Source organism: Cavia porcellus, unplaced genomic scaffold (genome assembly GCF_034190915.1).
Source record: "Cavia porcellus strain 051 isolate PalLab524CR breed Dunkin Hartley unplaced genomic scaffold, mCavPor4.1 scaffold_14, whole genome shotgun sequence".
NCBI lineage: Eukaryota > Metazoa > Chordata > Mammalia > Rodentia > Caviidae > Cavia > Cavia porcellus.
Genome location: NW_026947497.1, coordinates 35650856 through 35795034, shown reverse-complemented (window position 1 = coordinate 35795034; position 144179 = coordinate 35650856). Strand labels below are relative to the sequence as shown.

The window sequence follows — 144179 nt, the reverse complement described above, 5'->3', positions numbered from 1 at the left end:
AGAACTTTTTTAGCTTTGTGTATTTACAATCCCTTGTCTGAGGCCCAGAGCCAGGAATGCAAGCAGGGCCAAAGGGTCAAACACAGTCAAATGGCTGCCCATGGAACAGTTCTCAGGTAGAAATCCTGGCCAAAGCCAAATAAAAACCATACAGACAGCTCTAAACAGTGCCCATGATGACCAGTGCGAGAGAAGGTTTGCTCAAATATCAAAACCTTGACACTCAAAGTAATTTTCTTGGAAACAGACCCGATGTAAACGTGATAAAGGTCCATTGAGGGCATAAGTGTGGGGCCCCAAAATAATAATGCTAGTGCCCCTTCAGTAAGGCAATGAAACCCAAAGCTCTCTCTCTGTCTCTCTCTCTCTGTCTCCTGTCTGTCTCTCTGTCTCTCTGTCTCTCTCTCTTTCTGTCTCTCTCTCTCTCTCTCTCTCTCTCTCTCTCTCCCCCCACACACACACACCTCCATGCAAGGGCACAGGGAGAAGGCCATCTGCTATCTAGAACAAAAGCCCTTAGAACCCAGCAGACCATGCTGGAGCTCTGATCCTGGACCTCCAGCCTCCAGAACTGTAAGAAAATAAATATCTATTGTTTAAACCACACTCTCTATGGTGTTTGCTCTGATAGCCCAAGATGACTGATGTGTCACACATTTGAGATTTGTCTGATGGGTTTTCTCCTGCTAATTAGACTGGGGTTTAGGGGTTGGTGTTTTCTTTAATGAGGAATCTTTTCAGATATTTTTCTTACATATTTTAGGTTGCCGAGGGGTGGTGGCATTGTTGTTGTTGTTGAGTTTTGAGAGTTCTTCGTGTTTTGGGCTTGAATCATTAGCTTTCTATTTCTATGAAAAAATACCTAACATCAACCAGATTAAATGGAAAGATTTATTTTGGCTCATTTTCAGAGGTTTCAGGCCATAGTCACATGGTTCCATTGCCCTGGAACTGTGATGAGGAAGATCATCACAAGAAATATGAGGCAGAAAAAAAGCTCTTGCTTCATGGCCACCAGGAAGCAAAGAGAGAAAAGCAAAGGTCAGAGTTCAAATATCCCCAAGGACATACCTCCTCAGTGACATCACTTCCTCCCCATGACCTCTGCCTCTGGGAGTTTCTACATCCCCTAATGGCAATGCAGGCTGGTAACCAAGCCTCAACACGTAAGGCTCTCAGAAACACTCCAGATCCAAACCACAAGACCTTTATCAGACACCTGTTTGTAAATATTTTTCCCAGTCTGTGCCCTATATATTGATCCTCTTAACAGTGACTTTCACAAGCAGACAATTTAAATGCTAATAAAAGTCCAATGCATCAATATTTTTTTCTTTCATGGATACAGCCTCATCATCAAATCCACAATCCTCTAAGTTTTCTTCCATGTTATCGTTTAGACCTTTAATCATCTTACATTTAGATCTATGATGCACTTTGGTTAATTTTTGGGAAAGATCTAAGGTCTGTACATAGGTTAATTTTATTATTCATTTTTATTTATGTATGAATTTATTTGTTTTGTATATGAACATCCTGTTGCTCTAGCATCAATTTTTGAAAAGATTATCCTACCTCCACTGAATTGCTTTTGCTCTTCAGGATAATTTAGACTACATTTGGTAAGACCATTTCTGGGCTCTCTCTTCTGTTCCATCAACCTATGTGTGTATTCTTTCATCAGTATGCTATATGGATCACTGTATCTTTGGAGTAAGTCTTAAAATAGGATAGCATCAATATTCAAACTTTTTCTGTTCCTTGAATACTGTGTTGGCTATGCAAGGTAGTCTATCTTCCAATTTAAGCTTCAAAATCAGTTTTTCAGTATTCACAAAATGACTCCCTGAGACTTCAGCTGATGTTGCATTGATTTATATAGATTTCTTCATCCCTGAAAAATGTTTTACTATTTCTTGCAAGATTACTTTGCTAACAATAAACTACCCCAGTTTTTGTTAGCCTGAAAATGTCTTCATTTCTCACTTACCTTTTTTAGTACGTTTGCAATACATAATGATTGCACTCCTTGTGTGGAGTTGTTACATGTGCATAGCACATCTTAATTGTTTTTCATTCTCTTTCTCTTCCCCTCATCTCCCTCCTTCCATCACTTGCTCTCCTTCCCATGTAAGAAAGATTTATCTCCCTACTTCCTATTTTCTATCTTTTATTTTGGTCTTTATATTTTGGGCTCATATACAAGAAATCATGCTATATTTAAATGTGTTTGACTTCTTTCAGTTAACATTATAGTCTCAAGTTGCATCCATTTTTCTAGAGATGACAAGTTTATCCGTCTTCATGGTAGAGTAGTTTTCTGGATATAAAATTCTAATTTGGCTTCTTTTCTGTTCCTTTTTCTGTTTCTTTCTTTCATTTCTTTTTCTTTTTTTCATATGTTTTTGCTCAACACATTATGTATGTAACTCAATTGTCTTCAAACTTACATGGCTTCTGGATAAGAAGAGGGACATAATCCTTATCCTCTTTTCTTCATATGAGCAGCATTTTTCCCTCTCTGGCTTCTTTGAACCTTTACTCTTGACTTTCACTTTCAACAATTTCAATATGATAAGCTTCCATGTATTTTTGGTTTGCTTTATGTAGGATTTTATTGTTTGGTTTGATTTTTACTTTTTTGTTTTTTAATAATATTTATCATGATTGATGTTCTCTGAGCTTCCCAGATCTGTGGCTTGTGCCTGTCACTAATTTTAGAAAATTTTCGGCAATTATTACTCAGGAGGCAGACTTAGCTCTGACTAGGTTTTCTGAGAATCTCCCTCGGTTTGGGCACAGTGATTTGCCCTCTGACTCCAATCCTCCAGAGTATCAGAGAAAAAATTCATTCTGCTTTTCTTAGGCATAAGTCTTTGTTTTAAGATTGTGACTGACAGTAAGTTTCAAACAACTTCACAGGTAAGAGCTGAGTGACGTGAAGATTATCACATTATAAAATATGATTAAAGTCATATATAGTAAATCAAAGTATCACATTTTTCATTAAATATTTCAAAATATCCTTTTGTCACTTTGATCATAAAATTTTCTATAGTAGCTTTAATTAATATTTAATTGTTTACATGCTAAACATAAAAATATCAGTAGTAGTTTTGTTCCATAATGAGACTAAATTTCTTTCCTTCTTTTGTGTTATTATAAATTGAATCCAAGGCCTTGTGCATGTTAGAGAAACGTTCCACTACTGAGCTGTACCGCAGCCATAAAATGTATTTTCTTATGAAAGATGTTACCTACCTCAGTATCTCACCGTCAAAGGAGCTGTAGGTCTGATTTAGAGGCAGATCATAAATATTTTTCCTCAGAGAAAAGATTTTAAAAATATAAAAATAAAGCTTGTAACTAATAAGGTTTAATTATGAACCAAATTTTTAAATTTATAACAGTAAGCTCCGAATCAATGATTGTCATTTCTGGAAACTCAGTGTGAAAGGAAGTCAGTGACACGTAGGGTGGGTTAGGAGGTAAAACTGTGAACTATCTGGACCACCTGCCTTAGATCATCGGTTTAAACTCTGTTTCCATCCACAACTGGAGATACAGATGTTTTTGAACAGATCTCTTAGATAACAAGATTAAAACTCACATATGGAATAATTCTATCTTTACATATGAAAATAAGCAGAAGCCAAATAACAATTTATGGGCAATATCTTTAATGGATTTATATTACAGTTTGAAAATTTCTAAATTAACTTCACTTTAATGGTATTGATTTTTCTTACATAATTGCTTACATTTCCCTAACTTACATGTGCATTTTTAGAAACAATATTTTTATGAAATATTTTCATCCAGATTTGTGTACCTGGTTCTGTTTTTATCTCAAATAGCTATTGTCAAGCTTTCTAGTGTCATGTTAAGTAACAATGGTGACCAGGCATATCTTCATCTTACTCTTTGTTTATAGAGTGTTCCCAGAGTGAGTTTAGTATGTTTCCACTCTCCATGTATACCATCAAAAATAATTTTATGTTCTTTTTTACTTTTATCCAGAATAATTGGCAAATATTATCAAATATCTTCATGAAATAGTTGAGCTAATTTTATGCACTTTTATTTTTTTGTTTTTATAATCTAATAAATGGTGTTTGGTGACATCAAAAAATAAATGGTGTTTGGTGACATCACATTACTGCAGCGCCACTCTTGATTACAGCATATCATTAAGCGGTTGCATAACATTTTATCTTTGCTATTTGCCATCCGCATTTGTTCTTACTTTCATAATTTGTTAGAACTCTCACATTTGAATCCAACACTATCTAGGCTCAATCAATTAAAAGAACCCAGTAACATATTTTATAGAAATGTGTCTTCCACCAAACCCATTTTGAAAACTTCAGAAAGCTGGAATTTCAGAGCTATGTAAGCATCCAAGTACTATCAATTTTTAAATGGTGTAGTATTTTTTCTATTTCTTCCTCACTCAGTATCAATTTATATTCTTTAATTCCTGTGTGTATTTGTACCAACTGCATAATCACCTACCTTGATGTTGTGCTTTATATCTGATGTACCCCATAGCTTCATGTGTGCATAGGTTGAGCTTTTGGAAGGTGGTTGGGATTGTGGATTTTCATCTGACCTGCTTTAAGCAGAGGAGTCTGGTTGGAAGAGGCCACTCACAGCAGACTTGGCCTGGAAGGGTTTATCTCCCTCCCCAGTTCCCCTATTCATTCCGTTTCTCCGTGGCTATGAGGTGAGCAATCATACCCTGCTGGAGACAGCCAACCATGCAAGGACTGTTACTACCAAAATGTGAACCCAAATAAAGCTTCCTTTTCTAAGTCATGTATGTCAGGCACTGTGTCCCCAAAACAAGAAGGTAATAAGACACTTGGGCATCAAGAGTATTAATATAACCTGCGAATAAAATACAAAATCTATTTAAAATATGTTTTGTTATCAGTGATCATTTGCACATACGACACTGACTTATTCTTTAGAAGAATTTTAACAATAAAAATGTCCATAGTTTACTCATTCATCAAAGTGAACTTTGATCTTGAATGTCATTTCACCTGCTTTACATGTTATTTCTGCTGCTGGTTTTCCTTCAACAGCTTCTTTTTCAAGTGTGTAGAGTTCTTTTAAAAGTAGTATTTTAAGGATAATTTATGGAATTTTTATAGCAAGAAAGCCAAGTAACATCTAACATACCTAGTAAAACCTGGCTTTTATTCCTCTAAAAATCAAAAAGTCCATAACATATAAAAAATAATTTACCCTGAGTGGAGCTAGGGTATCCCATAAACCAACAAAAATTATCGGTCTGGGTGTTCTTTCATGACCTATTTGTCTTTTGGATTCCGGAACAGTTCCAAACAGCTTCCACAGTGCACAAGGGCATGCCAAGGACATACAGGGGACAGTTATGTTGCCTTTCACATACTCATGCTCCCAGAGGTTTCTAATAAGGACCAATGACTATGCTGGCGGGCAGTCCTGACTCCTAGCAGTCCTGACACCAGCGCTGGGCAGGCAGGGCCCTCAGCTCCTCGCATCCAGGTGTGACTCACCTCAGTCAAGCTCCGCCAGCCCCTCTTACTTTAAAGTAGTTCTTTTCTTCAAAGTGCTTTCAAATTCTAATGAGACCTCCAGATGTCTATTGCAAAATAACTGTGGTCCTTCACACACTTTCATCAGTGGCTTATAAACAACGCTTCTTTTATCTTCAAAGAGCCTCTATAGATTTCTAAATTTATTTCCAAAAACAATGAAGTTGTGAGTACAATTCTAGAGGTTTTGTAGTTTTATGTAAAAGTCAATACACTTTCACTTGAGGAGTGTATTTTTGTGCCCGAAGACATCTTTAGATTACGTGTTTTATTGATGATAGAGCTGATAAGACCTGTTCAAAAGTACATACCACATTGTCAATATTTGTCTTGAAGACCAGAAGGTAATCCTAGCATGGTGCCTGAAGTTTCTTGAGTATACCTGTGTGCTGTGAAAGCTATGGTGGAGCAGAAAATCAAAATGTCACATAACCTAACACTCTATACACAGCAACATATTGAGTGGTTTTCAACTTCCATCTTCTCTTTTTTCATTGCCATAAGGTAGAGTAACTTTTATATTGCTATTTTTATTTTAAAATAAAGTTCTGGGCATTAAGCCATAGCCACATAACTTGGAAAGAATAACAGAAAGTATTGCTTTACAATAAATATAAGACTGCAAAACAGCCAACTTCACACTAAGCCAACTCCACACTGGGCCAGACCCTCCTGAAAGCTAAGAGCCAAATCTTGATCATTCATTCATTCCTCTCCCTTAGGACAGTCATGGTAGGTGGGTTTCCACCCTGTCAACAAGAACTATCTTCCACTAGCTCATACAAGGCCTCCATACAAATTAGAAAAGGCATCTCTTCCTCATGTGAAAGTTTTTAGACAGTATAGTGTTTCTCTATTATAATGAATCCAATAAATGTAAAATCATTCCTTATAAAATTCATAAGCCAAAGTATTGAACATAAAATAATTCAAATTTGTGGCCATAATAATTGTGGATATCAGCTAATTTGTTATAAAATAAATGACAAGATAATATTAATAAAAATGCTTCCTTGGAAAATACATTTATTATTGGTAATTTCAATATATACAGATGTTCTCAACTTACAATGGGTTATGTCCTGATAAGCCCATCATAAGTAGAAAATCTTCCACATTGAAAATGTGTTTCATTCCACTAACCTAGGAACTATTCTATCTTAGTAACACAGCAAATTGTATAGTACTGGTGGTTTTCCTTCAAGATAACTTGGAGCTAAGGATAATCTACTGCCTAGCATTACAAATGAGATAGCATCATACCTCATATCACTAGATCAGGAAAAGATCAAATTTTGAACCTTCAAATCCAATTTTACTGTATATGTATGGCTTTCACACCATCTTAACATCAAAAATTATAAGCTGACCCATAGTAATTTAGGAAGTGTATTTTTCCCAGTTTCATTCTACAGAAATGGCCACTGTTTATACACTATTTTTTGTGATGCTGGAGACCTTATATCATGATTAATGTTTTTTTCAACTTGAGAAGACATGCTCCACTGGCAACTGATATGATAAACTTAAATGTAAACAGAGCCAGACAAGTAAATCGAACGATATACAATAAATTAAGGTTGCATGATCATGGCTGAACTAATATGTTATTCCCTACTATTTATATCAGTTAATTTCAATGGTATCTTTCATTTCCACAATTTTTCAAAGTATTTATAACCCTTATACCAGTGATAAGCTAACAAAGTCTTGCAAGTTAAGTCTTACCCTCTGTTTTTGCAAACAATAAATTGTTAAGCAAGTCTACATTTTTAAATGGTTGGAATCGGTGCATGTACAGAACACATCTTATTTCCTTTTTTCATGCCACATTTCTCTCCTTCCTCCTTCCTTCCTCCATCTCTTGGTCCTCTTCCCCTTTGAAAACAATCTATCTCTCTACTTCCTGTTGTCTATCTTCTATTTTGTTCTGTATTTATATTTTGAGTTCTCATAGAAGAGCAACCATGCAATATTTAAATTTGCATGTCTGATTTATTCACTTAACATTGTGGTCTCCAGGTACATTAATTTGCCTACAAGTGATTCAAGTTTATCAGTGTGTAGATGCCACATTACCTTTATCCTTTCACCTATTGGTGTGCATATAGGTTACATCCAAGATCTAGCTATTCCCACTGTGCTTCTGTAACATCGGGTGTTCATGTATCACTGTAATATGATGTCCTTAACTCTTTCCAGGAGATACCTAGAAGGGGAATAGCTGGGTCAAGTGAGATTGCTATTTTTAGCTTTTGAGGAATTTTCATACTGATCTCCACACCGGTTGTACTAGTTTACCTTCCCACCAGACATACAAAGAGGTTCCTTTTTCCCTGAAGCCTTACCAGCATTTGTATTACTGTGTTTGATTTCTTGATAATGGCCATTCTTTCTAGGGAAAGATGGAATCTCAGTTTTGTTTTAATCTGTATTTCTCTTATGGCCAGAGGTAGTGAGCATTTCTTCATGTAATTATTGGTCTTTTGTACTTCTTCTTCTGTGAGGTGTCTAGTCATTTCCTTGTATATTTTTGATTAGATCTATTATTTGGGGGGTCTAATTCTTTTTTGAATTCTTTATAAATTCTAGATATATCTGTTCTACTTCCTTATAAAAATTAGATAATTTTCAACAAGGATCAGGTCCATTTGTCTAATATTTGAATGAGATGGGCATAAACCTGTACCAACAAAAACTTTGTTCAATTTAATGAATTATTGGATGGCTGAGGATTTTCCCCTTCAAATTGTTCTTGAAATTCTTCTTGAGGAAAGTCTTGAAAGTGAAAGGTACTAGGAAATTTTTATCCTGCTCCTTAATGACATACATTCTACTGAAAAATGTAGCTCAAAAATCCTTTCCTCTTTTGTTTAGTTATCTCAGCTACTTCACCAAAAAATGTGTTTAACCGGTTTTTCTTTAATTTCCTTTTCTAACAATATTCTGTTTCTCTCCTAATACTGATAACGTATTAGTATTTAAAGTTCTGTCTTCAAAGACTGAGAGGCTGTATTTTCCAAAATGTTTAATATGGTAAGATAATATCATACACCTCCAAATCTGAAGCAGTTAAATTTTGTAACATTTCCGTAATAAAACAATGAAAATGTAATGCTGTAATAAAATTGCCTCTTCCATGTTAATTGCTAATTTATACTTATAAAAACATGCTTTTGAATAACTAATGGAAGCCAAGTCATTGCAAAGCGATTTGAGTGATAATGTAAGAACTTTCACATTAATTAGTAATGTAGCAGTGCAATTTTATTCCAGCAAACAAACAGCAGATGGTATAAACTGTAACGTGGACCACCCACTTGCACCAATACACTAACACGAGTAAGGGATTTTAAAAAAGAAGAAGAAGATATTTACTAAGGTAAATTAGAAGCTCCTTGATTAGAACCCCAGATTACTATGACAAGTTTTTATTACTGCTATCCTCAAACTGATTCCTCTTCTGTAAAGTAAAGCAGAATGATACATTTCTTTTTTGTTGTTGCAAGACACTAAACTCATCTGTTCGGAATTTGTTACACTCCGCTGAGTGGGGTAGAGCAAAACCTCTTATTGTCTTGAGCCAGAAAATTTTCATAATAAATATGCAGTCCCTTTTCAAGATCAATGATTAAGATAAAATAATTTTTAAAATTGCAATAAGGATGTCTGTATTTGAATATTTTCCCTGCTAGGGCTTTTATTTTTGCATACTTGGCCAATTTGTATTTTATAACCACATACAGAATAATGTTAGTATCTGAGTCTTTCTTTTCCAAAGACTAAAATTTTAAGCTTTTAAAGTCATCTTAAATGTTGGCACTTAAAATGTTTCATTGTCACTAGTAAGTCTACATATTTATGGGTTGCTGAAGACCACGTGAGCCACAATGTTATAATTCTACACATGTAGACAATGTGCAATGACCACATCCGGGTACTCAGCTTTCCCATCTCCTCAAATAGTTCTCACTTCTTTGTGTTGGGGAAGAGTTCTTTGAACTCTTGTCTTCTAGTTCTCCACATGTAATAAATTGTTGTAGGCTGTGGTCACCTTCGTGTTCTGTAGAACACTGGAGCTTCCTCCTCCTGTCTCATTATATTTTGGCACTTCTCCAGTCTCCCCACATCATACCCTGCTACCTCCACCTCCAGCCTCTGCTGACCACTACCGTGCTCTCTCCTTCTATGAAAGCAACTTTTTTTCAAGCTTCCACATATGAGAGAAAATATGCAGAAGTCGTCGTTCCATGTCTGGTTCATTTCACTTACCAGTTCCAGAAGGACTGTATTTGAATGAAAATCCAATTAATAAGGCAAACTTACTGAGTGTGCAACCTGAACAGTGTAGATAGCAGCTATTTATGAGGGGGAACCTGGAACCTCAGTCTCTCCATTGCCTATCATGGGGCAGATGGCCAACACTTTTTTTTTTTTTTTAATGACATCTGGTTTCTAATCCAGGCTTTTTTCTCTTTTCCATCCCTATTGACTTTCACATTTTTTGTTTGTTTTCATTGGGAGGTCTTTTTTTTTCAGTACTGAGGATTGAACTTGAGGCCTTTGCATTAAGCTACAATCCCTTTTTATTTTTCATTTTTCATTTTGAGGCAGGATCTCACTAAAAGTTGCTAAATTGCCCAAGCTGTGTTCAAACGTATAGGTTCTTCTGCCTTAAGCTCCCTATATCACTGTTAAAACAGAATCTGCAACCTCAGACTCAATTTAATTTAAATTTTAGTTAAAACCTCAAATCATTCTCTCACCACCCCCACCTCTTCTGAGGAAACCAGGAAGAAATCTCTCACAAGAACTCAACCACGCTGGCACCTTGATTTCTGCATTTCCAAGCCCCAAAGTTATGAGAAACAAATGCTGTTTAAATCACCCATCTACGGAAATATGCTATAGCAGTCTGCACTAGATAAAAAAGAAAGCCAGTATTAGTGGATTGAAAGAAACAAAAAGGAACCCAGGAAGAAGTAAGGTACAGGACCTGGCCGTGTCACTTATCTGCAAGAGCCCTTCACTTTATGGCAGCAGCAGTGGGACTCAATCATGAAGTTTTCATGAAGTTGTGATGTTGGGGTGTTGAACAGCACTCATATTTCCCTTTTGTGAAATAGAGACGCAACATAGAGATGTTACTGGAATATTATGAGACAGAATAGAAAAGAGAGACAAATCTGGAGTCACTCCAGACTGGAGCTACTCTGGACTAGAATAGTGGTGATGGTAGAGAGGAATTACATTACAATTACTGGGATATGAAAAGCATGAAAGACAGAAATCTGAAGAATGTCAGGATTTGGAGCTTGCAAAACTGTATGCTTTATGGTGCTATGCATGGTGATAAGATTCTTCTCTGTAACTCCTAAGCACAAGTCTGTCATTATCCGTCATAAACATTAGATAAGGATCCCACATTTTATAAAGCAGCCACAGGCATAAATCATGCTTCTTATGGTGTGAAAACTGTCTGTGCTCACTACACTCAGTCACCAGTGTTCCCATGCATACTGAAGACCATATGAGACACAAGCTGTATAATTTACCAAGTTGCATAACTCCTCTTACTCCAACTCACTTTTCCTAAGTTCACAGTCCTAACTGGTTGCTCATTTGACAAGCTTAACATACAAAGCTGTTGTAATCTTTTGCAATGAAGGAGGGGGAATCTTCACACATGGGAGTGAGAAGATTCGTACCTCGTCCTGGTCCAAAAAGAAATTGTTTCCAGGTTCTTCCGCATCACATCTAACTGACAGAAAGAATTTCCTTAATGTCTTATGTGGTTCTTTTGAAAATCATATGCAACTTATTATTACATCTACCTTTAGGTAGAAATTGGAAGTAATAAAACCACATACTAATTAAGAAATATCTTGACTGATTTGTACTAGATTAGAAAGCCCACTCTAAATGAGAACTTGGATATGCCTAAGATACCATTCAAGACACCAAATGTTTCTTAACAGAGATAGAATACAAGAGATGTTATCTAGGATAACAAAAAGAGACCAGAGAAAGAAACTTAGCACAGCTTTCTGAGAAGTTTAACACTTTGATCAACTACATTATCAATTAATTAAATTAAGCTTATATAGAATAATAGTAACAGCTGATCTTTTCAGTGTGGTTTCTATTTACCAGGCAGTATTCATACATAATCTAGTTCAAGCTCACGAAATCTCTATTACCATTTGTGATGGCTACATTTAAACATCAAATTGCTTGGGCCAAAGAATGCCCAGGTAACCAATGAAACATTTTTTGCTCTATGTATTTGTGAAGGTGTTGCTAGAAAAGATTAGTACTTGAATCAGGCTGAGTAAAGAAGAACAACCTTCACCAAGCTGAGCAAGCATCCTTAAATGTCTGAGGGGGAATGAAAGAATAAAAGGGTGGATAATGGCATATTATTCTCTCCCTTCTTGACCAGGGACATCTATCTGCTCCCAGACTTTGGATTTCGAGATCCTGGTTCTCAGGCTTTTGAACAAGTTTCACCTACTCTAGCTCTGAGGCCTTTGAGCAGAGCTAGAAGTTATACCATCCGCTCCATTGGTGCTCAGGCCACTAGATTCAGACCACATTCTGTCACTGGATCTCCTGGTTCCCCAACTTGCAGACATCAGATCATGGAGCTTCTCAATTTCCATAATCATATGTTAGTTTCCACAATAAAGCTGTGTGTGTGTGTGTTTATGTGTGTGTGCATGTGTGTTTCTCTGTAGAGAACCGCAGTACCAAAAGGACATCTATCAGGAAAACTCTGACCAATTCACCAGTGGCAAAATGCAGGCTCTTCAGTGATAATGAGTAACCTGTCGGAGGTCCTGGGTAGCAATGCATTTACAATGATCACCATCCCAAGCTGTTTTCCTATATGGGATCAGACAAAACTGCTCCTTAGGACATGTCCATCCTATAGCGTAGAGTGTTGGACTGTAGTTTAGACAGCTCTGAAACCCATTCCTTACAAAGTTATGCTTCACAAAAGAAGTAATGTTGGAAGAGGAAGTAAGTTTATTTATTTTTGTCTCTGCACTTTCTGCTAGGGTTATCTGAGAGAGCACATCAAGTCCTTGAAATTTAAAATTTAGACAAAATGGAGAAAAGTTGCTTTGAGCAAACTGTGTCCATTAAAATAAATATTTCTTGATGATGTGATTGAAGAATTAAATGGAACAAGGGAAGGTATATTAGAAGAAGACTTTCATTGTTTCAAAGTATGCAATATGCCCTTTTACTGAACTCCAGAGATTCCTTGTGTTTTTCATGAATAATCATCAAGTTGCATACTACTTTGAAGAAAATAAAGAAACTTCACATTCCAGTCACAAGTTACTCTTTAAGCTTTGGGATTGAAAAGACTCTATATAAAAATGAGATCGTTTTATTGTGCCCTGATCCACCCTAGACTTCTGATATTATCTGGGTACAGGGCTCATAGTAGCCCAGGCTCGGCTCTTCCAACTTTCTCTTAGGAAAAACCTGCTCTCCTGAGGCATGCCCACACTCGAACAGTTTGGGCTGTTTTCCATGTTTCACTAGCCTCCAAGGTTGAATGGCAACTCTCACAAGAACGTGAATCACACACAATGAAGTTACAGATTCTCTAACATTCTTGTAAGCCTGATGTTATATTTGGCTCATGTAGAGTTTGTCAGAGGGTGCACTCAAAGTTTAATGGAGCTAAAAGACTACCACTTTTTAGCTTTAACATTTCCTTGTGGTGATAGATTGTCTTAGTTCCTTAAATTCTTCACTTTTTCTTATGGCCAGGTGTTACCTATCCAAAGCACAAATGATTTTTTTTTGTATCAAACCAATGAAAGAAAAATAAACTGATTTTCACAGAATAGAAAACCACCAATTAACAATGTATATCTATATTATATTGACAAACACAAAATACACCGTGAGTGTCCTAAATTAAATAAATCCTACTTCCTAACCCCTAAGTGTTTTAGCCATCCTTTATTTTTGACATCATTGCCTAACGTTGGTTTATCTAATGACTCCTCTAACCACCTCAATTTTTTTCTGTTCTTCAAATAAACCAAGGTAGCTCCTCTTGGGGCTGCTGCAGTTGGCAACACCATCTGCCCGGGCTGTTCTGTACCTCTGTGGGTGCATACTTTGAGTCATTCATGACTCAGGGTGCATTTCTCTCCTCAGAGATCTTTTCCCAGACCCTCCCCTGAGCTCTCTCCCTCCACTACTACTCAGTTCATCAAGCATTGCAGCTTTAAGCTCTGCATAGCACTTGTTACACTGACTCCACAAAAATATCTTGTTCATTTGGTTAGCTGTCTGTCTCCCTCAGTAAATATAAGCAGACTAAGAGAGAACCATATCTACCTTATTCGCCAACACAGCTCCAAAGACCCAAACATTTGCTTAAAACACAGTAGACATTCAAGAAACATTTGCATTCATTAATCAAATTAATGAATTTGTAAACGAATGAAATTGGAGCCATTCAGACCAAACCCAGGCAGTCTTCTCAGCGAGGTGAATAACCTTGGAAATGTGGTTCTGTCCTCCATGTTTATACTTAGGTTTAGCCAAACTCCAGCAAACAAGAGGGTCCAAACTCCAGTGAGAGAGTGGGAGACTAATTTTTATTGTGCTAAAAGATTATGTTCCTCAATAAGGCATGAATAAATAGAAATCCATAATAAATTATACATGCTATATACTTCTTTCCTTCATGATTTAAAAATTTCTCCATAACCTAATGTCTTAGTTACTTTTTACTCATCGCTGAGACAAAATACCTAAAGCCCAAAGTTGGGAAAGGAAAGGTTTATTTCTTACAGTTTTTGGAGGTTTCAGTCCACACTCAGTTGGCTCTAAGGCAGGCGGGCACGGCTGGGCCGCAGCTCATGGCGGCTGCAGACAGCAAACAGGAACCAGCAAAAAGCAAGACACACCTTCTTCCTGCCATTACATCACATCCTGGCTCCACCCCTATGTGGGTGGAGCACTGACACTATCAATCCAAGCACTAGACAATGCAAATGCACAAATGCACTATTCAAACTCATGAGGCCTGGGGGACACAGACATAAACCATGACACCTAGCAATTTGTTTTTTTCAGTATATTATATTCCAAAAGCTATGTAGCTCACCAGGTATAAACTTTGAATGTACACAGTTCACATTCTTTGGTTGTAAATAGTTTTGACTAATTTCTATAAATTTTCCATTTGCATTCTCTCTCACTCGCTTTCTCTGTCACACACACACATTATGTATATGCCTAAAGTTAAGGGTTAAAAATAGGATTTGTGGGCTACAATATGGGCATATCCTGAGTCTTTTTCATAATCAGTATGACAAAAGATGACACAGTATATAAGTAAATTATATAATATTTAATGAATGGATTTGAAAGCTGAATTCAAAATATGCCCCTTTTTATCTAAAAGAAAGCCATTTTAGCACTCTTTAAATCAATTTATGTTAACAAAAATATTCCTACCTTACTGAATAATATGTAAAGAAATTCAGTAATCTTAAATAAATATTATCTTATTTAATGTGGTTACTATTTTTGCTGAAAATTAGTATCACTCAAATTGTTATATTTAAATACATAAAACAGTTTGCTAGTATATGTGGAGAATAACACAAACATTTACTACTTGTTCAAGATGCCTATTACTTGGATAAAATAATTATCTAAAACTTAAAATATCCCTTTATTTACAATTCAAACATTCAGAATTTAACGGTCAACATTTTAAAATAGTGATAACAGAGCCAGACATGGAGACAAAGCCTCGTAATCCAGCTGCACCGGAGGCTGAAGCAAGAGGATCACAATTTTGAGGTCAGCCCAGGCAACTTAGCAAGACCCTAAAAAAGTAATAGTACTAAAGGTAAATGAAAGATAAATAATTATATGTGTTTTTCATATATTTAGATGAATTTGATGGCACCTCATTTAAAAAATTGGATTTTAAAAACTATATTATGATCAAGGAAATCAAACATTGTTATTACCTAGCATGTTCCCTCTACAGAATGGATTTCTTTAGCTTCAACATGCCTCATACCCATTGGCACAGATAATAGCACTATCTGCCTGCAGACTAACATTCAGATTCATGAGGTAACTGATCTGCAGTAACCTTAATCTTTGACAGACAAAAGCCTCAGTGTGGTGACTGACCTCTCTAGCAATCCTAAAATGCATGTGGCTGGGGGTTTTGCTTCTTTAAAAATTATATTGCAAATAATAATAATAATATTCTGACCTTCCCTCTCACTGCTGAGAGCCTTCAAAACTTTCAAAGATAACACCAGTAAACAAGCATTTTAATACTGGATCACTTGTTGTCATAATAACCCAACAATGTTTCAAATGGAGCCTAGTTCTGGCAGTAGTGAGAACCCCCCACTCCCTGTAAGCCTAAACTGTATCTATGCTTTTTTTACTCTTAACAATGGTGTCTTTTCTGTTCCCTAAGCTACTATGGTTTATGTAAATACCCCCCAAGTTCCCCATGTTATAGGCTTGGTCCCCAAGGTGGTGTATTGCTGAGGCTCATCCTACTAGGAGGTGCTTAGGTCACTGGAACATGAAGCATTTCCCTCAATCTTCAAGGTTTTCTTGAACATCCTTCCTAGTCAGTATTCTTCCTACTCAAAATAGTAACAACGATTTTGTTTGCTAAATTGCTAGATATTACGTTATTTATGTATTTATCTGTGAAACACACTCTGATGTTTTGACATATGTATACACTGGAGAAAGAGTAAATCAAGCTAACAAACATGTCCATCATTTCACCTGTTTGCTTTCTGAGGTGAGAACTTTGAAATCTACTCTTCTAAAAATGTTTAAAATATAAATACATCATTGTGTTAGCAGCGACCACAATGAAGCGCAACAGAGCATGAAAGCTCGTTCTTCCCAGCAGGAACTTTTTACCTATCCTCATCCTCGTACGCCAGCCCCAGTGACCACAATTCCACTCCCTACTTCTATGTATTTGAATTTTTTAGATTCCACTTATAAATGAGGGCAGGAAATTTTTGTATTTCTATAAGCTCAAGAGACTTCAAAGACATTAATTCATATTATTGCTTAACAGAGAACAAAAATTTCTCTGATACTAGGATCAATCCTTGTTTACTCATAATTTCAATCTTACTAAAGTTAACACTAATCTGGAAATTTCTAGCTATCATATTAACAGAAGTATACCAACAGACGTATTTTAAATCATTGAGTTTTGTTAGTAAAACTTTCTCGTTAACAGCACCAGGATTTACATTGCTGAGGAAAGCAATAATATTTAGTGAAAAGAACTTCAAATAAAAAGAATTACTATGCAATAAATAAATGAGCATAAAGTGTTAAAGTTATTATGCATATTCATGTGTAAATACATGTATGTGTGTGTATTTTAAGGGAGACTTTGTGTCCAGTTAGAATGTGTGTAGATTATAAGGTTGATAGTCAAAACTCTTCAGTACTTCATGAAAGTTTGAAATTTAAATTCTTGACAATTTAATCCAAGTTCATTTAACATGGTGTTAAGAGAAGAGTAACTGGTAGCTCCTGTTAGCCTTACTGAACAGTCATCACAGAGACACACACTAATTTAGATCATCATCCATTATGTGATGGCTTTAGATTGCACACTGTATTTGGAGAGCAGATATGTGTGTGTTTATGTGTATGTGTATCCTTGGTGATCTAAGAGGTCACTATTATTCTTCTTTCATTCTGTCATGTGTTCAGGCCAACTGAGTGATAAGACAGGAGTCACTTGGCCTTGGCAGCATCTCTCGTAGGAGGAATTCTCTAGACACAGAGGAATATGTTTGATTTCTCACAGGCTCTTTACAAGTATATGTGTCCATGTTCCAGTACTAAACCTACCCTGTCTTTCAGGTAACTCTTTGGGATCTAACTAAACTATGTGGATTATTAGGATAGGACAGTACTCATAACTGTGATATTTTCACTGAAGTTAAAAACTTGGCCATCCAACTTTACTGAGCATCTGCTATTTTGAGTTACACAAACAATGAGCAAGCTAGTCAAGTCCTGATGCCTGCAGGGCTTATAAAAAGAATATTAAGAGAAAAGCATTATGGGTCAAGGATTTAGCTCAGTGGCACAAGAGCCTGCCTGGCAAGTGCGAAGTCATGAGTTCGATCCCCAGTACTGAGAGAGAGAGACAGAGACAGAGACAGAGACAGAGACAGAGACAGAGACAGAGACAAAGAATTGCTTAAAACTATCCAAAGAAGGAATAGGTTACCTCACAAGTAGTGCATATAAAGCCTATTGTCTAGATTGTCTATCAGTAATTAGTTGAGTTGAATGACTTTTAAGATCCAATTCAACACTTTATGAAATTTTCTAGTTATTTTTCTAAACATGGAGTAAGCAAAATTGAAGTAGACAGCATGGAATTCAAATTATTACAACTGGGAGAAACAAAATATTAACAACTCATCACACATTCTGCTCTCTTCCTTCTCTTTTTTATATTCTTACATTGGACAATTTTCCACCCATTAATTCATTTACTCAGAAAACAAAATTTTTAGCATGGTGCTAAACCACAAAAATTCTTCAAATGAGCACTACATCTGAAGAAAGACCCATTTCCTGGATTTCAAAATTCATCTCTGGGGAAAAGTCTATGTTAACAGATTAATAAGTTAGTGAGGGAAGGAATTTTCTCAAAGTGTGGGAAGGAGTTTCATTGTCATGATTCAAAGAGCAATCTGACCAAATGTGTTGTTTTTATTTTGATTTTAATATTGTTAAATATAACACAGTAGGAAAAATACATCAGACGAAGGTTTGAAGCTTGACAAACTATTAGAAAATGGCTATCTATGTAACCACCCTACAGGTCAAAACATAAAATTCCCTAGAAAGAAAGTTTTATTATTGGCAGTATATATAATAAAAACTAGACTATGTCTACCTTTTTATATTTCCTATTAAAAGTAGAAATCAAAACTTTATTCAAGATGTAGGTCCTAAAGAAACTGGTAGGATTGCTATATTCTTGTATTATATGGTTGAATGCTATAAAATTGTTGGTTCTTTTTTAACTGAGAAATAATATTTATACATTTTTATGGTGCACTTTATGATAATTTGATGTATGCACGATGTCTAATGGTCAAGTCTGGGTAATAAGTATTTCTGTCTTTTAAAAATTTGATTCCTAACTGGTAAGGACAAATGGGAGTATCACATCCTAAGCAGGACAGAGAAGTGGACAGTGTGAGTTTTAATCACGCTACTATGAATAATGCATGATCTATAACTTAGGAATTAAGTTCAAGCTATTTCTTATGAAATTATTGTATTCTTGCCTTTTAACCAAGCCCTTCTATTCCTAAATTTCCACTCAAACGAAAAAGCATATTTGTACAAAAAAGTTATGTATAAGAATATTCATTAGAGGATTGTTCACAATAGTCAACAGTCTCAAAAAAATTCTAAATGTTCACTTACAAATAAAGGAAATTTTCGCTGGTGATGGAAAAACTACATTTTCATCTTGGTTCAAGTGGCTATATATGGATATGCATTTGTCAAAACATCTATAAATATGAGTGTTCTGTTACCTGTCAATGTTAATTCAATATAGGCAATAAATAAAAAAATAAATATAGCAAAAAAAATTTAAATAGTCTAAATCAGATCATTATTTTCTATAATCCGAAACAGCTGATCTCGCTTTGCATTATTTTTATAATTAGATAAAATTTATATAACATGAAATTATCTAATTAAAGTAAATAGTTTAGAATGGAAGTCACAATCCCTAATGGTCAAAGCCCCTGAGGCTGTTTCCAGTTATCTTACACACACATGTGAATGGAATTTTGGGGTCAGATCGTCATTATATGTCCAACTTTCTGAGAAACCATCAAACTGTTTTCTGCAACAATTGAACCATGTTCCGTTCCCACCAGCAATGCATCAGGGCTATTATTTATCTTGTCAACATTTGCTCTTTTCCATTTTGTTTTTATCTACCATAGTGAAGTGATGTTCCATTGTGGATTTCTCATTCTTTTTTACACAAAGCTTGCACACAAATTTATCAACCAATTTGCTTAATAATTTCTGCCAATGGTTAGAGACTCAAATGCTTGCATATGAATGTTCACAGCAGCAAAATTCATAAAACTCCATTGGTGGAAACCATCAAATTATCTATGAGTAGGTAGAAACATAAACAAATTATGATACACAAATACAATCAAATATTATTTTGCCATAAAATTAAATATTGATAGTTTAGGTGCTATGACATGAAGTATGAAAACATGGTAAATAAAAGGCACAAAAGTCATATATTATAGATTATGTTTTATGTTATGCATATTAGCTAGTATAACTTAATTACAATGCAGAATTCAAAGTTATGCAACCAATGTTGTACTTAAACTATATGTGTGTGTGTGTATAACTGAGGTTTTCAATTTTTACTTTAAAAGAACTGTTAAGTTATATGTGATACTTAATTCACTTCTACTGTAGAGGACAAGGTAAATGCTCTTCACCCTAGCTGAGCTCACAAGAGAAGAACTGGGCAACCCCAAATCCAAAATCTGCAGGTACCTATTCTGCCCCACTACCAATAAAAGATGTGATTCTGGCTCCTCTGTGGACCCCCGACAACTACTCTCCCTACGAGCAAGAGCAAAAATGCTTTTTGGTAAGAAACCATTGCCTTTAGCTTTCCCCTTGGCCACTCATTCCTCAGGACTTCCGAATCCTGGAAACAGCTATCAAATGTTATGTCTCTGTGTAAAAACCTACATTTTTGGAGAAAAAGAGCTGATTTCCTACCTCGAGACCTGAAACTGAACCCTTAAACAGACTGATTCCAACTTCCCCTTCATTAACCTCACAACAAGCTTCAGAGTTTCAGATTAAAAGAACATTCCTTCACAGTCTCCTTACCCTCCCAAACCACAAAAATCAGTCTTCAACTGGGAAGGAAAGATCAGCTGGGTTTTCTTTACAATTGTCAAAGAAAATTAGTTCAAAACAAAATCATGAACCACTGCTAAGTATGTGAGCAAGAAATACCACCAAATGACCAAAGAATGACTCAGAAGGTTATATAAGGTCCTTGAATCCTCCAGTGGATCCAGAGAGGCTTGCAACTTTTACCCTCATGCCTATCATTCCAGTCCAGGCCAACTGGTATCCCAGCTGTGTTTCTAGTGTGTGGCCATCCTATACAGAAAGAGACAACAGGCCCATCATTCAGGTCAGGAAACACCCAAAAAAAGAAATAAATCAACATCTGGATTCAGGCCTAAGAAGTAGCAATGGCTAAGAGGATGTTCCTGTGACAAGAGAGACCAAGACTTTACTTCCAACTTCTCCTCTTTCCAGCTGACTTAAAGCAAGTTACTTAACTGTGGCATACGTCACTTTGCTCCTCTGAAAAACATAATGGTTCATGTCTCATAACGCTTGTGATGAACATTACATTACATAATAGTTTTCACGTGTTTTGCACATAGCCTACAACAGAACTCAGTGAACATTAAATATTAAATACATGAATATTGTTACTGTTCTATTAGCTCCAAAAGACCAGAATGGAATGAGCCCTTCAAGCCCTTTCACATCTAAGTCAACTCTTCCCAGGTTAATCTCAAGAGACATATCTGAGTGTAAATCATTTCATTCACCTGGAAGTCTCATTGACTCTTGTATTGACACCAGGATCAAATACGTGGCACTTAACCTTAGCGCTACACAGTAGTGGTCAAAATGCAACTCCCTCTAGTTGTTTCTAGATAGATGTGCAAAAATAGGATTCAACTCCAACTGCAAATGTGAGCCACTCACTAAAACTTTCAGTTAGTACCACAGGCCAGGAGGTGTGTGGTATGAAATGAAACCCCAATAACTCATTACTAGAATAACAATGCCCTTCTGTTGTAACAGGAGAGTCACTGAGTGGTTAAAAATTATCTTCACTGCCTCGGCCAGGGCTGGAAAGTAGACTATGAGTCTGTGACCTGTGCTTCCTCCATTGTCCCCAGGAGCACTTGCTGGCAAGAGAAGTATGGCAGGGCGGGCATGAGGTATGGTGGTGTTGGTGAGAGGAGACAACCTAAAGAGAGCAGACACACCTCCTAGAAAATTCTTAAAATCAGTGATGAGGCTACCTAACATTACAACTCTAAAAGCTTCAACACAGAAAATAAAATAAAATAAAATAAAACAAAATAGAAAACAGAAAATGATAAGACAAAAAAGCAAAATGTAATCTCAAATGCCCAGAGCACCCAGGACAAGCACATAACACAAAAAAATAAAGGAAACCAAAAGCAGCAGAAGAGAAAAAAATAGGAGAGGCCATAAGAAAAATAATCTTTAAGATGCAAAATGAAATTACTCTCAAAATAAAAATCATTAAAGTTGACATAGGTAAACAAATAGAGGAGCTCAAGAAAACAATGGAAACCATGGATGCCAAACATAGACCAGAAATGCAATCAATGAAACAGATCCAAACAGAAATGCAGGAGATTAGAAACTCCCTTGAAAATATATGCAGCAGATTGAATGAAAGTGAGAATGTAATATCAGATACACAAGACAAGAATACAACAAATGATCATGCAAAAGAATGTATCTTAAAAATCACAATAAACCAAGAAAAATTAATCCAACAGCTACAGGATGAAGCAAAGAAGAACAACACAAGATTGACTGGAATCACTGGGGACAAAACAAAAAATAGCAGAAGAGTTCAAAATAGACAAAGAATTTGACATACAAATAAATGAAGCATATAGAACTCCAAATAGCCACAACCAAATAAATCTACACTAAAAATTATAATAGTCAAAATTCCAGAAATTCAGCACAAAAACAAAATACTAAAAGCAACTAGAGAAAAACAAAGATATTACCTATAAAGGAAAGTCAATCAGAATTGCCTATGGCAGACTTCTTAACACAAACCCTAAAATCAAGAAGAGCTTGGAGTGAAGTATTTCATACCCTAAAGGAAAACAATCTTCAACCAAGATTAATGTATCCACAAAACTATCTTTCAAAATTGATGGAGAAATAAGATACTTCCATGACAAATAACAACTGAAGAAATTTATAACCATCAAACTAGCTTTAGAGAATGCTTCTAAAGACATATTACAAAGAGATAACAAAGAACACAATTTCAGGAACATCAGTAGAAAGAAATCACCAGGCAGGGCAAACAATTAAGCAGATAAGAAAGACAGGGCACAAAGAACAAGGAAACAACATGAAAAAGAAAAGCCAACACATACCAGTTATAACCATTAAAGTAAATGGTTTCAACTCACTAGTCAAATGAAACAAGCTAGCAACATGGATCAAGAAGTAAGATCCAACAATATGCTGCATTAAAGAAACACATTTAACCCACACCATAGACTAAACGTCAAAGTATGGAAATCAATTCTCCATGCCATAGGAACCCAGATAAAGGCAGGGGTAGATATTATATTTGCAAATAATGCTAATGTTAAGCCAAAGCTGTTCAAAAGAGACGAAGAATGTCACTATGTACCTGTCAAAACTCCAAAAAAAGAGGCAATAACAATCAGAAATATTTATGCACCAAACACAGAATCACATGACTACATAAAACAAATATTAACTGACATAAAAAAACAAACACTAACACAATTGTAGTAGGGACCTTAATATGCCACCCTAACAAATGGATAGATCAACTAGACAAAATTCAATAAAGAAATGTAACAACTGAACCAAACCTATGAACAAATGGACTTGGTGGATATCTACAGAATATTCCACCCCAAACATCAGAATACAAATTCATCTCAGCTGGACATGGGATGTTCTCTAAAATAGACTATATATTATCTGACAAAACATGTTTAAGTAAGTGTGGAGAAATTGAAATCACCCCATGCATACTATCTGACCATAGCACAATAAAATTAGAAATCAATGGGAAAGGAAATCATTAAAATTACATGAGCACATGGAAAATAAACAACACCTTTCTGAAAAACCAATGAATCACAAAGGAAATAAAAGACAAAATTTAAAATTGAACCATAATGCTGATACAACATACCAAAACTAATGAGATGCGATAAAAGCAGTTCCATGAAGGAAATTTATAGAGATGAACTTGCACATCAGAAAAACAGAATGAGCTCAAATAAACAACTAATTCTGAACCTCAAACTTCTAGAAAAAGAAGAAAAAATCAAATGCAAAGCCCCTACTAGGGAGTAAATTATAAAATAAGAGCATAAATTAAGCTAGGCATAGTGGCACATGCATGTAATCTCAGCACTCAGGTAGATGAGGCAGGAGGATCATTGTGACTTGGAGACTAGCCTGGACTACAACATGAGCTCAAGGCCAGCTTCAACTGCATACTGAGACCTCATCCCAAAAAGACAAAAATGAAACGAAATAAATAAACCAAAGAGCAGAAAGTAATGCAATAGAGACTTAGAAAACCACCCAAAAAATCAATGAGTCAAACAGTTGGTTCTTTAAAGAATAAATAAAATTGATAAACCCTTAGCCAACCTCACCAAAAAGAGGGGGAAACCACAAATTCAAGCAATTAAGAATGGGGAGAAGTAGTCACAAGTGATCCCACAGAAATTCAGCAGATCACCAATACCTACTATGAGAACCTATATTCCAGTAAGATGAAAAACATAGAAGAAATGGACACGTTCCTAGATAAGATCAAATTGCCAAAACTAAATCAAGAACATATAAAAATTCTAAATCTTGGAAATAATTCAGGTTCCCATCCACCAGGGAAAGGATAAAAACGATATGCTTTGATACACATACATAATTTATGTATCAGCCATAAAGAAAGATCAGCCAGAGACTTTTACAGGTAAATGGATGCAACTCAAGACTATACCTACAAGTGAAATAAATTAGACCCATATGTGTAAAAATCATATTAGCTCACTACCGTGAGAAACAGAACAAGTAAATAGGACCCAAGATATACAAATTGGGGAGAAATTGTTCAAACAAAAAGACATGCTGAGTCAGGGGAAAGGAAGAAAGGGGAAAAGAAAGAAATATATGTATAGACAAGACACTTAGGATAGCTATGCAGCTAGCTTCTCTCTGTTCCTTGAGAAGATGTTTTGTGATAATATTTATTAGACAAGATATCATACTTATATCCTGTACTCTGAATAACTACTATGAAGACAGTAATAATGTATCAATTATTGTCACCATTCTGCTAACCTGTTTTGTAACTCATTTTCATTTTCCTACTTAAAATAAAAAGAAGAAAAAGAAATGTACCTTCAGTATGTCTCATCAATGATGGGTCATTTGAAAATTTTTGCCTATTTTAAGAACAAAATTGGAATTGGCCTTTTATGGCCATTGAAAAGCAGACAGATAGCATCTGCAATTATTTGCTTCTCTGCATTTATGGAATTGCTGCTTTCCAAAGCAGGTGGCCTGAAGCAAACTGTGCCAGCTGTTTTCAGAATAATCCATGTTTGTACGTTTACTCCCTACACACATTCCAAAAACTTCAACAGGAACAAACAGAATGAAGCACATTAAAAAAACAAGTCTATGATACATGAAGCTCAGCCCACAGTAATCTAGACATTTTTCTCCTGATTTTTGCTCAATAAAATGGACAATGTTTGGCTCTTTTCAGAAAATCTAATTTGGCCTTCAGAAGATTTAATTTGACTTTTAAAAGATCTAATACATTGTGAAATACCTACATGATTGTTGTCATGGTTTGATGGAAACTGTCTCCTCCTACCCTCATTGCACCTGCTCCCCAGATGGTTTCAGCATCTTTCTGCCTTCTCTTCTTCTGTCTTCTTTAAGAGTCACCTTGGCTAGCCCTCCTCCTTGGGATGCTCACCTTTGTGCCACTCTCCTCTTACTCTAGGATACAACCCAACCATCTGGCACATAGCACTGCCCATGGGGAAACTGAAGCTAAATCAGGTATAGTAAGAGAATTCTAAAACAGCAAATCTGATTTAAATCTGACTATATTTATATTATATATTATACATTATATAAACGATTTTAAAGGGATTTATATACCTAAAGTAAAACTATTTTGTAAAACCTCTAAAATACGCTTTGTTCACACAAAGACAGGGAAGCAGCAGGGTAGACAACACCAGTGAGAAGGTAAACTAAGTTTCCTGAAAATGATCTAACAATGAGAATTTTAAAAGTCTCTGAAATGTTCATACATTTTTATGCAATAATTTATTATATTTCCATACTATAATTAAGAATGTATACTAATACTCATCTCAAAAATTGGTCAGTTAAGAATATATTTGAGGCTCACCTCCCTGTACACAGCCATGGCTCAAGCAGGCGGCAGCTGTCCCAGGGAAAGAACCAGCCAGCGTCTCCCAAGATCCGCGCCATGTTGGAACTTAGGGTGCTGGCAAAACAGTAACCTGCTATCCTCCTTGGTAAGCAGCCATGGCTTGAGCAAGCGGTGACAGCCCCAGGGAGAGAACCAGCCAGCGTCTCCTGAGATCCATGCCATGTTGGAACTTAGGGCGCTGGGAAACAAAGGAACCTACTCGCCTCTCTGGTAAGCAGCCGTGGCTTGAGCAGGTAGCAGCTCCCCACGGAGAGAACCATCCAGAGTCTCCCGAGATCCACGCTATGGTGGAACTCAGGGTGCTGGGAAACAAAGCAACCCGCTCGCCTCTCTGGTAAGCAGCCATGAACCTACTAGCATGCAGGCTGAGAATCAAACATCCCATCCTCTGCCCCTCCCCCATTGGCAAATGGGAGCCAGAGATTGGAGCATCTCTTGGGAGGATGACCATATGCAATATAGCAAATATGGGGGATTTCCTTCTGCCATCTCTTAGAAGGCAAATACTGTTATCACTGTTCTGCTTTGTTCTTATTAATTGTATTGCTCTATTCAATATTCTGCTTTGATAAGTTCTATAATGTTCAGTATTTTGGTTTGATTTTGCTATACCTGATTGAAAGGACAACTATTGGGAAGATAACGAGGTATACTATGACACCTATTACCATTATCCCGGTAACCTGCTATGAAGTTCTATACCAATTTCACTGCATTGTATCAACTGGCTTTGTTCTGTCTTGTTCTGTTGTATTTTACTACTTTCAAAATAATTTTTAAAAAATTTTAAAAGAATATATTTGAAATAGATAAACATGAAAAGCAAGCTAAAGGGCTTAGTAAACGATGGTACAGTCACATGACATTTTAAAATATTCTTACACGAAAAAATTGAACTCTGAATATGTTTATGTATGTTTGAAGAGACACAAATATGGGTAGAAAACAAGAGGGAGAAGAGCAAAAAAAGAAAGCACACTCAGCCTCAATGATCCTTTGTTAAGAAATGCGGATGAAGGTGAGTTGAAGTCATTCTTTGAGGTTCTTTCTACATTTTCAAACTTTATTAAAACAGCATGAGTTACTTTTGTAATGAGGAGAAATGAACTCTTTAGGGGAAATCCTCTTAGAAAAGAGGGGCCTTATTAACAAAGATGAGGCAAGTGCACCTTGATTTAGTATAACTGTCGTACCTCTTTCTTATGGTTTTTGGCCGGTTAATCTGGTTGCTAATCTCTATGGTAAAGTAATTAACTTCATCAACACCACTTATAAATAAATGCTGTTTAAAACAGGGATGTGGAGAGGAAAGGGAAAAAAGGCATCAAGATGTGGTATGCAAATGTACCAATTCACCACAATGAATGTAATCATTATGTACTAATAAAAATAAGAAAATAAAACATATGCAGTACCTATCCATTCAGTATATTGACATAATCCTGTAGGTGAGAATATCCACAAATTGAAGGCTCACTTAGCACATTACACACGTAAGACAACACTACCTAGCTGACTCCAGGATTTTCAAGAAATTTTCAAACTCAAAGAGTCAGAGCGCAGTGCAAAGGTCCCTCTGGAATTAGAGGCATGTGGCTTAAATTTATCCACTTCACTAACTGCCTGGCTGGCCTTTGGTATGTGGCTCCATATCCTGGAACTTCAGGCCTTTTTAATTTGCGAAATAAGAATAACTCATACTTCACACAGTGCAAATGAAGATTATGGCTAGTTCTTGTTTTTCACAGGTTCCATATTTGTTAATTTGATTACATCAAGATGTCTCTGTAGCTCCAAATCAATACTTCCTGCACTATTGTGGTCACTTACAAATATGCAGAGCAGGAAAACTTTGAGGCCCAACTTGTGTGTTCCCAGGAGAGGTTAAACAAGGTGAACCTCTGCCACCTCATTTCAGTTCTCCAACTGCAAACAAGTGTCCTTTTCACACTCTAGTGTCATACTTTTCATACTTTCGTTATTCTTTGTTGGTGTTTTGCTGTGTAAAGTGACCACTGAGACACTGCTGAAGTGCTCGGATTCTGAAGTTCAAGAAGGTGAGCATGCAGCTTGTGGGGAGTACCACGTCAGCTGATCTTCATTCAGGCATGGTAGTACTGTTGGTCAAGAGTTCTACTCTAATAAATCAATAATGCATGTTAAATAAGGTGTCTTTAAATAGAAACATACAAAAAACAAGATTATGTGTCAAGCAGTTGGTGAAAATGTGGTTAGAGGCTCATAGGAACCTAGTCTTATATTTCTCACAGGGGCAAAGCTTAGTATTCAACTTTAAGGACCATAAAACTACATGAACAATACAAAGCAACTGTGTATAGAATTCACTGATGGTTTCCAAAAATATTACATTAAATGTAAGATGAACTAGCTAATAGTAGAGTGCTTAGAATGAAGAAAATATGTAAAATAGTCTGTTGAATAAATTTATTGTTGCCTTAACTAGGAATAACAAATGTCATAATATTATTGCCTTTACCTCAATATTGAGTTGTGTTTTCTGAGAAGCAAAAAGCAAGAAGCAAAATCTCCTATGCTTAAACGTTTGCTCACAATAGCAGCTAACACCTGTTTCTCCCAAGCTAATCTGCTCTTCTACACCAAACATTCTTACAAAGGCAAATATCCAAAACTATGTTTCAAAACTATGTTTTGACCTAAAGGTAATTACTGATTCTCTTTTAAGAGAGTTTTCCAACCATAAAAAAAAGGAAAGTGTTTAATTTCTTTCCAACCCAACCGCTTTTTCTCCTGCAAGGTGAAAGAAATAAAGCTAATTCATTAGCAGGGATACACTGATTTTGCTGTATTCAACATAAGTATTTGTGAAAGAGAATCAAGGAAAGAAATTATTTAAACAGTCATAGGAATATCCATAACCTGAAAGTAGCCATGAGAAACATCAGACAAATTCAAACTGAGAAGCATTTTTAAAATATTAATAGTATTGAAAAAAGTTTAAAGTCCCTCAAAACATGGAAAGAAAAAGGAACTGTCTGAGATTTGAAGGCACTGGGAGCAGAGGCACCAAAGAATAATGCACAAATATGTATAGGATCCTAGAAGAAAACTAAGGGATTAGGGGAGAACTGAAAAATCCAGCGAAGCTCTGTAGTGTAAAGAGAATTGTATCTATGCTATTTTTATTTTATTAATTATATCTTCATTATGATCAGTGTTAAAATGGCAAGAACCTAGATGAAGACTCTAGGATTCTTTTCTATATTCCTTTGTTATATTTGTAATTTTTATGTAAAGTCTAAAATCAAAACAAAATAAGGTTTAGGAAACAGTGATGGAGAGGAGAAAAGGGTAAAGGAAGAGTGATGGCTCATCTTACATTAAAACTATGAATACTGAGATAAAGCCAGTTACTGGCTTATCAGCTCTGTGATCTTCAGCAAGGTGTTCATTGCCATGTGTTACAGTTTAGATCTAAAATTTCCCTCAGAGTCTCATTTTTGGAAGGTGATCAGGCCGTACGGGTGCTATACTCATGAATGGATTCAGCCAATGATGAGTTTAATAAGTTGTGTGCTGTTAGGAGGTGGAGCGTGGTTAGAGAGGGGTTACAGAGAGTAGAAACTGGGAGGATGTTTTCTTGACCCTGCCTCTCTTTCTCTCTCTCTCTCTCTCTCTCTCTCTCTCTCTCTCTCTCTCTCTCTCTCTCCTTCATTGCTGCTAAGGGTTGAGCAACTGTCTTCTACCATGCCATTTCAGCATGCTTTTCTGCCATGGAGCAGACTAACCATGGACTAACACTTCTAACACCATGAGCCCTTTAATTAGCAGACATCTGATACTTTGTCCCAGTCAAGAGAAATATATTAATAGACCATGTAATGAAATACAAATGAAAGTTAATTAAAATAATAATCTGTCTTCAAATCAAATGGGTATATGTTGCAGTACAGATATTAAACCCTAAACCTCATAATAAGCTACATCTCGGTCTTGTTATAATATAGGTTTTCATTCATTGCCTGGTCTGGTCTCACACTTGTGAACTTCTTGCCATAAATTCTCAAGTAGCTAGGATTATACACCTGCACTACAGTGCCTAGTTCAAATGGACATTTAAAATTTTACTTCTCAGTGCTTGATAAAATTCTAAGAGATACATAATGTTAGTTATTACTGCTCGAAACAGCTCTCTGGAATTGAATTTAGCAATGTGTATCAAGAAAGAACTTGTACCATATTGTTACAGTTTAGATCTAGAAGCTCCCATGAATTCAGAAATGGATGTAAAGTTATTGAAGCACTAGAGGAGGAGAGGTATCTCACCTTCCCTGACTCTTCCTTGCTGGTTTTGCTTCCCAGATGTCATGATGTAGATAGATTTTTTTTCTCTCTCTAGGGTCTTATACCATAACATTTCTGCCTTGGATCCATCAGATCAGGGGCTGCAATAATAAGCCAAAATAAAAACTCTTGTCCTTTAAGAGTTGTTGGTGTCAAGTATTGTGTTTTGGTGATATGGAAAGTGACAGATAGACTTTAGTACCATAAGTGAGGTTTTGCCACATTGATACCTGACCATGTGGTTAAGAAGCTTTAGGAACTGGCTTGCAGGAGGAGTTTGAAAAGGTTTGAGACAATGACTAGTGAAGCTATAGAATTCTGTATGGAGAGTAATCAAAGATTTCTGGGAACTTCTGATTAGGGCTCAGAATGCTGATAGAAATACAGACCTTTAAAACCAGGCTCAGGAAGTTTCACATGGAAAGAAGGACTCCACTGGCATGAAAGTCATGTTTTTTTATGCTCTTGTAGAAAATTTGTCTACCAATGTCCTTGGATTTTGTGGGAGATTGATGTTAAAGGCAAGTTAATATAGCAGAGGAAATTTCAAGGCAGCTTAATGTGAAGACTATGGTGTGAATATTGTTTGATACTTTTAGCAGATTTACAGTGAGAATCAGGAACAAATTGCAGAACCAAATGCAAAGTTTGTTACTTCATCAGAAAGTACCTGCAAAGTTGTGCCATAGGAGAACATGGCTACTGAAAACATTTACAAACCAAGTAGGTTGTAACCTGACAATAGGAAATACGCCTTGAGGGCATCTCAGAAATCTACAAGCTCTCACTCATTAGAGGTTCAAGAATACAAATTTATAAAAGGGAATTAGTTACCCAAAATATTACTGCACCCATGAGCCAAAAGGGGGCTGGCTATTGTTGTAGCTGTTGACATATTTTGGCACCATTGAAATCAGTGCTGGCTTTAAAGGCATGCAGAATATAAGACAGTCAGGTAGATTTTCACCCAATTTTCAGAAAAAGGCTTTGGAGGTCAGGCAAAGTGCCCCTGAGAGTGCAGTGTGTGCATTATAAGACTGAAGCTTGAAAGTGCTACCGAGACCCCAGCAAGTTGGAGAAGCCAGGAATATAGAAGGTCTCCTAAGGAATGCCACAGGCAGTAAGCTGAGCCAGCCCAAAAGAGGCTATGAGGGCTGCATCAGGCTATACAATGGGGACAGGAAGGGCAAACCCTTTGGTATATACATCCTACCACAATTTGCCCTAGATGTTAGATACAAAATTACAGAGTTTAATATCTACCCTGCTGGGTTTTAGTCTTGTTTGGTATCATTCTTTTCTAGCCCTTTAATTCTGTTTGAAATGATATTGTTTACCCTGTACCATTGGATGTGGGAAATATTTAACTTTTTCATATTCACAAGGGCTCACAGCCAAGAATTTACCCTGAGTCTCAGAGGAATTTTGGATTGCACTTTTTAGTAATGCTGACACAGGGAAAACTTTGGAAACTCTTATACATGGACTAAAGACATTTTGCATAGAGAGATACACATGAGTCTTTTAGGATCCAGGGAGCAATGTTATGTTTTACACCTACAATGTCCCCAAAACTTTTCTGTTTTCAGAGGGAGGGTTTTTGGAAGGTTACTGCAGCACTAGGAAAAGGATGTGGAAGGGTGTGTCTCCCTCTCTGGATCCTCTCTGCTCAGTCCTCTGCTCTTCCCACCTATCATGACATAAGCAGCTTTGCTCTTCTTAGCCCCTCCCACCATACCATTTAAAATGCCTTTGATCCAGCCAACCAAGGACAGTAACCATGAGTCAAAATGAATGTTTTCTATTTTAAAAGTGTGCATGTTGAATAATGTCTTGGAAATGAGAAAAGTGAATTAAAACATATATGAAACACTAACAAGGAATTACTGCTACCATGTCAACAGATTGATAAAACCCAAAGTCAAATAATAAGGAAATGTTGAGATACTGCAACACTTATATATAACAAAAAAGAATATAGCCATTAAAAGTTATGTTTCCAGGAACAACATGCAATTTCCTGTATAACTCCATTTCTTGCACTAAAGGGTACTATATAATAAATTTCAATATAATCCACAAATGAGTTATTATGGGTGCATATAGATGTGTAAGTGTGCTCTCCTGAAAAAAAAAAAAACCCTGAAACTGTACAAAAATGTAAACACTGTATCTTCATAGTGACATTTTGGATAACTTCACTTTTTTGCTGATTAGTTTTAAGTACCTAAAACAATTCCACATTAAATCAGTTGATCTTAACTAGCACTAAGAATTAACAAGAGTTCAGGGTCAGGCTTTTTGGGTTATTGAAAACAAAATCCTAAGATTCAAACCTGCTACTTTCTTCTCTCATAAAAGCAAAAATCAAAAAACAAAAATTAATGAGCAGATACAACTTTTTGTGATGCTGAGATTGAATCCAGGACCTCACTCATGCTAGGCAAGTATTCTACCATTGAGCTACATTTCCAGACTTTTTTATTTTGACTTTGATACAGGACTGTGCTAAATATCTGGGATGCCTTAAACCTGCAATTTTCCTGTCTCAGCCTTCTAAATGTCTGAAATTACAGGAGTCAGCCACTGTGCTCTGCATTCACAACATCTTGGCAAAGCAAAAATATGCATAGAGAGATTGTAAAACTTGTCCTAAATAGACCACGCCTGAACAAGAGTCAGTGGCCCATGAGAACAAAGAGAAGACACAGAAGTTACACAAGCCAGAGAGGGAAAAATCTTCACTGCTTTTCCCCATCTCTATCTGTGAGCCAAGACTGTTTGTAGAGATGACTTTTATCAGCAATCCTGATTTTACTAAGCACAAAACAGAGGACCTTGACAAAATGAAGATTCTGATTTGTCACATCTAGGAACACTGAAGTTCTACACACATAAGAAACTTAAAGATGATACAGACCTCACAAGGACCTCACAAGAAGTAAGGAAATATATCTCACCATTATTTGATTATTAATGAACAGAAAATTGGTGTCTGGAGAAGCACTTGAATTTGTGCTACACAATTTATTAACTTCTAGTCAGGTGTAATCTATTTATATTTAACTCAATTTTAAATTAAGTAAAACTTAAACTTTATTTCTTCATTATATTAGCCATATCTTGAGTACTTAATAGCCATGTACAGCCACCATATTGGACAATGAGAAAGAGAATTTTTACTGCTTTATATTTCTATAGAAAAATAGTGAACTGGAGAGGATTTGGTTATCAATCAGAAATAAAGAATATAAAGATTATATCACTTTAAAACAAATTCAAAAGTGAAATCCTAAACTATCTTCTGTAAAATTCCAGCTATCTTCTCTTGGAAGAGAAAAACAAAGAAAGGTCAGGACAACATGATAACCATTAATGCAAGAAGCTTACATTCCTCTTTTCCAGCACAGAGCAACACAGCTCAACCTCAAATGGAATGTGGCATTAATGGGCTAAAAGGGAAAGATGGGGAACAGAGACTAGTAAAGCTAAACAGAAGAGGTGCCCTACACAACATGCTTTGTGCAAAATCCATTCCATTGCTCTTCACTCTCACCAGTCAGTCTCTTGATGGCTTGGGGAAAATAAATTCCAGTGAGAAAAAAAGGGCTAGGTGATATGTGAGGCAACTTTAAGCTCAGCCCTATCAGGATTTTTCAAATGTGATTATTCAATACAAATAACAGCAAGCAAAGAACAAAGTCATACAGGAACAAATGAGTCAGGGTTTCCTAGAGAAAAAGAGCCAACATACAATGAAAGAAAAAAGATTTAAGGAATTCACTTAAATCATTGTGGGCTTGGCAAGTCGGGATGTACACAACTGGTCAGCAGACTAGAGACCAAGGGAGAGTTTATTTGATCCTGAGAACTAAGGCAATCTGGAGGAAAAACTCCTTCCTTCAAGGACCTCAGTCTTTTCAGACCATCAGTTGATTGGACAACCTCACCCACATTGTGGGCAGTAATATGCGCTACTCAAAATCTACTGATTTCAGTGTTAATGACACCCAAAGGATCCCTTCATAACATAACCGAGACTGATGTTTGATCAAATAACTGGGTGCTATGGCTTAGATGAATACACACATATAATTAATCATCATAGGCAGATAAAGGTTATAAAATCTTTAGCTTTAGGTTCCTATTTTTGGGATCACCCTTTAAGCTCCCTTTCAAAACCCAGTGGCAACAGCAGTGGAGACTGTAATGACAATGATGGCTGTAATAAAATTAGCTGTGGTGGCCGCCTGTCACTTGTCCCATCTAAGTATGCTGATCATTGTCACGTCTCGTTAACCTTTTGGCATCTCTGATGTCACAGTTAAGGCTGCTGTGGCACAAAGGCATCATGAAGAACATCAAGGCTTCTCTTTTATACCCCAACCCCCTTTTCTAAGACATGGACTATGCCTTCTACTGGTTATACAACAACTTGGGAAATTCAGAAGAAAATGGGTTCTTTGTTAACTATTCTTAGCACCTAAAAAGCAAACAACATCAAGGTAAGGGTAAGGGAAGGGGACCATTAAAAGTCTTGTTAGGTTTGAATTTCTCCTGGGTTTGGTATATAGAAAGGAAGAGGCATTTGCTGATCCACTGAAAAAATTACAATTCTCATGGTTTATGAGACAGAAGTATTTGCCCAGCTTTGGTGAGGTTTAATTGACAAATAGAAATTGTATATATTTAAGGTATATGATGTCATTTATTTATAAAAATGCCGTAGATTCTTTGTGTGTTGAAGATTTGTGGTATAATTTTGAGAATTTTTAACATCACATCATCTGTTAATGGAAATCATTTTTGCTCCTTTTCTATATGGACACTTTTGATTTATGTTTCTTTTCTGATTGTTCATGATAACATTTCCAATACTATGTTAATAGAAATTGTGAAAATGGACATCCTTAACAGAGTGGGTCAATGGGTACCAGATCCCAAAGGAAAAGCTTTGTATTTCTCCTTACCAATTATGATACTAGTTATGAGTTTTTCATAAAGAACCATTATGTAATATTATGTAATATGTGATATGAGTGTAATACTTACAAAAGAGTATGTAAATACACTTTCCTTTAAGAATACTAACAAAGACCTGGAGATCTTCACTGGGTTACAAGCTCAAAGTTCATTAGGCTGAATACTGTAGTTTACTTACAGACACAAATTGTTAGGTTAAGTAAGTGATAAGTTGCTATAAAAATTATGTCTGTCTGGTCCTAAAACTGAATGTAGGGAACCATGAAAAGTGGCGTGGTGTCATCACCCACCCACACTCTGGTCCCCTTGCATGTTAACCTTTAGGAAGTAAAGCAAAAATGAGTGGAACCCTTCAATTCTGAAGAAAACCATTTGGAAAACCATAGGTTTTCTTTAGCCATGGCTAAAGAACTAAAACAAAAACTTCTACCAGCTGTCTGAGATTGGTAAAGAAATTAAAGACTTGGCTACGAGATCGGTCTACAGAAGGTATGTGCCTGTGTGTGTTTTCCTGTAGTTTAACCAAAGTCTAATCTACTGCCAGAAGTAGAATCTAGAAGCTAATTTTTGACTAAAGAAAAATGAGTTGTATTTTATGCAGAGAAGTAAGTCCATTTTTATTTGTCTTTAAACTGGCCTATTTAAAAAGAAAGAGAAAAACTTTTGATATAACTTTTGGTTATAGTCAGGTATGAAATAATACTGTTGAAGTAGAAATTAAAACCAGAAAAGAAAAAAACAAATAGCCTAACCACAAAGGAGAACACAGTTACTGTAATCGAGCTATATGCTTGGCCCTAAGCTTCTTGGCAGTCAAAGCCAAAAAGAAAACACAACAGGCTGAGTAATGCCAGGGGGAGAAAGAAACAGCACACAAAGGTTTCAAGGGGGAAAACATTCATCTCTGGTAATAAGTTTTCCAAACCATTCAGCTCCAGATTGAACAGTAACTGATAACAGTTGTGGAAGGAGTTGCTTGCATTTTTTCTTCTTCTCTTGTGTGCAACATTGGTACAAAAGAAACAGTTATAAAAAGATCTAGAAGTGGACATGGAAGATAAAGGCTTATATCCATGCAAATAGCAACTCAAGGGGACGGACCATCCTGCACTTATGAAGGACATGAGGAAGAAACACAAGCAGTCTCTCAGCGAAAACGTAAACTTTAGAAGGAAATTATTGAAAATTCTGCTTTAAAAGCAGAACTCAAAGACAGGAAAACAAGTTACAGAAAATCTAGGAATTCTGAAGCCAAACAGGTCTCTTAGGGATTAAGAAAAGGCACTTAGTTATACAACGTATATCACGTTCATAACATACATGAACAGGAGTAATGACATTCACATGGAGTTGTAAAGAATTGTGACTATAGCTGCCAGGGCCAAATAAAATAGAATGGAAAAGGATCCTCTGTAGGAGATTCAGCACAGAAACAGAGAGAGATGAGAGAGAGATGAAAAGCAACCATGTATGTAGAAAGAGGATAGATTTGGACTTTGACTCGCTTGGATGTGAGTCTATTTTTACAACTCACTGGTTCTATAATGGAAGCACGTTACAAAGCTTGCAGCCTAGAGTGGTTCAACTGAGAAACAGCAGAATAGTGGAACAACAGAATTATGAGTAGAGTTAAATGGAATAATGTGGAAATTTCTGAACATATGCTCTTTCACAAAGATTACTGATGCATTTAGAGAGTATTGATGGGGAAAAGGACAGGAAAAAAAGGAAGAAAAGAGAGAGAGAGAGAGAGAGAGAGAGAGAGAGAGAGAGAGAGAGAGAGAGAGAGAGAGAGAGAGAGAGAGGCAGGCAGGCAAGCCGAAAGAGAGGGAGAGAGAGCAAAGAGATTTTAAAAACAGAAAACTATTAACTGTATTCTGATAAAGGGTAAAAATGAAAGAGTTATAGGGTTGATACAGTGTTGATACATAAAGTGTATATGCAGGTGTGTGTGTGTTTTAATCAAGGTTAAAATGAGTTCTAAAGGAAGGAAAGAAAGAAGGGAGGGAGGGGAAGAATGAAGGAGGAAGGTGAGGAGAGGAGAAAAGGAGAAAAGCAGGGCAGGAAGAGAAGGAGAAGAGAATGCCTTCTTAGAATTCTGTAAAGAAATGTAGACACCAAATAAAATACAGGAGACAGCCCACGCTGCCATGGAGACTTAGAGGAGAAGTGTTCCTTAGCTATTACTGAATTCATCTCTAAATTTGTAGCTACTTAAAATGAGGCCCAAAGTAGTATTTGCTCAAGTTCACACTGAAAGTTTCCACAGGTTTCTTCTCTGGGGAAAGCCTGTAATTGTTATTTTTGAGAAGGAAATTAATGTCTGGGAAGGTTGGGTGACTTATTTATGGGCCATAAACAAGGGATGAGCATTAGCCCTGTCTGGCTTAAATTTGCAGAAATTTGTTACTGATATTTTTACCTGCTTTTGGCATGATCACTTAAGGAATTTCTCCTGTATGTAATAAATAGTGTTATTTAAATATGCTATTTAAATTTAATGCATTTATTCAACATTTTATTCATCGTAAGACTGCCAAGACCGGGCATGTAGTTTTTTGGTGTAAATAATGATTACTTCTTTTTACTCTAACCACTGTCTCTGAAGACAATTTAGCCCAGACATGTCAATTAATACCAGAATCATTAGTTCTTGGCAGCCATGGCTTCTTGATACCTTTTCCTTTGTTCTAGCCAAATCTTGGCAGCTATAATCACAGACAGCCTTTTCAATGTCCTATAAACGGGTTGTTATTTTTAAATTGTAGCCAGAAAGAATATTTCTCAAAGACAAAAGAAGGCCTTTCTTCCTCCTAAAGCAAAGAAATTATGTGTACCAGTCAAAGAGATATATCACTGCATGTATTTATTTGTAGAGTATAAGAATATGTTTCAGTTCTTCTTTTGATTATGGCAAAATACAAAATCACTAAAATGAGATTTTGATTGATGTTTATTTTTCAGCAGTATAAGCAACTCCATCAATGCAGGGTGATTTTATCTTAGGAAAATGTGAAATGTACTTAGCTGTAATTTTTTTAAGCAGATTTCTTGACTTTTCGTTTGGTGATCACTGTCAATCTCATTTCGAACTCAAACACAAGCTAGATGTTTTTAAGCTCTTTAAACTTTTTTGTCCTTACAAAGAAGTTTAACATCTAGAAAGAGAAATAATAGTCAAATAGTATAAAAGATATGTACCAACAGTAGAAAAGTATTCTGCATTACTTAATAAATAAATTAGTACATGGATAATTTAATTAATAAACACTGAGCTAAGGAAAGGATTTAAGATGATCAGGGGACATCTCATAATTCAGGTTAGATATACAGAATGATCACATTAATCCTAGTGAATTTGTATCCGTACATTATATATTTTGATTTCTCTGTTTTCCCCAATTCCTTCTCCTCCCTTCAACTTCATCTTGCCCTCCCTACTTACAAAGCTTTGTTTCCATATAATTTTTTTAACCTTTTCTCCCTCTTCCTTTTCTTCCTTTCCCTTTCCTCCACCCTCATTCTTCTTTCCTTTTGAAAAATTTCTTCCCTTTTCACAATATCTGTTATACATTTTGGTTCTTACTTACTCTGTTTCTCACACCAAGAAGACAATGCTAAGTTTACACATATGCGTCTGACTTATTTCACTTAAGAATATGGTCTCAAGTTGCATCTTTTTTACCTAGAAATGCACTATAAAGTGCTTAGTATGTGTCATAGGCTTTCATTAACTCATTTAATTTTTGCAACAACCTATAAGATACGCAATACTAGTCAGGCATGGTATTATATGCCTGTAATCTGGAGGCTGAAACAGGAAGATCACCATAAATTCAAAGCCAGCCTGGGCTACAAAGTGAGCTCCAAGTCAGCCTGAACTACATAGTTAGAGGCTGTCTCAAGAGGCTAAATGGCCCATCCACTGTCATGCATCTTGTAAGCTGCAGATCTGAGACTTGATCCAGACATTTTGGCTTCAGAGTACAGACTAAAATAAGGCCCAAAAGAAGCAAGACTTATCTATATCTTGAATGACAAATAATATTACACTCACTGCCAAGGAGAGTGTTAGAGAAAGGCTAGAGGAAAAGCAAAATGGCAAGAAGCTTCATGGTTTGCTTGGTGTACAGAGACAAAAGATTGGACAGATTGACCAGCATATCTTATAGATAATCACCATAGCAACAACAAAAACACTGCAATATTGGAAGCAAGAAATAAATAAATCAAAGTGACATTTTAAGAAGGTGAATCTAGCAAAAGATGGATTCAAATGGCTAAGCAGACTAGTTAGCAGACCTTTCGAAGAAATCAGATTTGAAGACATAAAGATTTAAACAAGTGATACTATTTATTAAAAGCTAAGTGAGAAATAGTACAAAAAAGAAATGTTAAATCTCAGCTGCTCAAAGAAACAACAGAAAAAAAATCAAATGTTGTTCTCAACTGAACCTGGACAAACAATAATATGATACCACTTCACAACAATAACAGAGTTGGTTTTACTGAGACAATGATGAATTAAATTGATTATTCCCTGAAACTGGTTTTCCTATACAAATGTTTCTTCATTGTACTACTTCTGTATCCAACAACCCAAATTTGTATATCCCAGAGCTTAGTCTTTGACCCTCTTTTCTTGTACCTCAACCTTTACCCTACAGTTTATCATTCATATACCTTTAGTATTTATTTCTATTTTTGTAACTCCAAACATGCATCCAGCCTCAGCCTGTCTCTTGAGTCAGTATCCGGTCTGTTGTGCTATACAGTTCCCCTGGAAGATAGATGCATGGTTTTAATTTGAAATATTCTCTACTATCGAGTACGTGCCTGGTAAATGTAAGGTTTTGAGTTCAATCCTCAGTACCAAATAAATAAATAAATAAATAAATAAATATCTTGGGAAACATTCTCTACTAAATGAAGCAATGGTATAGAAAGAAACTGAAGTGTAGAGGCAAATCTCTACTGCCAACTCATTATGTCAGTACAGTTTGTTCCTATTTATTAAACTATAAGGTATAAAACTGGACATTCATACTCTAGAAGCTTTATGAAAAGATCATGAGTGTATTTTTGAAATTATCCATGAGACTTTCTATTATAAAATGAGGGCTGAATATCGTGGATCCAGGATGAAATGATCAGTAGAGCTATTGTTTGAGGCCTGGCAAAAGAGAATAGACCAATCACAAGTTGGGACCAGTTGCAGAATAGAGCTCTATTCTTAAATAAAACAACCCCAGGTGGAGCCGTTAGGGGCACAGAAGATCAGAAATGGGATCTCAAGTCAAAATCAAGATATCAAATCCTCCAAAAATGTTATGAGAAATGCAAGAGGCATTATGGCATACATGACCAGACTCAACATCATCTAGAAGCAAAATTTCTGAGTTGTACCTGACCTACTGATCCCAAAACTCTGGTGGCAGAGCCAGCACTGTAGGTGTTAACAAGTCTTTAGGGTGGTGGTGATGCTAACAGTAAAGTCTGAGAGCAACTGGTCTAACACTCCTAAACATGAATAGAAGAGGACCTAAGTGAAGGAAAATATCTGCATATCTTAAAATGGTTCTAGGGTCACCTGGAAATCTTAGTAATTAATCATGTCATATCACAAAGGAAGTGTCATTTAGCACTACAGAATTGATATTATTCAGACAGTATTCTCTGTCAGCACTGCAACAAAGTTAGAAATCAATAGTGAAAATACATAGAAAATAAAATTAGAATTAAAAAATGATTGTAATAATTGATTAAGATGACAAATCATATTGGAAATTATAGTCAGAAGCCTACATATCAGACTTGCATGATGTAGGTAAAATAAAACTTAAATGGATCCTTATAACCTTAAGTATGTCCATTAGAATATCAGAATTAAAAATTAATGAATCAAGATTCCAGAGAGACAAAATATACCATTTTCTAAATTTATCATATTAACTCAAGAACAAATACAGAAATTGAACTGACTTATAACACCAGTATCAAGAGTACTGCAAGAAAGGCTCCAACAAGAAACTACAAAACTTAGTTACCTTAGTCACATTCCCATCACTGGGAAAAATACCTAATGCTCTCAACTTAAAGAAGTTTATTTTCACTTATGGCTTCAGTCCTTGGACCAGTAATTGCAAGCCAGAAAAAAAATGGCAGAGGGGGAAAGTGAAGGGGAAGATGTTCAACCCATGGCACCCAGGAAGCACAGAGAGTAGGCGGAGCCAAGAACAAGAATACACCTTTCTGGTTACCCAGCTTTGGGGCTCTCATCTCTCAGAGTAACTTTGTACCACTTTCTTTTGCAAATAAAATTACTTTCACTTAGTGTAATCTCAGTGTAATCTTAGTGTCATCTCCTCTTCCTCTTTCTATGGTGGTGGGGAAAGAAACTAGCCTGGAAGAAAGTGGATTGGGGTGCCACCGCGCGTGGTTCTTACAGCTCTACCCACTCGAGCCTGTGTGTCACTCTAGGGCAATCCCTCCCTAAGCATTTCAGCCACTTGCACACCACTCTAGGAGCATGCTATATGACCCCAGACCAAAGCACATTCACCTCTTTTTCTCTCTCATTTTTGAGCCCGAAATTCTGATTAATCTGCACAACATGTATACATTTTGCAACTCTTTGCTTGCCGTACTCAAGAGCTTGGAATCTCTGACCCACCACACTATCATAGTTTGGCTGTGGAGTGCTTGCATTCAGCAAGGGATGGAGGAGTCAGAACCAGAAGGAAAGTGCTTACACTGAGACTGAGGAAAAGGACAACAAATACCACATACCCCTTGTGCCAATGACAGTAACTACTGTTTAGGAAACTGCTGCAGAGAAGATGTAATGAACAACGGACAATGGCAGCAAACCCCAAGGAGATAAAGATGACAGTGTGCCTGAGGTCCGAGCGATGACCTCAGTGAAGGAGACAGTTGAAAGCATCACATAAGATGACCCACTCAAAACCAGTTGGACACTGCCATGTTATGTCCTGAGCATGACTGAAGAGTGGCACAAGCATGTACAGAAGAAGTACTACATCTTGGTGGAAAGAGATGGTACATCACACCCATCAAGAACTTTGAGGAAATGAAGTTTCCTGCAGGCATTCTGCATTCTGCAAGGTCTAAAGAGGGAAAGCGCACTCCCTGGCACTCATCCAGATCCAGGGCATCCTCTCCTCTCTATCCTGTCAGGACATGAGTGGCATCACCTTCACAGGGTCAGGCAAGATGCTTGTGTACACGCTGCCCATCATCATATTCTGCCTGAAACAACAGAAGCAGTTGCCTTCCTCCAAGCATGAGGAGTTCAGTAGATTCATCATATCATGTGGCCCTCCTGGGAGCTGGCCTGGCTGACCCGTGGCATCCTGGAATATTACTGTCACTTGATGTAAAAGAATGGTTCACCCTCCAGTGCTGTGCTGTCTCTAGGTCCACCAAAGAGCAGACAGAGATCATCTGACCGTGTACATGTGACAGCAGCCACTCCTGGGTACTTCACGGATTTGCTACAGATGATGATGGTCACCTCGATGTATGTCACTAACTGGCCCTGGATGCCACTTACCGCACGTTCAACATGGGCCTTAAGGGCGATGTCCCACCACCTTCTCCAACTTTAAGTGCCGGCAGCAGACTCCACTCTTCAGTGTCACTATGTCAAAGGAGATTGAGAATTTTGGCAAGAGTGCCCTGTCACTATCAATGTGCGGCAAGCTGGGCTAACAGATTGGATTCATACAGGAGGTGGAATATGTGAAGGAGGAGGTACTTGCTCCAGTACCTAAACACACTTCCACCTGTGCTTGTACTTGTAGAGAAGAAAGCAGACATAGATGCCATCCATGAATCCTTACTGTTCAACGGGGTTGAGGCTGTGGCCATCTGTGGGGGCAGCAACCAGAAGGACTAGACCAAGGCCAATGTAACTTTTCAGGAGGGCAAGAAACATGCCTTGGAGGCCACAGACATAGCCTCCAAGGGCCTGGACTCCCCCACTGTTCAGCAAGCACATCATCAATTACACATGCCCAAGGAAATTGAGAATTACGTGTATCAGATCAACCATTCTGGGTGCTGAGAAAATGTAAGTGTTATCATTAACTTGACCTTCAATGGACCTTGAGGTACTGATCGACCTCAAGGCCTTCCTTTTAGAGGCAAAACAGAAGATGCCACTGTTGGTTCCTCATGGCACCTCATGAACAAATCCACGCTAGGCACCTGAGGATAGCATGGCTATGCCTTCTGTGGGGACCTCGGCCATTGAACTGCTGACTGTCCCAAACTCCAGACCATGAAGACCAACCAGGTCAGCGACATCAGCCACAAGGACTACCTGGCCCACAGCTCTATAGCTGTCTGATCAATCTACTTCCCCTGCTTCCAATGTCCAGTTGATAAGAAGTATGTTCTATGTAAAATTAATAGGTTACTTGGGTTTATCATGTTTGTATAGTTTTGAATTATAGAGTGGATAAATAAGAAAATGGCTTATGTATTATCTTAGTTCTATGTACTTGCTAATAAACAGGATTATTTTAATGTTGATTATATATGGTATGTTTTATGTAGTATAACACATGTCTAATGCTTCTAACATTGTTAATAGGGCAGTGCATCAATGTACAAAGTACATAAGGTAGAGAATAGTACAGGTGAAATTTATAAAATGTACAATATATGAATATAATATTAGTCTGGGAACAGCTTGATTAGTGGCAATAAGTTTCTGTCTGGATTTTGATGTTTGAGGGAGAATGAATTCTCTTATTTTGGCTTAACAAGGCCAAAGTAATACTTGTATTACAAAGACTCATCATTTTAGTAGCTTATTGTCTATGAGACCTATTAATGGCATAAAGATTATAATAAGAAATAGAAAAGTAGAAAAGTATAAGATTGAAGCTACTTGACTAGTAAAAGGGTATTCTACTGACTGTTCTCCAATCCACCTCAGTGCAAGTAAACTTGCTACTGGAATCCAGATAGGCATTGGCTCAAGGGATAAAATGTTATGGTTCATTTTTGATGAATGAAGGGTAGGAATGATAACTAATCTTAGACTAAAAAATACTGGTGCTTGCACCCCTCTAAGTTTGTTGGAGGTGGAGCACAGGATTTCATAGCACGTGCAGTGATGAAATATTCTGGCATACTATGGGGAGGAGTGGTAAGTGGGAATGTGTGTATGTACTTATCTGGGTCTTCTAATAAATCTGGAGAGTAAAACTAAAATTAGTACAGTTGACAATGAACAGAACACCTAAGATATCTTTAAGTGTAGAATATGGATAAAATGGAATTTTAGAGCCAGTTTCCTGAAGTAATAAATGAGTTATTACTAAAGCTGTGATATTAAATGATAAAATGAAAGGAAAAAATACACTCTTCCAAACCATGCCCCCAGTGGGCCACCTCCAACCAGGCCCCACCTCCGAATGGAATGCTCAGCTCCTGAACTCATCAGTGGGGTGAATCCATTGCTGAATGCTGCCCAACCACCCCTGCAGCACTGCTCACAAAGACACCTGCAAGCTGCAGCAATCACGGAGACTGGTGATGTTACTGGGATTCACAACTCCACTCCTAAATGTACCCTTACGCCTTCCTGGACAGCTGTACTGGCCTGCACGCCCATTCCCTGCGCTGTGGTTTTCAGGCAAAGCCCCCGCCTCGGGGTCACTCTCCGTCTGCGAGACGACCCCTCAGTGTCTCCATGGCCTTTGCGTGGGTCTCATTTACCTTTCACATAACACTTGGCAACTTGTCAGAAATACAAATTCTCAGATCCCATCCACACTTACTGAATCAGAAATTTGGAGTGGAGGCCCAGAAGTCTGAGTTTTAGCAAATGCTCCAAGTGATTCTAATACAGCTGAAACTACAAAGCCCACAACACAAAGGAAGCTAATTCATCATTTGCTTTGTTCAAACCTATAATTAATACCAGAATGTTGCTTAAAGTCATTATGCAGGTTCGAATAGGTTTTCATAAGTAAAGGTAGTGGTAATTACACTAATGCACAGTGCCTAAAATAGTTCATACCTACTTTACAGTAAAGTAAGATGGTATAAAAATCTGAGACAGCCTGTACACCCCACAGTGGTACCCGTGCATCTCTAACTGGATCTTTGTCCAGCTTTGAATTTAGGGGAATTTGGTTGTTTGGGCATCATGTTTGACTTGTTGATATTCTTAAACTAGTCATGGCCAAAACACCTAATAAGCAAAAATCTAATTTTTGGACTTTTTTTATCTTTGCTTGCTATAAATAAAATCTGCACAAGTTTCACAATGTGCACCAAGACTTGCTTTCATTGTAATTTGTGAAGTGGTGAAGAGATGGTTAACCTGTACCTGCCTCTCCTGATGGCTACAATTATTTGCTAAAAAGAATCTCAGTCACACATAACCCATCCATCTACACTAGTTCACATTAAGTAGATTCAAGAGAGAATGGGAGAAGAGAAATTGGATATACTGAGTATAGACAGTTCTATCATGAAATGTTACAAGAAAACACCAGAGATGCAGGGCTATAGCTAGAACAGAAAGAGTATTATTGTATACTTTCCAAATAGTGAGTAAAGTAATCCACTTTTAAACACTGTTTCAGTACATTGGAAGTATTACTCAAAAAAAGAGATTCTTAGATTATTCAAAACTACATGAAGTTGTTTTAAATTAATTCACATTCTTAATGTCTTCTTCTCGACATCTGAATGTGGAGATATGCTTTATTTATCATTGCAAAGAATGTTAAGTTTTAAAACTTTCTAGAGTTTTAGCCACTGGAAAACAAGGCAGAGTCATGACCTTTCCTTTCAGCATCTGTTACTCTGTTGCACTTTTTTTGGAATGCGATTGCCCCTCCAACCAGCACAAACAAACTTTCAACAGGTTTTGTGCTTTGGAGTATTCTGTTTCCATAACTTCAGGTCATGGGAAGGTTGTACAGGAGAGGGCCATTTTTTTGTTAATGAATCTCTTTTTCCAAAGGCTTAATCCTGATCCACTAGAATGGTTCATTTTCTTCTGTAATAAATATACCCCAAGGTTATTTTCCCTGGCGAATTAGCTGGGCAGAAATGAATCCTGAGGTTTCATGGCCTGACTTCAAAAATTTTCTTTTACAATTCCCTCCCTGGCAGAATTCTCACATTGAAGACTGACTCACACAGACTGCCCAATTAAGCATTCTAATTAAAAGACTGAGGCTCAGGTGACACTAGGTCTAAGGAACTAATAAAGGGAAATTGAGTCCTAAATATGTATTCTGGAGAAAAGGCTCGTAATCAAAATAAATTAAGCCTACTTAGACAAGTCACATACTAAACACATCTAACCCACTATCCAGATGTTTCTATGAAAACATCTCCAAATTGGTTCCTTTTGGGGAGCATAATTTTGAAGCACTAATGAAAACAAACCTGTGCTTTTCATCAGATTGCTCTTTTATTAAACAAAGAACTTATTATTCTGCATTTGTCTTTTTCTCATACATTAAAGTCTCATTTTAATAAAAATATTTTAATTTCGAGTCATCTCTAAGAAAGTCAAGAATTTTGTTGATTTTTAAAATCTAATCTTCAAAGGCAATCATTAGTAGGGAAGAAGAATATTTACTACCAACTTACATTTACCTAACTTTGGCTTCTTAAAGGGCCTTAACGTCCATTCTTTTATCTGACTGTCACAAGAATCCTGTGAAAAAGGGAAACGCATGTTCAGTCCTTGCCATTTGTAGATGAAATGCTGCGGTTTGGGAATTTTGCTCAAGGTCCCACAGCTATAAATGCCAAAGTATAACCTATAATCCAATTATGGGTCTCCAAACTCCAAACAGAATAGTCTTTCCATGACACTACTTAAGGTCTTATTCAAGTATCTAGCAGCAGATTTCCCTAGTACTGTCCCTCTTCTGGAGCGTTCACAAAATAATCCTTTGTCAGTTTACTTAGTGACTGAATTCCAAACTGGCCGTACTGGATGAGCCACCAAAAGACCACTTAAAAAAAAAAAGAAAAAAAAATGCCATACAATATTCAATAAGTTCATTATTCAGACATAGTAGTCTAAAGGCTTAGAAACAACTAACGGAAATATTTCTAGCCAATTCTGTATTCATATCATATGTTAAGCAATTTTAAAAATCTCTATAATGCATCAACAGAAGGAAAAAGCAACAGTCGAATAGAGTAATAACAATTGGTATTACAGAAAAGAACTCAGAAAGCTTTCTCTTCAAGGTAATAGACTAAATACGTACATTCGCTTCTTGCTCCTTCCCAAACCCAATTTGAAAATATGAAAAAGATCTTTTTAAAGAAAAAAATTGGTACCAGAAACAATGAAATGTATAATCATAGACCAAAAATTTTTAAGCAAATAGAAAGCACATGAGATCAGACCAGTGGAAAATCCAAACCAACAAAAACTGTAATGCACAACAGGTATAAGAAAACTGTCTTCTATGAAATGCTCCTCTCCAAGGAGGTGCTGCCAGTTTTAGATTCACAGACGGAACACAGTGAGAAGAGGTCATGGATCATAAATTAAGTACTTATGGACCACCTGAGATGACTACTTCACTTTTCTCTGTCTTTAGATTATCTTTTGGCTGTGCTATTTACATATGAAGAGCTAACTGGGCAGCACTCCTAAAATAAGCTGAAAAACAAGTAGAGCCTAAAATAACTCCAAACACCCACAATGAACACACACACACAAGCACAGTCATAGTTCACGATCAGCAGTTGACAATTATTAGAACAAATAAAGAGAATTTCCTAAAGGAGAAAAATTGTTAAAATTACAGCACTACTATAATCAATAGTAATCCATTAAATGCAATATCATATTTATAACAATTTAAAGTTTTTACTCATATACATGTTTAAAGATAAGCAAAGAGTATTTCTTAAAAACCTATGGTAGAAATATGAATAAATATTAAAATACATTATTCCTTTGTAGGAGGGTTCCATTGGTAAAGGAACCAATTTGATACCTAGAAATGCAAAACAAAGATTTCTTATCATCTTGTTTTGAAGTCCTGTATCACTTTCTTTACTTTGTTTTGATTCGTTGTACTCTGACATGTTTTGTTTGATTATTATATCTGATGGTATGGGAAGCTATTGTGAAGATAACAAGGGGCATTATAGTAGCCATCATTGATATCCTATTATCTTGAAGTTCTGTACCACTTTGTCTTATTTTGATTGGCTTTTCTATATTGTATTTTACTTAGTTTTATTCTCTTTAAAATTAAAAAAAATTAAAAATTAATATAGAAACAATTCTTACAAACAATTCTTACAAAAACCCAAACTAATTTCAATGGAACTTTAAAAATTAATTCTAAAATTAACTTTGGAACCAAAATAAGAGCTTAAAAATTTAAAAAGAATAATATGCAAATACCAAAATAAACTATAAAACAATCATGGTAACTTAAATACATAGACAAATACATAGAAGTTGATACAGGCATAGATATAGATATACACAAGTGTGTGCGCGTGCAAGTACGCTCATGTACACACAAAGTTCAATGTCAAGAATGTTGAAGGAAATACGTGAAATGAGGAAACAACAAAGTCCCCTCCAGCCCTTGCTCCCCAGGGCATTAGGATCAATCTGATCTAGATTTATCCCTAGAAGCTGGAGGTTGATAAGCTCATGAAATTCAAGAATACTTTAAGTACACTGCAGAGTATCCATAAAGGCTAAATTCCTGTAGTCATCCATAATATTATGTGTCAATCTAATGAAGTATTTATGGGTGAGAATTCAGTTTTGTTTTGTTTTGGAGGGTTTTTTTGTTTGTTTGCTTTGTTTTGTTTTGTTTTTGGTGCTGGGTATAGAACTTATGACCTCAGACTTTACTAAGCAAGTGCTTGAACTGCTGAGCTAAATCCCTGGCAATTTAGTTATTCTTAAGATGGGTCCCCATTTGCTTTTTTCTTCAGGTACACTTAAATTTTGATCTACTATCAAGACGTGAGAAATACTTGTACTAAGAAATTTTGGAATAGGGTTTCTCACTCAGACACTATTGAAATTTGGAAGTATCTAATTCATAGTTGTTTAGAGGATTATCTTATGTCCTGTAGGGTGTTTAGGAGAATCCTAGTCTCACTTTTATCAATAAATCAGATTATCACTTGCCCTTGGTCAAAATCTTCCAATAATTTCCTATCAGCCTACAGCAAATCCAAACTTCACTGTGCTGTGGCTGCCAAAAGAATGCACCATGCAAATCTCCAACCTGTAATTCAAGTAGAACCACCCTTCCCCCTTCACAGTTGTGACAGCTAAAATGTCCTCAAACATTGCCAGATGTACTGTGGGGGAAACGCTGACTCCAGTTAAGAACCATTGCTATGAACAATGGAACACACAACAGTATATACAGCCTCTTTTCAGTACTGTCAACCCCCATCTGAGATGCCCTTCTGTGTTGCCTGGCATATGCACACTGCACCATAATTACTCTCCCATTCTCCTGAAATCTAGGACTGTAGACACTTATTTCACCACTTCTTTTTTCTCCAACCTCTTCCTTTCAACCAATGTTTTACTTCCTATTGTAGTGTGGACATAGAATCAACTTGAAAATATCTTCCTCTTCTTCCTATCACAATCCATCACTATTTATGTGTCTGTATCTCTATGTTCAAACTTTCCACCCATGCTATGAAGAAGCTCATCCTGCTCATAGATAAGTCCTGCCCATGTACTCATGCTGTGAGATCCTTGTCTAGAAGCCTGCTGAAACACCAGCTCCTACAATTACAGCCTTTCTCATGCATATTCTTATCCATATTCTCTGCTATGAATCATTCCCATAAAAACACTAACACACTGTGATACCACAATATTCTTTGATCCTTCTATTTGCAGTTTCCTTCAAAGATCTCTCTCGACTCTCTATACCTGCTCAACATCGTTCTTCATACAGTTGCCTTTTTCCCTACCATTGTGACTAATCCATTCTTGTGAAGGTCATCAGGACCTTCATCTAACCAAAGGTGAGTTTAGCGTTCTTACAAGTTTCTAAGCAACACGACATGGATGATCTCTTCCTTTTAGAAACACTTTTTTTTCCCATTTTTCTGGGCATTTCAACCTACGGTTCTTCCATATTAATAGCTATCCCTTCGATGTTTCCTGGCCTACCTCATCCTCTTCTTTACCTCCAAGAGTTACTATCCACAGCTCTATCCTCAGTCTCTTCCATTCTTTCCACTAATTAGTTCCCTTTGATGACTTTATACAATTTCATAACTTTAAGTGACATAGATGAACCCAAAAATTATATTTGTAGACTGGACAGTTCCTTCACTACTTACTCATATGTCCAATTGCTAACCTGATACTTCTACTCAGAAATCTGCTGGGCATTTCTAACGTAACATACATAAAACTGAACGTAACTCATCTCTTCCTTAATGTGTTTTATTTCAATGAGTGCACACAACATCCCACAGTTGCTCATTCTTGAGACTCAGAAGTCATCCTTAATTCAAATCCTCATGTGCTCATAGATGGAGCTTTTGAAAAGTTATAGAATGATGGAGACATTATAGCTAACTGTGATGTTAGAAGATGAGGCCTGGTGAGAAGTCAATTCACTAGGTGTACACCTGGAAAAGTGTAACTCTCTCCCCAAATCCCTTCTTGGCTCTCTGGTTCTGCCTGCCAGGATATGGGCAGCTTGTCCTCAGCCATATTGCCCTGAATTGGAGCCAGCAGTGTTAAGGTTTGTGTCTAGGTGGCTCCCCCAATCCTCATGTAGTCATGGAAGTGGCTGAATCCAGCATTTGTGATTGGTTTGTTGTCTAGCACTGGGATTGGTGGTGTGAGTGCTGCACATATCCAAGAGTGGAGCCCACATACAATGTAAGGATGGGAAGAAGACATGTCTTTTTGCTCGTTCACTCTTGCTGTGGTGGTCATGAATGGTGGCCCCTCAGTTGTGCCACCCTGCTTTGGAGCCAGCTGAGTATGGACTAAAATCTTCAAACTGTAAGATAAATAAACCTTTGCTTCCTTCATTTTGAGTATCAGGTATTTTGTCTTAGCAAGGAGAGAAAAGTAACTAAGACAGTGAATATGGACTAAAAACATGAATCAAAATAAATCTCTACTCTTTCCTTAAGTTTCAGGTGTTGCATATGGTGTTTTAGCAAGAGAAAGTAACTAAGACAACTATAACATTCAATCCATTCTCAGTTTCTCAGTTATATCCCCAAATTCTTCCAAAATCTCACTGAATCTCCTAAGTTCTATTTCTACTACTCTAATCAAAATCTTTATTTTTCAATAATACTCTGCAATATCCTTCCATATCTTCAAAATCTATTTTTGAGAGTCATTTTAAAGTAACCAGGTCACCTTCTCCCTTATTTGAAACCCACCAGTTACTGCCTGTCAATTTACAATAACTCCCAAATTCTTGACCATATTATGGCTACCCTAAGTGCATCACTCAGATCTCTAACCAGCGGAACATAACTAACCAAATCCCTTTGTTGCTACACTGTGAATTCATCGCTGTTTGCAATGAGATCACCTTTCCCATCAGATGCTCCAAGCTAATGACTGACCCTAAATCCAACATACATCTGGGGAACACGTGACGCCTTTGGCAGCCATCTTGAACTCACTGGTGACTTTGCTGAATCTTCTTTGTACTGCATAGCCGTCTAGGATCCTTCCACCCACTCCTCTTCCCTCTCACCCTCTGCTTGGATTAGACTTGCCTCACAGTCTCATGCCTTTCCCAGCCTTCACTGGATCCTCCCATTTTCTCTCACCCAAATATTCACCTAATAAAGCTCTCCATATATAACCCCATCTTTATTCTTGGTTATTGGAGAGCTAAGGCTAACTAATATATATCTGTAAGGCTTTGTATGACGCAATTCATGACTGCTTGGTCCATCTCTTTTTTTCTTCTATCTTTCTTGTAAACACTTCTCTGTTGGCCCTGGCCTTTGAGCATCATACCCTGTATTGTCCAGACACTTGCCAACTCTTCTTCTGGAAAGATCTGCTTGGAACCTTTGAATAGTTCATACCCTATCTCATTCAAGTTGCTTCTCAAATGCCACAACTACACAGAGACATACCTAAACTACTCTTAAACTAGTTTAAGAGTAGGGAGAGTAGTCCTCTCCCATCACAATCTTTATCTACTCTTATTTATATTTTTTACATCATTTACCACCAAATTATTTTATAAATATATAGTCTGGTATATAGATATGTAAATTACATAAATATATTTTTTTCCAGTGGTCAGTTGTCTTCCCCACTAGAATACAAGCTCCATGAAGGCAAACCTATTGTTGATGATTTATCTACTGCCTAATATACAGTAGAATGTCAAGAAAATAATGTTAAATTTGTAAAAATTTTTATTTTAATGATAGATCCATGCAATAGAAGTATTATACACATTAATTTTATATACCTCAGTAATATATATTTGCCACCCTCCTAAGTACATATATTGCAAATTAGGATACTGTCTTACTCCAGATGTAGTAACACTGTGATAATGTTCTATTTTAAAATTCTGCTCCTACAGCTTATTTGCAGATAATCTCTGAAACATGAGGAGTTCTCACAGCTTATATCTGTCAGCAAAGTGTCTAGGGGCCCAACATCTGAAGAATGATAAATTTTCACCTATCTGATATCAAGAAATTCCATTTCTAAATTTGAACAAGTTGAGGATTTTGGAAAGGGAAAATATCACAATATTTTGGTCCCCCACAATATTGGGCCCACAATATTTTGGACCCTTTAAGAGAAATGCCAGTCACCAAAAAAATTTGTCATTTGTTATTGATCACCTACAACACTGTTTTTAGAATAGCTCTAAGGTATGTAAAAGACTTTAGGAAGGCAAGTGGTCCTCAAATATAAAATTTCCCCTTTGAGAAAAAAATTGGATCTCACCATAATGATTCAGTATAATTGAATTTCCAGAGAAATTCTAGTTTCTCTTCAGATTTTTTATTAAAGAATTGCAAAACTTTATTTCTTTAAAATTTCCAGTATCACAAGCTTAAAATCTAGAAAAGTCCCTTTCCCACCCAAAGACTGAATAAAATAACAACTTTTCCAGTTTAATAGTCACACTAACATTGGTCAAAAATCATTCCTACAAGCATTTGTCCTACACCTAAGAAGCAGTGAAATCTTTAGGCAGCTGGATCACTATGATGGTGAGGTCACTTCATGTTCCAGAGACCATGCAGCTTATGATACAGATTCCGGAGAAACTCTCATAAGGAAATGAGATTTGTCTAAACCTGCCCTACTTTCTTACAGGAATACTAGGCAAATTTTTAAATGTTGGCTTTAAATACATTTTTAAAAATTAAATGGACTAAATACAAACTATCCAGAAAAAAAATCTAACACAAACTTTAAAAATATCTCATTCTAGATTGAGCAGCATGATGGCTACATATACCCATCCTTTTAGCTGTTAAAATTTGTGAGACCAGAGACTATTGTTTTCCATGACAGACTCCAAGTAAAAGGAAGATGATAATCAAAGAAACATTTAAGCAATCTAGAAAACTGAGAATGAATATGCTTTAACATCCTGAATGATAGGTATAAGTGATCTGACTGGTAAAAACTGGGAAGTGCCCACTAGTGAGTCACAGTTTATGGTCAAAGGATGAGAGTGAGCTTCTGAAAAGAAATTGAGCCAGTATGGTGGTCAGAGCTCATAGCATGAGTAAAGTCTGGACTAGAGGGCAAGATAAGTGAGATAGGATAGTATTTGCATGAAAGTTTTCAAATGTGTTTGCCTGGCTAATCTCAGAGAGTATGTATGTAGGCTCGACCTAGAGCATTGCCAATAACAAATAATAAAGACAACAGAATTCCTGAAATAGATAGTGATGGAAAGAAATGACAATTAGAATCTCCTGTAATGAAGTTCAAGGGAGAAAAAAATGAGTATCCTTTCAGGATTCTGGGATGGACATGTAGATGCAATTTGTAATAATCTCCATGTTTAGATTCCCTCAAAATTCACATACTCAATTACTGGCCTCCAGATAGCAGTACTAGGAAGTTGGGCCTTCTGAGAGATGGTTGTATCAAGAGGACTGTTGAGGGGCTGGGGATTTAGCTCAGCAGCATAAGCATCTGCCTTGCAAGCAGGCGCTCATGAGTTTGATCCTTGGTACCAATAAAAATGAAAAATACCAAAGAAAAAAAAGAGGACTGTTGGGATTAGTGCTCTTTTCAAGAGCACAATGGAGCTTGCTTGCTCCTCCTACCATCTGAGAACATGTAAAGAAGATAATGTTTATAATCCAGACCATGAATATTCTATCCCTTGATCTTGGACTTCCAGGTCTTTAGAAGTAGAAGAAAAATTCTGTCATTTATAAGCCACCAGGTCATGGACTTCTGTTACACGGACCAAAACACTATTTCTGAAATTGTAGAACTTGCTCCAAATAAAGATAGGATGGGAATGAGGTCTTTTGTAAAAACATTTAATTTAATTCCTATATAATGGCAATATAAAGAAACTAAATGTTTTGGAAAAACACTATTGCAGGCAGCATATATCCAAAGAATAAAGTAGGAAAGGGTGCAAACTAAGTTTAACTTTTAAAAAATATCTACAACTTAGTATCCTCAAGTCACGATTTTGTTAAACTTTCAGACAGAAGTCACAAACTGCAACATGAGTAAACCTCACCTGCAGTGACTAATACAAACACAGTATCACTAAAATGATGAGTAACACCCAAAACCACTTCCTCAGACTCACCCAGCTCAGCATTTCCCAATATTCTTTGACCACAGAATGCTTTAGGAATTATAAGATGTTGGTGAAACACCAACATAGAAGATATGATGCATACTTGATTAAAAGGAGACAGAAAAAAAAGTGCTTTGAGAAGAGGAAAACATAGAATACAATCACGAATAAAGTAGTAAAGTGTTCTTATAATTTAGAGAAACAGGAAATGAAATATATATGCACATGAAGCAAACCGAACACTTTTTTAAGATCATTGAAGCCCAGAGAGCAGTACTTGAGAGAGCAAATTGGAGCAGAGCTGATGGGCCAGGCAAGTGTGCACATCTACAAACACTACTGAGGCCACAGGGTGCAAATATAGACTTTGGTATGGGATGAATTGTGTCCTCCAAAATTCATATGGTGAGCAGTACCTCCGAATAGTACCACCTAGCACTAGCATCTCAGACTGTGAAGACAGGGCTTTGAAGAGGTAACTGAGGTAAAATGAGATGGGGGATGGCTACCCAATAGGAGGAACGTCCATAGAAAAGGAGATCAGGATTCAGTTACCTTCAGTACAGAGATAAGCACAGTCACAGAGGAAAGATCATGTGGGGACACAGGGAAAAATAGCCATCCCCAAGTCACCAGGAGAGATTTTCAGTGCCAGTACCTTGAGCTTGGACACTCAGCTTCCAGAACCAGGAGAAATAAGTGGCTGTTGTGTGAGCTCGCGGTCTGTGGCATTTTGTTAGGGCAGCCTAGCAAACTCACACATACATCTTCCAAATATGTTGAAAGCTGTAAATAGAGGTCGCTGAGATTTTAATCTCTTCTTCATCCTTGTGTAAAGGTTACTTCTGCATCTTTCAGCAGAGAGACAAAAGAACTCCTAGAGTGAACACCTGCTACCCATGGAAGATGGCTGAGTTGTTGGAGAGGGATCAGTGAAAATTCTGAACTCCTCATTCAAAATCTTTTACAGCACAAAATTCACCTATTGTAGCACTGTTGTCTCACACTTTTGGTTGACAATGATGAAAAAAATTAGAAGCTTTTGCTCAGAACATACCCTGCATTGAGCATTGCTTAGATGAAGTCAACAAATATACATTAAAAGCTAGAAATCTCAGACCCACAAAGAAAAAAAACCTAGAAATCTCACCTACTCTTTTTTAAAACTCAGAAATAAGATGAGGCCCTGAAAGTAGAATAATCATTACTAGATATGAGAGGGCTGTGGGGAGGAAAGAATGGGAAGATGAAAGTTGGTTGTATTTGATCACTAAATGCTATGTACACATATAGAAATATCACACTGAACTCCATTAATATGCACCATTAATATGTGTTTAGTTTTAAAAGCCTTCATATATGGTAATGAAAAAAAATTTTGAGTTTTAAAGACCTCACCTAGAATTTAGAAAGATGTTTTGCTTTAAACTTTACCTTACCATTGTGCACTCCTATATAACAATATAAATAGGATTGTTTCCCAATGAATTGCTTTTCCAAAAGTTAGAAAAGTCTTGAAAAACCTAATGAGCATGCTAATTATAGATGGCGTTCGTTTTCCTCCACAAATATAAATAGAGCAAAAAGATTTATACCCACACTAAGCAATGTTGCTGCATGTCTTTCTGCACTGTTTCTAATTACTCAGTTATTTTGCATGTGTGTATAGCAGAGGAGTTTGCCTAAAGGCTAAGCTTGACATTCCTAGAACAATATTCCCCTCAGTGGCCAGCTCCATGACGTGGTGTCACTCTTCATTCCCTTTGACCTCTCTTGAATGCTCACACATTCCTGAAACTCTTCTTCCCCTATGTTGGAGACACTGCCCTTTTCTAATTCATTCTCTGATGTCTCTTTTTGACAAGCTTCTAGTTGTTGCTTATGTTAACAAAAAAATGTTGTGTAAGGCCCCTTCCAGTCTCCTTGCCCTTTCTTTTTCACATTTTGGCTCCAAATGAAATGCATTCCACTTGTGGCTTCAGTTACTAATTACTATGCTGTTGTATTTTGAGCCAGAAGACCTTACTAGACCCAGATATGCAGCTCCATATGCCCTCCTATATCAGCCATCTCTGCTTGAATGCTTTCAAACTGTTTCAAAATCAATTCCTCTCCCATAAACCCTTTGGGATTCCCAAATGTGGCTCCCCTTTCCCACTACTCTGATGAATTCACCATCAATCTTCCTTACCCAGCCTTTTTGTTTTCATATTGTCTATCATGCCTTTCATGCTATTACAGCAGAATACAGTCAGTTTCTACAGACTCAGATGCGATGATCTTCAAAGCCAAAAATACGTACTAGAGAGCCCTTTTCCCAAATGTTTTTTGCCTCCCTAATTGGCAGACAGTCCTAACACTAAGTGACTTATTTTCAAGCAATTTGTTTACCCCTTCACGTCATTAGACTCTGGTCTTTCTAAGAGTAAGGCCAGGTCTTTTTATCACTATACATAGTACCTGGTTTATAGTATTTAATCAATAAACACTGTTGAACTATTTTGAGCATTGTCTAGGAAACTTTCAAGTTGCTATTTTTTTACTCTTCCTGATTTATTCCTGAGATCCAACCTAGTCCCCCATCAACAACACCAAATTTTTAGATAATCTGCATAAATGGTTGCGTTACTTTGTCTCTCTAGGACTGGTTCCAGGCTTGACCATTCAGTTTGCTTGGGCCAATGGAATAATGGCAATGGCAAACACGATGCCAATAGACACTTGAGTGCCTTGACTCTGGGCAATACCGTGAGATGAATGAGCCAATGCAACCTTGTGGATAATGAAAACATATGGCCCACATACCATACCCTTACTCCAGCCAAAAGCCAGATATGCAAGTGAGGCCATTGAATGCTAGTGGGCTGCAGATTTGTGAGCAAATCCAACTGATAAACGAGCACAACCACAACCAACTAAACCAGTCCCCTGCTGAGCTTTGACCAAATCACTAACCCACTAAATCATGAGCTGATTCTGTGATTCCACTGTTCTGTGAAACCAGTATATTACCAAGGTTTGAGGAGGGCTTGTTATAGAGCATAGGCTAGCAGTTATATTGATTCTTTTCATGATTTGTGCCTTAAAGTTTCCCTTCAAGCCACAAAATCATTATCCATCATCATTTCATTGCCCACCTTCATGCTCCACACTAGGAAGTCACATCAACATCTTTTCTGGCCGCTGTTTACTACGCAGTGAGTAAAACATTTCTGTCAAATGAATCTTCCCAAAACTTTTTTTTCACTATATCCTGATCAATAGTAAATAAGGAAACATGTTTAATTACCTATTTTTGTACCCGAGATACATATTTTGATCTTAAAATCATAAGAAATAAATTAGAAATAATTTATCATTAGAAATAAATGATAGAATCATTCAGACTAAGAAATTCCATAGATAATGCAAACTTACAACTTCTTATATGTAAGGAAAAGGCTTAGGAAGCCCAAGGAACTTGCCAAGATCACACATCTACATAATATCAGGAGTAAAATAGAATGCAGAGTAAAAGTCTCTTTCAACTCTAAAATTCTGTACATACTTATTGAAGACATTTTGATCAAATGGACTCATACACTGGAAGACCACATTCTCTATAGTCTAAAGGTACAGCCATAGCACTGCATTCATTTGAAGCAGAGCTTACTTATCATGTACCCAGCAAGTCTATCCTTTCTATCTCCCAATTGTGTAGTTGTCACCTCACATGTAGAGCTTATCATTTGTAAGGAGAATCAGTCATTTTTTCATTGAATACAGTAACTTCTCTTTGTAATGTTCAGTTCTAGAAGAATAGTGTCATGGTTTATGTTGGTGGCCCCTAAGCCTCATGCCTTTGCATGAGTGGTTCATTGGTGACATGCATTTGTGAGCAATGCCCCACCTCACACGATTAGAGATGATGCTTTTGGAAGGGGATTGGAACTCTAGGCTCATTAGCAAATTCATCCATTGATGAGTTCATAGTTGAATGTACTGTCAGGATGTGAGGCCTGATGGTGGAAGAGGTGGGTCACTGAGGACGTGATGTGAAAGGAAGTGTTGTTTTCAGCTCCTTTCTCTATGCTTCCTGGCTGCATAGATTGAGCAGCTTTTTTTATGCCATGGAATTTCTGGCTCAGGGCCAGTCAGCCATGGACAGAATCCTCCAAAACCGTGAGCTGGTATAAACTTCTCTTCCGTTAGGTTGCTGGTATCAGATCTTTTGTCCCAGTGATAAGAAAATGATGAATACAGAGAATTATATGGCTGCTCTTGTGACTGCTCAGCTTTGTTCTTAAAGTTCAAAAGCAGCAATAGATGATATGTTATAAAAAGTGAGAGTTGTTTTTAATGACTTTCTCTGTACAAATAGGTTGCAGACTAGGTTTAACCCATGTGTTATATGGTTTGATGATACCTAAAAGAGTAGGCCAACTATTAGGTTATCTAAGAAAAAAAAACTTCTGATGTTCTCTGTGTTTTCTCCAGGGTGATGGTGGTAATAGTGCAAGTAGCCAATGCTAGTCTCACCAAAAATGTCACATAAATAATACATGAATATAACGTCACTTCAAGACATACATACATATAGTAAGGTATTGTCATTTAGAAATCTTCAAAAAATACAGAAGTGTGTAAAGTATAAAAGAGCCTTTTACTCACATTCTTTCATTCTGTTCCTCTCTTAGAGGTTATTGATTTTTAACTGTTTAGTACTTATTATTCCAACCCTTCTTCCAGTAATTTATAAACATATACAAATCTGTATAATTGCATTTTATTTTTGTTTTATTTTATATAAATAGTATCTACTGTACCTTATATGACATAGTGTGATTTATTCTCTACTTAATACTGCATATCTTAGTAATTTTTTAAGTCAAAGATGAAATTTATATGAAATAGTATTTTGTAGTATGGATATATCATAATTTATTTACAGTCCCCATAGATACTAAGGTTATTTTCAGCTTTTTACTTTTACAAATAGGGCTGAAATGAACAGCCATGTACATTTTTTTAATGCTCCTGGAGACTGAACCCAGAGCCCTGCACATGTTATGTAGGGACTCTACCTCTAAGCTACACTTCCAGCTTCCTCTCTACAGAGTAGAAGCCAAAATAATGTACAAGCTATTTGTCTTAGTTACTTTTTACTCTATGAGTAAATACCTATGAGACAAAATGAGACAAAATACCTGAAGCCCAAAGTTGGGAAAGGGAAGGTTTATTTCTTACAGTTTTTGGAGGTTTCAGTCCACACTCAGTTGGCTCCAAGGCAGGGTGGCATGGCTGGACCGCCATTCATGGGCTGCAAACAGTAAGGAAACCGGTAAGAGAGTGAGACATGCCTTCTTCCTGCCATTACATCACATCCTGGCTTCACCCCTAGGCTGGTGTAGCACTCACTCCCCCAATCCAAGTGCTAGACAATGAACCTATTTTGGGGATTTTGATCTGTATTATAACACCTTGAAATACAAAAATACTTAATATGTGTCCCTTTACAAAAAGTTTGCAATTCCTCCTCCAGCTCACAAATTTACTAGTTGCTATGAGGGTGAGACTCATGACTAATCTCATTCCAGATATGTCATAATGAGTTTAACTTCCACACACATTATCTGTAATGGCAACATATGTCAGAGACAGGTTTTTTCCTGGTTTTCACCCAAAGACCTTTCCCTTTACTTTAATTTTTTTAAATGTTAACATAGGTTTTTAAATGTACAATGTTTTGGTTGGATTCCATTTTCTCTGTCTAGACAAGACCTCTTATCTCTTCTATTAATTGAAATGGAGCAATTAATTTTATAATATGGTCTTTCTACAAGCCACAGATACTATGCTCTGTTTTCTTTGCCTAGGACAGGAATGTAGCTGTCTGTAGATTGGAAAATTGCTTGCCGCTTAGGAGTTTACTGCTATTATGAGAACAAAATTTTGAAGATTTAAGAGTTTTAAATTACTAGATACTCCTACGAAATGAAAGGCAATAAAACTCCCATTCTTTTGCATAACACAGAATAAATCAGCGGAATTAACAAAGGAAGTTTCCTGGCAGTGTGGCAAAAGATGACAAAGAGGCTGCAATGTGTGGCATGGGAAAAGAGAATCAATGGTAACAGCACTGTAGCTGGTTAAAGATGACACAAAGGGAAATTTACTGCAATCCTGGAGACACTACAAAACAAGCAACTTTACAAAATGTTTTTTTAATAGACTATCAGCATATTTAGCAGGAAATGGAAAACCTATACTACTAGGCATCCATCGCCACCACAGGAAACCCTATGCCACCTACCTTCTGTCCTCTTATAAACTGGGGGAGTGATGTAATTCATTTCTAACGTTCCAACTCAAGAGTACCATTCACACTTGTCATCTACTGTACTAGTCAGTACTCACTACAGAAAGATTTAAAATAAGATACATAGTATATAAGGATTAACAAAATAGGCTTATAATGGCTGCTCCCAGAGTCAAGTGCGCAAGACTGCACAAGGACTGTCTCTGCACAGGAGAGTCAAAGGATCCCATCAAAAGAACCAGTCAAAGGCCTCAAGCTCACTGTATTGTCTCCTGCGAGTCCCTATCGGGAGTCTGAAATGTCTGCACTGGAAGGCTGAAGAGTCGCACAAGAAGCAGAAAACAGACTTCCAATGCAAAGGCAAAGACAGGACTTCCTTCAGAGAGACAGCAGTGAGACTTCCTGCTTCCTTTCCCTTTTTATTCCATTCAGGCTACAAACCTATTGGTTGGTGCCACTCACACCCAAAGTGGATCTTCCCATCCTCGGTGAATCCCTTCAGCCACATCCACAACTACATGAAACTAACCAGTTGCGTTTTTTTAAATTTAAATTTATACAACAGTTAACTGGTTATCAGAGCTACTTATTAAAAACCTGAGCCCACTGTGCTGCTATAACAAAACAATACTTAAGATTGGTTAATTTATAAAAGTGAGAAATTTATTTCCTGTAGTTCCAGAGTCTGGGAAGTCCAGGCTGAATGCAGATGTGGTGTGAAGTTTATCTGGATCCAAGTGGGTGACTTTATTGCTACACTTTCCAGAAGTGATGATTACTGTGTCCTCACATGACAGAGAGGAAGGAAAGCCTCAAAGAGGTTAGTTCCCTACAACTTGTATTACAAAAGTACTAATCCATTCATGAGGCTTTTACGAGTTAATCACTTTCCAAAAGACTCCATCTCTGAAAGACTCCATCACTGAACATGAATTCTTGAGGGACACATTCATTTTTGTAGCACAAAGTTAATAACCTTGGGCAAATCACCTAAGCTTTCTTAGTGTCAGCCTTCTTTTATGTAAGATGGGGGCCCTAACAGTACTTACCTTGCAGAGTTTTTGTAATAATTACAAGCGATAGTGCACTAAAAGCACTCCACACCGTGTTGGCAAGCAGTAAGTGTGGTCCATAGCCATTAAAGGTCCATAGTCATTAAAATATCATCCAAATCATATATGATTGAGACTAGAGGGATGGCTCATCATGAGGCATCATGAGGTTCATCTTCTCCAGCTGTGAAACTGTGAAACCTGATGATCACGTAGTCCCAAACACAACAGTGGATAACCCTCATTTCAACAGGCAGAAATCAAAGGGAAGGAAATGTGTTGGGTCCCAAGCAAGTCCAAAGCTTAGCAAGGAAAATTTCATTAGCCCTCAAAGCAGAGAATATCCTTCTTGGTTTGATTCACTGCCCTTCAGCTCTGCTGGGGTGACAGCTCTGTGGGTGACTGCATCCCTGAGGCAGTAGAGGTGTCTGCATGCCTGCCAAAGTCCAGAGACCATTGTACCACTTGAAACTTAGCTGACAGACATGCTTCCTGACCCTGAGGTGACAGTGGCAGCTCTGATGAATGACTTCTGGGTCACTTTGGGTATCGTTCTCTTTTCTTGAAGAATAGTACATTAGGAGCTGAAGCCCTTCCAATTTCTCCCCTTTGGAGTGGGAATATGTATCAGGAGTCTGGACTCCACTGTATTTCCTTACGCCTTCCATTCTTTCTAATACTCGTGCTTTTCTACGTGCATAGTAATGAAATAAATTTTATATGTCCCTAAAAGAATCTCTAAACTATAGGATCATTCTCACGTAAAACAGTATTTTCACATTTAATAAAATCAGTGATCACTTAACAGGATCTAACACCTAGTTCAAATCCAAACTTTTCCAGTTGTAAAAAAAAAAACAAAAAAAGAACTTTCCCAATTGGCTTATCCAAACCAGGGTAATTGCCTATATCTGTTGTTTTCCTTTAAATCTCTTTTAATCTGGAAGAAAAATGCCCTGACTGACTTGTTGATGAGACAGAGCTAGGAGTCATGCTTTCTAGATTTGCTTCTTTGTGGTGTTTATTTAACTCATTTGTCTATTCCTTTTCTTTGCTGGAAACCAGAAGTAGTAGCTAGTGACTTGATTACATCGAAGTTAAACATTTCCGGACAGATGAAATATGTCATCGCTTAATATCAGATTACCTCACCACCAGTGGAGGTAAAATTTGATGGATTTTCCAGTTGTCCAATGGGGTCATCAGAAATTTACAAAACATCAGGCATCGATTATATTTTTGATGAGACAGTTTACCATCTCCAGTACCAGGTACAACATTCTCCCAGTGAGAAAACACAGACTAACACTTTAGAATATAGTTATCCCTGACACAAAACCAGTTTGAACTCAGTATGTACATTGTATGCTAATTTTTTCCCGTATGGTATAGACTAAAAATATTTTTAAAAAATTTAAGAAAAAGATAAGTATATCATGAATTCACAAAATATACTCAGATAAGTCTATTTTACCATTTACTGTCTTAAATATACACAATTATAAAAAGTTAAAATTTATCAAAACACAAACACTTGTAGGCCACAAATGAAGCTATTTGCAATAAAGGGAAAAGCAAACAAATTTAAAGATGTGGTGTTATCTATAATTGCATGTAACTAAATGTAGCACATATTGCACTACTATAATAATTTCAAAGCCACTACCTGTTGCTATTTCGATGAGCTTAAGTGACACTCATTATCCCGTGAGCACTCTTTTTTCCAAGACATTGTGCACAGCAGGAGAAAGTGACTTCTTGTGTTTTTTACATGTTTCACCGTACATGATACACAAAAGATATCAAATATATGCTAAATAATCAAGTATATGTTCCTGGTAAGACTTTCAGTCAATAGCAGGTTATTTGTAGTTTAGTTTTGGAAAGTCAAAAGTTATACTGAGTTGAATATGGAGATGCATAGCTGTAAGCCCAGCACAGTAAGAAGCTGAGGCAAGAGGATCACAAGTTTGAGCCCAGCCTGAGAAACTTTGCAACTTAGCAAGACCCAATCTCAAAATTTAAAAAAAGGGCTGTGGATATTGCTCAGTGCACAGGTCCTGGGTTCAAAGACAGGGTGGGGTAGGAGATTGTTATAAGGCTCAGTGGGCAGTGAAGGCAGAGAATGGACCCCGGAGAATGCTGAGAAGTCCCATACAACCTGGGTACCTTCACACTCTCCCACTACAAAGAGGGGCACAGGAACCAGTCACCCAGGTGATGTTGTGTTGGTAGCATCTGCCAGCAGAGGCAAGAAGTCCTTCACAAAGATTTGGGGACAAATGCAATCATTCAAAGTGAGAAACAGATACAGTTTCATCAATAGAAATGATACCAAGGAAGATGTATTTGTATACCCAACTGCCATACACACCCACCCCAGAAATACCTTAGCGAGGAAGAAGATGGAGAAACAGAGTCTGACATTATTGAAGGAGAAAAGAATAAGGAGGTGGCAAATGTTACAGGCTCTAGTACAGAGCCAGTTCAAGCTAGTAAACACACCGCAGATGGTAAGTAACCTTTGCAAATGCTTTGTATCTCCCAATGTCCTCCACTCAGCAAGCTGTAGAATTCTGAACAGAACATAAAGTGGGGAAGAAAGGAAGGAAAGAAGGATCAGAGAACACTCTTAAGGTCAGACAAGATGACACCAGCTCCACTACTCCTACCTTGGGGCCACCTGGGCATCCACCAGTTTTTCAGCTTCTTGTGCATGAAGAAGAGGAAGAGGATGCTGACAGCCACAGTCAGAGACACAGTGTCACAAGTGTTACAGCATTATACATTCACTCTGCCGAGCCCCTCCTTACCAAGGCAGCCTGGAAAGAATGGTGGTAAAGAGAATAAGGAAAATCAAGGAGATGAAATACAAGATCAGCAGGCACCCCAACATCCACACCATAACTTCAGCAATGATGCAGACACCATAAGATGGTAAACATAGGAAAACAGCCAACCCATCAGTAGGTTGAGTGAGTGAGATTTTATTCATTCCTGAAGCAGAACAGGGCTGAGTAAATGTCAGCTTACCATATCTACCATCACGTGGCCATCCATGCACAAGGAGAAATGAATGTCAAATTCCAACAATAGGAAATGAACAAAACGTTGGAACTTAATATACTAAATGCATACTTTTTGTCCATTTACCAGCTAACTAGAATCATCTGCATTATCTATGCAGCATGGCACATTCTTTTTTGATTCCTTTTAAATTTATTTTAAAGAGAAAAAAACAATAAAAACAATGATACAGAATTTAAATGAAAGAATAATGACAATTTTTTGAGCCTGGTTTTTCTCAATAAACTTTTCAAGGCCTTTAAATTTGTTTCATATCTGGCCAACTTGAGACTTTCAAGATCTCATCTGAAATTTATAACAAAAGTCTATAACCCAAGTTTCTCAGAAAAAGCCAACAAAGTGCAAGCATCTGTTAATAAAAGTCTTAATATAATTTTTTTTTCCAAAAGTGATTTTTCTGTTGGGGCCAGCATCCCTACCCCCCAAGTTGTTCAAATGTTAACCATATTTCCTTTTGGAAGCAAACTGCCTATAGTGAGTTTTCATTTAAAATGGACCTTTATCCAGGGATGATGCTACGCATGTAATCCCACTACTCTGGGATGCTAGGGCAGGAAGATTGTGAGTTGGAGTCCAGAGCAATTTCGCGAGATTTGTATCAAAATTTTAAATGTTTAATTTAATTTAATTTTAAAAGTACTGGAGATAGAGTCAGGAATTTAGCTCAGTGACATAAAGTGCCTGCTCGGCAAGCATGAGGTTGTGAGTTCAATCCCTGGAACCAAAAAAAAAAATACGGGGATGTAATTTATTGCTCGTGCCCAGGGTTCAATCCCTAGTACCAGAAGGGAAAAAATAAAAACACCTCAACTGAGAGGATTTGTCTTTGTACCCTCAGGCCAAGGGCCTTCACTGCCAATAGTCCCAGCCACCACACCCACCATGTGGGAGCTTCAGTGTCCGTTCCAGGTCTCTTGTCTCTGGAGAATGTCTCTTTAGTTCTTGCTTTTCTCCTCACAACCAGCCTTGTGGTTCTTCCTTGTGGTTCTTCTTTCAATTCTTTAGTTTTCCTCCCCCCAAGAAATTAAAAAATGTACACTTTCCCTGCAAATGCTGTGAAGTTGAAATTTTTTATTGCATCTCAAGATTGAGGTTCTCAGGAGTCAGCAGCTGTGAAAGGGACTTGTGAATGTCAATCAGGAAACTCAAATTTAGAAGACCATTTGCCCAAAGAAAACATGAAACACTGGTTTTTAAGTGCTATCTCAAGCACTTCTTAATCTACAGCAGTTATTGCACAGGAAATCAATATGATGTGATGCCGAGAGAAGCCATGATAAATCCCTTCCCAGCAATGCTCCACTTAATGAGCTGCCTGAACCAGAATTAAGTGAGATGGAGGAAGTTTCCCCTGAAACCTAGGAAACCTGCAAATCTGCATCCAACTCACCTCCCAAGGATCTGCCTTTGGAAATCAAATTGAAAACAGTTAAATCTGTTGACAGTCTGCTCTTTACAAGTATAAATCAGGCAATAAAGAGGTAGGAGAAGTATATTAGTCTTGCTTATAAGAAGCTAACTTTGCCAAAAATACCAAAGTCATTTTCTCCAAAGTAAAACACAGAAGATGAGATAAACCTCCAACAAGAAGGCATGTTTGTGTTATTCTCACCTAGAATGAGGCAACTCCAATGTCTTTCAAAAGCAGATCTTGCTCGTGACTCAACACTTATTTATATCTGAAGATCTTCCTTAGAAGAGACCGTAAACTCATTTTATGAACTTAGAGGTCAATAGGTAGCACAAACAAGATTTCATCTTGAATCAGGAAAAAAATTTTCCTATGGTAAATATATATATATATATATATATATATATATATATATAAATGTATTATGTTAATCATTTTACATGTACCTTTCTCTCTCATTGTCATGCAACCTTCACTCACCACCATCCACCTTCAGAACTTCTTCATCATCCTAAAGCAAAACTCAAATACATAAACAAGTCCCCATTCTCCAAGCTCCTGGTAGTCACTTTCTACCTTCCGTTACTCTGAATATAACAGTTTTAAAGCCCTCACATAAATGGCATCATACTGTTCAATAAAAATGATAAGAAGCTATTTTTTGGACTAAGCTCTTGAACAAATTGGGCTAAAACTCAAAATGAAGTCACACGCACCAAAGTTCCATGTCACCAAGCTGAAATTAACTTGGTTATGTTACCTCCCAAGAAATCCCAGTAGAAAGCAAGCTGTCAAGATTCCCAAGCAGACAGTTTAACCAGCACAATAGTGAGCTACCCCCTGCCTTACACACACATAGAGATAACCTTGAAGTAAACTCATAAAAACTCATGAGCTATTTGTCTACTACTCTGTGCCTCTGTCCCACCTTTCAGGAAAGTAACTTTGAAATGGTCAAACCATTTGTTGTTGCCATTCTTTTGTTTCTGCCTTCTTCAAATGTTTTCTGTCTACAAAACCAACCTCTTCTGCAGCCCATCACAATGCTTAGTCTATTAGATGTGATGGTGCAAAGCCTGTTTATCCCAGCACTCTAGGAGACTGAGGCAGGGGGATTGCATGTTTGAGCCCAACCTGGGCAATTTAGCAACTTAGTGAGGATTCTTCTCAAAATAAAAAGTAAAAATTTCTGGAGAATTAGCTCAGTGTGAAGGCCCTGAGTGTAATACCAGGTAGCAAAAAAGAAAGGAAAGAAAGAGAGAGAGAGAGAGAGAGAGAGAGAGAGAGAGAGAGAGAGAGAGAGAGAGAGAGAGAGAAGAAAGAAAGAAAGAAAGAAAGAAAGAAAGAAAGAAAGAAAGAAAGAAAGAAAGAAAGAAAGAAAGAGAAAATAAAAAGAAAGAAAAAAAGAAAGAAACTAAGTTTCTCTTTTATGGGATAAAGTGTAGCCTGATTCTAGAATCATAAAGAAAGCCAATTAAGGTTCTAAATTGCTGTGGCTTTTTGTCCTGTGACAATATAATGTATGTCCTTTTGTGTCTTCTTTACTTTGCTTAGCGTATTGTCCTCAAAATTCATCCAGGCTGTAGGCTTTCACTCATGCGTCAAGATTTTGTTTTCTGTTAAGGCTAAACAACATGCCACTGGATGTATACAACACATTTCATTCATTCATTCATTCATTCATGAATATTTGTGGTGTTCTCATCTTCTGGTTATTAGGACTAATTCTGCGATTAACATGGGTGTACAGATATTGTCTAAGTTCCTGGTTCAATTATTTTAATATCCCAGGCAGTAAATCTCATAGATTACATAGAAGTTTTCTATTTACTATTTCAAGGATTAATTAGCCAGATGCGGTAGTGCAAACACTCTTGGACACTGAGCCAGAAGGATCACAAATTTGAGTCCATTTGGGCAATCCAGCAACTCGGCAAGCTTTTGTCTCAAACTTTCAAAAAACAAATTAAAAGGGGGTTGGAGATGTAGCTCAGTTTGAAATCCCTGGGTTTAAACCCCAGTACCACAAAAATAATAATGATAGCATTTTGAGGACTTTCATGCTGTTTTCCAACAGCCGCTGCCCTATTTTACCTTCCAGCAATATCCAAATATTCCAATTTCTCCACATTCTTGTCAACACTTGGCTATTTTCTCATTTGGGTTTTGTTTTTTGTTTATAATAACCATCCTGTGGGTGTGAAGGAAGAATTTTTAAGAAGTCATCCCACACCACAATTGGATCAGCTGTCTCAAAACACAGGGACTGGTGGGTGTGCTCTAACAAAGACTGGACAGACTGACACGTTTAGTTGTGCACTATGTAACTGTCCCTGGTTGGAGAGTACATAGGGACTGACAGCCATCAGGTTTTACATACCATGCTGTGAACTGCCTCTTCTGGGAGAAGACAGTAACCTTTTCTTCCTAGAAAATACCGTCAGTTTGCCAAGCCACTTGCCCAGAGCTTCTTCGGGGCACTTAAGTTATTCCAGCTGGTTAAGTCTCCTTCAGAGAGAAGCTGTAGGTATAATAGAGGAGAAATACCTAGTCCAACAGAGCTAGAGAATCATAAAGGCCCCTTTCAATTGTGGTGTTCTTAGGACATCCTTAATGGTTTTACAGAATGCTCCCTAAGTCTTTGACACCCATCTCTTTCTTAGATGGGGAATCTACACTCTTGCTTTGAATCTGAGGTCTGTGACTGCTCAGCTATTGGAAGATCCTTGTGCCCATTTCTGGGCCCAAATCCTAAGAAACCTGGCAACCTCCACTTCCTGTCTCTTGGGACACTCATTCTTGGATCTTAGCCAACCACACTGTGCCAAACCCAAACTACTTTTGTGGAGATGCACACACGGAGAAAAACTAAGCACGCAGAAGTGCATGCTCTACCCCTGACTATACAGCACAGAAACGCTCTGTTCCAGACAAGCCCTGCCCAAACTACAGACCTATGAGCAAAGTGACTGACTGTTATTTTAAGCCACTGTACTTGAGGGTGGATGACTTATTAGCTGAAACACAATCTGAGTGGTCTGTGATGTGATGTGACCAGGCTCCCATCTCTCCTTGCCACATTAGGCCACTGCAAGCCAGGCTTTCCCTGAAGAGTCGTCATGGTCCTTACACATTAGAGTCGCTGTTTTTCTCACCTGTTACAGACAAGGGCCTTTTTGCACACCTCTCCTCTCCCACCGACCACCCCGGATTTTGGTTAGGGTCCCAGCTATGATAAAGACGCTGAGCAGGGTCTGTACCCTCCTTATCTGATTTTCTCCAGGCGCTACAGGTTCACCTCAGACCTTTCCACAGACTCTCCTGGGCCACCTCCTTTGCCCCAGGCTAGAGGCCTGTGCTCCTGGGACCCTGGCTTGAGAAACAAGATACAAGCAACTCTCACTTGATCCAGAAACCTACTGTCCACTTGGGTCCCCTAACTTCCTGTAAACTGGAGAGGGCGCGCCCAAGCCAATCAAAGGAAAGGCAGAGGAGAAGCCACCCTTGGGCGCCGGTTGTCTCCAGCTGCTCCTCCACAGATCAGACCTGCCCGCCCTGACTGGCCAAGGGACGAGCCTCCTGTCTCCTCTGCTAACCCTCCCCCTCATTTCAGGAAGGAAACAGTTAAAAGACTCCTGCCCTTGGGGGCCTGGGAGGGGGCGGCATTTTTGTGCTCCTCCTGTCTTGCTCCCTGGAGCACTGTAGGTTAGGACGCTCTCACAGTCCTAGCAAGAAGTAGAAGGTCCGGGAGCTCGGGGAGGAGGACGTGGACAGGCGGAGGCGTGCTCCTCGCCAGTTTTCTTTCTCTTGCGACTCCTCGCGCGCGCCGGGACGTCCCTGCGGTCCGGCGATCTCGGAGAGGCGTGGGGAGGCTTCTCCATCCCACCTGGTGGTCGCCGGAGACCGAAGGCTCTGCGACGCGTCCCTGCAGAAGCTGCGCCCCGCCGGGAAGTTCTCCGGAGCCGAGCGGCCTTGCGCCCAGGGCTGCCGCCCCGCCGCCGCCGCCGCCGGGGACACCGGTCACCTCCGCGCCCCCCGCCCGCGCCGCCCCCGCCGCCTCGGGCCCAGGCGCCGCGCGGACTGGGCAGCTGTCTGCGCCCCGCCGGGCTCCAGGGCTCCACGGTCGGTGCAAGTCTGTGCTTCTGGGACTGGGCTGCGGGTGTGGGAGCCGCCGTCTGGGCCACTCGGTGGAGAAGACCCGGGCACCTTCTTGACCAGTCGCCCCCACCCTGCGCCGCCATGGGACTGGCACCCACCTGCCCGAGGGTGCCGGGTGGGGAGGGCGCGTTCCGGGGAGGGGTGCGCTGGGGAAATGTTCGCGGTTGGAGAATTGATGCAAAGCACTTCCCCTCCTGAGGCGGAATTCGGGATTTTAGTAAAAAGAAGCCCAGTAGTTCTTCCTGGGTGCCCCCCGCCCAGCGCGCGCGCCGCCCCCGACATGCAGGAACTTTGCGGAACATCTTGCCTCTTGTCGCTTGCTCCAAAGACTACTTGTGAAGCTGTCTTCCCTTCACACTGCTTCTCCCTTCACACCCTGGGTATGCCAAGGGCCGCCAGGCACTTGGCCTGGAGAACTGATGTCTTGCGGGTAGGGGGGAAGTGGGCCCTGGTGTAGCTACTTTTGGAAAATCTGGCTGTTGGAGGTCTGAGCGTTTTGTTCCTTTAAAGGGCACTTGTTGCCTTTCACGTGCAGAAAACGAGGGCTGGTTTTAGATAATCGGGCTCTGTTTACACCATCCTAATAGCTTTGCCCTGATAGAGTTGGGGTGGAGGCGCATTAAAGCCAGGCAATGTGGCTAATTTCTTACCCAGAGAACAAAACCACAGAAAACTTGTATAAAGTCTCTAGGATTTTTGTTTGTTTCTTTTATGGGTGGTGGTGATTGTTATTGTTGTTTTTTGTTTTTCCCTCTCTACTTTAGTTGCTTATGATCCCACTATCATCACCCCTTCTGGTTTAAGTGTTAGCTGATTGAGCAACACCTTGGCAGTCATGTAAATTACCTGCTCTGAACTCTTGCCATTTTGTTAAGATTGGAATTTCCAAATTACTAATCACAGGTAAACTTGGATCCTGACAGCCCCAAATGTTAAACGGTTAATGCCCAAGCATCAGGATTCTGTCTGCTCACTTAATAATAGCTGTTTTGCTCCGGCAAACTCTGGAAGCGCTAAAAGGAAGAGTGGTGAGTTCCATAGCCGTGTTCTGTCCTTCAGGTCTGAACCTGAGAAGCTTCATCTAGAGCTGTGGCTGATTATGACTCTCTGATTCAAAGCAAGTGTGACTCAGATGCATGAAAGTGAGCTACAGAGGCATCCTAGGAAAAATATGCATTTGAACAGGGTTTTCTCTTGGAGAGTCAGAATAGCTCAGTTGTGAGAACATTAGACTGAAAATGACAATATGGTGACCATGTGCCAGGTCTCTTAGCTTTGCAGCTCAGTACGTGGAAAGCTGACAAAGATTTCATCAGAAACTATTTCTATAGTAGTGCCACTGTTGGAAGATGGTCTTAACGGGAGCTAGGCGGACCATGATAAGAACCCATAACCTTGGCCTTCTTAGCTCCTGCTTAATCACCTGAGCAAGCAGCAGTGGATTTCAATGAGTGGCACAGCGCCTGTGGTAGTCAACTCGGTTTACGAAATAACCCTCTAGCTGACTCTGATGGGTGAAGAGCCATTCCTTTTCTGGAAAAGGCCTCTGTCTCTCCTTAAGAAAACTATTTCTAAATGTTCCTTTCCTATTGGAAAAGAGAGAGGCCGTAGTCACTAAATAGCATAAGATATCAAAGAATCCCCACCCCTTGTGATCAAAAAGGAGGATGACATCAATCCTTGTTCTTGGAAGTTCTGGTCTCCACCATGGAATGGAAACGCAGGTCTATTGATATTTGTTCGAATGGACCAGATAATAAACTGAGGGGTGGGAAAAAACCGTGAACTACGAATTAAGCTTTGATCTAGCTGACAAATACAGGGCATGTACCTAATTTTGAAAACCAGATTTTATTTTTTTACCTAATCAGGGCAAGTGAAGTTGTGTCACCAAATTGTGAGATATTTTAAATGTCCCTTCACTTCTTAGTTATAAAATCTTGACATAGTCACTTCTTGAAGACTCAGTTTCCCTTGGGTAAAATAGGATTATTGTGCCTGCTTACCTAAAGTTGTAAAGTTCAGGTAGGATAACAGGTACATGTATAATATGTCTCTCTGTATAAAATGTTGTATGATTTCACGTTCTTGGGGAAAATCTCAGCGGAACGCGAAAGCACGCAGTGCCATAGTTTGTGTCTGCCTCAGACCGTCTATGCTGCTTAACTGTGTCTTAGTTTGTCCACATATTGGCTAACCCTATGCTTAGGTTTAGCCAAGTTATCATGTCCTGTGGTCACTGTCAACATTCCTTGAAGTAGCCAATAGCGTCATTGAACAGATTCAGAATTTCTTAAAATTAAATTAAGATCTGGGTATTTATGTCACACACACACACACACACGGTAGTCATTTGCAAATACCTGACCAACTGCAACCCTAGTCTGTTGCTCATCTGAACTCTGGAGGTTTCTTTACTGTGTTGCAGGTTTAAATAAAGCATAATAACATTGAGAGATAGGGTAGTAAGTAAGAGCTCAGTATGATTAGTATAGCAAAGTACATTATTCCCATTGCACTCATTGACAAATATTGTGATGATAATTTCTCTTTCGTGGAGCAACAAAAACTCCTGTTAGAAGAGGTAAATGTTACTTATTACTCATTAAAATTTTCAGAATAAATACTTTGTCTTTATACTTGCATCACATTTGACTGAAACTAAGATTGTTAAATGTAGTAATGGCATTAACGAGAGTTCTGATTTTAAATTAGCATCTGGACTATCTGTGGTGCAGTCTAATCCTATGTTCATTATTTACTATGTGTGAAACACACATTTTGGAATACAGAATTATTATTTACACAGTGTGGTAATTTTACTCTATGTCTACATACTGTGCAACTTTTACTTGACATATAATGCCTTATCTTATAACATTTTTAGTTGAATTTGGTGGCGTGGCCAATTATCCCAACACTTAGGGAGAGTGAGGCAAGAGGATAGTACATTCACTCCAGCCTGGGCAACTTACCAGTTTAGGAAGGCCCTGTGTCAAAATAAAAACTAAGGAATGGGTTGGAAACACAACTCAATGCAAAGAAAGGTCCCAGGTTCAATCCCCAATACCGTAATAATAATAATAGTAATGATAGTATTAACAATACTTAAAATTTAGTGCATCTGAACTCTCAAAATTTTTTGTAAGTCAGATTCTCATCAGCCTGAAAAGAGAGAGAAAAAAGTAACTATTACTTTAAGGAAAAATTGACATATCTTCATCCATAGTGGATCGAGATATATATAGCTTTGGATAGAGATGAGGGATAGAGACATAGAGAGATAGGCAATAGGAGAGAGACAGACAGAGACAGAGAAACAGATCTTGCCCTAATAAAGCTTTGAGTTTTTTTCTAGCTTTGGTCTTCTGTGGGGTAAACTAAAACAGATGACTTTACCCACTTACCAATTGTAGCCCTCATTGTAACTAAGCTAGTAAATAGTCATTGATGGTTTTGACAGCTGGCTTTTTTAACAAAAATAATTTCTTCCTTTTCTTTTTCTAGGTATAAAAGCAGTACCAAAAGACATTTCTTCAAATTTGCATCAAGATGGAAACCTTTTGCCTCAGGGCATCCTTTTGTCTGGCACTGGCAGGATGTGTAATCAGCGATAACCCTGAGAGACACAGTACAAATCTAAGCAATCTTGTGGACGACTTTACCACCTTCCGTGGGACAGAACTCAACTTCCTGGTTACCACTCATCGACCCACTAACTTGGTCCTCCCCAGCAATGGCTCCATGCACAACTATTGCCCACAGCAGACTAAAATTACTTCGGCTTTCAAATACATTAACACTGTGATATCTTGTACTATTTTCATCGTGGGAATGGTGGGGAATGCAACTCTGCTCAGGATCATTTACCAGAACAAGTGTATGAGGAACGGCCCCAATGCACTGATTGCCAGCCTTGCCCTTGGAGACCTTATCTATGTGGTCATTGATCTCCCTATCAATGTATTTAAGGTAAGAATACATTGTAGTCACAAATGTATTTGCAGGTTTGAACATATTCTCTTATTTCCTTAGTAAGAGAGTCATTGCAAACTTTCTTGACCTTTGGAATTCTACTCTGTTTTTACTGTGGGTTATTTCTGCTCTCTTAAAACTCAATGGCATGTTAAGATTTTATTATTTGTTATATGTTACACTTGTTTTCTAACTTGTTGTTAACAAAATCTGAGGGATGAGTCTTCAAAATCATGACGTTTCCTGACCGGGATTCTCATGACAGCACTGACCTTATTATGGGTTAGATGGACAGTGTGAGATCCAGTTTCTGGAGTGTGACCTACTGAGTCCCCAGAGCATTTAAATATACCTTCAATTTCACTTAGATATTTTAATGTGATGTTGTTCAGAATACCGATATCCACAGTCCAGCTTGAAACAAAAAGTACCTATTTTATTTTGACTGTCTGGATTAATGACTGAAACCAAAGGCTATGCTGGCTTTTCTCAGTTATTTTCCGGGTCACTTGGAGAGCGTGGCGTCCACATGACAGCAAGCCAGCATTCACTTTGTTGAGGAGTGCTTCTCAGTGACACCATTCAAAACACCCCACTTACTGCTGTCTGCTTTACTTTTTTCAGTTTGGATTTAGTGAGTACCTACTGTGTGCCCAGCCCTGCGCTAGGCAATAGGGTTCGAAGAGAAGCAAGAAAAATGTTAGTGCCTCAGTGCGAGAAGGAAACAATGATCAAATCATTACTAGGATTGCCCTGTGTTAGAGAGAATTTAGTACCAAACAAACCAAAGCCAAAAGGAATTAGATATTCCATGTTTGGTCCAGTTATTCAGGGAGAGGATTTCTGCAAGAATTCAAAATTACTAGAATTCAAATGAAATAGCAGGATGAATGCCACATTTTATGAAATATCTTCACTGCAAAGCCAAGGAAATCGCCTTCTTTTGACTTTGAATTTTTCACTATCTTTCTATCTACAGAAATAAACAATTCTGGGTGGTAATAGTCTAAAATACTACTTTAAATGACAAGTTATGTCAACTGAGTGCTAAGTAGAAATGGAATCTCTTTGTTTCTAGTAAATACATGTGAACTAGACTGAAATATTACCCTTCTATTAAAATCAGTGGTCTAACTATAAAGATGAAAATGACTAAATTTTTGAGCATTATTAATGCTCAAAATTATGAAACTCATTCAAAATTATACCATGTACTGCAAAACTGGAGATCGGATGATGAAAAAAAAATGTACATACCATCCCTTGGCACACAGAGCATGAATGCATGTTTCCCATTTGAATAGGATTTTGGAACGAAATTGTGAGGCAAAACTGAAATAAATAATCAATTAAAAATGTTAGCATATGCTGCAGAACTTATTTTTTTTTTTGTTGTTTTAAGAAGTTCTTAATTTTCTGTTTATGAGATGCCATGTGCATTCAACGTGACTTTCTCATGCTATCTCCCTTGAATGATAGATTAGAAAATGTTGGCATGACTCTTAGGCAGAATTTTACTCTTCAGTGGCAGTGTGGTGTATTAAACATTGATTATTCATACTATGCACTAATTATCTAATCCATCTTTGTTCAAGAGAATAATGAGCTATCTCTGAATGAGATAGCTGAATCTCCTCTCTTCTGTTACTCACTCTGAAGCATGCTACATAGTTTGGACAGTGTGCAAGCAGTTTCTCAGCATCTTAGCGATATTGGCAACTACAGGGAGGGAGACGTACTGTCAATCACCAGGCTAGACTAAACTTCATTTCTACCCTGAAGTAACATGTTAAATCAGATTATCTGGAATATTTCCAAATTTTGTGAAAAGCCAAACAAAACTATTTTACATTATATAACTGTGAATGAAAACTGCCACATCTTTATTTAACCATACTGTTCTTCCCTTCTGGAAACTCAATATTTTATAAACCTTATTGTAGTTCTAAATAATGTGGACAGTTAAACTATGGGGTATTTGCATCACAGGAGTGTATGTGTATAGTTCCTGTTTTTCTAAAACTTGTAATATGACTCACTTAGCTAACATTAATTCTAAAAGTAAATCATCTAGGCTAAAAAAATATGCTTTTATCATGTCTTGTGGTATTTTTCCAAAGGAAAAGAGAAAAGCATCTCAGTGAGCTGAACAGATTCACAGTACTTCAGGTTTGTCTCTGTGTTCTTTATTCTCTTCTCTAGGTCAGGAGACCATAATGTGTCACCATTCCTCTGACTTCTGTTTAGGTCAGACAAAAGAAATCTTTGCAGGCAGTGTGAGCTCAGGCCCCGATTTCTCTTCTCCCATAGTTACCCCTGCCATAAGATTCAGATACTTTGAAATCCTTCACATTTTAAGCCAGTGGATGCCTTTGACATACCAAGTTTAGCTCCTCTGTGTTGCCCGGCAAGGTACCAGCTACCCATCCCACTTTCCCATTGTATTTGGGCATCTATGAAGATTTCTACCAAACACTCAGAGAGCATCCTAAAAGGATGAATTCATGAGCCTTCTCCCCCCCCCCGGCTTTCTTATTAGAATATGTTTGCAACACATAGTGAATATGGCACATTCACTGTGGGTACTGATACATATACACATTGCATCTTGATGCTTTTTACTCCCCCTCCCATTTCTCCTATGTCCAAATCCCCTTCCCATCCCCACAGTCTATCTCCATATTTCTTATACTCTGGTCTTTATTTTGCACGAGACTTCTTTATTCACTTCCTTTCTTCTTTTACTTTTAAAAGGATTAAGTTGTACCAGTCACAGTGGAGCACACCTGTAACCCCTGCTACTCTGAAGGCTGATGGGAGATTTTAAAGCTAGCCTGGGCAATTTAGTGAGACTCAGTCTCCAAATAAAAAAGGTTTTTTAAATGTTGGGGATATATCTTAGTGCTCCCTGAGTTCAATCCCTACTACTACCAAAAACAAAACAAAAGTTAAAAATAACATTGAAAGAAGAATGATTGAAAATGTCTGCTACAAAGCAAAGATATGTTTTCAAATCATAAAGTTGTGTTGACGATCACGTCAGTTTCATACCCAATCCTAGGGTGTCTCCAGACAGGGAACATTGCACTGAATTATACCAGCAACTCTAGCTTAGGGCAAGCTAGAGTTACAGTGTTAACTATATTAATGCGCAAGAAAAGGGAATGAGCCTAATAAAGTGTTCTTTCTATTAACACTGTGTTCCCTTCCTTCTACTTTGAAAGGATTTTGCTGCAGTTATTTCCTAGATCAATGGGATAGGAAACACACTGGCATTAGACTAGCATGTGTCAGACAGCTGGGCCAGTTCTGATCGGCCATAGCCAGCACAGCTGGGACCCCTGGCTCCAGATGGTAGATGAGCATAGAAAGGGGCCACTCTGCACGTGAATTCCCAGAGGTTTCTTAATTGGTCTCATGTCTTGAGTTTCTTCCCCAAACCTCTGCTGAACAGTGCTCTACTTATGTAGTTCCACAGCTTCCTCAGAAGCACCCAGGACGCATTTCTGCTTCCACTGCCCCCCAGGCTGTGGCACACTTACCTGCTCTCCCGGTACCCAAGCACGTGCTCAACTCTTGTCAGATTTCCATCCTTCTCTCTTCAGAACATTCTTGGTCCTAAACAGCACTGTCAGGAAGAAAGTAGTCACCAGACTGATGCTGGTAACACATTTACATTTAAATGTGAAAATTAGGTAGGTCCACAGTTATATATGTGGCACCAAGAACAGAAGCCGCTAGGTGTGGTGGTGTAAAGCGGGAATCCCAGCTACTCAGGATGCTAAAGCGGGAGGAGCAGAAGTCCAAGACCAGCCTAGGCAACTCAGTGAGACTCTCTCAAAATAAAAAGGGCTGGGACTATAGCTCAGTGACAGACAGCTTACCTAAAATGTGTGAGCTCTCAATCCCTGATACCAAAAAATACGAAGATTAAAAAAAAATAGAGAATTTCCTCTCACTCTTGCTTATACACACTCACACCTGCAACCTAAAAGAAAATCAGACAATCTAGGAAAATAAAATAGGAAGCATAAAAAACAAAGAGTAGCCAACGAATTCCCAGTTGCCTTTTTGGCTTTCAAATATATAAAGGCCTTGCAAAGGGTAATACTGAAAAAAAAAAAAGCCATTCCTAAGTTGATCAAGGATAACTTAATTTTTACTTATTCAAAAATAGCGCTAAATACAAGAGAGAGGAAGGAAAAACTAACTAGTAGATCCATTCGTATAGTCAAGATTATACCTAAGTTGGTGATGAATTCAATGTGTTTGGAAATTGCATTGTCTAATACCCTGAATTCTCAAGAAATACTAAAGTTGGCCAGGTAATTTAATTTTTATTTAAGATATTTACACCTTTTTAGAATGGAGAAGCAATTAAAATATTGTCGTTGTATTTTGGGACCAAAAAAATCTCCAATAAATAAATGGCAATATTGATTAGAAATATAAATTTTAGTAATTTATTCTTCAATGTCATTGAATGTTGAGGACTTACATATTGCAATAGAACAGCTACCCTATAACTGAGGTTTGTGTGCTGACCTAGATTTAAAATCATATAATTTTGGGATAAGAGTATATATGTATCTATTCAGAGACTTTCCCACAAACCACTGAACCTCACCTCTTAGCAAAAACAAGAATGAAAGAAAATACATGTACGCAAGAAGTAGGGTAAAAAAGGTTGCAAATGTTGGACATGGGAGAAAGCAAGAAATTGAAAGCCAGTGGCATAGCATAGGAAGTTTAGATTATGTAGCAAAGAGTTGAAACCAGGGTTTGTAGAGATAATCATGCAGATGAATAATATTTACACTGAATGTACAGTGTAAAGCGTATCAATGATGATGACAGTTATTCATGCAGTAAGTCTGTTGATTTCTAATTCTGTCCCACTCCAAGCAACCACCTCTTATTAAAAACAACAATGAAAAATAAACAGACACAATTTCCGTATGAAATTACTAAGGATGTTTTGCAATAAAGTCAAGACTCTCAATACAGTTTGTCCCTCTGGCAGAGGATCTGAGCAATGTGGAAACTAGACACAGTCACACAGTCAGTAGCCCCGGAGTCACACAACCTTTGACATCTCATGGCGCTAGAATCCTTTCTTTAGAGGAGTCATACAGAAGTTGTTTCTTGAAACATCAAATCACCAAAGCAAACAAATTGCTACAATTTATAGATGGTACTCATCAGAGAAGATGGTAAGTCATGCTTATTGTTAAGATGGGATGCGAAGTCATTTGATATGATTTGAATTAGGCCTTTGCTTTTAAAATTGACTTCTTTTAATCGTATCTTTCTGAGAGCTTCAAATTAAGATGATCATGATGATGATGATTTGTTAAGGGGATTCTTCATTTACAGGCAAGGCAAAAGATATCATCTGTGGTCTGCACAGCCTGTTTTCCAAGTTAATCAAACGATGCACCAGTGATGAGCATGACTGTTTATCTTTTACTTTATCTTCAAGCAAATCAAAAAGACTCATGTACTGTCATGTATATGTACTGTCATGTATAGCAGTCATGCTATAATCATAGAATTAGCTATAAAATCTATATTCCCTACATCTTAAGAAACAGAAAGTATCCCTTAATCCAAGTCTCTGCCTCTTCCTGGTGTATCATACCTCAGTTAGACATCTTCCCTCTAGGTAGTTCTGACTCTACCTTTTCTCCAAGCACTTATCCACACTTTCCCCCTATCTCGGTCTCCCCCAGCTAGGCCAGCCTGTCCAGTAATATCAAAATGATCCTTCTATCTTAAATAATTTTCCCTAATGCGTCCTCTGCTTCATTCCACACAGCCTAAGCATGCCTTTGTCTGGCAAGAGTCCATGACCCAGGTTACTACCTCCTCATGTGCTCACACAACACCCTCTATTAACCCTATGATAGCATCTAACACATTTTCTATTGTGTCTTCCAAATCACTTGCTTGTCTGCGAGTTCCTTGAGGCAAGCCGCCCTAATTCCCATTTGTCATTATATCCCCAATGCCCAGCTTAAAAAGCACTTGATGAATGAATCTTTTTAATGCAGTGTATTCGCCTCTATTAGAATGCCTTTCTCTCCTGCAATTCCAGATCTCAAAGTACCTTGATTACTGACTTTATGAAGTTTCTACTTTTTTTCCTGAATGCAAGAGTATCTTGGGGTTGATAAATCTAAGAGAAACTTACTAGAAGTAGAGTCACAGATAGTGACCGGATGGTCTCCCCTTCACTTTGTCTCAAGAGGCCAGGAGTTCTTTTCCTATGGTTCAAGCATTGTTCTGTTTGACTACTTTCCTTTCTCCCTGGGGATACACAACCAATCAAAGAGTCTCTCGTTCCTTAAGCATATTTCTAATTATGGTTTCCAAATGAAATATTAAAGCTGTAAGTGATTTGAAATACCAAAATGAATATGCACAGTACAAAAGCTTTTATTTGCTCTCTGTAGCATAGGAAAGAGGTTGCTTTTCTGGCACTGGTAAGAGATTGCAAAACAAAATCATTATGCTAACTAGTTTATTTAAGAATAAATGTACATATAAAATGACAGAGTGATAAATTTATTAGCCAGTTTTTTATGTTTGTTAGGAGGAAGTTGCTGTCTGGAAAGACTTCAGAACCGTGTCCAGCTCTACCTCCCCTTCTGACTTCTTGTTTCCTGTGTCTGGGAACCTCAATGCATTCTCTCATGGTCATGTTAAGTAATTATTCTCATGTGAGGTTACTCTTGCTAACCCTCAGCATTTGGCTCATGGCACAGTTTTTCCTGCTTCGGTAAGGGGGGATGGAATCGGTTTATAACTTGCAAGATTGTTCCCAGGGAAGAGAAGGAAGAGATGGTTTCAGTCCTGTTCTTATTAGTGACATGTTGGGATATAAAGATCCACGGCTGGTGGTATTCCTCCATCAAAAGACTTCAGCTCCTTAGAAGAGTTTGTAATATTCCAATTTTAATATTAAATGGAAACTCAGAATATTTTAGGTTTGAGGGATAAAATTTCACATGCTACACGCTTATGTGTTTGTGCATGTGGGTGTATGTGTGAATGCTGCCCTGATTTCCAGCATTCTGATCAATAAGAGCAAATGTCCTGGCTATTTTATTCTAAAGTATTGCTGGAGTATATTTTGTAAGGTGATTATTATACAAAGTGTGTACAGTTTGTATAAAGTGTACAAACTCAGACGAATGAAGGAAGCATACTATATCTGAAGCTGATGTTGACTGGAATGGTTAAATAAGGAATGTCCTAAGAAATCCCATCAAAATAAATCTGATATACTGCCAGAAATTCTACAACTGCCTTCTGGCTCTACTGCATTCTCTTGGGAGTTAGCATTTTTACTTTCTATAGCTACAACTTTATTTTTAACTAGGTCTAGTTGTTGTTGGAAAAACTGTTCTATGCTTTTAAAAAAAGTTGAAATTAAAGTTAATGATAAAACTGACGTATCAGTCAGTGTTAATTTTTGGTAGTTTTGTGTTTAAATTTGAACTTCCAAATGTATTTTTAAAGATCATTTGTTCTGGAGTGTTAATTTAAATCTGCAAGGTTTGAAGCCCCCAGCATTTTTTAGACTAAGAATCTAGAATCAAATGTGTCCAGAAGGTCTTAATATTGTTTGCACACAGATTTATGCAAACGTAGAGGTCATTTCTCAGAATTTAAACACCTCTAAGAGTTTTATTTACATTCTAACTTTTAAAGCAACTTTCTTGGAAACTAGTAACCACAATGGAAGTAAGTCAAATGCTTCTCATAATATTTGCCCAAATATGGGACTTCTATTACTTTAGAGCAAATTTGTATTAGCAGGCAATAGAGACAGTAATTATTAGTCATTTTGTGACTCAGTTACATTACATCCTTTTAATCTAAATTTTATTTATTGTTTCAATGAAGATGCTGTGGAAATAACAATAAACAGAACAGACATCCTTATTCTCACGAAGCTTTCATTGTAGTGGAAGAGCAGGACAGAAAGGAAGATAAGCAAGTGTGTAGCATGTGAGGTGAGTGCTAAGGAAGAACACTGAATGGGGAAGAGGGTTAAAAAGAAAGGATATATTTATTTTTGAGAGGGCAGCTAAAGAAAGCCTCAGTAAAAGGTGATAGCTAAGTGGAAAGGAGCAAAGCAAACCAACTTTCTAAGCTAAGAGTATCCCAGTTAGACAAACCGGCAAGTACAAAGACTCCCAGCCAGGAAAGCACCTGAAAGTTGCCGGAACAGCATGGAGGCTATAATGACTTAGTGGGAAGGGGCTTAGTGGGAGTAACGTCACATTCTGTGAGAACATGGCAAGAGTGGGGAAGAGGCAGACCACGGAGAACATGGCTGTATATTTTATTGACCCAAACAGGACATCTTTTAAAGTTAAAGGCAACAGCAGCAATAATTACACATCAAGTGTTGGTGTAAGCTAAGGCTGTCTTGAACAAAGCAAGAAAAATTGTAGTTGTCTTTGTAAAGAGTTTGACTTTTTTTCCTTTGGATTAAATAAGTAGTTTTGGAAAGTTACATGCAGCTGAGTGACATGATCAGGTTTACATTTCACCAAGGACAGCCTAGCCTCTGTGTTGAGAAGTGTTTCCTAAACTAGGAAAGCATGCTATGGATACCAGTATTCCATATGCAAATAACCTGAGCTAAAACTTGAAATTTGCTCAGTCCAGGAAAAGTCATGTGATCCTCACAACAAACTTAGGATACGCCACTGATACCTGCATTTTTACATGAAGAAACTGAAATAAGGAGTGTTAAAATAATTTTTCAAAATCACACAGCATACGAGTAGCAGACCCAGGCTTTGGATCTAGTCTGATGCCAGAGGTTGTGTTATTAACTAACCTGCCATACGGATTCTCTCCCATATACCTCATAGGGTGAACTTTCCCAAATAGTATCATTTGCACAACAAAATACTTTCCAAGATTATTCGGTGATAAAAATCATTCCCTTTCACCAGAAGCTCTCCAACCTCTAGCCATGGGCTGAAAATTGACTCAAGAGCCTTGTAAATGCTAGGCAAGTATTGCACTACTGAGCTGCACCATCAACATCCCCAGTAGCTTTTGCATTATTTATTTAGGACAAAAGTAACAATTCTAAAGGAAAATTGTATAATGCAGAGACTGCTTATGTTGGTTACTTTTCTCTTGTTACTGAGACAAAATACCTGGCACCCAAAATGAAGGAAGGAAAGGTTTATTTAGCTCACAGTGGAGGTTTCAGTGCATAATCTGCTGGCTCCAAAACAGGATGACTCACAGCAGAGGAGCAACAGTTCATGGTAGTGGAAAATGGCAGAAGCAATAAAAGTGTAAAGGGAAGAGCACAAAGCGAAGACTTTCTTTCCCTTATATTGTGTGTAGGGTACCCACACACTATGGTGAGTGTAGCACTTACACCTGTAATCCCAGTATTGGATCATGAATCAGTCACAAACCCTAAAGCCTGCCCCCTTGACTGCATGAGGCTTTGGAGGGACATCCAGACCCAAACAATAACATCACTCCCCAAAATAGTATGTATAAATCTTTCACATTGCCTTGGGACATCTGATAAACAGGATTTTGGTATCCTGCACTTCTCATGCTGGATAGCTGAAAGGAACCAGAAATATAAATAAAGAAACTGAGAGGAAAGGCTGTTTTTTGATGGACCAGTTGCCTAGACATATCTGCATAGAATACCTTTTGCCAAATTGGTCTTACTCATTTATCACTTGAAATACTAAGTGATTTGTCTCTGGACATGTTACACAAAAATGAATGCTATGGCTAGCCATGGTTTCAGGTTTTATTGTTAGGGATAAGTGTTGCATTTCTAGACTTTCTCTTTAGGGGTTTACTAAATGCAAAGACATTAAAAGGAGAATATAGAAGCACAACTTATGACATTTTTCACATATCTAAACTGATCACTAGAAAGAAACCAGAAATTCTTAATTTAAACAATACTTTTATTTTACAGTGACAAATAATAATCATACATATTTATGGATTATAATGTAATATTTCAACACATGAATATGATGTATAGTGATCAGATCAGAGTAATTGGCATGAATATTGCCTCAAACATTTATCCTTATGTTGGGTACATGGAAAATCCTGTCTAAATCACTATTTTGAAATATTCAATGAATTGTTGACAGGGTGTTGCATTCTGTTGTACTGCAGAACATTAGGATTATTCTGCCTATCCAGCTGCACCCCTGTACTGACTAACCAGCCTCTCTTCCTTCTACTGACATACAGACTTCCCAGGCTCTAGTAACCACACTAATCCTGTCCACTTCTGGATCACATAGAAGTAAAAACATGCACTCTTTGTTTTTATGTGCCTGACTTGTTCACATACATATTGGCCTCCAGTTTCGTCCATGTTGCCATGAATAACTGGAGTAAAACGCTTAATTTTTAGAGATTCACATGTCATTCTACATTTTTATGAAATAGTTCCGCTAACTGTACTTCATTAAGAATTTTAGGGCCAGACCTATAGCTTAGCAGCACAAGAGCCTGCCTGGCAAGTGCAAGGTTCTGAGTTTGACTCCTGCTACCAAGAAAAAATTTTTTAATTATTGTTTCCTATTTAAAGGCAACAAAGAAAACAACATTGAGTCTGTTCAAATGTCCAATATCATTACCTGTCAAGATATGGAAGATAATGGGTGCACATTTATTTGCCAAGCATTGAATAGTATATTGTGCCCTGTTATGTGAGTTTTACATCAGATAAAGCAGTTCTGAAGAATTCAGCAAAAACAAAGAGAAAAAAATCTAGGGCTATTGTGAACTTTCAGCTCAAAGAAAGACTTAAGTCTTAGTCTCTCTCTCAAAACAAAAATGCCTGAAGTACACCAGTTTCTCTCTTACAGTGGTGTCGTTTATATCACAAAGTGCTGCTTTTCTGTATACTTCCATTGATTTCCACAAGTGTTATTTGCTTACAGAAACTAACCCTAAAAATTGGAGTAATAGTACTTCATTTAAGGGCCATGATACTTTGAAACATTTGGTCATGGTATCACACATAAATGTGTGCAGAAGGGCAGCTCAATGTATTTTCTCAAAATAAACATATACGTGTCACCATGATCCAGAAAAAGAAGTTTACCAGCACTCAGCAGCCCCCCGCGCTGCCATTTCCCCTAAGGTACCCATTTTCCTGAATTTTCACAACATGAGTTTGCCTAGTTTTGCCTAGTTTTGAGTTTGCCTTCATATATATGGAAATATATGATATATATTATTTTGTATCTGGCTTCTTTCACTCAGCATCATGTTTGTGAGAGTTACTCATATCGCACTTGGATGTAGTTCATTTTTTTTTCATTGTATAGGACTTCCATCTGTGCCTGAGTCACAGTTCACCCATTTGTATTACAAGTGGGCATGGAAATAGTTTCTAGTTTCAAATGATTATGAATAGTGCATCTCTGGACCACCTCATATGCATCCTTTGTGTGTGTGTGTGTGTGTGTGTGTGTGTGTGTGTGTGTGTGTGTGTAGGCATGCGTATTTTATATTTATATTTATATATATTTAGTAGATATATATATAGCTATGAAATATATACCTTTAATATAATTAATTACAATAATCTTTTACATTTTAATTATAAATTTTGGAGAACTCTACCATGACGTGGTACAGAAATAGTAAGTAGGTAAAATTTCCTAAACAGAATTCTTTTCTAATTCTAAAAGCTTCAAAGATGTATGTGCCTGTATTTGAACTTTCTCCATTATAAAGTTACTAGACTTTAAAGAAAAAACTCTGTTATCTGTCACCATATGGCTAATTTTCAAGACAACTCATACATCACTTAAGCATCTAATAAGAAAGCCCAGAAATCTAGAATAGTCATATCTTCTAGTTGCTCATATTCTTTTTTTTTTTTTTTAAACACTTTAATTGCTAAACACACTTTTGTACAGATTTTTGTTTGTTGTTTTTTTGGTTTTTTTTTTGTTTTTTATCAGTACCGGGGATCGAACTCACGACTGCCTGCTTGCAAGGCAGGCGCTTATGCCACTGAGCTAAATCTCCAGCCCCCTGTTGCTCATATTCTTGAAGGGTATAAACAAGTATTCAATACAGTGAGCTGAATACTAGGGTAATTTTATACTCAACTATTTTGTTAAACTTTTTGAGACCACAGAACACAAATAAATACTATTTTTAATGTAAAACACCAACAAATGTTTTCTTTAAAAACAAACTGTTGTCTCTCCTCCCAGAGTAATATCTATGGCTAAAACAAAATCAATCAAATTAATCTCAAGAGATACAGAAATAAAATTAGGTTTCAGCATTTCCCATTGCTGTTGTAAATGGCTATTTATTTGAAAGCTTTGAAGCACCATGAAATACTGTTCAAGAGGCACTGATTACAGAAAATAAATGTTCTAAAAGCAGAAGTTGGGTTAATGAAGCTTCTCAGACCATCTCTCTGAGTTTATTTTTTGTGAAGTGACATTATCTTGGGTTTGATAGTTGTGGGACACAACTTGCAGCTTTAGTTATAATCTGGTTACTACACCATTACCACAAAATTGGCAGCATATGGAGAGTTGGTGGTAAAAATTTGCCGAATTGTAATGTGAGAAGTCATATCTAAAAGGCAAATTCCTCTTAATGTCAGCAGGAAAAATTCCATTGTAGCTTCCTAAAAATGAAGTTTTATTTATCAAATCTGCTGGCCACATAGTCCATGGCATTTAGAACTGTGTGAACTGTCTGACCACTCACTTTTACAGTCTTATGAACAGGAATTTTCCTGCTTTTTATTATGGGGAGATATTTGACTTCAACAATATTTTAACTCATTTTTTAAATGGAATGACTTCAAAATTGTCTCCACCTACTAGCTTAGGGAAAAGAAATCCCCAAAGGAGGAGTACTGTTCACTACAGTGCTCATTCAAGACCCACTTTGCAGAGTGCTCATCACTTCAATCTTCTCCCATCCGATTCTGTGGCTCAAACTACTGTGAATGAGTCTAATCTGTTCCACCACCTGTTTTGACAAATAAAGTTTTATTAGAACACAGCCAAACCCATTACTTAAATATTTTCTGTGACAATTTTGGTGAGTAGTTTCAGCAGGTCCCTAGATACCATCTGGCCCAAAACGCCAAAATAATTGACTGTCTGGACATTTACAGAAAAAGTTTGTCAACCTGAGGGCGCCATGACTACTGCTCTGCTCTGTCTTCCATCCCCTCCTCTCTTCCACCTCCTTCTTGTCCCAGAGACAGCCATTGGATGTGGAGAAGGCCTCATAACCTTTAATATTTTTAAGTAAGTGGGTATAACCGAAAAGTAAATGGGTGTAACCTCAAGATCTCAAAATGTTTTCTTTATAAAAATTCTTTTGGGGGCCAGGGGTATATCTCAGTGGCACAGTGCCTACCTGGTAAGTGTGAAGTCTTAGGTTCAATTTCTGGCACTCCCCCAAAATGAAAAATAAATAAAAATTGTTTTGTAATTAATCTTGAATAAATCACTTAATTACTCAAGTCATTATCTTTTTAAGAAAAAGTAAGTACTGAAGGGAACATCCCATGGGATTCCCCATACAAAGTAGACCTCTTCCTGATGGAGCAGGTCTCATCAACTGGAGCAACCAAAGAGCAACTTTGTTATCTCTTCCCCATTTATGTTAGCAAATACCATGGCTTCATGGGGGGTTACCTTTGAAATTTGTTGGACAATCATCATTTTACGATCAAAAATGAATAATCTTTAAATTCCTTACTATGTGTTAGATGTGTTTATTGCATTGCTTTTTAAGTAATTAAACAGTTAAGCAATTAAACTAGATGGCTAGATTTTTGATTAGCCAATAGTGTTTCAGTTTTTAAAAAACGAAAAGAAGGTAACAATGAACTTTCTATTTATGTTAAGAAATTTTCATACTAAAACAAAATTACTCTCTCAGGACATTACATTGATATTTTAAAAATCACTTGGAATTATTTTATTAAATAATCACTAAACTTCATATTTCTTTGAATGTGATCATTAAATTACATAGTTCTAACTAAAAATTGGTGAATTTTCTTCTCTAAAAAGAGTGCTGAAAAGATCAGGGACTGATTGTTTGATAATGGAAGAAAGGCCATGACACAAGGAAAAGGCAGGGGAAAGTAAGAAGACTTCTGTGTTCCACTGTTAAGCACTATGCGTGTACGTGCATGGGGGGGGGGAGGGAAAGCAAAGACATTCTCTGCAGGTGTGACACCTTTCCAGATGTTAGGGTAAGGAAGGGAGAGCTGGAGGAGATGAAGAGAGAAAAGCAGAGCTGAGTAATGGAGCTCCATCCTGGGACTGCACTGTTAGAGACCGAGTAATTGAGCCAGGACACAGAAGACATCTGAAAATCATTTGAAAAGGAAGAAGAAAGCACAGATTCAGAATAAAAGGAATCAACATCGATAGCTCCAACTATGTAAAAGAACCTTGAAAACCAGAACACTGAGCTATTTATAATTTAAAGAAGTGTTCGTGGAAACCGGTGTTCTTTGCAGCCTGGTTTAACAGAGGCAGCTGCTCAGTTGCCCTACCTGGACGCACCTCTCCTATGGTTTTGAAATTCTTTACATTTTTGGCAGTGGTTCCAATGGACTGTTGTGAAGTGATAGTTTCTTTATGGAAATAGCCAAGAAGAGAAAGCTGGACTAGGACTGAAGATATTACATAGTCAGGGATTTCAGAAAAATGAATGAATGGGGAAGAGTAAGCACATTTGAGCTCAACATATGGCATTTGATCACTGTTTAGATTTTGTGATTTTTTGAGACCTCCCCCATTGTGTTCGGAGTACTTGTTTTCTACTAAAGGCGTGCCTTTGCAGGGGCAGTTCTTATATTAGCATGGGAAATGCTCAACTCTGTATTGCCTTTGGCATTCAATAAATCAGAAAATTCTTCTTGAAATCAGAATACATTCCCATAGAACAAAAATCGAGAAAAGTATATATTGAAAAGTTTAACCCCTCATCCAGGCCCTGACCACCCATTTCCCCCCTCCCCTCCACAGGAATTAACTTTATGTGATTTTTCTGTATCTTTCCATTATTTCTTCATGCCATTATTTTTAAAAATCTGGGGTTGGGGTATAGCTTGGAGGTAGAATACTTGCTTAATAAGCAGGAAGCCCTGGGCTCCATCCCCAGCACCAGGAAAAAAAATATCCAAATGTATATTCTTCTTATCTCCCTATTTCTGCACCTTGCTTCTTTCATTTGTAAGAATATCCCTGTGGTCTTTGAGTAAAAGGTAATTCACTGTTTTAGTTTCGCAGTATATCAATATACAAGGGTGTCAATATATAGTCAGTTGTATCAATATTTTGTTTTTACAGCCAATTCTGTGATTATCTATGTACATGTATGGCACATTTTTAAATACCGGGGTAGATCTGTGAGAAATTCCCATACAACTCCTGAATCTCAGGTTTTCTGTAGTTTGCTTTCACAGATACTGTCGAACTGCCTCCTTAACAGCTCCGTTATCTCACACTCCCAACAGCGTTATTATGGAGTTTCTACTTCCCTATCACCTAGACGTATTTTTAGATTAGCGATTTGTCTTGCCTTTGGAAAAGGACGTTTCCTGTGAAGGGCATGAACTATGAAGTTTTATTTCCTAATAAGTTTCTGTTATTAAACATTCAAATTCACCTCAGTCTTCTTTACTAGCGTAGGTCAGCTACAGCATTGCTTTCTGACTTCTTTTCCCCAAAACACACACATGATACCATTTTCTGCATGCTGTGTACCGTATCTTCAAGGGTCCCTTATTTCCATGCACACATGGGGCCATTGTGACCACATGACATGCTTCACAGTGAAAAGCTCGAGCTCTTGAGAATTTATACATTAAATAGGTAATTAGCTTTCAAATATACTTTTGGTTTCCTTTGTCCTATTGATCACCGATTACTGGGGAGTGCTTACTATTTATATTTACATGCTGGGGAATCTCTGTTCATGCATTTTGTTTTGTATTGTTTCATCCTGCCTTGCATTTTTCTGCTTGCTTCTTGGGAATAAGCACTAATAAGTCCTAACATAGAGACTAACTTAATAAGTTATTTTTATTAGATTTAGGCTTATTTGAGTATTCCAGTGGGAGCACTCACTTATAATAATTAACCCCACTTGCACTTTGTTAAAAATGTTGTGAGACCTGCTCACAACATACATGTGAAATCTTTTTCCATTCAGGAGTAAAATTCTTTCTTTCTGACATAAATCAATTTTCTGCTGTGAACTAAACTTCTAAGTATTGACACATTCAGCATTCATGAGTATAATTTCAATATTTGAAGATAACTGATTTTCTGCTTTAAAGTTTTATTCTTTCCAGCCAATGATTCTTTAGTTTTATGCTTGCAAAGATAATAAAAGTCTCAAGTCTTTCGCATCTAGATTAATATTCTTACAGCCAACAAAGTTAATGAAAAGAAATATTTCCTTGAGTTCCAGACTTCAACTTACTGAAATTCTCAGAGATGGAAAGCCCATATCTGGGGTAGACAGGTCTTTCTTCTAAGGAAAAAAATCTTCATGGCTTTGAAACTCTGATTTTAAGAGGTTTTTTCTCTTTGTCTCTTTGTCTCTCTATCCTTCCTTCTCTTTCCCTCTCCCTTGTCTTCTCTTTCTTTCTCCCCTACTCTCCTCATCCCCCTTCCACTGTGATTTTATTAGCATTCATATATTCTGAGTTCATAAAGTTAAGACCTCAGCAAAAATTGAAACAATGAATATTCAATAGCTAAAGGTACAGATAGCAAGTATTAGCAACAATTCCGTATTTTCCAGTCTAAGTGCAGAGTAGCAAGAAGGAGACCTTCAGAATCTATCCCTTATAGAAATCAACACTTACGATTTTCTATGTGCTAGGCCCTCTTGTATGTATTTTGAATGTAGTAATTCATTTAATACTCATATCAACCAATGATTTTCTGTGGTGCCACATACTAAAAGGCAATAAAGTAACCATGGACTGAAATCTCTGAAACCATGAGACAAGATACACTTTTCTTATTTATAATTTGATTACCTTGAATTTCATGCCGCAGTAACAGAATACTAACACACCTAAAAAATTAGGAAAAAAGGTAGAGCTTGATAATTATGTCATCAGTAGTTATGATTCATATTTCTGGAGTTTTTCTTCTACTAACTCCTTTCCATTGATTGCCTCTTCTGTTGCATGTGCTAATCCTCTGAGGACCATTATTTTATAGAAGAGGACACTGGGAGCAGAGAGGTTAACTACCATGCAGAGATCACAGGTCAGGAAGATAGAGAGCTCAGATCTGTCTAATCTGATAAGTCCAGCTTCAGGCCCACACTCTTAACTCCTATGCCAAGTCACTGGTTTTAATTAAAAGGAGGGTTTCCCCATCCTGTAGGTCACTGAAGGCATTTAGGGCCCGTTGGGAAAATTTATGGAACTACTGCTCCGTTCTGAATTTGTCATACACTCCAAATTCTTGCCATGGCCAAATGCAAGGGCATGACAAGAGAAAGAATGTCTGGATAGTGCAGAAACCACGGTTTTTATTAAATTTGCATGAAAACTCTGCCTCAACCCTGAATCAATTAAAGCATAATGGAAGAGTAAAAACTACTCTCAGTCATGCAAAGTGATGTATTTTATAGTATCTGATTTGAGATTTGCAATAGCCAGAGAGGACATTCTCGTTAAAGGCATTTCCAGGCATCACAGGCTTTGTAATCATCTCAGTATGTGAGGCTGGAACATGTTTTTGTTTACTCCTGATGCAACAGTGTCTGCATCCCAGGCTACCTACCAGAAAGAAAATGTGAGAACCACACTTTTTGAAGAATAGCTCCTGGTCACTCATGTACAGTTCTAAGTAATTCTGAAATTCATGTTGAGAGGAAAAGCACATTTAATTAACTATGAAGCTTTCAGCTGGGACAGACTGTAACCGTAAATCCTCTGTCCTGTCTAGGGCGGGTGTAGTGAGACGAAGGGGAGCTTCATTAGAAAGAGGGGAAGGAAAGTGAGCACAAAAGAAAATGCACCACTAATTTTATTTGTACCATTTTAAGACACTATAACAATAACAAAAATGATGCCTAAATAATGGGCATTAAGTCACATAAGTATGACATCTGGAATGGATAAAAGGAATAAATTCCTTTATATCATGCTTTATTTTTATACATTTTTATTAAATCACACATAAATGGTACATTTTACAATCACACATTATAGCAGTTGAAAGTGACTGACACCTGTGCGGTACACATTCAGTTTACAGAATCCTCTTATTTGCTTTGTCCTGCTGGAGCTTCCCAAATGGCCTTCACACTGGGTCAGGTATGACAGCCACTCTCATTTTGCTAATACTGAATGGAACAAAGGCTTACAGTGGGTCACATAGCAACAGGTGGCCTGGAACCTAAGTCGTAGGAGTTTATAACCTGTCCTAAATATGAGGAAAGAACAGGTAGCATCAAGATGGTGAAGCCCAAGATACTAGATGACCTGCTACTAGATTGTACTTTACGTACTCATAACTCTAGGGATTGCTGAAATGTAAGGCAAATGAGATCCAAGCTCATGGCCCCAGGGTATTCAGATTTTTTTTTCTTATGGCCTCTATACATCTTTCTCTTCATCCTGTGTTATCTGGCTATCAGCTGTTGTTTTTTAGCTGACCATGGAGCCTTTAGAGTAATGGCTCTCAAGTGTGGTTGGTGGACCAGAATGTCAGCACCACCTGTGAACTTGTTGGAAATGCAAACTCTTAGATCCGCCCTAAGCTGCTGAGTTTGAAACTCTGGGGATGCAGCCCAGCAATCTGCGTTCCAGAGAATGCTGCAGGAGACTGACACTGCTCAGTTCTGTGAACCACACTCTAAACCGAAATAGTGCCTGGCAACCTAGCTTGTCACCTGCAGTGAGCGGAAAGCTTTGGAAACCACTGATGCTTGGATCCCAACTTCAAAAGTTCTGATTTAAATTGATCCAGGAAGGAGTTTCTCAATCTCAGCACTATGAGAATTTTAAGTCGGATGATTATTTGTTAGGAGACTGCACTGTGCATTGCAAGATGTTTAGCAGCAGCCTCTCTCCTACATCCCCTCCTAGTTGTAATAACCAAAAATATTTCAGACATCATCAGATGTCTCCTGGGAACACAGAAATACGTCTGGGTTGATAAGCACTGGTCTAGGGTCATGGTCCAGGTGCTAGAATGTTTAAGAGCTCTCTAAATAATTCTTATACACAGCCAAGACTGAGAACTTGCAATCTTATCTCAGCCTAGACAAAACTATGCTATTAATGAGCAGCTTTCAATATGCAGTAGTTTAAAGCACAGTTAAAGCTAAGCTTTACTTCTTGGGTATGAAGTAAAATTTAACCAGTGGTGAAGATTAAGAAGTTTGTCTATTGTGAGTCATGATCTTTAGGGCATAAATTTCCCTTGTTCCCATACATTTTTGCTATTTTCTGGTTGTCCAGTATTTTTCATAAAACTAATATAAACAAGTATATTGTACATATCTGAAATGTCCTGAACAAGATACTGTTTCCTAGTAAAGAGTATAGGGACAGACGTCTGCACATGCTGCTTTTGGAGCTAACCATTCTAAAACCAGAGCGATAATCGCGATAATCACCATATCAAATGGCACAAATTCTTAAGTAAATCTGTTTCTGCCAGTTAAAAAAATAAAAAATAAAAAACAGCCTGTCAATTTTGTGATGTTAATTTGGACACAGTCTAAATCAACTACACAAATGCAAAATTTCTACATTAATGTGTGCCATCTTAGAGTTGCTTTAGCTTTTAGTTGGTCATCAGGGACCTTAAATACATTTCACCTGAAGAAAAATCCATGTGACTAGAATAAAAGCAAGTAAAAGCCAAGTTTACTGAACATGTGGCACACCCCTGTAATCCCAGGAGACTGATACAGGAGAATCCCCAGCTTGAAGTCAGCCTGCGGAATTGAGCAAAATAAAAATTTTTAGGAAAGGGCTGGGGAAGTAGCTCAGTGGTGAAGCACTTGCCTAGTATGCACAAGACCTGAGTTCAATCCCCAGTACCACACGCACTTGTGCACACACACACACACACACACACACACACACAGGCCATGCTCAGTAGACTGCCCTCTGTTGGTTCAATGATTCCTTCTGTGATGCTCATCTGGGTCTCCTGGATAACAGGAGAGCACCAAGATAGCAGAAAGAACAGTGTCTCCCAGAGTCCTCCCAATGTGGGATGGCCAGCAGGAAGCCCTCCCATTGCACCCTCAGCAGGACATCTTAAGACAAGAGTTTGTGACACTCACTCTTCAAGCCTAAGTGCCACTTCCTGCAAAAGTTAGATGGTGTGTGTATTATGTCTTTCATCATAAATAATGGAAATACTACTTTGGCACACTGGTAAGCAACTTTGAAACAGAAAATAAATTCCAAGATGGATGTCTTTTGGAAGTCAAAATGATACTAATTTGAAGATGTGAACTGTTTTTAAATTAACGAATTGGAGCCACTGATTCATCTGTTAGGTGGACTCATCCACTTACTCAAAACCTACATGGAAACCTCTTCGGAAAGAAAGAAACATAGGATTACATAATTTAGTTCCTTTAATGGCCAAAATAAGATCCAATTACTCAGCGGTTCCAGATTAACCCTTTGAACAATTTGACTTGCCATTTTGTCCTATTAGTTGGTTTTTCTTTCATTGAATTGGTAGTAGATTGCTACTATTAGTGAAATCAACTAGTTATTTTGCCATGATCCAAGTATTACCCTAACTAGTTATTTATTCCTATTCTAGTCTACATTATTTCTTTTTTTTTTTTTAATCAGTACCGGGGATCGAACTCATGACCGCCTGCTTGCAAGGCAGGTGCTTATGCCACTGAGCTAAATCCCCAGCCCCTAGTCTACATTATTTCATTTATATGCTCTCAAAAATCAAAACCTTTTAATGTCCACAAAATTATATTCAGAAACAGAGATCATAATAGACTGTCTAAAAAATTGAATATTTCTATGTGTTCGCAATCATTTTTTAAAAGGCTGCAGTTTTATGTATATATGAAAATTTCTAAAAGAAAATACTTATTAGTGAAATGTTTGCCGTTAGGCAAGGAGTGTAGGGCCTTTGGAAACAGACGTATGTTTTGTTATACGAGCCGGGTGTGATGGCACATGCCTATAATCCCAGCACTTGGAAGGCTGAGGCAAAAGGATCACTATGATTTTGAGACCATTCTAAGCTACAAGGCCAGCCTGAACTGCATAGTGAGACCCTGTCTCAAAAAACAAATTTATACAGGATTATTTTTACCATTTTAGCATTATATTTTCAATTTTAGTGCTATTAAGTACCCAAAAGGTAGTCTTTCCAAAGCTCCACAAAGTCTTTTGCAAATAAGAGAAAAACAGATGAGCTGTGTTTGCCTCCATGATGCTCCCTTCTCCCATACTTGTTGATTGCTGAAACAAAATTGGCAAAAAAAAAAAAAAAAAACCTTCAGATGTCAGATTGCTCAAAGATCAAACAAGTGTTTCCTACTCAAGATTAGGTAATTAATAAGAAAATGTTATACAATGCTTGAGAAAATCAACATAAAAGAAGAAAGATTTATTTTGGCTCCCACTTTTGGAGGTTCCAGTTGATGGTCATTTGGTCCCATTTTTAGCTTGTGACAAGATAGCAAATTCTGGTGGGAGAACATATAGCAAAAGATTCTGCACCAGGGAGGAGGAAGCAAAGAGGCAGGAAGAAAAAGGCTGGTTCCCAGAGCCTGCTCCAAGCGCATGCTCACAAGGACCTCACTTCCTTCCAAAGATTACCTTTTGGGTATTTAATAGCACTAAAATAGCACTTCTTAAAGGTTCTATCTACTGCCTTCCAGATGGGGACCAAGCCTTTAAAACATGTTGGGGAACATTCAGGATCTAAATTGATTTTTTAATAAATTGATTTTAACCAGAGAAGCAAAGAAAAAAGTTGCCCAGAGACAGACACCTAACTCTCTCCCTGCAGCACTGGCGCAATTATCATCTGTCCACCCTTTCAGAAGGAGGTAGATGGAATACCTTAAAATGCCTCCAGTGACTTATTTCATATGCTTTTGTGTTCAGTTCCCATAGAAAAAATCAAAGCTCGCTCCCAGGAAATAGAAAAATAACACCACAAGTACACGTATTTGTATCAAAGAAAGATTTTATTTTTGCTGGCCCCAATTCTGTGAAATCTTTTCTTTCATACCTAACACTAGTTAAGAGCTTAAAGATGCATGAAATGGGAAGAAATTTAATTAAGATTGGAAGAATCCCATGGTTCGTGGTAGGTTTGGGTGGAGGATCATTTTATTAGGATTTATAACTTAGAACCATCACAGGATTTCAGAATCTCCCTTATTAAGCAAGAAGCATCTTTTGTTTCCTCTCTTTGTTAGATTTGAATTGCAAAATCCATCTGTGTATATTTTAGAATCCTTATTCTCTGAGAATGAGAATGAAAGAAGTAACAGTTCAGCTATCCCAAAGCATATTCCTTAACAATTCCCACATATCCTAATTACAACCTGTCTTTAGAGAAGAGTTGTAGGCCAAAGTACTAAACTCATTCTATTAAAAGTCATTTTCAGATTTTCTTGTTTTTATAGTGGTAATTTATCTCCGAAAGAGCACTTGTGTCTTTACTTGCAAAGACATGACTAAACAGCATTTAGCAATGGTATAGTTATTTGTTAACTCCTTAAAACTCTCAGTTTAGGGCAGGGTTTCGATACAACCTCATGCTTGTCCTTGAATAAAAGTTTATATCAAAATTCTGAAAAGACCCCAATCTAGGCTGGTTATAATGAGATGACGAAGAGAACAGAGAAAAGATTAGATCGATGGAAATGGTTCTTTTAGAAAACTCTTCAGAAGAACAGAAAGATGTTTGAAAGCTAAAAAGAGACAACCTTTGACATGAAGTCATATTTGGCCTCAGCCCTTATAATAGAACTATCCAGTCTTATGTTATTAAATTCTCAAAATGCAAAAGATTATGATTTCGCGTCTTTGGGGAACAGGTTTCTCAGCCTCTTTCAATAGGATCATGTTAATGACCACAGTGACTGTGAAATTAAACCTCACATAATCTTGCAGAAGTAGTAGAACAGAAATTGAAAGCTCAACTGAGAGTTACTCTGTTTAAAAAACACTTGGCAAAAAAAGAAGATGAATCTGCCAAGTCTGTAGGATATCGCTGCCTATTGAATAGTGAGCTTAAATGCTGAGTCACTAAGCAAAAGCCAGAAAGAAACCAATAACACTTTACTCTTCAAAAGGTATCAGGTATTCAGCAGGGACCTCACTCCCCTGATAGAGAAATTATTTAAGTCCATGTTCCTGGTATCAAACAGAATTAGATAAATATCAGCGATCACAAGGGACTGTAGCTAGCTATTATACTCCTAATACCATGGCCCCTAGACAATGCCCACCCCTGCCCCTTGCCTTGGGATGAAGATTCTAAATTGTCCACATGAAAAAACAGATTTTCCTTATGAACAAATCATATAATCTTATTTCTCTGCATGATAAGGAAAACTTTAAACCTCCACAAAGAGAAGCCACTTATGTTACACGCACTGAGGAAAGTGAGCCCCTGAAGCATGGAGAAAATAGAGAAAAAGTTCAGTTTAGTAGCCACCCAGCTGATGAAATCAGAACATCACAGTCACTTCATTTTGTCAAGATTCTCCATAATCTCTCACTTATAGTTCTGGCTATTTATCAGGACATAGTAGAATTTTCCAAAGCCATTGACTGAAATGACTTGCTTTATTCATGGTTTGGTAAGATTTGATAAGAGACTATTGCCTGCCTCTCAATTAACTGTTACCCCAAATCCAAAATTTCAGCTATGCACTAAAAAGTAGGCAGCCGGGCATGGTGGTACATGCTTGTAATCCCCGCACATGGGAGGCTGAGGCAGGAGGATCACTGTGTATTCAAGGCCAGCCTGAGCTGCATAGTGAGACCTTATCTCAAAAGAAAAGTAGGCAACATGACAACTTTGTATGAGAACAAACTATTTCGTATTACATATTTCATGTAAAATATACATGATGTATTTAATGTACAATATATACTTTATAATATATGGTCATAATGAAAATTATTAAAAAGCATGATATAATATTAACATATAAATAATTATAATATGTAACATTATATTCTTTATATCTTTCTGGACTCAATGTTATTGGGAATAAGAAATAAGAAAAAAAGTAATGTGAACAATGCTCCACACTATTGCACTAGCTGGAAAGCCCAATGAATACAACATTCAGAAACTGGGATGGGTAACTAGAAATGTAAGTGCTTGTGTATTCCAAGCTAGCTCCGCCATTTCTCTTTTCTCAGCTGTTGGCTGGACGCTGGCCTTTTGACCACAATGATTTTGGCGTCTTTCTGTGCAAGCTGTTCCCCTTCCTGCAGAAGTCCTCCGTGGGCATCACTGTTCTCAACCTCTGCGCTCTGAGCGTCGACAGGTAAGGTAGTTCCCTCCCTTGTTTTCCAGTTGGGTTTAGAAAAGCATTCATTATCCTCAAACAGAAAATCAAAGAGTTGGTGCCCAGAGCAGTTTAACAGTTTAAACCATGAAAACCATACCCCTATGGTTTATGATTGCTTCACACATTTGCTGACATTAGCCACCTTTGGCTTCGGTGAGGCACAGCTAGGGCATTTTGCCAATAATATTGCTGTTGGAGATTAAACCTAGGACCTCATCCATGCTAGGTGAGAGGTCGCCCTTCTACATCACCGATTTACGTCACCAACCTTGAACTTTTTAATGCAACTTTAAGCAAACAAGAAAGTTATTTTGACCATCGGCAAAAAAACCAATGCATTCTATATGCAGTCTTCCTGTATAATATTATTACCTGTTATCAGCTGCAGTATTTAAAATGATGTGGTACAGATAAGCATACACTGACAGGTCAACAGGAAACTCAGAATAAGCCCTGGAGTACACAGTCGTGTAATGTGCGCTGAAATCACTTTGAATATAATGGGGACAGGGAAAGATTCTTTCAGAAGTAGTGTTAGGATTCTCTTAGAAATAGTAGCCATTAGGCATATCTTATCTGATATTATATTATTGATAATAGTATTTATAATAATTGCCAGTTATTGATATTAGTGAGTGCCAGGTACTGATACAAACATTTCACAGAAATTACTTTTACTTAACTGTGATGTATGCTATTATTATACCCATATTACAGATTGGCAAGCTGAGGTCAAATAAGTTAATTCCACCCACATGTCTACTAAGCATTAGCACCACTAGTCAAATGTAGGTGAGCTTTCTTCTTAAGCACTATAGTTGAGCATGTAAAAACTCAGTCATAAAGCAGTAAAAGAAAATAAACAAGTACCATTTAGATCTCTAGAAAAGAGAGACTTCCTAGAATTACAAAGAATGATAGAAAATCTGAATAAAGTTACAAGTGTATTTCAAGAGATAACATTTTTTAAATTCAGATTAAATATTCATCTCAGAGGTTCTTCTTGCTGAGATTCAGCCAGACCCAGTGCAGGTCTCACCGGTACAAGGATACAGTCAGCTCACTTCACTCATAGATTCCAATCATTGAAAAGGGGTCACTGCACCACGCCCCCATCTCATGTGTGGAGAATCACAAACCATTATTCTGCATACAGAGAATGAAATACGAATCATTCCTCATTAGAAAAAGAAAAATAATACGACCAAGAATGTATTTCATTAAAACTTGGGATGACTTTTAGACTAAGGAGGTGAACCATTGAAATCTACTCCCACAAAGATCATCCTTAATCCAGAGGTTTTCCTCCTTGCTAATTAATACACTCCTCCTCCTTTGTTCTCTAGATTCATTCTTTACCCTTTTTACATCTCATTTGATATTCACATGAAGCTTTGGAACTTATATATGAAGAATGTGCTTAACATTTCTATTTCAAAAGGTCTTACACCTGAGAAAGAACCATTCACAATTCCTGAAGATACCATTTGCTTTGAGTCTTCCTTTGATTGCTGTACACACACACACACACACACACACATACACACACACACAATCGATTTTAAAAGAATAAAACAAGCACCAAAAGGGAGGGAAACCAAAGTCTGTTGCAAGACAATCTGTACTTTTTGAATCCCTACTTTCATTGTCTGAGCTGAGTAAAATTATGGCCCAAGAAATCCTGAATTCCCCTGATTTTATATGATATTTTAAACAACATGATTTCCTCTCATTTCAAAGTTATTTTGAGGGAAAATAATGAAAGAAACTATACATCTAAGATCTACAGAATTTATTATACCACTGATCGCTCAATGATTATAGAATGCTGTAAGATCAAAGAAAAAAGTTGTAGTTTTCTATCAGGTTTTAATATGAAAAAACAAACAAGACAGTAAGAAAAAGCAGAAAGAATGAGCTTTCGCTGTTCAACTATGATTTGTCTGTTTAATCTTTTTCTAATTCTTCCTCAAATTTAACTTTTTCTTATCTTTAAGTTTACATCTTTTGGATTTTAGGAAAAAGATAAAGCAGGAATTTTTTTTAAAAGTTAAGAAATTTAGGAACAAATTTTGACCCATGACCAGCTTTATCAGTAAAATAACTTTTTTAATAATAAAGCAGTATACTTTCAGAATGAATGAGTGTTTCCCAACAAAATATGAGTAATAAGCCATTACCAGCAATCAAAAACTACCATAGGTTTGCCAGCATTTCATAAAGACAAGTTTGTGTCACTTTGAGTCTCAGAGGGAGGGAAACTCAGTGCTGTTCTTTGTGAAGTTAGCAGTTTGTTTTTAAAGTAAGGGAAGATGACAGGGTCAGCCATAAAAGGCCTCGGTACAGATCAAAGTTGTAGTTAAAAGATGTCTGGGAAGGAGGCTGTAAAAAGATAAAACTCCTTTAACATCTGTTCCAGAGCGATGTATAATTAGATACCTGGAAAAAACGGCAAAGATCCATTCATAAGGCTGCTTTGTTTTACATGCCTCACACTCCAAAGCAGATGTCAGTCCATCGACTGTCATCTCAGATATGCGCTCTGTGGAGTCCATGACATTCTCAAAGGATTATCGTAATTTAAGGAGCATGAAAACGGTTTTCTGAGAAGGCCTCATCACTAGACTTGAACTTACACTGCTGTTATAATTTTATATTGCTGTATAGCAACAGTGAAGTCTGAAAAAATGTCTGCTCCAAAAGGAAGAGGCTGGGAACTGGACAAAATCAAACACAAGCTAGGGCAGTGCAGGTCTCACTCCCTGGGGTCTGCGCTCTGTTTCATGCGTTTTATCTTACTCTATTGTCAGGATTAGACTGGGTAATTGTTTCTCTTTGGTAACTACCCCAAAATGTAGCAGTTTTAAACAGCCATTTGTTCAGGTATTCAGGATCAGGAATTCAGGGATTCTTCTGTAACTTGTCGCTTCAACTGGGGTCACTGGTAGATTGCAGCTGACACTGAGCTTTAAGAGAGACAGCTGGAGGAAGACCCCTCAGTATTTCACTCCCGCAGCTTCAGGCTCCAGTGCGGAACCTGCTACTCAGTTTAAAGGTCTGTGCTCAGTTGGTGAAAACAATCACAGGCCAGCCTAATTTAAGAGACCCTCTCCCCTCCCCTCCCTCCCTCCTTCTGTTCTCCTCTCCTTTCCTCCCCTCCCCTCCCCTCCCCTCCCCTCCCCCCCTCTGTTCTCCTCTCCTCCCCTCTCCTCTGCCCTCCCCTCCCCTCCCCTCCCCTCCCTCCCTCTGTTCTGCTCTCCTCCCCTCTCCTCTCGCCTCCCCTCCCCCTCCCCTCCCCCTCCCTCTGTTCTCCTCTCCTCTCCTCCCCTCCCTTCTCCCCTCCCTCCCTCCCTCTGTTCTCCTCTCCTCTCCTCCCCTCCCCTCCCCTCCCCTCCCCTCCCCCCCCTCTGTTCTCCTCTCCTCTCCTCCCCTCTCCTCTGCCCTCCCCTCCCCTCCCCTCCCCTCCCTCCCTCTGTTCTGCTCTCCTCCCCTCTCCTCTCGCCTCCCCTCCCCCTCCCCTCCCCCTCCCTCTGTTCTCCTCTCCTCTCCTCCCCTCCCTTCTCCCCTCCCTCCCTCCCTATGTTCTCCTCTCCTCTCCTCCCCTCCCCTCCCCTCCCCTCCCTCTGCTCTCCTCTCCTCTCCTCCCCTCCCTTCTCCCCTCCCCTCCCCTCCCTCCCTCCCTCTGCTCTCCTCTCCTCTCCTCCCCTCTCCTCTGCCCTCCCCTCCCCTCCCTCCCTCCCTCTGCTCTCCTCTCCTCTCCTCCCCTCTCCTCTGCCCTCCCCTCCCCTCCCTCCCTCCCTCTGCTCTCCTCTCCTCTCCTCCCCTCTCCTCTGCCCTCCCCTCCCCTCCCTCCCTCTGCTCTCCTCTCCTCTCCTCCCCTCTCCTCTGCCCTCCCCTCCCCTCCCTTTCCCCTCTGCTCTCTGTGACTCTGTCTCTGTCTCCGCCTCTCTGTCTGCCTTTCTCTCCTCTCACCTCAGCTTTCTTTTTACTCCGGCATTTCTGGTTTCTCCTTAAAATTCTTCCTGGTAACATTTTTTCTCCAAACCTCTATGTGATGATTGATTGGTCTATCATACAAGACATATAAATCATAATCAGCCACTACAAGTGGTCACGTGCTGCTAACTGATGATGGGTAAAAGTAAAGACAAAGTGTCATTGTACCTTAAGGAACTGACAAAATTACCGAAAAATTAATAAATTCCAATCCAGGCAAGGATTCGTCGGCAGGCACTTATTAGAAACTTCTTTCAAGGTAATTTAGCTGCCTTTAATTCCTTTGATCCAGAAATTCCACTCAAAAGAATCTACCCACCTAGGAAAATCATTCAGAGGGAGAAAAAAATCTATAGCTACAATATGTTTATAGTCATGAAACACCGGAGGTTATTAAAGTGGTATCTTCTGAATTTAAGTTTTACTTTATAAATTCTTTTTTAAGTTTTATCAACCATAAAGTGTTTTGTATGCTTTGACTTACACCGGACCATACTGTGAGGGTCTGATAAGCATGCATCAAATCCCTCTGGCTTTGAAAGCGTATAAAAATAAAAATCTACTTATAGTCACACATAATAGCAAACATTGTTATATAAATAAGACGTGCAATTTTTCTTTTTATTTTGGCTTGGCACAGGACAGGGTACAAATAGATGTAAGGGGAAAAGATTCCCCTGAGACTCAGCACACCAGCGCCCTCACTCAGGGTCCCCATACTAGAGGACAGGAGATGAGGTAGAGGTTGGGACAACATACGTGCTCCCAAACTCTGGACCTCACTGGGAACCCTAGGGGAAGAAAAATAAGCCCAAAGTCCTTCCTTGTTTTTTGTTTATTTGGTGGTGAGGGGTTTGTTTTGTTTCTTGAATTTTTTTGTCTTTTTGAGACAGGGTTTCACTATGCAGTTCAGGCTGGCTTTGAACTCACTTTGTAGCCCAGACTGGCCTCAAACTCACAGTGATCCTTCTGCCTCAGTCTCTGAGTACTGGGATTGCAGGCATGTGCCACCATACCTGGCCCCTTTTGTTTTTAAGTGATTTGATTCGTGACTTCTAAAAGTATTAGTTCTTTCTCTGTTGCCTGATTCAGAGTTAACTTGAGAAGTGTGGAGTGTTCAGAATGTAAACCACTGCCGACTCTGATGATCAAAGTAAGACAAAAGTATGGGAACAGACACCAAAACAACAAAAAGACACACTTCATTCAGCAGATATTAATTTGGGGCCTGTCTTTCTAAGAATAGGAAACAAAGTGTCCTCATGGAATTTATATTCCAAAGGGAGAGGTGGACATAAACAATAACTAAATAAATTATTTGATTGATCACCAAATGGAGAAAAATAAGTCCAGGTAAGACAGGGAAGTAAGAAATTGGAAGTAGGGTGTCCAAAGAAGGCTTCTATAAAAATTATCAACTGAGGAGAGTCTTGCAAGAAGAGAGGAAGCAGCTCTCAGGAAATTCTGAGTTTTCCCAGCGGGTAGGAAATCATTGGGAGGAGCTGAGCAAGGAAAATCCTAATCTGAATTAACAAATTCACTCCCTTTGCTGTGTCCAGCGTGGGCTGTGGCCAGTTAGAAAGTTACTGCACTAACCCAGGCAGAAGACCCACAGGCAAACGGTAACAAGTTTGTGCATCTGGTTAGATCCTGAAGAAAGACACTGTACAATTTACAAAAGAATTGGATGTGTGATGGAGGAAAAATAAAGGCTAATACCAGATACGGGCCTGAGGTGGTAAACACTAGGGAATGGACAGGTTTGGAGGCAGGGCAGGGTGAATGTCCATGAAATGGCCTAGTGCAGGTCTCAAGTAGGAAATTGAGTATCCCAGTGCAGAGCTGGAAGTGAGGTTCCAGGCTATAGTTAGAAATTTGGGCACTGTCAGCATATAAATAGTTCAAATGACTACTTGTATGAAACTGGAGGGGCCCGCTGAGAATGTATAGGTAGAAAAGAGATTTAGGACTAACCCCTCGGAGCAATCCATGCAAGAATATAGGGATAGCATGGGGCCTACATAAGGAAATAAGAAAGAGCAAACAGTAAGGCGGGGGTGGGGGGAAGCAGGAGCATGGAGCAGAGGACAAGTGGATAGCATTTCAAAGAAGAGAATGTATTTTTGGGATAGCGATTGGTGGTTAGATGTAAACTCATAGATTTTATGCAAGAGAAGAAAATATATAGATAACAGTCTAACCTGAAGTCTGTTTATAATCACGCCTAGTAAAAAGAGTATATTTGTTTCTTTTAAATAGAAATGCATCTTGGAACATCCAGGCGTTTACATTTTTCACACCTCTCCCCACATCCATATCACAGATAATTTCTTTTAATTGTTCCTTATTCCTTTTTCCTTGTGATCAAGATCTATATGATGACAAATGAAAAATATTCCATTTCTTCATGATATAAGTTAATGAAGGATAAGACTGATTATAAATCTTTTCATAAGCTAGATATTAAAAATTACTCCTGAATATATAAAACTATTGAATTTGCATTAGATTGTTAAGGTGTGTGTATATGTATTGATCAACTTTCTATTACTGTGACAAAATACCTGAAATAATCAACTTATAAGAAACAATGATCTCTTTCAGCTCACAGTTTAGGAGGTTTCTGTACATGGTTCGTTTGCCCTTTGCTGTTGGGCCTGTGGCAGCACACTACATCATGGTAGGAGTACATGGCCAAGAAAGTAGAGAAAGAGACTGGCATCCCACAATCCTCTGTAAGGGCACATAAACACTGACCTAAATTCCTCCAACTAAATCAAACCTTTTAAAGGTTCCACCACCTCCCAAACCACCACAGATGGTGAGAAAAGTCTTACTACACAGGCATTTGGAATCCATTACCTAAACTGAGAAAGGTATAACACTCTGGGAATTCATGGCACACTGTAAAATGGAGATGGTTTGTGAATATATTTATCAAAGTACATATTGACCACATTTACTTAAACCACTTTCTGCCCTAAATTCTGGTTTAAGAAATCTGGCTTTCTTACTCTCTGATGAAAAAAAAAAAGTGATAATGCTCACTTATATTCCCAGTGCTCAGGAGGCTAAGACAGGAAGAATATGAGTTCAAGGTTCTGAGCTCAAACCTAGCGTGGATTATTTAGCAATACTCTGTCTTTAAAAAATAAAAAAGAAAGCAAAGCATGGTGGCATGTACAGGTAATCCTACCGCAAGGGAGGCAGAAACAGAAGGATTACAAGTTCAAATCAACCTGTACAACTTAGCAAGTCTCTATCTCAAGAATATAAAAATAAAAAATGGCTAGGGATGCAGCTCAGTGATAGAGCATCCCCAGACTCAATTCCCAATACCACCACCACCACCGAAAAAAGGAGAAAAGTGTTGTATTTAAATCACTCAACTAAACTCAAGGAAGGAGAGAAGAAAGAGATGTAACTCATTTGACAGCCTTGTCTCCATTTGATTCAGCTTTTCCTGGACATTACTCCTGCATTTCATAAGGCAACAAAGAAAAGAAAATAGAAACAGAAAGCAAAATAAACAGCAATTTTTATCTAACTAGAAATAGACATAAATTTTAAAATGCAATCTTGGCTACATCATAAAAGGAATTTTCTTTGTCTAAACATCACTATATTTTATTTCATTATAAAATAATATGAATTTTTCTGGACATTTTTATTGTATGGAGAAGTCATTTATTCTAAAACTATTTTGCAAAACATTTCTCCAGCAAATTGAAGTAGATCTATGCCATGGGACATCACTATAACATACTCACATCTATAGATTCTAGTCTATAAGCAATTCTGGTAAAGAATTAAGTGGTGTGATTCCTAGAAGTTGTGTTTTCACAGATATACTGTGTAGACATACTGAAACAGTACAATAAATAAAAGCAATAAGGGCTCTTCCTGGTGGGTACGAATGGCATCTAGGCTGCCTTACCTTGATTGATTAATCTTCTACAGTATGCTGCATACCCTGCTAACTCAAATGCACCTGTCCCTAGTGCATTGGTATATTTTATAACCGTCTTCTGGCTCTATCTAGTGAAAGCTAAAAAGAAAATATTTCCTTTCCATTACAATAGTAACAAAAATTTCAAGAATGAAGCCACAAAAATACCACACCACATCACAGGTCTTTTCTTAATAATAAGTCTAAAAGCAATTAGCATCAGACCATCACATCAAGTCAAAGAATAAGAGTTTCTAAACTTTCTTTAAAATGTTAAATTTTCAGTTATCACTAAAGGACAAGAATAACATAAGCATAATTCCTTAATGCCAGAATATATTTGACTAACATAATTGTTTAGTGATGTTGATATCTTATACTCTGTATGAAGCATTCTTTTCTTTTGAATTATAAACCTTAAAGATTTTGAACCAAGGTATTTTCAATTCAGTTTTGTGTGTTCTAACAGAGGACTATACTGGGAGAGATATAATCATTCCTTGACATTTACTAGAATTGTTACTTACTAAAACTGCCACTTCTGTAAATTCCCTACGATCATACTTTGAGTTTAAAAGAAAGAATTAATGGAATATCTAAGGCCTCTATTCACTCAAAGGCATCTAGAACTACTTCATAGATAATACTGCAAGTTTTCGTGTGTTTGTGTGTGTGTGTGTGTGTGTGTGTGTGTGTGTGTTACAGGAGTTTGAATCTAGGCCCTTAGCACTGAGCTACATCCCCAGCCTTATTTTTTGTTTTGTTTTGTTTTGTTTTGTTTTGTTTTGTTTTGCAGCAAGGTGTCACTAAGTCACTAAATGCCCAGGCTAACCTCAGACTTGCAGTCCTTCTGCCTCCATTTCCCAGGATTCTGGAATTACAGACCCACTAAACTCTCTTTCTTGATATATAAAAGAGAATAAGATATTACTATAAAAGTTCTAGGAGCTTTCAGGATCTCTTTCTCGTCATCCAGTTTGCCCCCAAGTTCAAACACTTCTCTGTTGCTGCCGCATTCTGACTTCTCTGGAGACTTTACTAGCCCTAAAGCACAGATCTCAAATGCAAACCTACAGGTACCTACTTTCCAAATGGGTGGAACCCTTAATGCCTTCACTTGTTTTTCACACCAGAACTCACAGAAATTTCCCAAAAAGTCAATGGCTGGCCAAGAAGAGGAGTTTTCCAGCATTTATGATTTGTGTTGAATTTAAATAAATTTAAAATACCCTAACAACTTGATTTTATCATCCATATCTTAGTTACCTTCTCCTTGCTGAGACACAATTCCATACACTCACAACTTAAAGGAGGAAAGATTTATTTTGCCTCACAGTTTGTAGAGGTTTTAATTAATAGTCAACTGGGTCCAAGGCAGGGCAACATGGCAGAGGAGAATTACTCCTGCAGGCAGGAAGCAGAGAGGGATCCTGGGAGGAGAGCAAGAGATGCACCCGTCCAGGCCAAGCCCCCAGTGGCCATCTCTGCTGACCAAACTTCACCTCCCAAAGTCACGCTTAGCATAAACTCAGGAGTAGACAAATACACTGACAAGCGTCATTCCTTCTGATCCAGGTAGCTCCAAAATCCCTGCCCATCAGCACACGAGGCTTTGTGGGGGCATCTAGATATAAACTATAACAACCACATCTTTTGTCTTTTTCTTTCCAGATACAGAGCCGTTGCCTCCTGGAGTCGTGTTCAGGGCATCGGGATTCCCTTGATCACCGCCATTGAGATTGTCTCCATCTGGATCCTTTCCTTTATCTTAGCCATCCCTGAAGCAATCGGCTTTGTCATGGTGCCCTTTGAATATAAGGGCGCGCAGCACAAAACCTGCATGCTCAATGCCACATCCAAGTTCATGGAGGTACTGAAGGATTTTTATCATCTACTGCATTTAAATGTTTTACATTTAAAAATTAAAAGGAATTGGTGAGGGATGGGGGGGTCCTTATACTTCATGATCTTAAAACTCTTAAACATCCCCACAATGTCAGTTCTCCTGACAGTTCAGTCAAACATTCTACAGATGCAGGACAAGAAGATGGCAAACCAGTTTTAGAGTGAAAAGAGTCATGATTCTAGTTCTTACTGTTATATTTAGCATAACTTCAGACACAACTGTTGCTCTGCACCAAAGTAAGAATTTTAAAACTAATTTACTAAGACAGAGGGGCTAGATGTTCAGGTTCACAGTGTTATTTATTTCAGCAATAAGAAACACAGTATAAGTTCTGTCTGACAGAGGAAGGGTGCTTGTGCTATTTGGGTAAAGAATGGTACTTACATATACATATATTAATATGGATTCTAGATCTCATATACAAATAATATAAAATTGCAGAACTTTTTAAAAGAGCATTTTAGTTTAGTAAACTCAGTTACGTTTTAATAACTGGCTACATTAATGTTCCTCTGAAAAGCTTAAGCACATGCTGAGTATATCGGGAAACATATCAAAAATGCATCCTTCTTTTGCAAAACTAGTTACATGTGATCTGAGGAGCAGAAGCAAAAAGATAACGATTTCTCTTAAATTAGCATAATTTAGTGCTTTGATGTAAGCATCATACAGCTCAGATTCCACAGTGTAATCATTTACAGACATCCCAATTCTTTCCCAAATTGGAAATTTCACAAAACTTGTGGTTTTTCAAGTGAGCCATTATCTTGCTTGGAAATGCTTGTTTTAAAATTGAAAAGGGCTCGTGAAAACTGCCCAAATGACAGCTTAAAATTGAAGTCTTCTGTTTATCTGCTGGCTTTTTAATTAAGTCAGTATTCAAAGTGAAAAAGAAAAGCAGGAGGTTATCAGGATTTGGGCAGGGTAAGTACACAAGCTACACTAGAGGAATACACCAGAGGAAAGGGGCTGGGTGGGAGAAGTTGCTCACTGATCACTATAGCTGGAAAAATACAATAGGTTGCTGCATAGGTCTCCTGCTTAAGTGTTGGAGTGAAGGGTGACACCGTGCCAGCCAGGGTGGCATCGAGAGCTGCAGAAAAGGGGATGAGTTGAGCTGATACTATCTTTAAAATCCTAAGTCTAAAGCCCTGTTTGTTTGCTTGTTTGTTTGTTTTCCTAGTTTTATTTCCTCTCTTTTGTCTGCTCTTCTGTCCTCAACGTTTTCTCTAGTCTGACCAGAGGCCTCCTCCAGGTCTTCCTAATGACATCGGTTCAAAAGAAATGTGTGGTCCGGTGCTCAGCAGGCCTCTTCCATAGAGAGGATGGAGCCTCCATCCAGCCCCCTCAGGGGTCAACATCCAGACCCTTTGCAGTGCTTGGGGGTCATTGGCACCACCGTGCAATGCGACAGGAAGAAGGGGCTGCCAGGCTCAAAGGAGTGTTGTGCTGCATTTCAAAACAAAAAAGGCAGAGTCCTTTTGATTTTTTTTTTAACTCAAGACCAAAATCCTCCTGCAATGTGATGGACAGAAGAAAATATCTGTACAAGCAGTTGAATAAACTAACCCCTTTGAAAGTTTCCCTATAGCATGAGGATAGACTTAAGGGTTAGATGGAAAAGAAATTTTGTATTTATTTTTACTAACTTCTAACTGAAATTTATCATTTACTTCAATTATGAAGGTGAGAAAGAAACCACAATTGTATTTAAGAGTACTGTAACTTTTTCACTGATAGAACAGACATTTTCACACCACATCACAGTGTATGATCTTGCGATATCAATTATGCTCATCATTACTTCAACATTCTAGTAATTATTAGAGCTGTGAATAGGTTTGGTATTTAATTTATTGATAAACATATATCATTATGTGGGAATTCTATAGTTAGTATTTTTATAGCCATGTTTTGATGTAATTGGTTCCATTATAATTATTGTTTTTATACTTTATTTCATTTTATTTCATGCATGTAAAAATATTGTTTTCAGAAGGAAATATAGTACTAAGCAGACCTCCCAAGGGGTCTGTGGCATAAAAATAGTTAGAACCCCAGACTGAACTTTTCATTTTCAGGAACCATTTTTAGATTATTTTAACAGACATATTGTAAATGTAGCCCAGTAGGCTCCTTTCTATATTCAGAAACTATCCAGTTTTTCAGAGCACCATAACTATGTTTTTTACTGTGGGAACCAAGATATTATAGGAGGCTGCATCCTTAGTAAATAAACAATCTGAAGAAACATCACCAGAAAGAAAAAAACCATTTCTTCCCAAGTTTGTGATTCATTTAGTGGGAAGAATTCAGATACCATGTCCATGTTTCATTTTTATAGGGTGTTAAGTCTTCTCCTTGAAAAAGACATGAAGCTGAGTAATCTCGGTATTTACAGAGTCTTACCCACAGGGAGATAATGCTAAGAAGGCTCCAGATAAGGTACGCTGCCTCAGTAGTCTCCAGGTGGCAGAGGGAAGAAATATAGTTATTGATGGTTCAAACTGGCTGAGTTTGGGGTCACATAGCAGGCATACCAGGCAAAGGGTTAGCTCCCCTTAACTAAAGCCACACAGATAAGCTTTCATAATCTTCACTGTTTCCAAACAAGACATTTACATTGAGTACACGTGAACCACAATAATCAAAAGTCAACCAGGCATTGGCAAAATTTTGAAATTCATCAATAAACAAAAATAAACATGTCTGAAATCATGTTTTATAAACTTTGGAGGGGAACTGTTTTTATTGATAAGATCTCTTGATATACAACTGAAACTAACTTCAGCTTGTAAAACAGTGCCCTTGTAAGGCTATTTTTCAAATATGCAGTTTCTTTTCATGCTGTTATAAAGAGAGGATAATTGCTGAAGTTTCAAAGTTATGAGTTTTAATGGCTACTCCCAACCCTTTACTGGAAGCAGGGTGCATGAACAGACACTATATCTTCAAGAATAAAGACTATGACGCTGTCGGAGGAACTACGTAGATAACTTCTGTATTATGCCCCTCACTTTCTCTCGCTTTTCTTCACTGGACAGTTTTACCAAGACGTAAAGGACTGGTGGCTGTTTGGGTTCTACTTCTGCATGCCCTTGGTGTGCACTGCAATCTTTTACACCCTCATGACCTGCGAGATGTTGAACCGAAGGAACGGCAGCTTGAGAATCGCCCTCAGTGAACATCTTAAACAGGTGAATCAATTACAGTCATGAATACCTGCCCAGGGTCGGGCCTGATTGTGAATGTCTATAATCCCAGCACTTGGGAGGCTGAGGCAGGACAATTGCTGCAAGTTTAAGGCCGGCTTAGAATACATAGTGAGTTTAAAACCAGTCTGAGCTATGTAGTGAGACTCTGTCTCAAAAAAATACAAAAAAAAAAAAAAAACCTAAAAAATTAAACTAAATAAAAAATAAATTTTTTTAAAAAATTTGAATACCTGACCAAATCAAAATCAGGAGGACTACAGTTTTTATGCTACATAACAGTATGTCAGTTTCAGACTGCACATATGACAGTGGTTCCATAGAGTTATAATGGAGCTAGAAAATTCTCATTGCTTAGTATTTTACTGCACCTTTTCTGTGCCTAGCGATATTTAGCCACACAAACACTATCATGTGACAGTTGCGTACAGTACTAAAGACAGTGTTATGCTGTACAGATATGAATCCTAAAAGCAATTGGCTGCACCAGGTAGCCTAGGTATGCAGCACGCTCTGCCACCTAAGTTCACCTGAATATACCCTCTGATGTTTGCAAAAGGATGGCATTGCCTAATCGTGCCATCTCTCCTGTCATACCTTTATCCTTAAGTGACTCATGACCATACTACATATAGCAGATTTTGCCTGGATTTGTAAAAATAAAAATACTGTTTTGCAACTTTTTTATAGTTATACTTTAGAAATTCTTTTTGTGAACTAGGGAGCCTGCTTGTGAAACAGATAGCCCTGAGGGCTGGGTCCAAAGGGAGAGGAACTATTCATTCAGTTTACCAAGAGCGTATTGAGCATGTGTATGTGGGTGTCTGTACATTATTTGGGATTGGGATTATGCCAAGACAGAAAGAAGCATATGACTTCCTTCCCTTGCAAGCTTTATATCCTAATTGTACAAATAAAATACAAACATAAAGCAATTAGAAAGCAGAATGACAAAGTATGATCCAAGTACCTTGTATTATAGAAAGCTGGAAGGAATATGAGACAGAATCATACTAAAACTGTTCATGAATAAGGAAGACTGAACCAGGCTTATTGAAGCAGGCTTTGGAGGATAAATGGAATTTAATGGGGAAGCAAACAGACGCTGTTTCGGTTGGAAGGGATAGAATCTTAGGGCACCGTCCACTTGGGGAATGGGAAAAAGGAGATGAAACTTACTAAAGCATCATAAGAGACTCTTGAAAGGAAGTACATAGGAAATACATAGGAAGAGGTAAAGTTTTGGAGGGTCCAAAGTTCTAGAAAAAATATGAACATATCAGCAGGAACTTAATGTTTAGCAGCAAACAGAATAATAATGCTTCAAGCTCTAGGAAGCAAAACTTGATTCTTGTACTTCTTGGCTGTGTGACTTCAGGCAACTTGTTTATCCTCTCTGAGTTTCCGGTTTTTCTTGAGATATATGTACTAATACATTATGGGGATTACCAAGGCATGTTAGGTGCCTAGTATTACCCAATTCTTCGTAGGTACTCAGCAAATGTCAATTTGCAGTTTCAGTGAGTAAAGCTAAGACTGTAAGTCAGTTTTCAGTCATGGTGGAGGAGTACGTGAGAACATCCAAGCACAGCAAAAATCAATGTGTGTTGTCAATAGAGTCTGTAAATCTGATCTATATAATTATCATACACAAGTGTCATTCTTCATCTGCAACTCTTTTCAACTATTACTTTCAACTGATTTTTCTGAGCCTAGATCTTCATCTGTAAATTGGACATAATATTATATGAATCCATGTTACTGTGAGACTCAGAAGAATTGATGTGGATGCATGTGCTGTGTAAAGTCTGTGTCACACAAATGACAACTGTATCTTTTTTATTTTAAAAAGAGAAAAGTCAGAAAAGAAAAACAAAAAACATAAAACATAAACAACAACAGAAAACTCAAAACAATAACAGGTTTTTAAAACAGAATGAAAGAACTTTAACAATGGTTATTATATTGCATATTGTTCTTTTTTTCAAAGAAAGAAAATAGAAAAACAGAAAAGAGGGGCAGAAAATACCAAATTCAAAAACATTATCATCATAGAATCGCTAGTTGATACATTACTCATTGTCATCTTAAAAAATAGTTGCCAAAGTCACAAAATCAAAGCATAAATAGTGGCTAGAAACTCAAACATCGACAGTAAAATTCCTTCTGTTCAGTGTTCCAACACAGATTCAGTACTATGGTCATCTATCTTACACACTGTACATACCGTTTTATACTCTGGAGCACTTCCCTTCCCTTTCACTTTCACCATACCTATTATACTTTTTGGATCCCATTATTCTGTCGCTTATTATTTTTTACACTAGAGAGACAATGCAATATTTACTATTATGAGTCTTGTTTATTTTACTAATGAGGATACTTTCAAGTTGCCTCCACTTAGCTATAAAGGCCTCAAGATCTTCCTTGTTTATAGCTGAGCAGAATTCCATTGTATAAAAATACCACATTTTTTTCCTCCACTCTGCAGTTGATGGGCATCTTGGTTGTGTCCAAGATTCAGCTATCACAAAGTGTGCTGCTATGAACATGGGTGCACAAATCTTTTCAATTTTTCTGGGAAAATAACCAGTAGGAGAATAGCTGAATTGAATGGAACTTCCAATCCTAGTTTTTGAGAAATCTCCACACTGATTTCCACAGTGGTTGCATCAGTCTGCACTCCCACCAACAGTGGAGCAGTGTTCCTTTTTCCCCACATCCTCACCAACATTTGTTATCAGTTGTTTTCTTGATGGCAGCCATTCTTTCCGGGGTGAGATGAAATCTCAATGCTGTTTTAATTTGCATTTCTCAAATGGCCAGTGATGGTGACATTTCTTCATGTATTTATGTGCCATTTGCATATCTTTATCTGAGAACTGTGTGTTCGCAACTTTATCTTTTATTGACATTTAGCAAGCCAGTTATATTAGTCAACTGTAGTATGACTTAGTTCAGCTGTTAATGTTTCAGATGCTTCAGATGCAAATATATTAAGCAATTAAGTCTCTTGCTGTGAGATGATTAACTAGAAAATATTTGTAAAACAGAGTATTCAAAATGTTGATTTTTGCATTAGTTCTATTATTGGGTCTTCTTAATCTCTAATACCTGCTCTGAAAATAATTAAATAGGGATTAAGAGTAATAACAACAACAACAATAACAATAAGCTGCTTCACATTTATATAGTGTTATTAAATCTTTTAAAAACATGCCAATGTGGAGGAAATGCCTAAAAAGTGAAAGTGGTAACCACTGTTAATTTCCTATTATCTTGTTTTGAATTCTTATTTTTTTTCATAATTTTGTTAGGCTTGGTTTTATTCTGTCTTACTTTGTTAGATTTTACTGTGTCTGCCCTACTTTTCTTGGTAACTCTATTTTTTCCCAGTACTAGGGATTGAGCCAGGTCCTTCACATTGATCTATATCCCCAGTCCTTTTTTATTTTTCATTTTGTTATGGGGTCTTGCTAAGTGGCCAGTCCAGGCTTGAACTCATGATCCTCCTGTTTAAGCCTTCCAGAGTGCTGGAATTACAGGCATGCACCACCATATCTGGCTCAGATCTACTTTCATACCTGACTTTCAAGAAGAAGAAAGGAAAGGCTATAGAACATTATTAGTATGTATACACCAAAGAAGTACACACACATGTGCACACACACACATACTTGTGGACAGTTTTTCTGGTAACACACACAGATCTTCCTTAAAGCTGTTAGAACTGTGTCAGGTCACTGTGTTGATGAAGTGACCTGCTCCATAACAAAACCAAAGATCTGTCTGATAATAAGGATGAATGTTGGTTAGGTGAATAGCACGCTGTCTGTTGCAATGTATTAATATTACTCCTTAAAAGACTTAACTTCTTTGAGAATATGCACTGGGAAAGTAAACTCTTCATTGTTTCCCTTTCTTTCCCAAGTTTTTCTGGGCACACTGTTTTTATGTGCACATAAAATGACCCTTTAAAATTCCCCTATTCCTATAGATTGGAATGTTTAGTTATCACTCTGGTGCCATATCCTAACTACAAAAGATTACAGAACTTGCTCAGTTATTTGGGCTAGATCAACAGTTTGTGACCCCTGCCACAAATTTTTATGAATGATTCAAATAAGTGGGTTTACCGTAGGCTTCCATGGTTAATGTTACAGGCTTCAGTGGTGTTGAACCAGCGTGATCTTTCCAAATCCTGTTTGCCATCAGTTTCGTTTTGATATTAATTGACGCCACTTACAGACAAGTTGTATTTTATGTTCGTACTTAGGCTTCCAGTTGTGTGCAGTATGATACTCAGGCATAATGCACACAATGAAGGGTTACAGATAATAATTCCTAACTTACGGTTTCTCTCTGATCTTGAGCAATTCAAAGGCTTGTAAGCCTTCAGCTGAAGGATTGTCAGTCCAGGATCGTCATGTTCCACTTTCAAGATTCTCACCAGTGATAATCTTTAACCTAAATCCTTCTGCTTGTGAGCAATAATCTTTGGAAACTGTATCTCATTCATAAAAGATTTTTTTAAAAAAATCTAAAACAGGCACCATGGTAAATGCCTGTAGTCCCAGGTGTCCAGGAAGCTGAGGAAGGAGAATCGCATAAGTCTATGAATGCAAGACCAGTCAAGGCAAAACTAGCAAACCCCGTCTCAAATAAGTAAATAAAAACAACAACAACAACAAGCTAGCTAGCTAGTCTCAAGATAAGGAAAAGGAGAAAACACATTGCTATGTTTTGTATTGTTTCCCCATCGCTGTTTGTTTTCCAGATGTCTTTGTAGATCTGTCCATTCTCCTGCTGTGTTCGGTCAGCTGTCTGCCATGCTATTATTACCTACCTGTGACTGAGCTTTTATCTAATCTTTTCCCCTTGTTCACCTCCACTCACCTAAGCACACAGACACAGTTGCACACATGGCTCACACTCAGCCGCAGCGTTGACTCACCTGCAGCCAGTTCCCCAAAGGTTATACCCTGACATACAAAATCTTTCCTGGCTTAATAGCCTGAGGCTGTCATCCCTTCCTGACAGCTGTCTAAAAACATCATCAGCAAGCCCTTGATGCAGAGGTTACACTCCAGATCTGGAAGAGGCAGGCGTTCTGTGAGGGGCCATTCTCCTAGCTCATCTTTGAGTTACCTTCTTGTGTAGTTGTGTTAAGCAGTGAAAAAACACCAAACTTACTGAATGGTTCCTTCTCACTTTTCCTTTAGCGTCGAGAAGTGGCGAAAACTGTGTTCTGCTTGGTTGTAATTTTTGCTCTTTGCTGGTTCCCTCTTCATTTGAGCCGTATTTTGAAGAAAACAGTATATGACGAGATGGACAAGAACCGGTGTGAATTACTTAGGTATGGCTCTTTGTACCCATTAGGAAATTGGAGTTTCACTGCTTTTCACATTTATAAAATTTTTACATCTTCTTCACATTCTCATTAGCTCTGAAAATTAAAATTGCAAAGATGATTGTTTTTTAGCTGACATAGCCCATAACTGATCCCAAAATTTGTGCAAGCCATGTGTATAATCTTCCAGTCCCTCCTGGGGCTGTGCATAAGAGTTTCAACTAACCAAGAGGTAGATCTATCTGTAACCATTCTGCAGAACTGAAACTGCCACTTAAACAAGCACTTTTTACAGAATTCTAAGTGTCACCTCTACGACATGGCTTCTGGGCAAGAAAAATGCTTATCCTAGGGATAAATGCAACTTAGCAAATTTTGAAACAATATGTTCTAACTGTTCTATTTTCTTTTGCTCTAGTTTCTTGCTGCTCATGGATTACATTGGTATTAACTTGGCAACTATGAATTCATGTATAAACCCAATAGCCCTATATTTTGTGAGCAAGAAATTTAAAAATTGTTTCCAGGTAAGAATGTTCTCCTAATATTTTTTAAAGACAACAAAATGAGTTTACTAAATAGCCACAGGTGTGACAATTCCAATGTTACTGTTACTTCAATCAGTGATAGTCCTTTTTAGCAGAGATGTGCCAATCATATTCTGTTACTTAGAAAGAAGGTTGGATTGTGAGCATAACAGAAAAGCAGTATCTACTCAGACAACAAACATTCTGAGGTTAAAACCAAAAAGATTGAGTCGACTACATGCCAGTTAAGTGTTCTTTTCTAAAAGAAATGCTCAAATGTGAGTTGTAGATACACAGAGTACATATAACTAGTTCTCACCTTATGTTGTTTTAGACTTTGATCATAGCCTCAACAAAACATAAACTCTGCAGTTAAGAAAGCTTTCATAAATGCTATTAAATAGCGCATTTAATAATAACCTCTTCAAGGAAAGTACTTATGGTTGTGGAAATCTGTAATACTAATCATTTCATTAGAAATCACTTTCCTTCTGTCCTTAGACCTCCTCTTCCAGCGAGGCCAGCAAATCCTCCAAGAGCTTTGAGCACTTTTTATTGCAATGTCAGTTCCCAGAATGAGTTTAGTATAGACCTAATCCTAACTGGATTTTATTATCTTTGGCCAGGATGTTTGACTTTAGCTCCTTATTTATTAAGCAAAGTTGCATGAAGGTTAAAGGTGCTTCCTCTGAATGAAACAGCCTCAACTGACATCACATCTCTGGACTTATGAATTGTCTAATCCTGGTCTTGTTGGTTCCTCTCCTGTTTCCTCAGTTTCTCCATCCAAAAATTGGATAATCATAGTATCTGTCTCATAAACCAGGTCTAAAGGTTTAATAGAAGTAAAGCTCTTGAAACAAGTGCTCAATATGAGTTGATTATTGTTAGGGACACAGTAGAGAAGGAAAGCACAGTAGCAGCTCTCACAAAACTTACATCCAAAAGGAGAAAGACACATAATAATCAAAGTATCAAACAAATAGATGCGACTCAGAATGGAAGTTTTAGTGTTTTCGAGTCACAAAATGCTATGCCTAAAATGGATTAACTAATACACTGGTCATAACTGATGTATTTTATAAGCTGAAGTTGATATCACTTGTTAATTTACATATTAATTATATAGACTGGGAGAATCAAGGTACAAAAATTAGACAGATCTTCTTAGAAAGGCAGCATATCGAAGAGGAAGAATCCAATCTCTGGGTTCTAATTCAAGTTCAGTCTCTTGCCAGCCTCTCGGCCTCACGACCTTTGTTCATAGAAAGAGATAAATAGCATCTGCCACTTAGCACTGTAGTGGGGTCCTATGAGGTACCTGATGCTGAGAGTCACACATGGGTGCCCACTGAACGAAAGGCACCCATGCCTGCCCAGGCCATGGAGAACCCTTCCTCTGACCACTTGCCTTCTTTTCCTCTTGCACTTTGCGAATTGAATTAAAACAAGAAGAGATCTCGTTCTCCATCCTAGAGTGACAGTTTAACAGCCCTAGTATACACCTGGCCCCCTTGTTGGTGTGCCAAACCAAAGCCTGGGGCACAGCCTGGGAATGGGTTACTGGCCCACCTCACTCACAGTCTGTCTCGTCTCCCAGTCATGCCTCTGTTGCTGCTGTCACCAGTCCAAAAGCCTGATGACCTCAGTCCCCATGAATGGAACAAGCATCCAGTGGAAGAACCATGACCAGAACAACCACCACACAGACAGGAGCAGCCATAAGGACAGCATTAACTGACATTTTCAGAGGCATCCATCAATATGCCTTCAATTCCTATCAGAGGGAAGAACCATCACCCAGCAACTGTGTCTCCAGAAATCCCAGATCCTTCTTGTGTAACTCGACTGCACCCCTGTGGGGGCCAGAGTGCTCCCCAATGCACTCCCAAACAGTGGAGAGTGAAATGGTTTATACCCACAATGTCAAGAAAACCTACTTCTTTAATTTCTCTCGTTTGCATAGTTTGTATGTTGTATTCAAGACTAAAAATGGGTGGAGAATGGAGACTGTTGGATTAAACTAAAAGGATTTTGCTACTTTGGCATGAAAATAGTCTTCAAGTGAATGACTAGCTTTCATGGCAGTTCTGCTGTGAGTTCTATGGGACTGGTCATCACAGAAGTTTAGCAATTGTGACAAAATTTTCTGTCTTTTAAGTCCTTTTTGAGGAACACCAATGAGCCTGGGTTTAAGTCACTTTTCTTTAAAATGCCATTCAATGCAGGTATTTTTTAACCACATACTAGCCCATAGATGAGTATTTGAGCTAGTTTACACATATTCTGATTAAAAACAATATTCAGGTGAGCAATTAGGCTGTGTCTTGTGTATTTTATTTTTAGGGTGTGGATTCTAAAACAGCCATATATATATATATATATATATATATATATATATGTATAGGCACTTAAAGCACAGACTGATAACATGTAGCAACTTAATAGCTGCTTCTAAAAAATTTCAGAGCCTATATTTTCTTTGTTCATGGTGTATTGGTATAGATCTGGAGTATATTTTTGTGTCAAATTCCAAAATAATACTTGGATCAAATAGTTCTATTTTTCACAAACCCAGTCTTTTTAATGTAAGTTTTTAAATGTAAAACTATGTTCAAAATTTAAATTAACATAGTGTTTACCAATGCCTGACACCTTCAGTGCAATGTATAGAGTCTAAAGCAAACATGCATGAAGAAGACTGGACAGAGGATTTGGAAATTTCCATTGAGTTTTTGTAATAGTACCACATATCCTTGCATTCTCTTAATTTCTTAATTTCTCCTAACAAGTTAAGTGGCTTTAAGACATTTTGGGTCATTCCTTTCTCTGGGTAGGCAACATAATTTCAGAGTCGCCAGATGAGCTTTTCATGTCAGTGAGATATTGCTACTCTCACCATTAAATTTTAGTTCTTCGCTTCTCTGAGTTTCCAGTGGGAACCTAAATTCTCACCTCATCCCCTATTCCACACACGGTCAAAATTTCAAAGGGCCCACAGTGACTTTTGCTGGGCGTTTTCCCAAATGTTTACAGACTGTGAGTATGCAAACAAAAATCTTACTCGGTGTATGTATATATATATGTATGTATATAAACAACTGTAAATTCATTTTAACCGTTGTTTTGGTGATTGTCTCTATGGAATGCATTTGTGTATGTGGTATATGCACACGTGTGATGGTATGTGTGATTTAACCTAATGCCCTGTGATTGTGCCAAAGCACAGACTCTGTGTGAAATCTAGATGATTGTTTCATCACAACAACCCATGTGGGTCAGTTTTCACATTTTAGAATCTCCTGTGTTAGGAAATTTTGCAACCATGTTACCATTGCAAATAAAACATGGAAGCAGCATGCAAGGGAATGAGCCATGAGTTCATCACAACATGGGGTTTTGTTTGATTGGTTCGACAAGGCAGTATTTGGGGTCACATTGTTCCCTGTGCTGGAGCAATAGACATTACACTTTGACGTATTCTATTGTTCTGATCTCATCTCATTTTGGTGATGAGATTGACAAGTAGCCTGATGTTTCTTTCAAATTTTGCCAGATTTCTGGTGATGAATGAGCTGAGCTAATGTGTTGGGTCATGATGTAGCACAGCCATGAGTAAAATACATGAGGTTCCACTTGCTTTCATTGCAGGGTTAAGTAATACTGCTCCTTTGTGTGTGTGTCACATTTAGTTATGCCACTGGCACATCATATGCAGTGATATAAGCCTATAATGTAAGCCATAAATCCACACCATTTTCTTTAGACTGTTGTCTTTTTTTAAAAGATGCTTTGTTTCTTACATGTAAAAACATGCATTTTGTAAATTCAGAAAGTCATAGCTTTCTGAGTAACTATACAAGCCTCCATGTGCATTTTGTATATGGACCGGTAACAACAGTGTACTGTAGGAATATTTCCAACTTCTACCTTTACGACATCTTTCCAACAAGTAACTTTGTAGAAATGAACCATAAGCTAAGGCCCTAAATTGGCAGCAGCCCAGAAATGTAAATAAAAGTTTACATCAGTTTCGCAAGCGACTTTTCATTTTACACGGTTCTTCGTTAACAACGCATTTCACACTCTGCCTGTTATAAAGCTCTCATTAGTGTTAATTAAGCAAGAAATTTTACCGTCATGCTTTCTCAGCCAACCTACTTTCTTGAACCAATCATCTACTTCTGTCATTCATTCCTTTATTTTACCTTTCCGGTGCATTTTGAGCATTTACTATGTACCAGCCATTCTTCTAGATAATAGAGATGGAGCAGTGAACACAGCAGGAAAGGTTACTTTCTCATGAAGCTTGCTTTCCAGAGAAAGGAGGAGGCAATAAGCAATTACAGCCAATGAAGATTATTTCAGGTGTATATCTTGAGAAAAGCATTCACCTACATCCAGATCGCCCGCTTGACCTCTCTAGTCGAATAGCTAATTGACCACAGTATGTTCAAACAAAGCTGTGATGTCCTCCAGCCTGTGCTACTATAATAATACTCTGTCCAGTTAAATACAAGGCCATCCTCTGAGTTATTAAGATAACGGCTTCGAAGTCATTCTCATTCTTTTCTCTGAGACCTCACAGCTCTATCTTCAGAATATTCCCAATGCTGTAACTGTCTCTGTCTCTCCCTCCCTACTCTGCACATTGTCTTTTTCCAGAAAACTTCAATAAGCTTCTACCATGCCTATTTCTCCCTTGTAAGCAGCTGTACCCCGCTTGGAGCCTGTCTGTCCTTCCCATAAGTGTTTAGGTTAAGCTAGGCCGGTGGTGGCGAACCTAGGGCATGTGAGCCACAGCAGGCTGTCTGTATCACTGAAAGCTCTAAAGGTGTACCATCACTGAGCTAGCCTAACCAGCCTCTGCTGGAAAATTCCTTTATAAAGTAGCAGGAAAAAAGAGAGAAAGAGACCTCCTTTCCCCCTGCGGCAGGATTGAAAAATTGTCAGCCGGAAAATTGCTGGCCACTGTGGTTTGGGATTATGAAGAAAGTCAGTGTAGGCTGTCATAAAGATTTTTGTAAGAGAGAGAAAGAACAATTAAGTCCTCAATTCAGTTCTCCTTGATGCTCTCCCGTGGCTTTAGTCAACAAACCAATACTTTTACCTTTTTGCCTCTGCTAGTTAAATTGTTTCCTTGCTTATGAGGCACATTGTAAGACCATCTTATTTAAATTATATCATCTTTTGTTATTGTTCTTAGAGCAGTTTTAAGTTTACAGACAGAGTGACCCAAAATTGCAGGAAGTTTCCCATGCTCTCTTTCCCCTTGTCTCTGCACCTCCTTTCCCCATTATTTCTGTCTTGTATACAGTGGTACAGTTGTCACAGCTACGAACCAATAGCAAAGCTATACTAATTGCTACCATCCATAAAGCTCACTCCTTGTGCTCTGTCATCTATGGATTTTGAAAGCTGTACTGTGTCACTTACACTTCATTTCAGATTATTCATGCAAGTCCTACTGACCTGCAGTCCCTGCCCTCTCCCATTTATCCCTCCCTCCCTCTTTCAGTGAACTGTGTGAGGCTCTCTCATCTAAGACTCTCAGGAGGAACATTCAATCATTGGCTAAAAGAATAACATAAGAGAGTATTGCCTCTGCATTGTAAAGTTTCTGAAGAAAGTCACTAAATGTGATTCCCTATTCAAAAATGAAACTACTCAAGAGCCTCAGTGGTGAAATTGTAAAGTGCTTACCAGGCATGTGTGAAGCCCTAGATTCACCCCGCAGCAGTGCATTTATACATACATGTAAACCACCTACCTGGTAAGTTTTAAATTACTAAGATAATAAGACAAGTTTCAAACTAAATCTAGGAAATAGACAAAACCAGTAGGAGTGTTTGGTTAATCTATCACCACCACTGTCTTTAATAGTTTTACTAGTCTTTGTTATAATATTGAAAATTATCAGAGGAGGAAAGACACTTTCAGTCTTCCCAAACCCATCCAGTCTTGGGACTCCAAGGCTTACATTCCATTGTCTGTAAAGAATGATCCAAGGCAGCACTATCTATATTAATTTATGTCATACTTCAAATAAGCAAAGTTAAATTAGTACAAGCCCAGCACACATAGTAGATTTTCTGATATTAGCCGGGTCTTCATTCTAAAAAGTTCCAGTGGTTTTTGAAGTAATCCTACGTTTGGAAAAGTGTCCGCAGTACCTTTCTCTAAGTAGTAACAAAGACAGCTCATTGTCTATATTTGGTCAGCACTAACTTTAATTTTGTTTCTAGATTAAACTAGAAACCCATACATCTACTCTCCCAAGCTTTTAGCATCAGTGTTATTCAACAGAGTCCATCGACTGGGAGTAATAAATTAGGAACAGCAGTGCCAACTCTACATATAATTAGAAGAGTCATGGAATCTCCCTAGGGGACCATAAAGAATTCCACAGATTTTTCCTGTTTGGTCTTACCCCACAGTGCTCTTTTCTAGCTGATCTACGTGGAATTGATCATTGTTTATTTGGGTTTGGCTCTGTGAAGTTTGATACAATTGTGCACTTGGTGCTGTGTGATACGTCTGTCCCAGACGGGAGTTATGGCCTTTCCCAGTATACACAGTGTCACATGGTTAGCTAAGTTACATGCCACGGGCACCTGTAGGACATAACCCTGGCTCCTTCCCTTTTCTCACATTATTTTTCCAGAATATAGCCATTCTCCATGAACTGTAGCTCTCTATTTCTCTCCAAGTATGATTATTAAGATCAACTCCAGTTGCATTCCTTTGCTTTTAAAAATACCTTAAAATGGGAAAATCTAAAAGTAGGTAAAGGGAATGTATGTACTCCTTTAAACTTCAGAGGCAAACATTTTCATAATGCAATGCTGACTTTGGCCTACTTTTTCCTCTGTGTTATGAAACCCAGTGGGTAAAACCTGTAATACTCCCTCTAACTTCCAATCAAGACCCTGTTGGAAAGGATGGAATTCTGCTGACCAGCTTAGGGTGGGTAGAGCCAAGTCCTAGGGCTGGGGAAGATAGGGAGGAAGGTCTTCCTAAAGAAAGGGAAAGGAAGATGTCTTTTCTTCAAGGATACTATTTATCTTGTTATTCCTTATTTATGACATTTTTTAGTTCAGTTAATTAAAAATAATTTTCCCGTTTGAATTCTAAAAAGGACACATAAAATCCACATAGAATATATTTAACCCCTTTACAGAACAATAATGGATAAACAACTTATGCAGGTAAGAAGGAAAAGTCCTGTGTGTGGGGTTATATGACCATTCCTCAGTATGCAAAGGGGATTGGTTCCAGGATCCCCTCACAAACCAAATCCATAGATGCTCAAGTCCCTTGTGTAAAGTGGCACAGTATAGAATGTACACACATCTTCCTGATACTTTCAACCACTTTTAGATTACTTGTAATACCTAATTATATATGAACAAGAAGTAAATACATAGTTGTTGTGCTTTATTGTTTGGGAAATAATAAGTATTAAGGTCTCCAGATTTTCAGTGTAAACGCAAATTTTTTACAAATATTTTCAACCCAACATTTGTTGAGTCCATGGATGGGGAACCTGTGGATATGAAGGACTACCTAGAGATAGATAAATGACACAGAGATAGTTAGATCATAGATAGATGACAGATAAATAGATATACTGACATACTTACACTCAGTCCTTTGCTATGAGGCTATTCAAATGAGGCTATAATGTAATCTCACAGGATATTTAAGGAGAAATGAGACAGCTGCTAGATCACAGAGTGAGAGCATGTTAGTATCACGAAGTACCATCAGGCTGTCTCCAGAATGTCCACACAAGTACAAAGTTGATCCATTATTGAAGTTTTCAGCAGCACTGTGTACCTTGCAACTGTGCCACCTTATGTGGGAACCTTTCCACTGGGGGTGCATATAGCTGTGGCGCTCCTCCGCCAGTGCTCTTGCTATGAAGTATTCGCACCTGTCACTTTCAAGAGTCAGAGAGTCCCCAGCTTATAAAAAGTTCTTGGAAATTTTACAGTCTCCTCTACTCCCACTAAAAGCCTGTTTCTTGTGTCTTGGGACAGAGTGACAGAAAGCACCTCAGAACATCAGGCTGAGTCTCAGCACTTCATCTGAAATTTCACCTTTACAAAGCTTCTTCCCTCCCCCAGGCTGCTGCTTGGGATCCTGTGCTAGTTTCTGTTGGGAGCTGTACTGTAACAAATCACTCCCACTGCAAGCTTTGGCTCAGCCTCTGGAATATCCTACAATGACAGCAAATATTTTTATTTCACTGCTCAACATAATGACAAATTTTTGAAGTTGAATATGTTGTCTTCTTCAGTGTATCATATTTGAAGGCACTCTTTTGAGTTTTTTATCTAGGGCACGTTAGTATGTAGGAGGTCTTTCTCTTAATTGTAATCCAAACTTCCTCGCCTTCAGCTTCAGTCCCTGTTCTGTGAAAATGTGGCTTTTCTGTCCAACAATCATGTTGCCTACGCTAGGAACCCCATCTTTGACTCATGGGAGTGTTGTTTTTGAGCTTTTTTGTGTGTCCAAAAATTCCTTGGATCAAAACTCAACTGAAGTCACCCTTAAGAGAACATTCCCCTCCCCAGCATCTGACAGGCAAAGGTTTAGTTCATTTACGGTACTGGAAACCAGTAATAGAAGTAACTAGGTTTGTCACCAGCAGGGAAGCATAGAGGGCAGGACAGGCGCTCTCCCTGGGGGTTGGGCAGCGGGAACTCAGGGACTGGATGGCAGCCCAGGGAAACAGCAGGGTCAAAGGAAAAGTTTATCTAATACTTTTTTTAAGGAGAACAACCTCAGCACTTTCAAGACAGAAGAACTGTGGTCAGTGAGAGGAAAAGACCATGTAGGGATAGAACAAAGACGACTGATGGATCAAGGTCCCAGAAGAGGTACAAGGAGGAAGACACTTAGCCTCACAAGGAAGATTCATCCTCCCTGACTGCCAGCAGTGCCTGCTCTTCAGGCATCTTTGGCTCAGGTTCCATGCCGTCTGTCCATATTTTAGACATATGGACAAGAACAGGGATGTGTGAACTGGAGAGTCGAGCAGTGCTAGGAAGGGACATCTCCAAAAGAGAACCAGCCATGTGGGCTTTATGAGCACCACCACGCCAGCTCCCTTTTGGGAAAGCTGGAGAAAACTAACATGTAGCTGGAGCCTAAAGGGGCCTGTCCACACTCAGAGGACCGGAGGAAACACAGCCGTGCAGCCTTTTTTCCTAATATATATATGTTGTTCCTGTAATCAAAATAAATATATAGTACACAGTAAATACACCTTTTGTTCTTTAGTACTGGGGATTGAACCAGGGCCTTTGCACTGAGCTATATAATCAACCCGCTGTTTGTTTGGGGTTTTCTTGTTTGTTGTCTGTTGTTTGTCATTATGTTTTGTTTTTGAAACAGAGTCTCTCTACATCCCTATGTTTCCCAGTCTGGACTGAAATTACTATCTTGCTAAATGTACCTCAGCCTCCCCTCATCCTGGAATTGCAGACATACGCCATCATGCATGGCTATACATTTTATTATTTATGAGAGTGTTGTTCAACATTCCTCATTTCAACAGTTGATTATACAACAAAGACTCATTCAAAACACTTCATTATATGTGTACTTTGTTTTTCTGAAGAAATCAACCTGGGGAAATAAATGCTCAATAAGTTGAAGATGCAAACTATCTGTATGATTATATCACAAAGCTTTTATTTTATGGGCATCTCCCAGTCTCACAGCAGTTATCACACAGTCTTTCTCAGTGCCCCAAATCATCAGTGAGGGTGGCTGTAGGAGATGAAACCCTAAAGCAGCCATATGCATTTGTCTTTCCTTCCTACGTATGACTTGTAAGAATATCTAAAATAGTAGGACATTTTCTGACTACCCTCCCCACCTCCGCATGCTAACTTTCTTAACTATGCTTGAGTTCAATATTCATTCAGAAGAAAGGACCCTGAGTTTACTGCTTTCTCTATATTGCCATTATGTTTCTCAGATTTTATAACATTTTCAGATATGTAGCAATTTCATTACAAAAATGCAAAGTTCCATGGCTTGACAAGGCAATACAGCACCTACTTTTGTAGTCAGTCTGGCATCAGGGTCTTTTTCAGTCACATAGAAAAGATTTTTGAGAACTTAATAGTCTACTGAACCATGAAGGGGTTGAGGCAAAAAGATGGTGTAACCCTCACCAAGCTTGGGCTCACTCACCATCCCACTAGGTTGTCTCAATGCTCCAGGGAATATTTTGTGGCTGTGCTTACGTACTTTCATCCATAAATCATGCTGCCTGATATATAATTTTACAAACTCTTGCCTCTGTTCCTTCCTCAGCATGCAACAAGCAAAAAGTTGTCATTCTGATGTCAGCTTAAATGTCATGTTCTCAGAAGGACCTTGTCTGATCTCGCAATCATCATTAGTCACCCAGTTATTCTGTTATATCATTTTCTTTTAATTCTCTGTATAACACATATTGCTCGATGACTTCTCCCTTGCTTACCACAGTAGTTTGTCTATTATCTATCTCCTTCCACTAGGTAAAAGACCGGTCTATTTTGTTTATTATAAAATTTATTTATATTTGTTTATCCGCAGTGCCTTGTACAATATTAGATGGCACATAGTAAGTCTTCAGTATGTATGAGTTAATGAACTAAGCTGTTACCATTTTGGCTTGAAATCTCCCCCCAAAACTCATGTGCTACATGATTAGTTATCAGCTGATGGCCTTTTTGGTAAGTGATTGGATCACATGAGGTCTAACTTCAGCAAGGGAATTAATCCATTGATAAGATCATAATTTGATGACATTATTAGAAGGTGATAGAAATGGGAGGTAGGGCTATGTAAAGGAAGTGGATCAGAAGGCAGAACCTTGGGGATACGTCTCATTCCAAATTCCTCCTTCTCTGGTTCTCTCCCACTCCACTTCCTGCCTGCCATCAGGTGAGTAGCTTTCCTCCACCGCATTCTTGCATCACAATGTTTCTACTTCACCTCAGGCCACAACAATGGAACAAACTAACTATGGACTGAAACCTCTGAAACTGTGAGCCAAAATAAACCTCTCCTCTTTAAGTTGCTTACATGAGGTACCTAGTCACAACAATGAAAAGCTAACTAATATATATATATATATATATATATATATATATATATATACATATCAAGGAGGTATAATGACTGGAAGACTACCAAGAAGTTTCCTATGGCTACCTGTAATTACTATTCAGTATCCTGTATCTCAAATGCTTCAGGCCAGAAATATTCCAGACTTGGGAGTTTTGCAACTAGAGAATATGTGCATACACTTTACCAGTTGAGTTTTCCTAACCCAAAAACCCAAAACCCTAAATTTTTCAAAATCTGAAATTTTTTGAGCATCCTATTGGTAGTCAAAAACTGTCAAATTTTGGAGTTCTTCATCTTTCAGGGTTCTAGTTTACAGATGCTCACCCTTTACAGCACAGTCAGTGATACCTTATCTGGGGTTGTGATTTTTGAGTGAAATCTATGTAATGACAATCAGACAAGATGATGGGGTTCTGATTAAAACATACCTGCATGCTTTTCTTTCTACTATGATATGTTTTTGTGAACAAAGTCCTTTATAACTATGTAAGAGTTACCTGATGTGAGATTTCAAAAGAGCAAGTACAGAACTAGACCTACAGCTCAGGTTAAAAGGGCAGTGAGAGAAATCATTTTAAATGTCTCCCAGAACATTTTCCTTTGCAGTGATCTAGATTTTTTTTGTTCCTGATTTTTTAATTTTAGTTTATCAGTACATGTGTGTTATATATAATGCTTATATGACTTGTGGGAAGTTGGTACATGTACATAACACATCTTAACTGCTTTTCTCATCCCCTTTCACTGCCTTCCCTTCCCCTCCACCCATTCTTTGATCCTTTTCCTTTTTATTTGTAAATATTTGCAATACATAATATTTACATTCTTTGAATAGATTTGGTCCATGTACATAACACATTCTAATTACTTTTTTTCATCCCTTATCCCTCCACCTCTCCCCTACCTCCTCATTCCCTTCCCATTTGAAAATGATCTATACCCCTACTTTCTAGTATCTTATCTTTTAGGAAGCCATAAAAACTTAATCATTAAAGGAGAGGGAATAATAGGTACCACCTAAAATAATAAAGCCCTCAGTGTAGAACCTGATAAGAGAAGCACCCACATAACTAAAGACAACATACACTTCTCTACTGAAAAGTGGTAGAATTTATGAGAGAGTCAAATACTATATATGCCCGGCCTGGCATATTTAGGATTTCAGTGTTCCCGCTCTTTAAGCCTTAGCTAGTTGAAGGGCAGAGAATAGAGTGAGAAATCAAGAAATAAGACTAATCTCAGAATAGAGTTGTGCCCTGTGTAGAAAAGAACCTTCAGCACAAGAGTTTCCTCTTGAGATCAGACCATGCACCCAGCACCTGCTGCCCTAAACCAGAAGGGTGCTGCATTGAGGAAAAATGTGGGAGTTGCCGGACAGTGGAGGTCGGATGAGCTACCTTCACATTCCCACATAATGCAGAAAGGATACAGAAGCTCCTACTTGCTCCAGGAAGGTCATGAAACCTAGCAAAGAGTCAAGAGCCAAAAAGCTTACCTTCGGATCACCACAAAGAGGTGAATGACACTGAAGACCAGGGATTAAGCAGAACAGGCCAGAAAGATAATGGAGGACAAAAATGGACACTTCATCAGTGGACACAGAAATGACAGACGTCATGTATCTCACCTGGTGATCAGAGGAAACCAGAGAGAGCATTAGCCCTTGGGCAAAGAGCTCTTCCCCAGAGCGATCAAGATGAGGACCTTTGCTCCAAGACACTATTTTGGACGTAAGGAGCAGGAAAGAAAATTCTTCAGATTCAATGAGCCCTGCTCAGGAAACTGGACTTTAAATTACTCAAATATGAGTATGGGTGTATGTATAAGAATTTTTTTTGTCTTTATCGGTACCGGGGTTCGAACTCATGACTGACTGCTTGCACTTATACCACTGAGCTAAATCCCCAGCCCCCATGTGTAAGAATTTTTTAAAAATTGGAATAGTTTAATTCATCTTAAAATAATTTTCTATAGCAACTAGGAATTTGAGTAGCTCCAGAGAAAGATGAGGTCGGTTATAGAAATGCAGAAGTGACTTGTTGCACACTCACTTTAGATTGCTTTGATACTGCCATTACACTGCACATACAGCATTAATGTCCACTTCTGCTGTTCCACTATGAGACAGCCAGGTGTGCTCAGGTCAACTCACCAACTTCCCCACTAAGCATCCAAAGACTACTGGATCTTACAGTCATCCTGAAAGCATGTACGAAAAGAGAATATATTTCTCTATTTGCTGTAAAGCAGAGAAAATGCAGCTAGTTTTGCTTCCATTTGCACCATGATTGTGGAGTATACAGAGTCAGGACACATGAAGCCCACAGTGAAATTCTCAGTGCACACCAGGACCATCAAGGTGTGACATGAAACCAGTCATGGCCAAGCTCCTTGTGTTTCTCTCCTAGCTAGCTCTCTGTGTCTAACTCTACACTGACACACACTTTTTCTTCTTTCTCCTGTCTCCCATTTTAGCCTATGATCCTCTTCTTCTATCATCATTATAACGAAATGCTATGTTCTTTATTTATAATATAGTAGTTGTTAGATATAGTAACTGTTAGTAGGAGCCATGATTGTGTGCTAAACCTGAATCCCAGAGCATCAGTTCCCTTTTCCTCAAGAAAAGGAAGAGATTTCTCCAAAAACACAAGTTTCTGTTTTCATTCCTCAAAGGGGAAAGGTTTCCCTTTCATGCTGGGGAATGTGACGCTAACATTCACTACTACCTTCCTCTCATCTCTAGTAGGATAAACAACTCCTATTAATGCAAAAAGAAAAAAAAAAGAATGAAAGGGAAAGAAAGAAGAAAGAAAGAAAGAAAGAAAGAAAGAAAGAAAGAAAGAAAGAAAGAAAGAAAGAAAGAAAGGGTAAGTCCAAAATAAGTTTGGGACCAGTATATAGTCACTCTAGTGAAACAAGATGATTAGCCAGAAAAGAGAAACCTTGGGGTCCAGAAAAAACAGGGACTCCAACACAAGAGGGAAGCAAAGGGAATTCCCCAGAGTAGTCACAGGATGACAACTTTTCACTGCCCTCAGATCACACCTGACCACAGCTCAGAGCAGCAGCAGGAAAAGTGGAATGACTCTGCTCTTTCACTGCTCTTTCTTGTTTGTTGCTACATCATTCAGTGACAGAGAAACTTCTGTTAGATCGTATTGGTGATTCTCCTTTGGCCAACACCAGTTGCACATGCCTTCCACTGTGGCAGGCATTCACTGGGAACATTAAATACAAGAGCTTCAAACAAAACTGCAGAGAACTCCCAACTCCGGTCTTCCCTGGTGCGAGCAATACACTTAATCTGTCTTCTGGCTGACATCTTGTCACCACCTCCACCCCAGTTTTGCCCTCTGGCAGTGACCCCTGTCAACTCTCTCGCTAAGTCATCCCCACTCTGTCAAGACAGAGATCTCTTACAGTGACCTAAGCCTCGCTGCCTCCATGGCATCCTCTTGGCCCGTGACAATTCTGTCCCCTCAATGATGGAAACGCGGCTCACTCTCACTGCTCTGCCCAGCTGCCAGCCTCCTATTGGCTTCAGAATTCTCCAAGTAGGAAATAGGCACTAGTGTCTGGAGTCATACGTGCCCCCCAAATCCAAGAGCTCTCACCAATCTCCACTCCATCCCACAGAGCTGTGATTGCACAGGTCAGGACAGATCAGCCCCAGTTTCGATGATGGCATGAGAAAATGCCAAGGCAATAGTATCCTACTCATTTGCACTCTCACAAATACACTATTGGCCATATCTGTCTGGATACCTCACTGAAAAACCCTGAGCAAATTATGTCTCTCAGTAACACTTCTCTTTAGAATTTAGGGGTGCTAAACCAATCATTTTCCTCAGAATTGAGGGTTTAGCTAAAATTCTGAGTCAACAGGAAAATTCTCTTTCTATAACCTGAGAAATAGACAAAAAGAAATCAGTTACTGACTTTGGAAGAAGCCATAAATATTCACTATATTCAAAATGCAAAACAAGCAACTAGGCAAAATTATAGCCACGAAGGTAGAAATACTAGTAGTAACTTTTCTACTCTCAGACACCAGATGGGACTGGAATGGGAAGAGGGTAAAGCAGAAAGACAAAAGAAAGATAAGGAAGAATAGCACAAACCTCAAAAGAAAAGAACTGAGTAGAATCTGCGTCAACCGAAGCTATCACTTGAGTAACCATCCAAAAAGCATTCACTGCCCATCATTGGTGAGCACTCACTTCGCAAATAATGTTCATCTGTGAGTGGAAACCTAATGCTTTGTGGGTAACAATAATATCACAGAAAGCCTCTTTCTCCAGCCAATATGGAACCAGGCAGAATGACCTAGGAACTGCACTACAAACCGTAAGAGAAGTAAACAAGCTTCACTTTGTATTTGGACAGAGTATGGCATAGTTTTATCGTGTTTCTTTTATGATTTTGATGATTAGAAAAATTATGCTTTCATAGAATTAATATGCTCTGTGTTTTTAACTATATAGAAACAATTTTTTTAAGATGTTCTTCATGGAGCCTCTATCTTCCTGTTCTATTACAGACCATTGTATAAAGGCTCATGGAAATTTTGTAAGCCTTTTTGTTGGGCGCAGACGCTCAACATACCATACCCCAGCCGGGACTAAGGACCACGCCAGCTTCCGCAATGCGCTACGTTCCTCTTTAAATTAGCCAACCCGTGCGCACCCCGCGCTCTACTCCGTACTCTGTGGCAACTCCTGATTGGCCACAGCTGGATATAGTAGCCAGAGCCTGCATCCCATTCCTGCCCTGCTTCCTTGTGGCAGCCTGTGATTGGTCACGGCCAAATATATAAACCAGAGCCCGCGTAAATAAACTAGCAGTTAACTGTCGTCCATAAGAGCGTCTCCTGTCTCCTGTTTCGTTGGGGCTGTGCCGGTCACCTTTTTACAACTATCATCCTGAAACTGCTTTTCATTGAATTTCTGGCTTCTACTGTTATTAGATTCTGTATCTACCTCCTAAGTGTCTTTTGTTTCTTCTATTAAAAATCCTTCAATAATTTTTCACATACAGTAAAATGACTTTATTATGAAAGTATGAGAAAAATGTCTTTATTTCTTCTTCATACTGAATTGATCAGTTGTCTGTGTAATGAATTCTAGGCAGAAAATCATTTTCCCTGAAAAGTTTGAAAATATCGCTTTTGTCATCAACACCCTTAACTGCTGAAGAAACATCTAGTAACAATTAAATTTTTATTCATTTGAGGCACTCTGTCCCTGTATTCTCTCTGAATACCTCTGCAACTTTGCTCCTTCTCTTTGCAATCTTGAAACTTCATGACAATATTTTCATCTGTTATTCATTCCCTAAGTTTTTGCTGAACAAGTGATATAGCAGTGCAAGTTACACAGTGGTGACTAAAATAGATTAAAATATTATTTTCTGTTTGTTATTTTACAGTTTTGGACCTCTGTGAACTCTTTTCAACTAAAGACTGGAGTCCTTTTGAATTCAGAAAAATGCACTATTTATTATTTATTGTATATTTGTATTTTACTGAAGGCAACAAAGTATGAGTTAAAGGAAAAGATCTCTCATGTTTTCCATCCCTTTTCTTAACTCTAAATTCTGAAAGATTACAGGTTATCAATTTGATCTTCTTCCCCATCAAATTTATAATCCAACTAGTTCATACTTTTTTCCACTTTTAAAAAAATCTGCATATTCCTTTTTGTACTCTGCTTTTTCTTTTATATAGTAGCCTATCTTTCTAAATCAGTATTGAGTGATGAGTGCAATATTTTCTAAATCTCTCCAAAGATAATAGTTGCACTACTAAAAATTCCCTTGTTTCTGAATTATGTTTTCTCTGGTGCTATTTTTTTATCTTTGGCCTTCTATTTCACATTCTTTATTTCCTCCTTTTGTCTGATCATCTGTTTCCTATTTATATTTATCACTAATGGGTGAGGTTATTTAGCCAAGGGAGCTAAGATGGCTTTTCCCTTGGTTATAGAAATCCATTTTCCCAGTAGGCTCTTCCTTAAAAGCTGATAGTAGATAAGTGGACAGAGCTGTGTTTACAGGCAGACAATATGGGAAAGGAGCCAAGAACGCTTTCAAATGTCAAATATGAAGAGCTTTTAAGTGTATCTCGCCCCTAAAAAACTTTCACAGTCTTCTCCTCCTCTGGTTTCTGTTTTGCTTTTAAAGGTCTAGAGTTATCTTAAATTCTTTGCTCCTTTTTCCTCAGGCACAAATAATCTCTCCAGGGGCCTCATGCAAGCTGACTGTTGGACAAAAACTGTTACTAATCTAGACCTAATAGTAAAGAAACTATGACCACCAGCCCCAACATGAGAGTTAGAAGAGCAGTACTAACAGTTGGAGTGGGTACATATTTTATACCACTTGGTGAAATAAATGCAGAATCCCTTTTTCAAAAATTTTTGAGAATTTCAAGACAATGCCAGGACATTAGATCAAGCAGGAGGAACCTTCAAATGCAAGGCCCTGTGCAACCAGACAGGCTACATACCTACAAGATGATTTAGACATATGGTTGGACCCTTCTCTAGGTTCTTGTTTTAATGTAAATTTTGTTTTTAACTAGCACAAAATAATTTCATGTATTTATGGGATATGGTGTGATGTTTTAATACAAGTATACAATGTTGTAATGATCAAATCATAGTATTTAGCATATTCATTACTTCAAACATTTATCATTGCTTTATGGTAATAATATTCAGAATTCCCCTTTCTAGTTATTTTGAAATACATAATACAATTTGTTAAGTATAATCACCCTAGAAGCCAAGAAGGTGGTAGATCAATAAGCAGCAAAATAAAGAGCCTTTCTAAGAACAAGGTCATGGAGGAGAGTGGCAGTGGAGAATAGCACCAGCTTGGAGATCTGCACTGGCTCTAGGTGAGTGTGAGGAGCTTAGTACTCCAGTGAGAGTGGGCAATTGGCTGGGTGACATTTTGGAGTCATACAAGATAAGCCTGCAACCAGAACTGCAGTGGATTCAATCAGCCACTCCTAGTGTGGAGCCGATTGGTGGGAATGGCTTAGACTGAGTTCCACCCCTGTGCACAATCCAAGGACACAGCCAAGGACAAGTTCTCCCTGAAGCTATCCCTAACTGGCCCCACCTGGCACATACTAACATGGTGAAGACTCCCAGTGGTTGACCAGCTCAGAAGGGAGGGGCCAGCCTGCCCCACCCCTGCTTGTCCTTCAGTGGTCATCAGCAGACTGGGAGGGCAGCAATCCTTAGCCAGCATGCTTCAAAATAATGGTAAGTGCCAGGGACCCCCATTATCCACTGGGCTGGAAGAACCCAGAAACAGGACAAGAGGAAGAAACAAAAGGAAGTCTCCAGCTTCCAACCCAAACAGTACTGGCCCAAGAGAGATAAACACAGAAGAGATCAGGGGTTTCACACCTGCAATGCCTGCAAAAGCAGCACCTGACATAAAGAATTACCTTCATGACCTTATAAAAGAACTAAAAACAGAAATACTAATACAAGTAAAGGAAGATATAAGGAAAATAATAAAAGAAATGCTAAGTGTGTATCAAGAAGACACAGATGGAAGAATGGAGGAGCATAGAAAAAGGAGAGAAACCTTCAATGAAGAATACAAAAAATCTAGAATGCAGGAAACAGACTCAAAGAGATTACCAGGAAACTAAAAACTCCATTGAAATCTGGCAAAACTGCTTGAAAGAAACTAAAGAGAGACTATCAAACCCTGAAGACAGGTTTGTAACATGTCATCATGAAAGGAAAGATCTCTTAAAAATAACCAGGAAAAATAAAAAGAGTAACAATAAAAAGGGTAGATGACAAAAGGAGCTATAACTTAAGAATAAAAAATGTGAGTGAAGAAGCAGGGGTGAACACAAATGAAATACAAAGACTATTTACAGACATGATTAAAGAAAACTTCCCAAGCATAGGAAAAGGAAATGATACTCAGATATATGAGGCATACAGAACTCCAGCCACCTACAACCAAAACAGATAGATACCCAGACATATAATAATCAAAATCCCAGAAATTCAACCCAATAACAGAATATTATAAGCTGTCAGAGAAAAAAAAAACAGATCACATATAAAGGAAAACCCATCAGAATATGACAGGCTTCTTGACACAAACCATCACACCAAGAAGAGATTGGAGCAAAGTAACCCAAACCCTAAAAGAAAATAACCTCCAACCCAGATTGATGTACCCTGAAAAACTATCTCTCAAAGTTAATGGAGAAACAAGATGCTTCCATGACAAAGAGGAACTGGGGGAGTTCATGACCACTTATCCAACCCTACAAAAAGTACTGAAGGACATTCTAGAGAGAGAGAAAAAAAGACCATAGTTTCAAGTATAGTAACAGGGGGCTCAATGAATGGGGAAAACAGTGGAATGAAGGGGAAAGGTAGACAACCAACAGCAGTAAAATAGCATGGCAGAATGAGGCAGAGAAGGTTGGCCTTAATCACTACACTAATAGGTTGGCCTCAATACAATAATAAAAAGAAACACAGGCAGGGTGGATCAGGAGATAGGGTCCATCAAGGTGCTCTACAAAGAAATATATTTAACCTGAATGAGGGTTTATGGGTTGAAAGTCAAAAGTGAGAAAATAATGCTCTATGTGACAGAGAACCAGAAAAAAGTGGGGGTAGCTTTCCCGTCAGTTGCAGATGGGTTAGAAAAATATGACACTTTTATACAATGGAGAACTACCCAGCTAAAAAAAAAAAGGAAAACCTTGAGGCTCTTGTAGGTAAATGGATACAACTTGAGACCAAGCTCAGAAGTAAAAAGGTTCAGAACCACTTAGGAAAATAGTAGGTTGCCTCCCTGATCTAAAAGCTAAAAGAGTTATTGGTATATAAAATGTATAATGTACCCTGGGAAAGTTAAGGAGGAATTGTCTAAATAGGGAAGGCAGAGGACATTGTTAATCTTGTATCATGATTTGAAACCCATATTGCTTTCATCGCTCTGTTTAGTTTGGTTATATTCTGTTCGTTTGTCTACGTGTACTAGATATGACAGCATAGACAGCTATTCCAAAGATAGCAGGATATACTACAGTAACCATTTTTAATTTCCTATTAACTTAATCTGAAACCCTGTATTGCCTTCGCTGCCTTGATTTGACTGATTTTATTTGAATCTGTTTTGTTCAATTGCTGTCTTGTCTTGACTGATCTTTATTCAAATCTGTTATGTTTGATGGTATCAAGTCTGAGAGTATAGGCAACTACTCTGAAGACAATAAAATTCACTATGATACCCATTCTGGTTTGACTATTACTCTCTTTTGAAGTCCTATAATGTCTCCAATGTTTTGTTTTTATTGATTTTGTTCTATACAGCTATGTTCAATTTTATTGTACCTGATGATATGGGCAATTCTATTGAAGATAACAAGAAACATCAAGACAACTGCTGTAGATCACCTTGTATTATGGTTTTAAATCATGTACTATGGTCATCCTTTTGTTTTGAGTAGTCCCATTTTGTTTTTTTTGTTTTGTTTTGTTTTTTGGGTTTTTTCTCATTTTGTTTTATTCTTTTCAAAATAAAAAAAAAGTATAATCACCCTACTGTACAACAGAATGCCATAACTTACTCTTTTTATCTTAACTGTAATTTTGTGCCCCTTGACCAATCTCTTTCCACCATCCCATTCTCATTACTTTCCCAGCTTTTTAGATTGCACAAAGTGAGATCATGCAGTATTTGCCTCTCTGTGTCTTGAGTATTTCACTTAATGTCCTTCATATTCATCCATTTGTTACAAATACCAGAATCCCTCCTTTTTAAAGATTGAATAGTGCCCTATTGTGTATATATACCACATTTTCCTTATCTACTCATTTGCTGATGGGCATTTGGTGTGATTTCACATCTTAGCTATTGTACAATTGCCCCATAATGAGCATGAGAGTTTAGATATTTCTTCAACATATTCATTTCATTTTTTCTATAAATATCCTATAATAAGATTGCTCAATCATATGTTAGTTCTACCTTAAATTTTTCGAGGAAGCTTTTCACTGTTTTCCAAACTGACTGTACCCATTTACATTTTTACCATTAATGAACACAAGTTCCCATTTGTCTATGTCCATGCCTGCATTTGTTATTTTTAATCTTTCTAAGAGTAGCCATTTAAACTAAGGTGAGGTGAGATATCTCATTGTGTTTTTGTTGTTGTTGTTATGTTTTATTTCATTTGTTTGGTTTTTGCTTTGTTTTAGTTTGTTTGGGTTTAATTTTATTTTTCTTCTGAGATAGATTCTTCCTAAATTGCCCAGACTGGCCTTGAACTTGCCATCCCACCTCCACCACCAGAGTAGGTAGAATTAAAGGCTTGAGCCACCCCACCCAGCTTCACTGAGGTTATGATTTGCATTTCCTGAAGATACATGATGTTGAGTATTTTTTCTTATGCCTGTTGGTCATCATATGCTCCATTTGAGAAGTATGTATCTAGGTGCCTTGCCCATTTTTAAATGGGATTATTTCCTTTCTTGCTGTTGAATTGTTTGAGTTTCCTATTTATCTAGATATTAACCCTTATCAGGTACATAATTCACAAATATATTCTCCTGTTCTCGCAGGTACCTCTTCACTCTATTTCCTTTCTTGTGCTGTCCAATAAATATTCCTAAATTCTTGCTGTTGTCATTTTCTGTTCATCTATTAATGTGATTTTTTCCACCAATATAACATGCTCTGCTTTCCATCATTCAAGAATTCTCTGGTTCTAGTTTTCTATTGCTATCTTTCTTCACTATCCAGAAACTTGTGCTTTATTATTTTGTAAAGTATACATTCCATCAACTTCAGAATTTGCAAAACAGGAGAAATAGATGTCCACTTGAACCAAAACTTGTTTTTCTAAAATACGACAAATGTTTAAGTAACGTGGGTGGTATGCTGCGTTTAAAACTATCCAGTGCCCTGTAATTTGTTGACCTTAGAAGCAACAGCTAAGGCTTAAGTTAGAAACACTAAAATAAAACTGCTGGGGCAATTGTGAACTTTCCCTCAAAATTTTTCACACAATTTTGTACATGAACTCATTTTAAAAATAACTCTTTGATATCAATTAAATAATCGGCCTTCAAAGTTGATGGAGTTTCTCATTGCAAAAAGGAATGCTTTACTAGGAAAGTCAACTATATTTAAGGTCAATTTTCCTTCACCTTTTAAATGATGTGAGTTATACACAGAAAGATAATGAACAGTATAAACATTAAGGAAAAAAAGGATTTTTCTGATTTTAGCTTATTCTCTTTTTTCACTTTCTATAAGCACATGTTAACCATTATCTACCCTTACTTAAAAAATAAAAGATTTAATTAGTATTTTACTACCTAGTAAAGCCCTTATATGACACAAGATTTTAATTTGCCCCTCTAACACGTACTGAAATTTGATGAAAATAATTTATCAGAAAGTATCCAGATCCCTGTGCCTATGACTTCCATTTACATTAACATTTTTTCCAGGAATTTCTTTTTAAAGGATAATTGTGGTCAGTCGTTTCTGATCAGACTCTCAGTGAAAAATAGTGGACTTTCCTGGTGAAATGACTTGAGAACCTTCATTTCATGTCAGTCTTATTTTTATGATTTTTCAAAATAAGCCTTAGGTCTCACCAACTGTTTTCTTCATCTAAAATAGAAAATTAGCAAAGAAAGTAAACTATAACTATATATTCTTGTAAAACAATACAAATTACTACACTATTCTTAATTGAAAGTTTTGGCAAGAGCCTTAAACTCAATCCAATTCCAATTCTAAGAATCTATTTTAAAAGTAATCTTAAAAGACTGGATCGCTGATCCTTGATTGGTCCCCCAAGTCCCAGCAGGGCGGATTCTCGGGAGACACTGGCTTTTCTTTTCCTGAAGAGCGTGCGAGCTAGTCCATTTCTGCCTGTCAATGCATTTCTCTGGCAGGTAGTTTTTGCTGTAAAACTTCTGATCAGCCCAGCAGCTGAGGCTTTCTTAGAATCTCCTAATAATTATGATGCTACTATTACCAGTGATGATGTTCTTGTTGCCTTCCAGATAATGCTTGATTCAAGCCCACTAGACAATCTCAGTCTGATTGTCCACTTCCAGCTTGCTTGTGTTAGTCCATTTTCTGTCGCTATGCCTGAAATTCACATATGCAATAGTTTATAAAGAATGAAGCATTATCAATCACTTAACAGTTTACCCAGAGCATCTCTCAGTCAATGTGTTCGCTTATGTATTGAAAATTCTAAGCATCACTTGGGCAGGTGTCATTTCAACCAGTTGATTCTTGTATTAATTTAAATAAAACAGCTATTTTTCTATTTCTTGTTATATTATCTCGTAAAATTAATGAGAAAGACACAATTTTCATCATCCTGTACTTAAATAATTGGACAGGTGGCCAAACTCGTGGTCCTGAAGAATGGAAAGTTCCAGATCAGGCAGCCACAGCAGGTGAGGTCCTTCATGCTGGTGGGACCTCTCTACAGACTCCTGAGGTGCCATTCCATGATGAGACAGAATATTCTTATTCAGGTCTCTTCTTTTTTTAAAAAAAAATCACAATTCCATTTGAATAAGAGCCAACCCTTACAGCATTATTCATCCATAATTATGTCCAAAATTCCACCCCCAAATACCATTGTGAGATTGTTTCCATTCACTTAATATTTTATATTAATATTTTAATAAGGATTAAACTTCAATGTGAGTTTCTGAGGATATTCAAACCACAGCCCTTAGTGCCAAACACACATTGTAGTAGTAGTTTATTTGGGAAGTGATCACAAGAAGCAGCATCATAGAACAAGAGAAAAGAAAGGAAAAAGAGTTAGTAAAAAGTATAATTTTAACTGGTAGGTACTTAACCACACTGGTAAATTCAATCTCACATGATTTTGTTGTTATTATTAAGTTAATCAATACCATGTAGATATGCATAATGATCACATTCATCATAGGCAATTTGAACCTGTACATCATATATCTTGTCTTTTTTCTCTTCCCTTCTCCTCCTCCTTTAACTACTCTTCTCCTCATTTACAAAGCATTGTTTCTTTTTCCTCATTTTTTTCTTTTTCCTCCCTTCCTCTCTGCCTCCCTAGTTCCTCTTTCCTTTTGAACAATTTCTTCCTACTTCACAATGTCTATTACACAATTTTGTTATAATTTACAATTCCAGTTCTCATACCAGAGAGACAATGTAGTGTTTACACGTGTGTTCAACTTATTTCACCTAAAAGTATTGGTCTCAGGATGATTCCATTTACCTAAAAATATCTCAAGATTATCCTCCTTTATGGATGTGTAGTACTCCGTTCTATATAAAATTTATCCATTCATCAGTTGATGGGCATTTGTGTTGTTATAAAGATGTAGCTATTAAAAACTGTGCAGTTACAAATATGAGTATGCATATATTGCTATGGAATGATGCTTTTAATTCTTTTGGAAGATGCCAAGAAGGGGAATAGCTGGGTCAAACGGAACCTCTAGTCTTAGTTTTTCAGGAATCTCTACACTGATTTCCACAGTGATTGCACCAGTCTACAATACCACAACAGTGGAGAAGAGTTTCTCTTCCTCCACATCCTTGCCAGCATTTGTTATTGGTTATTTCTTAATAATAGCCATTCTTTCTGGGATGAGATGAAATTTCAGCATTGTTTTAATTTGCATCTCTCAAATGACCCGTGATGTTGAACCTTTTTTAATATTTTTATTTGTCATTTCTACTTCTTTATCTGAGAAGTATGCATTCATCTCAGATGCTCATTTTCAGATTGGTTTTTTAAATTTGATGAGTCTTATTTTTTTCAGTTCTTCATATGTTCTACATATTAGTCCTTTGAGCTAAAACTAGTGAAAATTTTTTCTCACTCTGGAGTCTTTCACTCTGTTAGTGATTTCTATTGCTATCTTTTGCAAAATCTTTTTAATAAGATGAGATCTCAGTTGCTGATTCTTTGTAATGTTTCTCTTGCAGGCAGGGTTTTATTCATGAAGTTTTTGCCTAAACTCATGTCTTCAAGAATTCTAACTATTTCATCTTCCAGCAGATTTAATGTTTCTGTTTCAATATTTAGATCTTTGATCCATTTTTATTTTACTTATTTTATTTTATTTCAGTTGAGTGCATGGTGACAGACATGGGTCTAATTATCCGAGGATCAGTGAAATAGATTAGAAGATGCAGAAACAAATCCAAACACACTCAGCCACATCATCTTTGATAAAGGGGCCAAGCATGTTTACCGGGAGAAAGAACTTTTTATAAACGGTGCCGGAAAAATTAGCTATTCTCATCACATGAATTTTTTAGGGAACCCTATAAATGCACCTCAGGACTGTTCTCCAAA

General features: G+C 37.9%; 2 protein-coding genes across 4 annotated transcripts; one reads left to right on the top strand and one right to left on the bottom strand.

Annotated features, from left to right (window-relative positions):
- Positions 1-49587: 49587 nt before the first annotated feature.
- Positions 49588-71441, bottom strand: LOC134478693 (serine/arginine repetitive matrix protein 3-like). 2 transcript variants are annotated; one of them, XR_010051475.1, is made up of 2 exons: positions 65156-69993; positions 49588-60432 (listed from the first exon to the last, which is right to left on the bottom strand). XR_010051475.1 is itself a non-coding variant. In XM_063260807.1 (2 exons), exon 1 carries the CDS (start codon positions 71439-71441, stop codon positions 70707-70709), a length of 735 nt encoding a protein of 244 aa, XP_063116877.1. In that variant the 3' UTR covers positions 49588-60432; positions 69362-70706. The 2 variants fall into 2 exon arrangements, 1 of the variants encoding a protein (XP_063116877.1); XM_063260807.1 differs by having other exon boundaries at positions 69362-71441.
- Positions 70967-122695, top strand: Ednra (endothelin receptor type A). 2 transcript variants are annotated; one of them, XM_003476832.5, is made up of 8 exons: positions 70967-71103; positions 74647-75111; positions 99569-99696; positions 109337-109535; positions 112616-112768; positions 118006-118139; positions 118552-118660; positions 120261-122695. In XM_003476832.5, exons 2-8 carry the CDS (start codon positions 74692-74694, stop codon positions 120399-120401), a joined length of 1284 nt encoding a protein of 427 aa, XP_003476880.4. In that variant the 5' UTR covers positions 70967-71103; positions 74647-74691; the 3' UTR covers positions 120402-122695. The 2 variants fall into 2 exon arrangements, with proteins under 2 accessions (XP_003476880.4, XP_063116876.1); XM_063260806.1 differs by lacking the exon at positions 70967-71103 and adding an exon at positions 71415-71519.
- The last annotated feature ends 21484 nt before the right edge of the window (positions 122696-144179 follow it).

What these genes read in the sequence shown, in the direction of transcription:
- LOC134478693 (XM_063260807.1), bottom strand. Translation starts at nt 71,441, where the DNA reads ATGTTCCGCAAAGTTCCTGCATGTCGGGGGCGGCGCGCGCGCTGGGCG.
- Ednra (XM_003476832.5), top strand. Translation starts at nt 74,692, where the DNA reads ATGGAAACCTTTTGCCTCAGGGCATCCTTTTGTCTGGCACTGGCAGGA. An exon ending in CCACATCCAAGTTCATGGAG is followed by an intron (nt 109,536 to 112,615) that starts GTACTGAAGGAT and finishes TTCACTGGACAG; the next exon opens with TTTTACCAAGACGTAAAGGA. An exon ending in TCAGTGAACATCTTAAACAG is followed by an intron (nt 112,769 to 118,005) that starts GTGAATCAATTA and finishes CTTTTCCTTTAG; the next exon opens with CGTCGAGAAGTGGCGAAAAC.